The sequence below is a fragment of the Vitis vinifera genome, chromosome 2, assembly GCF_030704535.1.
Source record: "Vitis vinifera cultivar Pinot Noir 40024 chromosome 2, ASM3070453v1".
NCBI lineage: Eukaryota > Viridiplantae > Streptophyta > Magnoliopsida > Vitales > Vitaceae > Vitis > Vitis vinifera.
Window position 1 is genome coordinate 8,371,811 of NC_081806.1, and position 125,424 is coordinate 8,497,234.

General features: G+C 35.4%; 9 protein-coding genes and 1 non-coding gene across 29 annotated transcripts; 5 read left to right on the top strand and 5 right to left on the bottom strand.

Moving 5' to 3' along the window:
* The first annotated feature begins 827 nt into the window (after positions 1 to 827).
* LOC100242061 (ferredoxin C 2, chloroplastic) lies at positions 828 to 11,348 on the top strand. The gene is made up of 6 exons (XM_002281095.5): positions 828 to 1,216; positions 1,585 to 1,648; positions 7,927 to 8,015; positions 10,059 to 10,127; positions 10,864 to 10,908; positions 11,064 to 11,348. The coding sequence occupies exons 1-6, from the start codon at positions 962 to 964 to the stop codon at positions 11,106 to 11,108; spliced, it is 567 nt and encodes a 188-aa protein (XP_002281131.1). The 5' UTR covers positions 828 to 961; the 3' UTR covers positions 11,109 to 11,348.
* A 5,907-nt stretch (positions 11,349 to 17,255) lies between these two features.
* On the bottom strand, positions 17,256 to 20,903 carry LOC100243854 (protein LOL1). Of its 5 annotated transcripts, none has more exons than XM_002281063.5 (6): positions 20,793 to 20,902; positions 20,320 to 20,521; positions 19,719 to 19,832; positions 19,446 to 19,559; positions 19,207 to 19,316; positions 17,256 to 17,630 (listed from the first exon to the last, which is right to left on the bottom strand). In XM_002281063.5, the coding sequence occupies exons 2-6, from the start codon at positions 20,378 to 20,380 to the stop codon at positions 17,592 to 17,594; spliced, it is 438 nt and encodes a 145-aa protein (XP_002281099.1). In that variant the 5' UTR covers positions 20,381 to 20,521; positions 20,793 to 20,902; the 3' UTR covers positions 17,256 to 17,591. The 5 variants fall into 5 exon arrangements, with proteins under 5 accessions (XP_002281099.1, XP_010663776.1, XP_010663773.1 ...); XM_010665474.3 differs by having other exon boundaries at positions 20,320 to 20,477; positions 20,793 to 20,870; XM_010665471.3 differs by having other exon boundaries at positions 20,320 to 20,506; positions 20,793 to 20,868.
* A 3,113-nt stretch (positions 20,904 to 24,016) lies between these two features.
* On the bottom strand, positions 24,017 to 36,994 carry LOC100247200 (eyes absent homolog). Of its 9 annotated transcripts, none has more exons than XM_002278652.4 (7): positions 36,861 to 36,994; positions 34,447 to 34,726; positions 34,135 to 34,302; positions 30,509 to 30,602; positions 26,825 to 27,016; positions 25,137 to 25,416; positions 24,017 to 24,470 (listed from the first exon to the last, which is right to left on the bottom strand). In XM_002278652.4, the coding sequence occupies exons 2-6, from the start codon at positions 34,702 to 34,704 to the stop codon at positions 25,157 to 25,159; spliced, it is 972 nt and encodes a 323-aa protein (XP_002278688.1). In that variant the 5' UTR covers positions 34,705 to 34,726; positions 36,861 to 36,994; the 3' UTR covers positions 24,017 to 24,470; positions 25,137 to 25,156. The 9 variants fall into 9 exon arrangements, with proteins under 9 accessions (XP_002278688.1, XP_010663729.1, XP_059590214.1 ...); XM_010665427.3 differs by having other exon boundaries at positions 25,132 to 25,416; XM_059734231.1 differs by having other exon boundaries at positions 25,132 to 25,416; positions 35,818 to 36,879.
* Positions 36,995 to 60,765: 23,771 nt separating this feature from the next.
* On the bottom strand, positions 60,766 to 63,300 carry LOC100257457 (plant intracellular Ras-group-related LRR protein 5). Its single transcript, XM_002278614.4, has 3 exons — positions 62,644 to 63,300; positions 61,306 to 62,222; positions 60,766 to 61,228 (listed from the first exon to the last, which is right to left on the bottom strand). The coding sequence occupies exons 1-3, from the start codon at positions 63,170 to 63,172 to the stop codon at positions 61,073 to 61,075; spliced, it is 1,602 nt and encodes a 533-aa protein (XP_002278650.1). The 5' UTR covers positions 63,173 to 63,300; the 3' UTR covers positions 60,766 to 61,072.
* A 3,015-nt stretch (positions 63,301 to 66,315) lies between these two features.
* Positions 66,316 to 73,335, top strand: LOC100249004 (MND1-interacting protein 1). Its single transcript, XM_002281013.4, has 3 exons — positions 66,316 to 66,458; positions 66,598 to 68,270; positions 72,543 to 73,335. The coding sequence occupies exons 2-3, from the start codon at positions 66,618 to 66,620 to the stop codon at positions 73,059 to 73,061; spliced, it is 2,172 nt and encodes a 723-aa protein (XP_002281049.1). The 5' UTR covers positions 66,316 to 66,458; positions 66,598 to 66,617; the 3' UTR covers positions 73,062 to 73,335.
* Positions 73,336 to 76,823: 3,488 nt separating this feature from the next.
* Positions 76,824 to 89,462, top strand: LOC100245421 (aluminum-activated malate transporter 12). 2 transcript variants are annotated; one of them, XM_002278558.4, is made up of 7 exons: positions 76,824 to 77,337; positions 86,422 to 86,736; positions 87,064 to 87,204; positions 87,489 to 87,761; positions 87,937 to 88,058; positions 88,455 to 88,598; positions 88,719 to 89,462. In XM_002278558.4, exons 2-7 carry the CDS (start codon positions 86,424 to 86,426, stop codon positions 89,346 to 89,348), a joined length of 1,623 nt encoding a protein of 540 aa, XP_002278594.2. In that variant the 5' UTR covers positions 76,824 to 77,337; positions 86,422 to 86,423; the 3' UTR covers positions 89,349 to 89,462. The 2 variants fall into 2 exon arrangements, with proteins under 2 accessions (XP_002278594.2, XP_010663706.1); XM_010665404.3 differs by lacking the exon at positions 76,824 to 77,337 and adding an exon at positions 84,730 to 84,859.
* A 131-nt stretch (positions 89,463 to 89,593) lies between these two features.
* On the bottom strand, positions 89,594 to 89,665 carry TRNAC-GCA (transfer RNA cysteine (anticodon GCA)). The gene has a single exon. It is a non-coding gene; the product is annotated as a tRNA-Cys (tRNA).
* Positions 89,666 to 91,430: 1,765 nt separating this feature from the next.
* On the top strand, positions 91,431 to 92,728 carry LOC100250549 (uncharacterized). The gene is made up of 2 exons (XM_002278539.4): positions 91,431 to 91,688; positions 92,102 to 92,728. Exons 1-2 carry the CDS (start codon positions 91,520 to 91,522, stop codon positions 92,620 to 92,622), a joined length of 690 nt encoding a protein of 229 aa, XP_002278575.1. The 5' UTR covers positions 91,431 to 91,519; the 3' UTR covers positions 92,623 to 92,728.
* Positions 92,729 to 93,848: 1,120 nt separating this feature from the next.
* On the bottom strand, positions 93,849 to 96,652 carry LOC100255731 (NAC domain-containing protein 71). Its single transcript, XM_002280858.5, has 5 exons — positions 95,957 to 96,652; positions 95,221 to 95,498; positions 94,794 to 95,117; positions 94,440 to 94,671; positions 93,849 to 94,333 (listed from the first exon to the last, which is right to left on the bottom strand). Exons 1-5 carry the CDS (start codon positions 96,111 to 96,113, stop codon positions 94,227 to 94,229), a joined length of 1,098 nt encoding a protein of 365 aa, XP_002280894.2. The 5' UTR covers positions 96,114 to 96,652; the 3' UTR covers positions 93,849 to 94,226.
* Positions 96,653 to 105,174: 8,522 nt separating this feature from the next.
* Positions 105,175 to 118,502, top strand: LOC100260803 (protein ABCI7, chloroplastic). Of its 7 annotated transcripts, XR_788082.3 has the most exons (7): positions 105,185 to 106,177; positions 107,050 to 107,309; positions 114,364 to 114,695; positions 114,864 to 114,905; positions 114,994 to 115,058; positions 115,298 to 115,370; positions 116,358 to 118,502. XR_788082.3 is itself a non-coding variant. In XM_019224502.2 (4 exons), the coding sequence occupies exons 1-3, from the start codon at positions 105,269 to 105,271 to the stop codon at positions 114,680 to 114,682; spliced, it is 1,488 nt and encodes a 495-aa protein (XP_019080047.1). In that variant the 5' UTR covers positions 105,185 to 105,268; the 3' UTR covers positions 114,683 to 114,695; positions 116,358 to 118,502. The 7 variants fall into 7 exon arrangements, 3 of the variants coding, with proteins under 3 accessions (XP_002278544.1, XP_019080047.1, XP_059590229.1); XR_788083.3 differs by lacking the exon at positions 114,994 to 115,058; XR_009464796.1 differs by having other exon boundaries at positions 114,864 to 115,058; positions 115,298 to 118,502.
* Positions 118,503 to 125,424: the final 6,922 nt, after the last annotated feature.

Consider the following 125,424-nt stretch of genomic DNA (forward strand, 5'->3'; position numbering starts at 1 on the left):
TTCTGTTTTGTGTCTTCCTCAGCAAGCCACTGCTTGCTTCCTGCCACATGTCCCATCTGGTCGCTACCCACCATCCCCTCCAGCCGCTTGAGAGCAGCCCACTTGAGAGCCGTCCGAAAAACAGCAAAGAAATAATAAAAGAAAAGCCCCCCAGCTCCTCGGGGGGTCTACAACATGTTAAAATTTTGGAACTCAAAAATACATCCAATCAATATCATAAATAATAAATTAAAAAGGGTGTATAGTGAGTTGTACCCTTTTCCAACACAACTCTATTTTCGGAATTTGCTTATTATGTATCTAATTTTTAATAATAATTTAAAATTAAAAAAATCTACCTAATTAATTGCTAATTAATTATAGACTAAATCAAAACTAATCTAGAATTCTTTGAATTTGTTTAATATTAAATGCCTATGTGTAATGAAAACTCTATTTACACATTTGAAAAAAATTAAACTTTCTTTATTTTTAAATTTATTAATAAAATCAATTTGTTAATATCCATATTTTTATAATATATGCTAAACTAGTATAATTTTTTTATAAAAAATATTTTATAAATTTATCATAACATTATAAAATTATTTATTTTTAATCATAAAACTTATTCAAACGAGTTCTTAGTTTTTTTTTTTTTTTTTTTTTCTAAAAGGTGTTTTTGAAAACAACTTTCCAACAATTTTATTTTTAAAATATGCAAATTTATTTCTTCTTCCAACTTAAAAATAATTTTAAAAAACGAGTATAGGAAAACATCAGCAATGGGGCCGCAGTTTGAGTGGATTGTACATATTTGAAAAAGACGACGATCCAACGGTCAATGGATCGTGTGCACATTCCACTCGGTGCAAATACTAGTTCTGAATTTACAACACCCTCCTCCATTATCTGTTAACAGTCCGTGGAGCTTAAAGAACGTTCTAAGTGAAGGGGAGAAGAGAGAAGGAGGGAATCATCCATGGATCTTCTACCACTCTGCAATTCCTGCACTTCAATCCACCGACAACCCACACTTTACCGGAAACTTTCTTCCCCATCAATCACCAATTTTCCATACAATTCCTTAAAATGCAGGCGTAAAACAACATCGGAGCTTCAAACCCCGGTCGGAGTCACCGGTCTCGCAGGTGGCTATTCTCCTTCAATACCCACCCACAAGGTTACTGTTCACGACAGACAACGAGGAGTGGTTCACGAATTCTTCGTTCCCGAGGTGTGTCTTTTGATACTCTTGGCTGCCGGGAAAGGAAAAAAAGAAACTGAAGTAGATTTTTTTTTGAATTTTAGATTTTTATTCGTGTTTATTGTTTGGCATTTGAGAAAGCAAACCGGAGCCCTGTTTGGTTGCCAAGAAAAATTTGAGGAAAAAAGGGAAAAAGGAAATTTGCGGTCTGTTTGTTTCCTGAGAAAATGAAAGATGAAATTAACTTAGCTGAATAATTTTACATGTCTTATGAAGTGGATATTTTTCGTTTTCTTGGGAATTGGAAGAATGAAAACTTTGCAGTTGTGCCTCTTATTGTTTTTATCATTGTTCTAATTGCTTAGAGAGATTTGGTGTACTGATGGATTCAAATGCAGGACCAGTACATATTGCACACTGCTGAATCTCAGAACATATCCCTTCCATTTGCTTGCAGGCACGGTATTGTCCTGTTAGTTCAAAATGTTTTATGTCTGTTCTTCACTCTATCCTACACGTCTGTTTCTTATGCTTTTCAAATATTCTATACACTGCTTCATATCTCTTTCTATTCAAAATTGAAATGTGCACTGTCGAATGTGTCCTCTAGTTCTTAACATGAAAGGTTTAAATCTGATTATATAATTAGTGGTACAAATATGTGCAAAAAAATGAATATTGGTGAGAAGTTAACTAATTGGACCACACATAGGCCAATAGTAGAGTGAGATTCTGCATGATAATTTATCAATTTCTAATGACATGTCACAGTGGCTAAGTGAGAGATGACAAGATGGAAATCAGTGAGACCTACCTGCTTCTACCTACTGCTAGAGACATTTGGGAAGCAGTCTCAAAAACCTACTCCAAGGTAGGTGTTTCTTCACAAATATTTGAGTTGAAACGACATATTATTAACACCAAGCAAGGGTCCTCAATTTTTACAGAGTACTACAATACTCTCAAAGGATTGTTGCTGGAACTAGATTTATACCAGAACCTGGAGATGGAATCAACCACTGATACAAAGAAATACTGGAAAGGGAGAGAGTATTCCAATTTTTGGTGGGTCTTAATCTAGAGTTTGACCAGGCTAGTGGCCAAGTATTAGGCAGAGAACCATTTCCGTCTATGGATGAAGCATTTGCCCAGGTTCGATGGGAGGAGTGTAGTAAGGAACTGATGGTTGGAAATTATAGAAATCCTATACCTGAAAATTCAGCTTTGGCAGTCTCTAAACCTCTTTCTATTGCTGGAAAATATATGAGAGAAGGCAAGAGGATGGTGGACACGGATAAATTATGGTGTGATTATTGCCATAAACCAAGACATCTACCAAGACACACTAAAGAGATGTGTTCGAAATTGCATGGGAAACCTCAAAACTTGAAGGGAGTTGGCAACAAAGGAGGACACCACACACCAAAATCTGGAGAAGCCCACCAAACAACTGCTGTAGAGGATTCTCAAGAGGCTACAATGTTCAGCCAAAGTGACATTGAGAAGCTAAGAAAGCTGTTAAACCAGTTTGAGAACCAAACCTCAGAATCAGTTCCAAAATCAAGTTCTTGCTCCATGGCTCAATCAGGTAATAGCTATGTGTTAGTTATCTCCAAAAATGATTATCTTGCTACGTGGATCATTGATTTAGGTGCTTCAGACCATATGATTGGCTCCTAAAAAAATTTCTCTACATATTCTCCTTGTTCAAGAAAATAAAAAAATCAAAGTGGCTGATGGATCTTTTTCTTCTATAGTGGGAAAAGGAAGTGTTCAAATATCACCAATTTTATTTCTAAAATCTGTCGTTCATGTTCCAAATCTATCTTACAATTTGTTGTCTATAGGAAAACTCACTAAAGACCTAAATTGTTCTGTTATATTCAATTCCACTGGCTGCATTTTTCAGGACTTTGTTACAGGAAAGATGATTGGGCATGTTGAGTTAAAAGATGGTCTCTACTACCTGGAAGCAGGATCTGGTGAATAATAGTGTAGGGTCTCAAGGCTTGGTTTCTACTACCTATCAAGAAAGGATAGATCAAGTTTGTCTATGGCATAGACGTTTAGGACATCCTCCATTTTCTATGCTGTAAAAGTTGTTTCTTCCTTGTTTGAAAACAATAAAATAGAAATTTTCCATTGTGTAATTTATGAGTTTGCTAAACATCATCGTGTATCTTTTCCTTTGAAAACTCCAAAATTTTTATCTCCATTTAGTTTGATAAATTCCAATGTTTGGGGTCCCTCTCGTGTTCCTAACACTTCTAGTTCTAGACGGTTTGTCACCTTTGTAGATGATTGTACTCAAACTACTTGAGTATACCTAATGAAATCTAAATTTGAGGTTTCATCCATTTTCCCTACCTTCCACAAATTCATTAGCACTCAATTTGGGGCAAAAATACAAACACAAAGATCTGAAAATGACAAAGAATACTTCAATCAAGATCTCATCACCTATCTTCAAAAGGAGGGTATTCTTCATCATTCATCTTGTGTTGACACACCTCAACAAAATGGGGTTGTAGAAAGGAAAAACCAACATCTTCTTGATGTTGCCAGATCACTTCTTTTCCAAATGAAAGTCCCAAAAATTTATTGGGGGGAAGCTATTCTTACAGCTGCATATTTGATAAATCGAATGCCATCTCGTGTTCTTGAATACCAATCTCCCATGAGTAATCTCTCAACTTTGTTTCCTAATTTCCAAGGGTTTGGGTCTCTACCTTCAAAAATATTTGGGTGTGTTTGTCATGTGAACATTCATAGTCACTTGCAGGGAAAATTTGATCCTAGAGCAATCAAGTGTTTGTTTTTAGGCCATTCATCCACTCAAAAGGGGTACAAATTTTATCCTCCAACAAAATGAAAATATGTCACCGTGGATGTTACCTTTATGGAAAATCAAGTATACTTTGAGGACACCTATCTTCATGGGGAGAGCAAACTAGGAGAAGATAGATGGTGGGAGTCTAATCAGCCTTTACCTATTCCAAGTGTGGTATATTGCCCCATGCCTAGTGCAACTACTGATCTAGGTAGAAATATTGGTACTGGTCCTGGTCTTGGTTCCATTTCTGGTACTGGTACAAGTACACACTCTGGTTTCATTCTGGTACAAGTACACATCCTGGTACTGGTCCTAGTTCTAATTCTGGTACTCCTGGTTCCACTTTTGGTACAAGTTCAAATTCTGGTCCCAATGAGTCTTTGAGTCATGATTCTCATAGTCAAAATCCATCTATTGAGTTCATTGAACCAACTCAGATCTCAAGTACTTCAAAGTCTCTGAAGATCAAGAATGAAAGGCCTAAAACTCCTATCTCCAATGTGTATTGAAAGAGGAAGAAGTCTATAATCACTTCACATGTTTCAATCTTTGACCTTGTGACAGGTAATGAAAATGAAACTCAAGCTTTTGATACTAATTATGATTTGAATTTGCCTATTGCCATTAGGAAAGGAGTTAGGTCTAGCACCCATCACCCTATCTCTTAATTTGTGTCTTTTCAGCATCTTTTACCTCGGTTTCAGACATTTCTCACACAAATATCCTCTCATGAAGTTCCTTGTACTGTCCAAGAAGCTATCATGTTTGAGCTATGGAGGAAGGGCATGGATGAGGAAATGAGAGCCTTGGAAAAAAATCAAACTTGGGATATAGTGGAGCTACCAAAAGGGAAGAAAACTGTGGGATGTAAGTGGATCTTCAATGTTAAATACAAAGCTAATGGCACCTTGGAGAGGTATAAGGCAAGATTGGTTGCTAAGGAGTATACACAAACATATGACATTGATTACTAGGAGACTTTTGCTCCAGTAGCCAAGATGAACACCATCAGAATTCTAATTCATTGGCAACAAATTTTGATTGGCCCCTACAACAATTTGATGTGAAAAATGCTTTCCTCCATGGAGATCTAGAAGAGGAAGTATACATGGATATTCCACTAGGATATGAAAAGGAGTCATGGGCAAATAAGGTATGTAAACTAAAAAAATCACTATATAGTCTCAAGCAATCTCCTTGGGCATGGTTTGGAAGATTTATGAAAGCTATAGTGAGGAGAGGTTATCATCAAAGCCAAAGTGATCACACACTATTTATCAAACATGCTCATCTAGAGAAAATTACAACCTTAATTGTGTATGTTGATGATATTGTTGTCATTGGAGATGACCAAGAAGAGATTATGGCGCTAAAATCATACTTAGCTAAATAATTTGAAATCAAGGACTTGGGCAAGCTTCAATATTTCCTTGGACTTAAGCTGGTTAGATCAAACCAAGGATTATTAATTTCTCAACAAAAGTATATAAAAGATTTACTCAAAGAGATAGGTATGCTTAGGTGTAAACTAGCCAAGACACCTATTGAACATAATCACATTCTAGAAGAGAAATTCGAAAGCTAACCGATTGACCGAGGCAACTACCAACGGATGGTGGGAAAGCTAATTTACTTGTCACACACAAGACCAGACATTGCATATGCCATAAGTAGGGTAATTCAATTCATGCATGCTCCACTTAAAACCCACCTAGAAGCTGTATACTGGATTTTGAGATATCTGAAGACAACTCCTAGTAAGGGTGTCTTGTTTAAGAAGGGTAGAGAGTTGAGGTTAGAACCCTACACAGATGCAGACTGGGTCGGATCCATTATGGATAGGTGATCAACCATTGCATATTGTACTTTCTTGGGAGGTGATCTTGTCACTTGGAAAAGTAAGAAACAATCATTAGTAGCCCGTTCAAGGGCTGAAACAGAATTTAGAACCGTGACACGAGGTATTTGTGAACTTCTTTGGATTAAGATCATACCTCAGAATCTCAAGATTAAATTTCAAGAACTTATGATATTGTTGTGACAACCGTCAACATAGCTCACAACCCGGTCTATCACAATCGAACCAAACATGTAGAGGTTGATAGACATTTTATAAAGGAAAATATGGATCGTGGTTAAGTGTGCACACCATATATATGTATTGCTAATCAGCTAGCTAATGTTCTCACTAAAGGACTCCCAAGTTTAATATTTCAACAAATGATTGACAAGTTGGGAATGCAAAATATCTTTGCACCAATTTGAGGGGGAGTGTTGGAAGATTTAGGACTAGATTGTTGACCATGTCATATAGTTACCATAGTTAAGTATTGTATAGTTGCACAATATAATGTAGATCCAAAAATTTTGCTTCGATTAATTTGTTTCCTTGTTAGATTCGCTGTTTCCTTATTTAGATTCTAGAGTCAAAAGCTTTGTTTAATATATAGCCTTGTAACAAGACCTTAGACAAAATAAGAAAAAGAAAATAATTCTCTCTTGTTTCTCCCAAACTCCAACAATTACCTACCTCGAAGGTGTTATGCCTAATAGCTTGAGTATGTTCTCAACACTTAATGTGGTAGTTATTATAATCATGTAGTTTTTCTACGTAGTGAATGCTACTTCCTACTTACACTTTGGTAAACATCCTTTACCCATGTTTTATACTCAGATACTTGATAGGGTTGCAAAGTTCTGTGGTATTATAGAACTTTGTCTTAGTTTTCTTGGCCAAAATGTTGCTTTAGGGTTTTACTTCAGTAGATAAAAAGAGGGCTAACCAAACAAACATGTCTCCTCCCACAACAAGGGTGGACAATGTCTTGCCATGATACTTTGAGAGGGGTCAAGGAATGAATCGGATAGTGGCATGTGTTCAATCTCATCCTCAACCTGCAATGTACCAGGTGCTCATTAGTTGATGAAATCTTATTCCTAAAATAATAACCTGGGTAATAATTGCTACAATTCCTCATATATCAATCATAATCAGTATCTATCAAAAAAAATATATCAATCATAATCAGGCCTTTCCACCAAAGAGAACATGATTTTTGCTAAAGCTCAATTATGGGAAGGCTTTAAGAGATTTAAAAATTCTTTACTACAATCATACAAAAATACCCTTAGGTGATCTTAAGTTGATTGCTTGTGTGATGGATCAGCACTATCCTCGATACCATGTTAGAGACTTGAAAGACAGTTCAGTCAGGTCCTTCTAACCTTGTTGCTACTGCTGCCCTTCGCATGCTTCCCTCAGTTTCTTTGGTTTCCCCACTTTGACTTGCATGTGTATCAATATCACATTGTAATGTCAGCATGTATTTTGTGTATGTGGCCCACATGTAGACAAGTGTATTAGGTTGGACTCTTTTCATAGAGTAGTGAACCTTGTGGCTCTCGCAATAGAGAGGTATTTAATAAGCTAGCACATGTTAATTGCATTTGCACTTGCACATGCAATTGCAAAGAAGACATGATGCGATGTTAGAGGCAAAATTTCAAAGCTTACAGGATGCCACCTTGTTTTGTTAGGTGCCTTATAATTAAATTCTTTTTTGCTTATGCTAAAAAGAAAAGGAAAATTGCAAACCTAACAATATTTAAAAAATTGAAGTGAAAATGTTTCTGAAATTTTCACTTCTGGCTGAAGAGAAAGAAAATAGAAATTATGGTCTCATGGAATCTGTATTATGGATAACAGAAGGCATATTGCCACCATTCTGTGATCCAAATGATAAAAGGAAAGTATCCAATCTTACTTTGAGGTGATGAAAGGTATGGTAGTTCAAAAAACTTACTCCCAAAGTGAGTAATCAGACTATATATAAAATACTTGGAGATGGAGTAGTATTTGCTGTTTTAATTATGAATAACATACTAACAAGAAGATTCTTATATGCAGGTTGTTGTACTAGCTGTGCTGTTCGTATAAAATCTGGACAAATTAGACAGCCAGAAGCGCTAGGGATATCTGCTGAACTGAAATCAAAGGCATGGATAATTGCCTTTCTTTTAGGTTAATGGAATATAGTCTATTGTTTATTTACTTATTTGTTTTTGATAAACAATTAGATACATTTTTTCCTTTAGTTGTTGCCATTTCTCACTTAGATCAACTTTCTGTTTAGTTTGCATGTTTTACTTAAATTCCATATTAGAGGCTGAGTTTTCGGAGAATTTTCTTTCTTGTACTGATATTACATTCTTGTAATCAGTTTATTAGTCTCTCTTTAATGTGTATCATGCATTTGATGAAACAACATTAACCTAAATTTCTCATGTTGATTCTATAATCTGAGTTATTTTTTAATCAACAATATCCAATATCCAATATCCAATATCCATACTAAGCCAATCTTTTTAGTATAAGCTGTTGCTCCTAAGATCCATGATGCATTCTTAATGAAAGTTAAAATGATAAATTTCAAATAATTTATCTGAATTGAAAAGATGACCTTTGCCTACTAACTTTCAAATATCTCCTTGAGAGAGGGAAATATTCTCTATTTACATATGAATTCACTTTTTGAGTACCATCCTTAGTTGGCATGTAAATTAGGACCTAACCAATGTTTTAAAAGGCTTTTGAGGCTTATGCCTTGAGGCTTTGCGATTAGCCTTGAGGCTATAGCCTTAGTTAGGGTAATTGAGGCTTAAGCCTCACACCATCGAGGCTTTCAGCTTTGAGGCTATAGCTTCAAGCTATTGAGGTCTAAGCCTCAAATATCCAAAGGGTTTTCAACCTTTGTGGGCTTTTAGTATATATTTTATAAGAGACTTAAGCCTCAATATTCAATGAGTTTTAATGGGTTCTATTATCATCCATGCTTTTGTGGACTTCTGATATCCTGATTTGGTTAAACCTTTTATGAAAAGAACTTAGTTGGCTTCCAATTAACCCTCTAAATGGAAGGGAAAAAGAGAGATTGAAAAGAAACAATAGGGAATTGTTGCCTATCAAATAAAAAGGAAAAGAAGAAATAGAATAGGGAAAGCGTTAATTGTGCTAGTGGCTAATCTCATATATAATCATTATTTTATTCTTGATGGATATTAGGGAAAAAAAAAAAAAAAAAACCAATACAGTTGGTGGATGAAGAAGAAGAATTAGTGGATATTAACATTGATAGGAAGGATAATATAGCAATTAGATATAATCATATTCATTCCTTGGAGGATCCTACTAGTGATAGTGACATTAATGTTGAAATTATTTGATGAAACTATAAGAAAGAGCATTTTTTGAAGAGAGAAAAAGGAACCAAATTAGAAACTATTAATAGTGATAAATAATTAGCTTCATCATTATGAAGTTTAGGCCTTGTAACTTTATAAGTATTTTTCTGATTTTTTTATAATTTTTTATAATTATTTATTTGTTTAAATTGAGGCTTACACCTCGTTTTGCCTCTAGGCTTACGCCTCGTTTCATTTAACCAAAACGCCTCCCTTTTAAAACAATGGACCTAACCTAAAGGAGCAAATCAGTGGCTAGTGGGCAACCTAATAGTGTTTTTCTCATTGGCAGAAAATTTTGGTTTACCTATTCAATATTGAGTTAACTCCTAAAGAAATGACTGCAAAAGCATTTAAAAATATTGACAGTAAAGAGGAAATTTGACAAACTAGGAAGGTGTGTAAGACCATTTGAAACAATGTTTGTATATTTCTCTAAATGTACTCATTGGATTCAACATAGATTTTGGTTCTTTTAGCCACTCAGTGTTGTTAGTTGGATCTCCAGTAAGTATCTAAACTCACCATCTCCATAGTTGAAACTTGAACATTACATGTATTGTGGACTCAAAAGTGGTTCATTAGTTTCTTATTTATCTTATTTTTATTCCACAAACTATATATTTTTATTGCACCTGAGGAAAAGGAGCCTTAAATCATGGAAATTTTCATGCTGGATTTTTATATTTTTTTATAGGGGATACAGCTAGAAAATATTTTATGCGGGACTTTTATAGCTTGTATCGTAGTGTGTTGAAAGCTGATAAGGAGGTTAATTTTATTTCCTCTGCAATGCAGGGTTATGCACTTCTTTGTGTTGGCTTCCCGTCATCTGATATTGAAGTAGAAACTCAAGATGAGGATGAGGTAATGTGTGGAATTACATCCATCCAATTAAAGAAAATATAAACTGCATGTTTAGATTGGAATGAAATTGTTCCATGGTGATTTTAAATAGCATTTGAGGTGAAATTATCCTTTCTTTGTTGCAGTTAAGAGAAGCCTATTTTTAGCATATGTCAAGGATCAAATTTTGGGGTTTGATTATATGTTTGAATAGCATTTCAAATGAAATCATCCTCTCTTAGTGGCAACTAAAATGGTGCTATGTTGTAGCAAATGTCGAGGATTGCTTTTAGGATTTGATAATATATGTATGTCTATGTGTACACATGCACATGCATGTGCAAGGGTGTGATGTTTTAGTTCTTTACAATCACTTGAGGTAATCACTCTATTTACTCAAGATCACATTTTAGATTTGTGCATTGCTCAATTGCCTGGAGGTATTCTTCCTTTGCCCCATCAAGAATTGCAGGACCAATCCTGTAGGGCTCTTTTAAGCTAATAGATGTGATATCGTGCCTGAAGAATTTTTGTTTGGGAACATGTGTGGGTGAAATTTTCTTTTGAATTGCATATTTTGCTTTTGGAACTCTTAAAGTTTGCAACTTCTGTTTTTTGTAGCATTGTTCATTTACCCTTTTTTGCTTTCTTTCATCTTTTTCTTCTTCATCTCTCTCCCTCTCTCTTATTATTTTTTACTATGTTGTTGTTATTGTTAATTTGTGTCATGGAAATGTGAAGCACTTGTTATTTACAGGTATATTGGCTTCAATTTGGAAGATATTTTGCGCGTGGACCTATAGTAAGTTCTGTGATTCTCAAAAAAAGTTCTCAAACATAGAATTCTATAATAGAAAAATGAAACAGAGAGGGATGTAAATGATAAGAGGAGCTAACATCAAATGCTCTCATTTGGTTTTAGGGTTATCTTACTTATACAACATGTCTAATGTGCAGGAAAGGGATGACTATGCATTGGAGTTAGCCATGGGTGATGAGTAAGCAGTCTAAAATCAGACTAGAAGCAAGGATCTGTCCACCAGAACCTATAGATTGTACCTTTTTCCCCTCCCACTTTTTGTCCTTTTCTCTCTTTTTAATTCTAACATTCTTCTGGCCCTTTTGTAATATGATTGTTGAGTAGATATTCCTTGCAATCTATGGATGGCCTGTAGAATTGGATGTTGTTATCTTTGAGATAATAACTACTTCTATGAAGTAAATTTCCTTGTTGCTAGTGGATATCATTTTTTTGTTTTTTTGGTTTTTTTTTTTTTGAATCTGATAGCTCATAAGCTGTTGCTGGACATTCTCTTTTGGTTGGTGACCCAATGTCAGAAAGATCGTAATTTCCCAACCTTCAGTTGTACTGGTCAGCTAAGCCACCGAAGCCCTCTTTCTGAGAAGAGGAATGGGCATTGCTCATTTTTACAGCCAAAATATTTTTTTTTTGAGCAAGCCAGCAGAAAGATGAGACGTGGATGATGACATAGACAGATCAATTGATCAACTGATACTTGGATTATTTGATAAAGGCAGGAATACAAATACATAGTGAATAGGTGGAAAAAGGTTGTAAGGGTTATTTGCACAAGGATTTCTTCTCACTATTGCACAGAAGCAATTACAAAAGAGAGGAAATCAACTTTGAAGGGAGGATACTTTTAAATTAGTTATGAATAGGTACTACTATAAGTACAATACATAGGTGATGATGCTTATAGAAAACATATTCAAGTTTTATAATTTTTTCTTAGGAGATTGCAGGTTTTATGCAGTTCCTTGTGAAGGTGAACTTGATTGTAGTTCAATGAAGGTTGTTGAACCTATTTATTTCATTCTTTTATCATTGCTCTGAATTGTCTTTCATAGCCTAATGAATTATTAGAAGTCCTTTTCATTGAAGCACTAGAACTTAAACTCTTGCTTGTGTAACTTGAGTCTACTTGTTTATTGAAAGTTTAAAAGGATAACAAGTTAAGCAACACCCACGAGAACTCTCCTCAATATGATGAAGGTTGATATGGATTTTGCTTAATATAGCGAAGATCTAGGGGGCCTAGTTCATTTATTTGTCAATTGTGAAATGGACTCAGAAACTTGCAGAGTTTAATTAAGACAGTTGCCTGAATCTGGATTCAAATATATCGACTGCTGCTTGGATAGGAAAATAGAAGGTTGTCATCCTTAGGACTATAGAAATTGGAATATAGACCCCTGGAGTAGATGATATTTCATGACCTATAAGTGTCCTAGCCTCCTAGGAATGAAGCCAGTTTAGAGGAAAGAATTTCAATCAGTTCGTACTCATAGAACTGCTACTTATTGTAGGCCATCAGTTAATTCATATAACTATCATCTGAGGCAGGTTAGGACTAGGAGTAATTGAGGTTAAGAAGATGATATTCTTATAAAGACAGGCAAAGTCAGAAGCTACAGCCTCAATTACTAGAAATGAAGAAGGTACGTTGCTTGTTGGAAAATCTGAACACAATGTTTCTGTGGCTTTGGGTTCTTGCCATTTCAGACTGGTAGAGATGCAAAAATCTTAATATAATGTATAGAAGGGGTGCACGACAGCTCTTTAAAGGTTGTGAATGTTGAGGATTGTGAAAAATTAGCTGAAGTTCTTGGAGGAGAGATTAAATAATGACATGTTTAGGGAGGATAATCAAGGGGCAGATTACAAAATTAGGTCACAATATCAGGCAAATCTAGGTAGGCAGTTTCCCAGACGAGCCTGGGGAAAATGTTGGCAAGGCTCCTTATTTTCCTGGATTGGAGTCAGGTTTAGCAAGTAGAGTGAAATGTGAATTACAATTGGTGGTTCTGATGATAATCCTATCCATTGTCAATCCACCAACATCATTACTGCCACGTGACAGACATCAAGACTAACATGCCACACAGGTGTGATTCCCTTAGTGCTAACTTTATATATAGTTGAGTAATCACAGAATACGCACTATGCAGCATGATGGAATATATACTTTTGAGTAGTTGGTTAATTTTCCCCAATCATTTGTCACATTATAGTTGAGCTGCACTTTCTTCGCCATGAGCCGCTTGCTCTGTAGTTCACACAGTATGAACAGAGAAGTCAATTTTAAGGGCAAATTTTGTTTGTCATATTATGGAAGGTCTTTCTGTTCACAGAAAGCTAAGAAACAGTCATAAGCTTTCTAGTGAAATGGCAATGTAAAACTATCATACGAGATTTTTTTTAGTTAGCATCTCCACATAACTCAAGAATCCCTTTGGGAATTCTGAACAAAAAAGACTCTGAAGATGGTATTTTATAAAACTATATCAGCAGTTATCTTCAGCAGAAACCAAGGAAGCAAAATCTGTCAAGTCTCCTGAGGGAAACTACATATGGATTTGGTGAGCAGGTGCTAGGATTCTTTGCTTCAACTCATGCTGTTTGCTGTTGTGGTTGAGTAGAGATAGATAGGACAAGGGTCTGCTTCTTATGAGGTAAAAGAGAATCACAATTTTAAGTTTTTAAAGGTAGGGCTATCTTGAAAACTATCCACTTGTTAATTATCCTTCAACTGTCAGTTGGTTATCCTAATATCCTTTAGAATGTGTTCTGATTTTGTGATTAAGCTAGTTTCATAGTTGATGTTAGAATGTTATACATTTTTCTTCCCCAGGTCATTCTGGTATAACTCAAGATATCAGCATAATGCATGTGGAGAGAGTAGACTGCGGACAAAACAAGGTTAGCTTTCCATCCCTTTCAGATATAGAAAATCTAGCATTGTTAACCATCAAGAAAGGCCTGCATTGTAGTAAGGGTTCAATTGAAATAGAAATTACATCTTTAGTTTTTGGATTCTTCTGACCATGAAGACTGGTATAACACAATTGACACAGACCATGGTTGCTTGCCTCTTGGATAAGGTTAAAGGGTAGACCGGTTGTAGTCTTGGTTTTTGTTTTTCTTTTTTCCTAAGAAATAGGTTTCTATGGAGAACCTTCTGATTGAATAGTTCACTTATGGCTGTATTTTGTTTCTTTTTCTTTTGTCCTTTTTTTCCCCCCTACAAAGTTTATAAATTATTGTAAGAATATAAATTGGAGACAAGTGGGTGACATCTACACAACAAAATGTGGGACTGAAACAAGATTTTTTCATGTGAAGGTAGTTGTCCAAACTTTGTAATATTTGGGGGGTCAAAATTGGTAAAAAACTGAGATGTAGTTGTCATAGTCATATGATGCTTGTGTGGCCTCTGTCTCAAGGTGAGGCTCACCCCAGGGAAAGGCACAAGAGAAATGTCTCAAAGCACAGACTTTTGTTTTATGCCTAGTGTTAAACATCATCTCTTGAGGAGGTCCACCTTATGCTTGAGATGTGCAACAGCTCATACACCAATTAAAAGCATAACTGTCACACAATTTAAGAAGAACAATTTATGTACTTTAAGAGACAAAAACGAATAAGCTAACCATAAACTAACCTTAACCAAACTAAAATGTAATTACAAGCTGTGTCTTTGACTACATTACAATGTAATACTTCCTTCTTGCCACGTCAGGTTTTATTTTGCTGTGTCTGAAGGTCCCCTTCAAACTGATGAGGATTGTTTGTTTGGAGTAGTTTGCCCCACATGTGTTTGTCAAAAGACATTTAGGTTTCACAACTGACTGCTGCGTTGATATTTTTAGGTGCTAAGTCTCCTCATTATAGCTGATATAATTGAAAGACAGCATTCCAAATTCACATACGCATGATTGGGAAGTGCTTGCTTGAAACCCTTCTATTGAATTTAGCAACACTTGCTCTACTATTGAAAATTGGTCATCCTAACATTATGCCTGAATCTTTATCCCCACAGGCAGGCCTGGGGTCCATGACCCAAAGTACTGTTGTTTTGGTCTAGGAGATAGCATTAGTTGCCTACAGATGGGATGATGTTACCAGAGCAATTAGCATAGGAAGAATATGCCTTTTTGATATTATGTTCTGATGAAATATCTCAGAAAATGACATGAGAACAGAAGACAAATTGAATGTTCTGAGAGCTTGAAACATGCTTATACCTAACGAAGTGATTTTTATTATTATTTTTGTGTGTAGGGGGTGTTGTAAGGGATGGAAGCTCTGTGAAAAATCAGATCAGCTCTAACTGTATGGATGTTGTGATATACTAGAATGTTAAGGTTGAGTTTGAAGTAGATTCCCATTTAAAGGAAGAGAATGGAATGGATCCACCACTAAAATGGATTCAGCAGCAATACAGAGCTGGGGCACACTGGAGAACCTTATGCTTTGGAAAAAGATGAGGTGGTAAGAGAAAGGAACATTATTAATTAAAAAGAAAAAACAAATAACAAAGAAGGAGAATGTAGAGGTAGTTTGGTCCATTGAATAGGATAGCTTGTTGCCCATCAATGATATAACATCAACTAATGAAGTCATCATAGGCATTAACTTTTTTTATATTATGCTGGAAAATTTTACTTTTATTGAGGGGTTTGGTCCAATGAATAAGATAGCTCGTTTTGAGCTGCTAACCCCATGTGATTAAAATGCTAGCCCCAAACTAAGTTCAATGAAAGGAAATGCCATCTCTAGGCACAGCCTTAAATTAAGGGGTCACCAAAACATTAATACTAGCATTCCTTTTATTACTTGAGAAAATTAGTGCATATTTACTTCTATATTTCTGTGGTTCTAGTTTCGTAGGACTTTCTGTATAGCTGAAGGATTTCTTTGCTCCCTACAGGTTATATGATATGGTAATGAAAATGACTCTTACATCACACTCACCACGTGATATAGCCTCAACCTATTCCTCAGAATTTTTACATGTTCAAACATCAATCTTCTCACCACAAAATTGAAGCTCAAATATCTCCTTCTCTCTCTCTCTCTCTCTTATAATTTATACATGGTCAGACATAAGAAGTTCTCACCACAAGATTGGAAGTCAAATCCCTCTCTTTCACTCTCTTTGTCTCTCTAATTTTATATCACTTTATTTTAGGAACTATTTATTTGCTATAACAACACATTTGGAGTTTTGGATATTACTGCACCAACAGTACTTACCAGGATTTTGAACCATTTACCTATGAATTTCTCTTATCTGTGCAGTTTTTTCTTTATACCTTCATTGCTAAAATCTCCAAAAAGATGAACCAGTGAATTCATTTTGAAAGTAAAGTTTTTAATAAAAAGTAAAATCTTAAAAAGATAAAGAAGGAAAGAAAGAAAGAAAGAAAGAAAAGCCAGCTAGAAAATTGAGTTCTAAATTTTGTGATGTGAGATAAGTGACGTGAAAGAGTTCCAATTGCATGAGTCCAGAGCTGGGATAGATGCTTAGAAGTATGAAATATGATTTAGCATCACATGGTTAGGAGATAGCCAAATCTGAAGTTTGATGCATCAATACAATCTCGCTTAAATATGGAGAAGTGGCAACGCTTGTTAAAATTGATGTCTGATGAATACTTAACGATAGGGAGGGGAAGATGGAGATTGCATTGTTTATACAGCTATAGTAGGATGGATAATGTGGTGGAAATTGCATTTGAAGTTTTTGTGATTGACATAATATAGAGGAAAATCCTTATCTTATTGGAAGGGGAAATTTAGAGAAAAATCCTTATCTTTTTGGAAGGGGAGATTTAGAGAAAATCCTTATCTTATTGGAAAGCGAAATTTGGATATCATTGTCGAACATGTTCCTTTGAGTGGAAAATATGAGATGGTTGGTGTCAGGAAAGGAAAAACTGGGATACACCAAGAAATGAATGAAAACTTAGTGATGTGATTGTGCTCAGCAAAGGACAATGACTGTGCCATTAAGGACTGACATTGAATTGAAGGCAAACGAGGATAATGGGAATCCAAAATGGAAATGGATTGTGTTGATTGGGTAATATTTGGTGGTCCTTTGTATCGAAGTCATGCTTGTGTAATGCTTAGCTAAGACCAGCTGAAGAGATTCATGACAACAGAGTGCAATTTTTCGAATATTCTGTTTTCCCTTGTCTTTTTACCATTTCATTTTCAAATTAAGCTCAATATTTCTTATAGCTGAACTGAATGAGTAATTTTCTTGGATCATTCAGTCCAAGGCATTATGTGCCTTAAATGACAGCAAAACATCAGTGGGTATCTGGAACTTTTGGCAGTTCAAGAAACATAAAAGTTAATGAAAATAAATAGATCCAGTGTCCTTGATGCCACTCATACAATACACACTTGTCAAAGTAAAAGAAACCAAAGTTTTTCTTATCCAAAAATTTTCAAATGAACTCACAGCCTAAAAATCTTCTCATAGAATGCCGTTCACACACCCAGCCTGCTGGTAAAGCTAATTATTCTTATAGATCGCGCAAATGGAAAATAACTCTATACATGTGGTCTGAGGAGAGTTCTCTTCTTGTTGAGGGATGCAATCATGTGGGATACCATGTATATAAGAACCAAAGCTGTAGAGTCTGTAATAACAGAACTTCTCATCACTTTTAGCAGTTGAACTTGTGTTCAGTAGAGCTTGTTGAGGCCTGTATCATCCAATAAGAACACATTAAATATAGTAAAATATAGGAGAAAGATTTTAGTCTATATAACTAGCTTTTTTCGGTTTTTTCTTTGATATTCTAACCATGTTGCTTATATTGTTCTTTTCCAGGATTGAAAATAGAAAATTGAGATTGCAAAAGAAGGAATCATGTACTGATGATTCAATAGGATCAATGGTCTGTGGGTGTTGTGACTAACTTAGCGTCTAGTTATCCTACAGCATGGTTATTGGTTAGTGATGCTTTATGTAGTGGAATACAAATAAACATACCAAATAAAATGTATTATGCCTTACTACTGGTATTACTACTATTTTATTGTTGCTTTTCCCACCCCCAATACATTTTTTCTTAATTAAAGCAAAATTATAGCATTCTGATAATTTGACCATGTTTGGTCTGTGTAGGCTGCGGATATAATGTGAAAATTATGTTATAATTCAGGATACATTTGAGGAAAGCCCAACCCTTGCCCAAAAGTGATTTACTCAGGGTCTGAGATGGAGATGGCTTCTTCTTAGAAGTGATAGTGATACATAGATAATGTTTAATGTGGTTGAAATCTAAACTTTAGAGTGTCTATAATATCTTATATACATATGCAGCACAACTAAATAAGAAGATATTGGAAAGCATAATGGGAAAAAATATAAACCAAAACAGTGGTATGGGATTTCACTATACATTTAGAATGTAGATGTGCCTAGAAACCCAAATTTGAGGTCCTGAAAATCATTCTTCATGATTGAACCTAGTATTATTTTTGTAGATTGATGTTTCTGTACAAGCTAGGAAAAAAACGAATTATGATTTCAGAAACTAATCAAACAACTTATTTGTTGACAATACTAGATCATTGAGTTCTAGTATTTTGTAGTTATTGGCTGATACCAATCTTGAATCTGTAGTATTGAATGGGAGTAGTGCTTCACACCTTGCCAATATGGCCAAATATCTCCAGAAACTTGAAGCCATGTAACTCAATGGGATAGGTAGGATCAAGGATTGGATGATAAGATTAAATCTTGTGGGTCCCTAGAAAAATCTTGAGTGAAATGATGATTAGACAGTCTCGGCCTTAAGCTTGAGCATTTGTTTAAAGTGAATTTTCTTGATAATAGGAAAAGTAAAGGGTTGAAAGAGATAAGGCTTTTGATTTATAACCACCTGCCTAGCATCAAAATGTCCTCAAGCTTGTCTGATTACCAGGTGGTTCTTGTCATGCTGCATCGATGAAATGGATAAGATCATGCAGCTTAGAACAATTGCTTGTTGGCATTAAAGTAAGAGACCTGGCAGCAAAATTTCAATTTGGGACTTGCTCCTACTTTATATGCACCTTTAGTGTCTTCTTAGTCATGAACCTCTTTTGAATATCATTCATCTTTTGCTTGAATAGGAATAAAGTTGGTCTTCTTTGACTGAGGGTTGAACTCTACTTCAGTTAGTATTTCTATCTTGTTTCATGCTTGTGTTTACATCTTAAGAGATGTTTATGTTAACGAGGCTACCCATCAATTTTACTAAATGCATAAAGTAGAATGAATTATGTACTTACCCCAACAGATGTCACAAAATTGCAAACTGCACATTTCACAGATCTAGCTCCATATTGGTACATCAACAGCATCCGGCAATTCCCGCAATTAACATGTGCAACTTGATTTGCTGTTACAATATACATTTGATGCTTACAAAGTTTTTAACTTGAGAAACATATTGAAAGTTATATATTCTTGGGTAAAAAAGAAAAACCTTAAATTCATTAAGATATTTATGCCATCACAAAATTTATACCTTCCAAGGCTAGATTGATAGTGTGACAACATGAACACTGTACACTTGTTGCTCCACGGATGTACATGAGTAAGGTGTGGCAGCCCCCACAGACCAGCTGAGCCATTTCTGTGCCTATTCAATGTTACAAAAATTATTACAGGGAAGTGATTGTGCTCAGGCCTTTCCAATTATCTAGTCCAGATAGAAATGAAAATTACAAGAATAAAATTAACTTATTCAGTTTATATAATATGGCAGGGTCATGTGAGCCAAGAAGACTAGCAAACATACCAGGCAGTGGAACAGCTGTGACTACATTGCAAACAGCACAGCATACAGACTTTGCTCCAACTGGATAGAGTAGAAGGTTTCGACAACCAGAACATACAAGTTGGCTCTGTGCACCTGATGACCGACAGAAGCTTCTTTTAGAAATTAGATCGCTAGTTATAAATTACTGAAAAAAGCAGAGCAACTCTTTATTGCTGCAAGACTGAGGAGATTATATGGACCATGCCCTATAGGACACTTGGTGAGACAAATCTTGTTGGTCACTGGATTGGGTAACATTGACCCTTCCTGAATCAGCTACTTAGGTAATTGCAGAATCTCTTCCTTACCCAACTCTCCTAGTATTTTCTTCAAGTGAAATGCTTGGATTTTTCTTTATTGATCTTTCAATTTCTCTGCTAATTGTGTAACTAGACCTGGTTTGGTTGACCAGAAGGTGGAAGAGAAGAAAAGGAAATTTGGATCTTATAACAGCTATTCTTTTTCCCAGATTGTTGTTAGATCCTAAGGATTCTTTTGTTCTCTGTTTATTGGGCTACCAAATGGAAAGAGAATTCACATTGGTTTCAAACTAAGAATAGTGTAGAACTGAGGAAGATACCATTTGCAGGCTGTGTAAATGGCACTGGGGGCGTCGGGTATGGAGCAAGAGGAACCGGCATTGTAATCCTTGCAAGGGTATGTTTTCTCTGCCAAGCTCTTAAAAGCTTCCTGCCTTTGGCCCAGACAGCATCAATATTTCTCCCATCCTCGCCATTTCTGGAAAGCAGAGAAACTTAAAAGGAGAACTGCAAATGCATTTGCTGAGACAGATCAAAATAAGCCCAAGAAAACATCAGGATTGTGAAGGAAAACCATACCATTTTATAGAAAAATCCCAAGAAAAATAGCAAGACGATGAAGAGAGTGAGAAAATTACATAAACAATAAAAGACCCATTACCCAGTTGAAAAAATTTCCACTCAAAACCATACATGTAGCTTTATTGTAGGTACCCAGAAACAGAGAAAAGCCCAATGACACTCTCAAGCAATCAAATTCAGTTAAACATTGTGAAGTGGGGCGAACGCATACCTTTGCAAGTTGCAGAGTGAGAAAAAGAGAGAGAGAGAGAGAGAGAGAGAGAGAGGATATAAACGCACAAAGGCAGAGTGAGAAAAGGTGGTGTCAAGTGAAAGTTTTTTCTTTTTACCTTTTCCCTTGTCTCAGTTCTTAACTTCTTACAAGGTGCAGTGAAGCTTTCGCTTTCTTCTGTTTCACATACAAAGACAGTCTTCCTTTTCTGTTGGTGGCATATCAAGATCAGCTTTGCCAGAAACACTGTGCCCCACCTCTCTCTCTCTGCTTTTAGTGTTTTACATTGCATGCACGTGAGTGATGTGTTAAGCCACACGCTCCTTTCTGGGGTTCCTGTGTCCTTGCATTATCATGAGTTTTTGGGAGTTGCTGTAATCTGTTATGGGCAATTAATACCCCATTGGGCTAATATATGCTGAAAATCAATTAATGTTGGGCTCATGGGCAGGCCTGGATCATGCCTCGCAGGGTACAAAACACCTAGGCCCATGTTGATCATGAAACTAATCTTCTGACATGAGCTGGGTCTATCTCTGTTCCCTTCTGATCCGTGAAATCACAGATTTCCGTGCTTCTACTTACACTATTCATTTTATGCATCTCATACTAGGATCTGCCTTGGAAAATTTGCACAAAATGCATGTGTGTCTATTGTTTTTGCTTAGTTTTGCTGTCTTTGCTACCAAAAGAAAAAGGCCATTGATAATACCTGCAGGCTGTTGATCCAACTGTTTTCGTATTAAAACAATTTTGGCTGCCAATACTGTATGGTGACAAGGACGTATGAGTGAGGCGTTTGTTTTTTTACTTAATTTTAAATAGATCCTTAATACTTAATAGTATTAAATATTAGGTTGTTTATTTTTATAGTATTTTATTTCTATTAAGTATTAAAAAATAAAGAAAAATCAATATGTTGTTTTTTCTATTTAGAAAAAGTTACATATTTTAGTTTTTTTTTATTTAGTAAAAATCTTATAATAAGTTATAAAAAATTAGAAAAACAAACAATCTAAATTTTGAAAACAAACAAATTATTTTCGTCAAAAAGCCAAAAAAACAAACACCACCTGAATCTGAGGCTAGAATTATGGGGCTAACCGGATTGGTGGTAAAATGCCCTGAATCATGTATCGGATGATGCCATGATGTCGTGCAGTACCACCTTATGTCGTATATATGCCACCTGTCACAAAGCAGCACCAGGTATGACTGATACTTGATGCTTCCTACTTCTTTTGAGTATTGATGTCATGGTAGAAAGGTTTATCCATTTTACTCTCTTGGATGGTAACAGGGAAAGGGATATAACTTTCATTTGATCTGGCATAAAGAACATGAAGAATGGTAAAGGGGAACAAAATTAGAGAAGGATCAGAACATGATGCTTTTGCACTTAAAACAAGTTTTTATTATCTGGGATGTTCAACAATGGGTGTTGAGATAATGAGCACATTGGCGTCGTCATGTTGCTATCAAACGGTAAAACCTGTAGTTTTACCCAAAGGGAACAACATGATGGTGTCCCATATCACATGCCCAGTAATTTCACCTAAATGTTTCGATGGGGAACCACAAGCTAAAAATTGGGTTAATTATTTCTGCTCTGACTTCTTTTTGTTGATGATGATGATGTTACACTAGTGGAAAGAGGGGAATCAGCATGAGGAAAGTCTAGTTCATTTTATCTGAATATATCTGCTTCTATGCATGTGGTGTTAGCTGAAGATCTGTCTAAAACAAGGGAGCTCTTCAGTCACTTGAAATCTAAAGATAGCTGAAGATTATGAATCAATTAGAAACCCCAGAGCTTAAACAATTATGAATGTTGAAAGAGAAAGAGAACAACATTTGTAAGGCTTCCAAGAAGAAGAAAAGTGTAGATATATGATATTTTAACGAACGTGGTGGGGGGAGGGACAAAAAGCGGCAGAAATGAGAAGTCCATGTAGTATGGGCAGTGGCATTTATTAGTTTGGAGAAGAATACAAAAAATCATTGCAGGCTTGATAGATAAACATGCTAACAAAGGGACCACATTTTGTACTTGTCTTGGCCTTTTCTCCCCACTTCAACCGGATGCCAATTGGATATTCTTGCCAAAGTTCTAGAAAAATCCATCAATAATTCAGCTTATATTTTACTCAAATACAAATTTTGATGACTACTTTTTCACTCAATCTGTAACCCTTCATGTCTAGGGCTAGTTTGTTTGCTTCAAAAAGACTAGATCAACATTTGACTATATTTTAGGACATGGGTTCTTAAAATTCTAGGACGAGATGTGTAATCATTTTGAGTGATGGAGGTACCATGGGAGGAGATATGGATTTGTATATTCAACTTGACCCAATCTAGTTGTTAATCAATCAAGTCAATCACAAAAAATAAGTAAAAGACGAGTGTTTTGGGCTTTTGCCCTGATACTGTTGGAGAAAGATCTACGACAAACCTCATTTTAGGCATACGAATACGGATAGCTTATAGAAAAGATAAGCTTAATGTCATGTGATAATGTGGACATGCAACAGTCTATTCAGTCCATATTGGCTTTAGTTAATAACACCTCTGTTTGGCACACTGCATTTGATAATTTTACTGTTCATTTGCCTGTGATCTGGGCAAGTTTTTTCCTGCACTAATCATTTATCTGAAACAGGCCTTTGGAATCATTAGGGTTTATATCTGGGAGGAGATCAACATCAACAGCTTACCTTTCCTTTTCTAAGTGTCATTAGCGAAACCACCACTTGATGATTTAAAGAAATATAGATGACAAACTTGGAATATTGGTCTTTGCAATGAAATATTAGGCAATGAATAAGGCTGAATTCTGCGCAGAAACTAAGGGCTTTCAGCTTTCGGATGAATTTTGATTAAGCCACTGTCAAACTGAAAACAACCCTTGATTTGTGAAGAAAGAGCAAACATGGGTTTCAACAAAAGGGAATAATTTTTTTCTTTTTTCTTTTTTTTTATTAAAGGAAAGAGATAGAGAGAGAGAAAAAAAGTTCAGAAAGAGGTCTACTTGGATGGAAATCTGGAAAGAAATCTAATCCTTTTGTCCAGATTCGTAGGCAATTACATCATTCTCTAGACACTTCAATCTGTGGGCTGCCTGGTTTCACCAGGTCAATTTTCAGGAACCAAAAGATGAAATGGATTCCTAGAGGAAGAAAACAAAATCTAAAAGGACAGCATCTTGAATCAAGACCGCAAACTAGAAGCAGGGACCCTTAAAATTTATTTACATTTATGACCCATACTCCATATATGTGTCTTGCCAGCATCTCAAGTTCCGAAACTTGTAATATTACAATTTTACATGTAAACCAAACACCAAAAACAAGGTTTAAACATTTCTACAGAAATTTGAAGTACTTGAGAACGATGGGCTAGCTCTCAGATGAGTTCACACATAAATGAATTGTTTCCTTACCCACACATCTGAACTGTTCCAAGGGATTCCGAACCCGATACATTCATATTATGTTAGTCTTCACTCTTTTTACAATCGGCTCTTCCTATTAATTTTGGATAGCATGTCCAGGCAAAAACATGAGGCTATTTGCTGCTGGAAGACATCCGTGTGAGTAGCTCAAAGGTGTGCATTCCCAAATATGCGCAAAGTACCAACTGACTGAAAGAGGATCTCATGCAAACCTGTTTTGACATCTGGATACGAAAAGGTAGTATGAGATAATAGCATAATATTTCTAGCAGGTCAGACAAATTATTAAATAGAAAACAAATCTCAACAATCTTAGTAGTACAACTATGAATGGTGGAATCAAGTTAGGTCTTTTGCTGAATAAGAACAAATTCTCAAGAATCTGAACTATACAACCATTGATGCAATCGGAGCAAATTTTCCCATGAATAAAACAAATTTTCAAGAATCTAAACTATACAAACCATGGATACAATGTAAGTAATGTCTCTCATTGAATAACAATAAATGCCCAATAATCTAAATTGTGCAATCATGGATGCAATCCAGCCAATGTCTCCATTGAATAAAACACTCAAAAATCTAAATTTTACAACTATGGCCGCAGTCTCATGAAAATCAACCCGACAAATACAGGACAGTACATAATCAGTCTGACCCACCATTTGTAATCACCATGTACATGGATGGTTTATGAGGAAACCTTTTATCTTTTTGTTTGGCCATGCAATAACATGACTCATTAGTGGCTTCGCCAATCTGAGTACTGTATGATTCACATGATTCTGTTATACCTGCTTTTATAACATTAATGTCTCATTCCATATGGAATAATTTTTTTATGTTTTTATTTTAAAAAAGAAGGAAAAATTAAATAAAAGAGACCTTACATGATGCAGCTGGTGTACGGCTACTCATCATCATTTTCAGCATCTGGGATTCCATACACGATAGAGAAATAGTGGCCTACTGTCCTCAACGTAAGGCCTGGAAATCTGTGAGAACTGCCTGGCCGTAGATCAATCTTAACAAATGGCCATCTCATAGTCTGTGCTGCCTCACACTCTTCCCATCCATCCCCAATTACACAAAAGCGGACATTTGGACCACTGAAACGCTCCTTGATCCATGAAAAACATTGGAGCTTCCCCACCTCCCATGAGCTGTAAACTGAAAAAATGGGAGATTTGTCACAGTCCAAGGGTGGAACCATAATGTACATGCATAAACCAACTAAGTTTGCAGATTAAGATGTTAATACTTCATACAATCCATTATTGTACCCAGAGTCATGTGGGGAGCAACAGCATGGCATGAGTTACATGTTGATGTCCTTGCCTGTTTTCTTTTCATAATAGACACAACTGGTTTTGTGTAAGAAGTTGAGGCAGTGAAATTTTGGAACCAACGGAGTATGTTTAAATAGATCAGTTGCTAGTCTAGAAGCTATATAATTAAGAATAAATAATAGATGTTTTAAAATAACACCAGAACAGGTGACAGAATAAGTGAAAATCACAAATGACAATCCATGGTTGCCAAAAGAGTTTGCCAGCATTAGAGGACATTAAAGTTGGTTTATGCTGTGGTCCAAAACAACAGCATAGGCGGTAATATGATGATTTTGCATGTGAAGAACAGTTTTTCTGTCACACACGATGTGACTATGCAAGGGAATAACAATGTCTACTACAGGTAAGGAATGTGCTTATCAGCATCATACCACTGAACGATCAGGGCAGTTTTTCTATGTTTGGTTCTCAGAAGATTTGAGGGGAAATGCGAGGGAAAAAAATAGAGAAGAAAAGAAAAAATAAATTTAAACTCAATAAATTATTTTTATATAATTTTTCAAATTCATTTCACTTATTTTCCTCCACCATATAAAGATTATATAATTTTAAATTTAAATTTTTTTTAACTAATTCTAATTATGTTTGATTTTCTTTTGTATTTCTCATAATGAAACCAAACATGAGAAGACTATTTTCCTTAACATTTTTTTTCTTTCCTCAATACTTCTAAGAACCAAACATAGCCTAAGGGGAGAGTCATTGGAAGCACAATACAACAGTATAAAATTGTTATTATACCCTTTTTGGGAAGACTAGATAATGATGGCTACACCATTCTACCTTTTCTTCCTGTAAATATTCATCTCCTTTCAGTGGAATGTCTCAAATATTTGTTACTTCAGGCTGTGTCAATCATACAATAAACAAGAACTAAGACCCTAAAGAAAGAACAAAATCAATTACATTAAGTTCATTAAACTGTAAATTGATTTTATCAATTTCATGCTTTTCTGGATGGTCTTCTAGCAATAACTTCCATACCATCTTATATACCATATAATAACATAAACTTTTGGACAAACTTAAACAAGGCTGAATATTGCTATCCAGATGCTTTACATGAATATAAAGTACAAAGGTGGAGACAGGTTCTGTATTGTTAAGGGTAGTTAAAATACATGAACCATGCAAGATGTCCATGAGTCCTAAAGTAAACCAAATTGGGGTAAATGAAGTAATAGTGCATTGCAAGTAAGAATCAATGAAACAGAAGGCATGCTGACCATTTCCATGTGTTATCAGATTGTCCAGTCGAAAGAGTAAGCATTTAACAAGACTGGGTATCAGTGATCCAGAAGTCACTAAAACATTAACATTCTGGGATTTTGCATCAATAGAGTCAACAACCCCATTGGCAGGAGCAAGAGGAGTTGAATCTTTGTTCTCGTCTGAGCACTGCTCCAAGAAGGCCCGTGCTACATTTCAGCAAGTATGAATGTCATAAGAAATGCATGCAGAAATTGGGCATAACAGTGCGGAAGCTCCAGGTACAATTTTCTCTAGATTATTGGATGATGACAATAGAAACATATTGAGAATCAGCAGAAACTGGGCCAACATTCAACCATAATGCATAAAGGTCCATGGCTTTTAAGGTAGATTGCAGCTAAAATTGGAATAAATAATGAAGGGTTGAAACTAGATGACTATGAAGGGAAAGTCGAAATTCAGCTACATGGCGAACCTTTAATATGTGTACTATTGTTTGTTTTATTATTTCTATGAGTTTTTTTTCCCCAATATTTCTAAGAGTTTTGTTCAATTTCAATCTGAGTTTTTTTTCCAGAATTCTCATTCAATATTTTCAATATCTCCGTAAAATCCAATAGCCGATATTTCACAAATTTATGACATTTCATCCATTCTAAAAATTACATGCACCATTAGGAAATGTCCTGAGTGAGGTAATGGATTCTTTGTAGGCTTGCAACCCAATGTACAAGGTTATTCCAGAATATTAAAGGGTATCATTCACTTAACATATGAAGCCCCACTTTTCAACCTCATTTAGGTGTCCTCAGGCCTTCATTGAAAATTCAACATGAAGATATGCGTTTACTATTCTTATATGGTAATGACTCTGAGGTGAGGAGTATGATATTCTCTGCTTTGCTTATGCTGAATCCTGATCCAAGGACCCACTGGACTTCACAAATCAAGCCTTAGGTGACTACCTCAATCCGGTAACAACATTTGTTCTTACAAAATAAAGCATACGGATTGGTTTTAATTTGATGCAGTTCACTGTATGAATTAAATATTTCCAGCTAGAAACCTCATTGTTATGATCCAAAGAACATTGACTATTAACATTGACTATTCCTATGAGGTTCACACAGTCTTTGTTCCAAAACTAGAACAAATGGATCAGAAGTTATGTAGTTAGGTATTGATAAAAAATAAAAAAAAGTCATGTAGTTAGGCATTACATATTTCCCATCTATTTCTAACTATTAATTAATTTTCTCAGTCAATGCCAATGTCTTTTTTGTCATTCCAGTTCAACTTAGAAAGCAAACACTTGCTTTTTTTCTTTTTTTTCTTTTTTTCTTTTTTTCTTTTAAACCAATAATAAGAGATCTTATTAAATGAGGAACAATATCAAGCAAATGGCATGTTGAAGGTGTAATGAAGCAACAACACGAAGAAAATGAAAGAACCAAGAATACTTTTCATTATACTTTTTTTTTTCTCAATAAGCAGATATACATAGTAATGGGAAAGAAACATTCAAACATCCATAAAAGCATATATGAAGGGGCTGTGAGTTGGTTGTTAATGTGGTTTGAAGCCATTTTGGGGCTGAGAATCAATTTGGATAAGAGTGAAATTTTGCCCATGGGGATAGTAGAAAATGTAGAGATGTTGGCCCTAGAACTTGGCTGCAAAGTGGAAGCTCTTCCTTCCACTTACTTGGGGCTCCCCTTGGGTGCTCCACACAAAGCGGTGGTGGTTTGGGATGGTGTGGAGGAGAGGATTCGGAAGAGACTAGCCATGTGGAAGAGGCAATTTATTTCTAAAGGAGGGAGAATTACTCTCATTTGGAGTACGTTGGCTAGCATGCCCATTTACCTCATGTCTTTGATGCGTTTGCCAAGAGTTGTTAGATTGAGATTATAGCAAATCCAAAGGGACTTTCTATGGGATGGGGGAGCTTTGGAGAAGAAGCCTCATCTTGTAAAGTGGGAAATTGTTAGTTCAGATAAAAAGAAGGGTGGTTTGGGTGTTAGAAGTCTCTCTACATTCAATAGGGCCTTTTTGTGCAAGTGGAGTTGGCGCTTTGTGGTTGAAAGGGAGTCCTTGTGGAGGCTTGTCATTAGTAGAAAGCTTGGGGTGGAGAAAGGAGGTTGGTGTACCCGTGAAGTTAAGAAGGGCTATGGGGTGGGGTTATGGAAGGAAATTAGGAGAGAAGGGCCCCTGATGTTTAAAAATTTTGTTTTTTTTTGTGGGAGATGGTAGAAGAATGAGATTTTGGAAGGACAAATGGTGTGGGAACAATTCCCTTTGTGATTCTTTTCCTTCTTTGTATGCTTTAGCATATTCAAAAGATGCGTGGGTAGCAGACTGTAGGGATCCTTGGGGGGAAGAGGGGGAATGGAATCTCTGGTTCTCTAGACCTTTCAATGATTGGGAGGTGAAGGCGGTGGAGAGGTTCCTTTTGACTTTACAAGGAAAGAGGGTAGTCATTGACTTAATAGGGTGCTTTGGAAAGAGACTAAGGACAAGAATTTTTCTGTTAAATCCCTTTATAGTGCTCTTGAACCCAATAGTGCAGTCCCGTTTCTGTGGAAAATCATTTGGAGCCCTTGGGTTCCCACTAAGGTGGGCTTTTTGCTTGGGAAGCTTTGTGGGGGGAAGTTCTAACTCTGGATCAACTCAAAAGGAGGGGGTAGCCCATAGCCAACAGATGTTTCCTTTGTTGTGCTAAAAAGGAGTCGATTAATCACATTCTTATCCATTGTTCCAAGGCTAGGGTTTTGTGGGAGCTTCTTTTTGCGTTGTTTGGTGTGATGTGGGCCCTCCCGCTTTCGGTTAGAGATACTCTCCTAGGATGGCATGTTTCCTTTGTGGGCAAGAAGTGTAGAAAGGCTTGGATGACAGCTCCTCTTTGTTTATTTGGTCAGTTTGGAAGGAAACAAACAAGATAGCTTTTGAAAATGAGAATCTCTCGATTCAAAGGATGAAATATTCTTTTACATATAATCTTTGGTCTTGGTCTAAGTTGTTTATAGATGTAGGACCTCTTTCTTTAATCAACTTTTTTGATTGGTTGGGTTCTAGATGAGGGCTAGTGAGTTTTTGTATCCCCTCTTCTTTTGTTCTTGCCTTTAGGCGCCTCTTGTATACTCCTTGTATGCTTTGGGTTGCCCTTTAGGCACCTTTGTCTTTTAATATAATTTTTCTGTGTGTTTATCTATCAAAAAAGGGGTTGTGAGAATGTCTGGGTTAGAAAAACCAGCATAAAATTTCTCAACCAAGGTAGCCCTTTGTTCTTCATAAAACAAGCTTTCACCTCTCTTATCATTTTCCATCATGAATTTTCACCATATTTCAGTTTAAAGAAGGATCATCAATCTAGATAGAATGTTTGAGCCACCTACGATCATCTTACTTATGCAAAGGATGATAACATGAAATTTCCTGTTTAGTACCATTTTTTTTATTGGTTCCTATTTAGCAAATAAAAAATAATACAATTTGCAAACGTGTAAAGCATCCTCTTGATGGGTTATTTTTATTTATTCCTTATGGTTTATTTATCTCACAACCTTCTCAAGCAAGTAAAACCTCTGAACTTTTAGAACAGATCAGTAACATTGACTAGCAGGAAAATTAAATTAAACAATGGAAGTATCAAAGGACTTAATTAAATTGCTCCACAGCTGCATCATCATAAGATAATGTACCTGAGGAGAGCCATTTATCTGTATAACTGTCTGTCATATCATAGAGATCATCCCAGAGTTTTATCATATCCTGATCAAAAGTGTTATGCAAGCCCTGCAATAGTGGAAAACACAATTTAGTTGATTCCACTAGTTCATACTACAAATTTCTGTCCAAAAATTCTTGGAAGAGTAAGTTAGCTTTCTTAATCATGCAGAAAAATGAGAAAAGAAAATGTGGCATCCTGATGAAAAAAGCACGGTTCTTCCATAAATTATTATCATTAAAGGAGAAGTTCAAAACCCCAGATACACAGATGCAATATTTGATTTACAAAAATTTCCAGAAACTGTCATCATCTTGGAAGGATGAAACTAAAATATAATAAAATGCAAAACCTAGGGAAAAGTATTAATTAAACCATGTTTAACTCTGCCTCGTAAATCTAGTGATATTTATATATAGAGGAAAGGTAAAGACATTTTCTAGGTGCAAAAAATTTAAGTAGATGGAACTTCTTGCTTGAATGGATTGTTCAGATAATCTGAGACTGGAAAATGCTCAAAGTTGATGTCATTCCTTTTGCCCTAACTATTGGAAATTCAGTATGAAGGAGATTGGCACTAGGAAATACACCTGACTGTTACTGATTTAGGGACTGAATCATAAAATCCTCCACCGAGAGCCTTGTTACCAGAGAGATGCTTGAATAAGCCTTAGCAATAAGTTAGAATGGACATGATGAAGAAACATGTATCAAGGGAAAAATTATCAAGCTGATTTATTGTCAAAACTGTATAATATCCTTTTCCCACTGCTGAAGAGGGCTGTAATAGTGCTATTGACAATGGGAATCATTGATGGCTCCATGTGCAGCTTGGGTTAGTGACAGTGTAAGGTGTGTGTGGGCAAGGAGATGAAGTGGAACAGTGTTCATCATAAATCTTCATGATTGGGAATTCAAAAGCACTCTATTTCTTTAAGTAGAGCTTTGTTTGCATGTCATTAAAGGGATGGAAGAACAATTTGTTCAGAGGAGCAATGCAAATGGTTATTTGTTTCATAGTAAATCTTATTTTCTGAAATTTAGTGCATTATGAAGGGGTAATTTCCCAAATAAAGGTACTGGTCTCAGGTATTCCTTTTTTTTTTTTTTTTTGATAGATAAACAACCAAATATATTAGAAAAGGCTAAAAAGCCACACGTATACAGGGAGTATACTGAACAGCCCTACACAAGGCTAGAAAAAACAAAAAAGGGGAAAAAAACCCCACCCAGTCTCAGGTATTCCTTTGAAAGTGGCTTTCAATGTGAGAATGGTTACTTTGGATAACCTTCAGAGGTGGATCATTCGACAAGCAGGAAATGTGTGTTCTTAATAGGAGCATCATGTGTAAAGAGCATGGGGAATCAGTTAATCATTTCTTCTGCATCATCTGGTGACCTTAGATCCTTAAGCTTCTGTTTTCTCTGTTTTGGTATTTGGTGGGTACTGATGTAGGTATTAGTTAATTTTCTGGTGCAAAAGAGGCAAAGGAGAGCTTTCAAATAGAGTTCAACATGTATTTTGCAGCATTTGGAAAGAGAAATAGGAAAATCTTTGAAGATGAAGAGCTTCCTCCTGTGAAGTTGAAATTAACTTTTCTTGAGCCTATCTATCATTGATTTTAGCAGGATCTTTGTTGAGTTGTATCATAATTCTTGGAATTCTTGGATTCTCTGGATATTTAATTTTCTCATTTCCAGTTTTTTCTTTTCCATTGTGTATGCGTTCCATGTCCATTGACTTTGGCCCTTTATTCTAAGCCCCAAGAATATTTTTTATTTTATTTTTTTAATTTTTTATTATTATCGTTATTGTTTTGTTTAGAGTATTTCTATGCTTCAATTAATAGCAAGTTTGAGTTGCCAACACAACTCTAGCTCAAAAGACAACATACATCAAGAATGAGGAGTCAGCATGAATTCTCTTTTACAAATTAACTCTATCCAGGATCATGTTTATGTTAAATAATGGACTTTCCTGTTTTTCCTCACTGCCTAAACCCACTTGTCCTCAGCCCTGGCTGGTGGATCATTGATGTTCATTGTATAACCAAACCAATTTAGACTACTTTCACTCATCTTGTTCTCGATTGATGCCACCCCTTGTTCTAAAAAATGCTAATTTCAGCAATGACAACAGAATGTCAGAAACACTTCTCCAAGCTATCTTGCCCACTTTATTTCAATTAACCACATTCTCTTCCCCTCCTTATGGTGATGATCCAAAGAACAAGAAGCCACTTTTAGGTAGGTCAGACACTCTGGCCACTCTGTGTTTATCTTATTTTACTTTTTTATTAAATCAATCTTTGTTTAACATTCCCTCATTTTTCCTTCAAATATTTTCTGAGCTTTTAAAAACCTAGGCTATGTTTGGTTCTCAAAAAATTTAAGGGAAATAAAATAGAGAGGAAAACTAAAAGGTAAGAAAAAGTGAAAGAAAATAAAAAATGGATTTAAAATTAATAAATTACCTTTATATGCTACTTTAAACTCTTTTCACTTACTTTAACTCCTTTATATCAAGATTAAAAAATTTGAAAATTTACAAATTTCTAACAAATTTTAATTATATATTTGATTTTCTTTTGTATTTTTCATAATAAAACCAAACATGAGAAAATAATTTTCTTTAACATTTTTTTTCCTTTCCTTAGTATTTTCTGAAACCAAACACAACATTAAGATTTTAACGCATTCTTCCAATTTTAACTTAGAATCAACCACTTAAAAAACATCATCATTTAACTGCATGAGTTTGTGCCAGTTTACACACCTCTGATGGATTGCTAAAACTTCACTAGAGGTGAAGGAGAAAGAAAAGGCAGAAAGAACTTAAAAACTAATATATACAAATTATTCCTTTTAGTTTAAGACGTTTCATTTTTTTTCTTTCTATCTTTTCTATCTTTCAAACTGTGCCTTCAGTTTGAAAGAAAATGCAAGGTTCATTTAGATGAAGGAGAAATAGGAAAACAAAAGAGACAAATGAGTCTAGATAACAGGATAAACATGTCAAGGAGAATTGAACTCCCTCTAACAGGCTTAAGTCCTTAGAAAAGGTTGTTTTTAAACACACTCTGAAATAAAAGGGAAGGGATTTAGAACTAATGTATCAAGAAACACCGATCATGTTAGGCATATGATAATGTATTTACAAATATGTACATAAAAGCATGCAACAAAAGAAGAAAATAATCCCTCTACATGAGAATAGACAGGAAAGTGAAGGGAAAAAATAGCCTATCATGGGCATTTAACCAGATCTCCATTAACTACAAGATGAATATCCACCCACAGAATGTAATGTGTCATACCTTACAGCAATACATGCCACAGTAAAAGACTTTCCATTAATATCCATCGGATGAAAGCCAGCTCTATTTATATATAGGATAATGCAATTGGACCATAAAAAGTACAAATCATATATTGTGTGACAAAGTGGATAAAAACACCTCCCAAAGCCTTGTAGTGAACAGAGGAAAAAATATGGAAAAAACGGTGATCTCATTTCCATTGGATTATTAAATAGGTATAATCATCACCCATAAGGGAAAAAGAAAAATCTCATACTTAATTGGTGTGTGTTATCAATACCTGTTTGTATTTATGGGCTATAACACGATGCCTGTAAGCTAGTTTTCTTTTGTTGAGATCATCATATGGAGAACTACAGCCATCATGGTTAAAATCATAATCAGAAAGATCCTTCCCATCATCATACTGGCTCAAGGCATCAAGAAAGGGCTTATTATAGTTCTCGATCTGCATTTTGACATGTTGTAACAAGGTTAACAAATAAACTCTTCAGCTACAATATGCAGATTTGTATATGAAAATCATAAAACTAAATTGACAGTGTGCAACTCAGAGGGAGGGAAGGATGTTTAAGACATACATTAGACTTACTTGTTCATAAAAGAAAATATCATCAGCCACTTGAAGAATGTATTTCTCCCACATCTTGCCAATTTCTACACCCTTTTGTACATCCTTCAGACCATTGAAAGTTTCTGCATATGTTCCATTCAACAAAGATTTGAGCAATATAAGAGTCTCATCCATGTCCCAGATATATACATTTGTTATCGGATCCAAGGTCTTCTTAGCAGAAGCTTTCATCTTTTGGTTGGGAATTGTTGAATTGCCACTCATTAGCTCATCCATTTTGGTGTCCTATGCAGGAAGCCTGGAAAACAAAGATGAGATTTCCGATTGATATAAGGCTAAAGTACTTTACATAAATAAATCAGAACCAACAGGTGAATAATAAATCAACATCAGATCAGATTTACTAATTTGCTTTACCAGCATTTAACACATTTATACCAGTAAGCTACTTGCTTTTCTAGATAAATATGATGCCAGCAGTACATGCAAGAGCATATCATATGTTCACAAGTTTGCAAATTGGGGTATGGGAAACAAGCAGAAGCTCTACTTGTAGCCAATCACTAACAAGATTCACTGCACAAACTCATCAGTTGGAGAAAATTCAATAATTACAAAACTTTATCTGGTTGATTTATAATGTGCCAAAAGTTAGATGAAGCATGAAGCACTTTTAATATATGCTCTATTTACCTATCAAAAAAAAAGTTAGATGAAGCATGAAAGATTGTTTCCCGAAAAGCAGAAAAGAAGAAGAAGAAGAAGAAGTAGAAAAAATCACAAAATTAGAAATGTAGCAGTTGACTATGAATAAAATTCATTGAATTGTATCACCCTGTGGAAAAACAGAATAATCCAACTGAATTGCAAAGAAATAAATTGATAATTGGATGAAGAAATTGTATGAATTATTGCCAAGTGATTTATTAATTTTTCATTGCAAGGGGTTGTTCATAGAAATTAGAAGGAAAAAAATAGTGAAAACTAAATTATATTAGCATAATCTTATCTTAAGCAATCCCACGATGTAATAAATTTCCAATTCCAAAAATATTTCATAGTGAGATTGTGATACACTGTGTATCATGCACACTTCACTATAATTCTCCTTCATGTGCTCTCTGCTATTCCCTCTCAAAATCCAATCTAAATAGCAACATTAGATGAATGTTGCATGTTTTGCCACAATACCATCTGTCATTGCTTCTGCCACAGTAAAACAACAGAGTATATCAAAATGACCATATAAATATATGATACAAAAGATGAGTCTCTTATAGGCCAAGCAAACAATTCATAACTTCCAATGTGGACTACTGTATAGGTCCTTCCAATATGTTTGGGTCCATAAAAGAAAGCAGAGTAAAAAGCCTTATGATAGAGTTTAACCTGCCTGAGTCCTTGGAAAACAGGGTGCCTCCATGGCTTCTAAAATCATAAATTTGAACCAACACATAGGCTCTTTTCTTTCATTCTAATCCTTTGCTTTTTAGCACAAAAAAGGTCTGTTTAGCAGAAGACCTGACCCTACATTCACCAAAAAAGATTCATATAGCTTATCCCACGTAGTTGGGATGTAAGAAGCCTCTTCACTCAAGGAATGGAGAACTCTTTTTTGTCTTCAATTTTTTGAAAACAGAAAAATGAAAGCAGAAACTGGTTTTTGAAAACATTTCTTGAAAATGGACGAATTTTAGAAAACATGGAAACACTATTTTCTGTGCTCTGAGCAATTAAAAATGATCCAAAGCAAATATATCCATTGTTTTCACTTTGAAAATGAAAAAGCTACAGAAAATACCATCTTCATTTTTGCTACCAAACATAGGAGGACTAGTTTCCTAAAACATCATAATCTTCCATGTGCGCCAAAGGAAAGGTGGGTTGTTGACACAAACATGGTCCAAATGATGGTAGGTGTCCCAGCCACAGCTTTCCATTTCTCATCATTCAAATGATACAACAATTAATGATGATAAATCATGAATGTGCCTTAACATCCCAACAATGAACCCTATTCTAAAAGAAATAAAACCCATAAAAACTAGTTCAGTAGATTACTAGTAAGTTAACTCACTTTAAACCCTAAAAGGGTTTCCCAAGAAAATTAGGGGGAAAAAGAACACAACCCACCATCAACATGGGATCAGAATCAACACTGTCATGATCATATTTATGTTATAATTACAACTTTATTATCATCGATTATATATTAGTCAACCCCATTAATATAAACCAAATCATGAATATAGTGACAGTGATTCAAACCTCTAAAGCCCAAAACCCATAATAATCATACACTAATAATACAAGAAAGAACATGAGATCTGAGAAAGATTAGCCAATTGAAATGACCCATTTATTCAAATTAAAAAGAAAAAGAAAAAGAAAATGTGGGGAGAGAGAGAGAGATATAAAGAGAGAGTCCGTACAGAATCTTAGGTTAGGGTCAGTGCAACGGAGAAAAGGAACAGAGCAGGTGAAGCTAAACGCGACCTCTGAGAAGGTTAAATTGTTGAAAAGGAGAGAAAGGCCCTAACGACGTCGTTTCAAGTTGAGATGTCTTTTTTTGCGGAGTGCATTATTGAGGTGCTTGATTCCTGAATCGTGGCCCGTGGGTTCTAATGGGCCAACCTGAACCTGGATTCTGCTGCTTAGCAACCCAAGATTGGGCCGGGCTTGGATTGGTTTGTTACTTTTACAATTATTAGCTCTTTAGTTATTGTTTAATTTTAATTTGATATATTAGAAATATTTTGACACCTCATTTTTTAAATAGATTTTCAAATTATTACTTTTTTAACACAAACTTTTAAGAATTTTTATATTTATATAAAATTTATCACTATTTTCTAATTTTAAAAATAGAAAACAAGAAATGTATCTAGTATTTTGTTTTTAGAAACAAAGGGTAATAATAACTAATAACTTATATAAAAAAAAATAGAAACTCTTATATAAAAAATATGTATATAGGCTTATCTTTTGTCCTTAAACAATTACTTTAAAATTTTTAAAATTTGAGGTGGGCAAAATTGTTTAGTACCTTAATTTTTTAAATGGTTTTTAAACCACTAATTTTTATTTAATGTAGATATAACTACTATTTTCTATTTTTCAAAAACAAAAAAAAAACAAAAAAATGTATCAAAATGGACACTAAAACTATGAGGAGAGGAATAAATAGTTGTCACAAGCACGTCTCTACCTTCAACCTTTTTGTTTTTGTGTAGCACTTAGATGCTTTCTAAGCCAACTTAAAAGAGGCTACATGAGATAGGAACAAAGAGAAACCCAAAGAGCACATGAGATTACAAGGTTTAATTCCCCCGTTTTATACATTTACTCTATAATACAAGACAAAACCTTTTAGCAAGACTCATAATTTGCTTGGTGAGTTCAATGCTTTAAGAAAGCACTCTTACTCTCTTTATACATGTTGGTGGTACCAGCCATCCCCCCATATATATCCAAGAGCAAACCTACATATTTGTGTTTACATTTTCAAAGGTCTTTAGCCAATTGTTTCATCCCTTTTAAAATTGTTTTCCCTATCCATGCTACTACCACATGTCCAAACTTAACAAACCCACTATGCATTCTAAAGACTTGGTTGCTCCACTTGCTCATTTGGTTGAGAGGAATGCTCAACTAGAGCCAAGTGTCATATTCTCTGACTCAATCCATGCTTTAGCCTGCCAATTGTCCTACCTCATGACTCAGTCCACATCTCTGCTAGGTGTTCTGCCTTACGACTTAGCTCACATTTCTACCAAGTGTTCTACCTCATGACTCGATCCATGTTTCTACCAAGTTTCCTTCCTTATGACTTGGTCAACATCTCAACTAACCAAGCACCTATTGGGAACCCTGGATCTCTTCGTTCCCATACCCTGGACTGAATAAATACATGTAAATCTACACTAAGCTTCTCTAGAAACTAATCTAAGCATAAACATGGCTTTTAAAAATAATTTAAATCAATAAAACTAGAGAAAAAAATCGATACCTCGACCTGGATGTTCCTAGATTAGTTTCCTGTGGTGAAGAAGAAGTTTGAGAGTTTAGAGGTCTCATATGCCCAAGATCTTCCACCAGATGACTCAAATCATGATCTTAACATTTCAAAGTTTGGGATTTGGAAGAGAAGATGTCTTAGCACTCTCTGTCTCTCTTTTTTTGGAAGTGGAAGTTGATAGTCTAAAAAAAAGTTTAGAAACCTTAACCTCTAAAAAATTATTTATAGGGTTCCCCTATTGGGTTTAAGTAACTTACTTAAGTTCACTTAGGTTTAAGTTACTTAATCTAGCTCAAAATGAGACCTAATTGATTAATTAACCATATAAGATCATCTAATTAATCAATTAGCTTTAATTCAGATGCCTTGTTCACTATCCCATGTGCAACCTTGTCTAATTACCAAAACACCCTTATGCGTAGGAGTGAACCTAAAATCAATCTAACCCTCATACCCTATGTCATCATGGTGTATGAACTTAGTGCAAGAACCATTAGGACCTAAAGGAGTACTAGCTCCCTTATAATCCAATTTTGAACTTGATTCAACATTCCACTAAAGAAAATCAACTGCACTCCAGTATCTTATGTGAATAACAACAAGACAAAGTTCAAGTTGATGACCTACTATTCATTGCATGCAAACTTCTCATGAACTCGTGTCTATAATCTACCAAGGTAGCATTATCACCTATCAAAATTACTTCTCCAATCCTTGAGTTGCATATTTCAGATATTATGTGAACAACTAACATATTTTAACTCCAAGGAACATATGTCAAATTTCCACTAAAGAACATGCTATGACCCTGGTCTTCTAGATCATATGTCCTTAGATCACATAAAGTGACACATTGTCTTAATCCATGAGATATCATGGTATCTTTATTGAGAATACTTATTGTTACTATGAAACCAAGGTTTGGTTAATCTTGATTTTGATGATAACAAAATAAGGTTTAAAATTAATGATCATATTTTAAATGTGATTAGGCAAGACGATTTCCAAAGTGGCAATCACAAAGACAAATCATGAAGAAGAAGATCACCTCAAAGAGAAGAGTTTTTGAAGAACAAAGTTTCATAAGATCTCTTTGTAAGGTTGTTGGTGCACTAGGACTTTCATGCACTTCATTCTTTATTTATGCACCAAAATCATCCAAGAGTAATATTGTTTTAAATATCTTAAGAATTGGATGATTTCATGTTTTCAACTAAAACCTTGTGTTAAATGATTTTCAAACTTGTGTTAAAAGGTTTTAAGTTGAAAAAGGTTGGGTGTTAAGCCAAAAAATGGCTCAACCAGTTCAATCGGTTGACCAGTTGTGCTCGTCCGGTCGAGGACCGGTTGAGGAAGACCAAAAAGTTTCTCTCTCTCCAAGTGGCCTTCTTTTCTCGGTCAAGGTTGAACCTCAACCGGTTAAGGTCCGGTTGAGGCCCAACGATCACTTGCCAAGTATTAAATGCTAATGGCTAGTCAACCGGTCGACCCCTAGCTCAACCGGTCGAACCCCCAACGGCTAGTTTGGCTCTTTTCTTCTATAAAAAGGCTTCAATCTTCATTGTTTCATGAGCTTAACGTTCTCAAATCTTTCTTGATTATATTTGAGCCTTGGAAGAGTATTTTTTAGTGCACCATTATTTCAAAACTTGCATATCTTTAGTGCACCATTCAATCCTAGTTTTTCTTGTATCATTTGAGCTTAAAGTTCTTGTACTAGGATTTTTGAGAGATCATTCATTTGTAAATCTTTGAGATGAAGTTTCTCAAGTGTGGGGTATCACTTGAGAGGTTGTTCAAGAGTGGGATATCTCTTGAGAAGTGTAAAGGGTGCTTGGAGCCAAAAGTCCAAGATGGTGAATTGGAACCATAATCCAATTGTATTGCTTGAAGGCTTGGTTTGGAAGCCTTGGATTAGTGGAACCTCAAGCTCAGGATTGAAGCTAGAGGAGAGTGGATGTAGGCCGGGTTGCGCCGAACCACTATAAACTCTTGTGTTTGCATTCTTTTTTCCCTATTCTTTAATTTATATGCAATTGTCTTTATATTGCTTATCATATACTTGCATATAATTGTCTCTTAAATTCACTTAGTTTAAACTTGCGAAAAGAGACCATCACCCTATTCACCTCCCCTTTAGAGCGATTACCATAGGTTGGATTAGCCTCAATTTCCTAACAGTCACCAACCCCCATCAACAATTACTCAATCCATAAGGATATATGACCACCTTAGAGTCTCACCCATAGATAAAAATCTTTTATTGACTTTAACACCTGCTTGATATCATTTCAATGTTAAGAGTCATGCAATATACTAGATTAGTGAATCATGACAACTGATAACTTTACGTCATGATTCACCATAGGTACTGTCCGGTGTGCATCACATACATTAGTGCACTCACTATGAGAAAATCATCCTAATGATTAAGACAAGTCATCCTTACAATTATAAGGTAATTGTTAGGATAGAACACTTAAAAGCATGACATGATGTAACAAATTTGGAATTCATTATTTATTTAATAATATATCAATTTCCTTTTTATCTATCCTTATTCTATGCATTACACTTTATGAGTGTTCTTGTCTGTATCTTTTGCATTATACATGGCTTGGTGCATTATGATTTGCATGGAAGATCCAAGTCACAAGTTTCTTGCAAATAGATGATTTGTTCACAACCGGTTCATAGGTCTAGGCAACCCATTAAAGGCTATAATGCACCACTTTCTAACTGGATGGGTAATTAGTTTGGGCTATCGACATGAGTTTTCCATGATGACTGCAATAGTGTATACAGTTACACATTAGACAAGACTTACAGTGAGTCATGATTTAAGACTATCAAGTAGTCACGATCTCACTAAGTTGTTTCATTATGTTGTCTCTTAACCATGAAAAAATATTGAGTTTACACTAAAGTTAACAATGACTTTGACCTACGAGTAAGTTTGTAAGTTGATTTGGGTCACTGTTGATGGAAGTTGATAGCAATAGGTATTCTTAATATAGGCACCATGATATCTCATGGCATTGAGACAAAGTGTTCCCTTGGGTGGTCCTAAGGAGGTGTGTTTATGGAAATTATGGTCATAATAGTTTCTTAAGTAGAACTTAACATAGGCTCTTTGAGAATTAAGACATGTCAATTGAACACATAATAGAAGGATTTGTAACTTAAGGATAGTAGAGGTAGTCTTGAAAGGTTGATAGCTTTGACCTTATTAGACTATGGACACCAATTCATAGGGAAATTGAAGACAATGGCTAGTAGGTCACAAACTCGAGCACATAGTGTTTCATTGTTATTTACATAGGATACTAGAGTTTAATTGATTCTCGGTAGTGGGATATTGAATCAACTTCAAACTTGGATTTTGAGGGAGCTAACACTTTTATGGGTCTCAATGGTCCCCGCTTTGAGTTCATATCCCTTGTTGGCATGAATTATGAGGATCAAATTGGCTCTAGGTTCACTTCTGTGCATAAAAAAGATTTGGTAATTATGCAATATTGCATAGAGGTAAATGAACAAAGTTTCTAGATTATGCGAATTGATTAATTAGTAAGCTTTGTTGGGTTAATTAATCAATTAAGACTCAATTTGGGTAAGATTAAGTGATCTAAGATTATGTGGGCTCAAGTCACTTAAGCCTAGTTAAGAACCCCTATAAATACCCCATAGAGGTTAGGGTTTCTATCACTTTTTATCTTCTACCATCCAAAAAGAAAAAGAGTCATAACCTTTACCATTTTTTTCTTCCGACTAGAAGTGTGTTAAGATCAAGGCGAGTCATTGAGCGGAAGATCATAAGTCTACGAGACTTCAACAACATCGATTTGATTCTTCAACAATTAAATTCAAGGTTTGGGAACATCCAAACATAAAAGTTAGTACTTTAACCCTAATAGATTAATTTTAAAAAAATTGGTGTTGTTTTCGTTGCTTAGATCTAAAATGCTAAAAGTAATGTACTATAGTCTCAAATAAGTTGCCCAAATCCATGAATTGACTACGGACTACTCAACATTCTACAAGAAATTCATGACTTGAATCTTTTGTACAACTTTTAATACACTCAAGTCATGTACAATGCAAGTGATATGGGTGTGTATGTTCAAATAACCAATTATTGCAAATAATATAATAAAAGAGAAACCAATAAACATAAATAAATAAATTTATAAATAAATATTAATATGTTACATCATGTTATGATTTTTAAGGCTTAACCCCAACAACACTAACCTTACATCTTATAAGACTATTGCATGTGTCTCTAGGTTGCTTATGTGTGTGTCAAGCGCTATTTTGTCCCACTCACTTAGCAACATGCCTTATTTCCAAGCCTACCTTTGGCTCATGGCCCATGGCCCATGTTACTCCATGTTGACCCTTAGTCATGCTAACCATACTCATGTGCATTCCCATGTTTGGATCAAGTCTAAGTCGAGACAACCAACTTATGTTTGTTCCATGCCCACACCTAGTGTTATTACACCCATGGTTTATACCACACACCATGACTTAAATGCTTATGGGTGTGTTTGGCAAGGGTCACTACCATCCCTTGACCACATCGGAAGCTCTCTCATGTGCCCTTGGTTGAGTGTGGCTTTTGCTATTTTTTGTTCATGCATGCTAACAATGTGAGTCATGTGCTACTCATGCCACTTGCTAGCAATCCATGTTAACAATGTGAGTTATGTACCACTCGTGTCTGTCAGCAACATGTGCATATCTTTAAGCCACCCAAAAGTCATACTCAAGTCATCATTTACCTTAGTCCTTTACCTTGTCATAGTCATTAGCAACTCATAGAGTCAAGGTTCCCTCTATGAGGCTTTAGTGTTGCATACTTGAGGAAAAGTGCTAACAAACTCCTTCCTCACTAAGTGGAGTTGGTGTCCTCATTGACTTGGTCTTTAAATATTATTGCACCATATTCTCAAACTACCATAAAGTCTCACTTTTCCTAGATTGCTTCACTTTCAAGTGTATCATTCCAATTAACCAAAAATTATGTCCATTTGTTATTACAATTCCTCATTTTTCCCATGTTTTAGTATACGTAGAACCTCACAATTGAGATGTTTTCATAATTAAGTAGTGTTCACTTAGATTGCACCCTTGCAAGGTTAGGATCCTTATAATAAGGTTTCAAAAAACTCACATGAAATGAAAGATGTTCAACCTTTCTAAGAGCTTCAACCTATATTCCATTACACTAGTTTTCTTTATAATCTCAAAAGGCTTATGATACTTGGGAACCAATTCCTTTTGAAATTACTTGCTATTGATTTTCTTCCAAATTTAAGGAATAAGATTCAACATAACTCTATTTCCTACTCCATTAGTCTTCTTCCCTTATTAGCATACTTTTTCATATGTTTTCTTACTTTCTCCAAGCTTTCTCTTGATTCCTCAAGTAACTCCTGTCGAGTCCTAGCAAACTTGTATGTTACAAAGCCGATGTTTTTGCATGGTTGAATCGTAGTCATTACATCCAAGGGCATATGAGGCTAGTACCCAATTGGTAACTCAAAAGGGCTTAGCCTAGTTGCAAAACTTTTATGCATATTGTAACACTACTACTTACATCAATTAGCTCCAACCAATTTGGTTGTGTAGTCATCACATAATACCTCAAGTATTCTTTCAACATCATGTTCACCCTCCCTATTTGCCTATCTATTTGAGGGTGGTTTGTAGTAGAAAACTTTAATGTTATTCCTAGTATTTTGAATGGCTCAATCCAAAATCTTCTAATGAACCATGAGTCTTTATTGCTCACCATGTCTTCAAGTATCCCAAAGTGTTTTGCCACATTATTGAAGAATAGTTTAACTACTTTAATAGGACACTCATGTGGTACAGGTATAAAAATTGCATATTTAAATAACTAGTCACAACCATAATAATTGATTTGTATCCTTGCACATTATGAAATCCTCTAATGAAATCCATAAAAAAAAATTGTCATGGCTTTTTCAAAATAGGCAAAAGTTGTAGTAACCTTGTTTTCTTCATTTTTTATATTTTATTTGTGAAACCAAGGTTTGGTTAATCTTGATTTTGATGATAACAAAACAAGGTTTAGAACTAATGACTATATTTCAAGTGTGATTAGGCAAAACGATTTCCAAAGTGGCAATCACAAAGACAAATCAAGCCAAGGAGAAATCATGAAGAAGAAGACCACTTCAAAGAGAAGTGTTTTTCAAGACCCAAGCTTCATAAGATCTCTTTGTAAGGTTGTTGGTGCACTAGGATTTTCATGCAATACATTTTTTACTTATGCACCAAAATCATCCAAGAGTTATTTTGTTTTAAATATTTTAAGAATTGGATGATTTCATGTTTTCAACTAAAACCTTGTGTTAAATGTCTTTCAAACTTGTTTTAAAATGTTTTAAGTTGAAAAAGTTGGTTGTTGAGCCAAAAAAGAGCTCAACCGGTTGAATCGGGTGAGGAACCGATCAACCACAAACTCAACCGGTCGAGGTCCGGGTCAACGCCCAATTCAACCTGTCGAGGTCCGGGTCGACCCACAGCTCAACCGGTCGAGGCCCGAGTAGACCTCCAACTCAACCGGTCGATGGTGCAAAAAACTTTATCTTTCTTCCAGAACGATTGTTCAACCTATCAAGGTTGGACCTCAACCGGTTGAAGTCCGATCGAGGTCCAACGATCACCTGTTAAGCATTAAATACTAACGGCTAGTCAACTGGTTGACCCCTAGCTCGACCAGTTGAACCCCCAAACGACTAGTTTGACTTTTCTCTTCTATAAAAAGGCTTCAATCTTCATTATTTAAAGAGTTTAACCTTCCCAAACTTTTCTTGATTACATTTGAGCCTTGGAAGAGTGTTTTTGAGTGCACCATTGTTCTAAAACTTGCATATCCTTAGTGCACATTTCAATCCTAGTTTTCTTGTATCATTTAAACTCAAAGTTCTTATGTTAGGATTTTTGTGAGATCATTTATTTGTAAATCTTTGAGATGAAGTTTCTCAAGTATGAGGTATCACTGGAGGGGTTGTTTAAGAGTGGGATATCTCTTGAGAAGTGTAAAGGTGCTTTGAGTCAAAAGTCCAAGAGGGTGAATTGGAACCACAATCAAATTGTATTGCTTGAAGGCTTGGTTTGGAAGGCTTGAATTAGTGGAACCTCAAGCTTGGGATTGAAGTAAGAGGAGAGTGGATGTAGGCCAGGTTGCACCGAACCACTATAAACTCTTGTGTTTGCATTCTCTCTTCCCTACTCTTTAATTTATATGCAATTGTCTTTATATTGCTTATTATATACTTGCATATAATTGTCTCTTACATTCACTTAGTTTAAATTTGGAAAAAGAGACCATCACCCTATTCACCCCTCCTCTAGGGTGATTACCATAGGTTGGATTAGTCTAATATTTCTAACATTATCCATTTGGCAAACCAAACATGACTTAATGTATGCCTAAGCATTCTCTTTCATTCTCAACTAAAAGAATGATTTAGACAACAATATCTAGGTTTGTTGTTTTCTTGGGTGTTTACTCTACATTGCATCACGTGTTTTCATTCAACAATTCTCTCATTAACTTGCTTGAAGGAACATAGAGGTTTCCTCTTATAGCATATGACTCGTCATCTTCTAACCAATACCATCTCGTGATGCCTTTTTCACATATTGTATTAGCTTGTTATAGGTTACATCTCATAAAGCTTATTACTTCATTCTAACAATGAAATCTATCTTAACCTGAAACAAAGAACCCATGAATATTGTCACTTATTTTTTAGTTAAGGCATTTGCAACTTGGTTGTTTATGCCTAGTCTATGCACCTACACAAAATTAAAATTTGCTAAGAACTCTTACCAACAAGCCTATTTAGCAGTCAATTTCTTTTGAGCTTTGAAGTAAATGAAAGCCACATTGTTTGTCACCACAAAAAATTTGGTCCCCATGAGGAAATACTTCCAAGTTATCATCGTTGTCTTCCTTTTAATGTGTGGAATAATGTTGCTTTGTGACATCAAGCTTTCTATTCTCAAAAACCACTAAGTACCCCTCTTATACTAGTATACCACCTAGATCTTTATTATAGGCATCCGTCTACACCTCAAAGAGAAACTCTGGATTATGGAGTCTTAACACTAACCCTATTTTAATACTGTCTTTCAAGCTTTGGAAAGTTATTTGACAATCTTACTCCCAATGTCACTTTGTTTCTTTCAACAAATCGATCAAGAGAAGCAACAATTTTGGAATAACTTTTTATAAAATGATGATAATAATTAGTTAAACCAAGTAAAAAACAAAGTTTTGTTACCTTTATGGAGTAGACCAATCCCTAGTTACCTTTACTTTAGTCTCGTCCATATAAATTTTCCCTTTTAAGATCAAGTGTCCTAGAAACTTGATTTAGGTCTAAGCAAATTTGTATTTTTCCTTTTTCACATATACTTGTTGTCTTAGTCATTGCAACACCTTCCTAATGTGAATGACATGGTTATCTAGAGTCCAACTCTAGATGACTATATCATCCAATTTACCACCATGAAAGAGTTAAAGAAAATGAACTTGACATTATTCATCATGTGGAAAAAAGTAATAAGGGCATTGGTGAGACCAAATGACAAAACTAAAAATTCATAACTACCATACTGTATGACATGTGTAGTCTTTTCCTCATCCCATTTTGCAATTTGGACTTGTCACTACTTGGAATACAAGTCCAACTTTGTGAAATAGGTAGCTTTTGGATAATTTATCAAACAAGTTTGTAGCTAGTGGAATAGGATACTTTTTTTTTATAGTTACCTTGTTCAGATCTCAATAGTCCACGCACATATGAAGGAACCCATGTTTTTTTTATAAAAAAAAAAACATTGGTGTTCCATAAGGTGCTCTTGAGGGCCTAATCATGCTTGTATCTAGCAACTCCATTAGCTACTTCCTTAATTCTACCAACTTTGGTGGAGTCATACTATAGTGTACTTGTGTAGAAGGCATGACTCTTAGCACTAGCTCATTTTGGTAGTCAATAGGTCACCGATGAGGGAGCATCTTGGGAGTATTGGTGTCATCATGTTAATGAATTCCTGTAACACATGCAGGACTATATTAGGGACTTCTAAAACTCGGTCTAGCTCAATCCCTATCAATGTAGCAATATAGGTCATTTGATATTCTTCTTCTCTTGTATGGCAAAGAGCATCCCTTCCTTAGATGATCACTAACTGTCTTAGGCACCTTACTCAATCCTTGCATAGAACAAGGATGGGTTTCATCCATGATCAATAGCTCATTTAAATGCAGTAGTATAACTAACTTTGCCTTCAAGATAAACTTATTGCCTAAGATTAAACTTTCATCTCATGGGACATCGATTTGATTTACTGTACCTTTCCATTTACCCAATTGGATCATTGCATTTTTTTTCACACCTTATGTCTCATGCACATAACTATTCACGACTTTCAACTTGTTGTCATCTTTGCTCAACTTTAAGACCAGTATGGTTGTTTTTCTAGTAGCAACAAAATTATAGGGTACCCCACTATCCACCATGGCCACCACTTTTTGACCACCAATTACCTACTCAACATGCATCAACCCTCTGTATGCTAGTTTTGCCCAAATAGTGTTCAAGAGTTAAAAGGGGTCCACCCATGTTAAAGCTTTAGGCTCATTATCATTTTCTTTTACAGCTATGAGGGCATTCAACTTTTCCTTTTTAGAACAATCCTTAGCTTGATGCAGACCATTACAGATGAAATATCCAAATGTTTGCATCTTGGTGGTCTTCTTTCTCACCTTGGCTTGAGATGTTTTAATCTTCTTATCTTTTTTGCCTTATTTTTTCTTAAAGGCTTTGGATTTCCCTTTCTTGCTTTGTTATTGCTACGGTCCTTTCCTTTTTTAACTCATAGAAAAAAAAAAGTATTTAATTTATAATTAACTAAACAAACATCAGTCTTTATAGCTGTAGGTAGATCTTACCCTCTTTATCAACTTAACCCAATTTAGGCTCAATCTTGTAGTCCATAATGAAGTTAAACAACTTGTCAACTTTACACATGCCCTTAATGTCAAAGATCAATGAACTGAATTCCTTAACATAGTCTCTAACATAACCCATCTGCTTCAACTTTTTCAGAGACTTCCTAGCCATCCATGTAGTGTTAGTGGGAAAAAATTGATATTTAAATTCCTTTTTTAGGGTCTCCCGTGTTTTGATTTTTGATTGCCCAAATTCAACATTCTCATTTTGTAAACAACAAAATTAGTCTTAGGACATTTTTATTTAAATTTTTTTTAAGCCCATGAGGTTAGAAATTTTTAAACCCATTTATTTATATTTTTTTTAGCCCAATTTTTTAAGGCCTACTCATACCCATTTTATCTAAGGCATTCATTTTTTGTTTCATCCCCACCATCCGTTCCACAAAACCTTAATCATATGTCCCATTTATTTCCCACTAACAACCACTTTTTCTTTTTTTCTTTTTTTTCTTTTTTTCGTTTTTTCATTTCTCTACCACTTTCTTCCACATCTCCATGACAATACCAACAATCCACGCCTTATTTTCCTCATTCTTCTACTTCTCTTCTTTCTTCCTTCTTCCTCTGCCCTCATCCAATTGTTACCTAAAACCCACTCCATCCCTTATCGTGATGCCATAGCTTCATCATACCTCCTATCCATGTGCCACTCATAGCCATTATTCCCATGTTTGCCATAGTTACCACCATTGCTCGTCACCCTTCTTTCTTTCATAGTCCTCCTACCACATGTGGCTCTATAGTCACCATTAGCTTTGACCAACCATTGTTACCCTTTTTACAATCACACCCACTATCGTCATTCGTATCATGATCCACCATGGCTCCTTATAGATCTTGGCTTCACCAGCATCTGATAGTCTCCATCTCCACCCATCCTTCTAAGGTTTTTCAAAATGGGTAAGATCTCATTTGATTTCTACAATAGGTGTTTGGATTGTGGGCAATGTTTACAGGTTTTTAGTTGGTTCCATTATTTTTGGCTTAGGCTTATTTGAGTCACCATTTGTTTTACTTGGGATTATTAATATTTGGATATATGTTTTTGGGTCTTCCTTTAATTGGGTTGTTAACATGGGTATCGAGTTGTTAGATATTACTTTGGGCTTCAGTTATTGAATATTGGGTTTTAACTTTAATTTTATTTCATTTTAGGCCTCTTGATGTTGGTCTCATTTAGGCATTTTGGGCTTTGATATTTGATTGTATTTTGGGCCTGGTAGACTTTAGTTATTGATTTGGACTTATTATTTTTTTGGGCTTTGATATGTGTTATTCTACTTATTTACATGTTGTTTCTTTTTATTTCATTTTTAGTTCTATCAATTTTTATATATATATATTAGTTTATTGTTGATTTGTTAAATTAATTTAGGTTGATAATGCATTTTTTTTTTATATTTCATTTATGTTCATCTGTATAGTATCTCATGTAGTTCTATTTCATTTATTTCTTTTTAGTCATTAAGTTTGCAAATAAAATAAATCTAAACTCTTTTTTCTCAAAAATAAATTTGAAACCTTGTAAAAAAAATAGGAAAAGGTTTTTTTATGAAGTCAGGAAATAATCTTTTTAATAAAATATAAAATCATTGTTTTAAAATAAAATTGAAAATCATTGTTTTTAATAAAACTAAGAAATCATCCTTTTAATAAACTAGAAAAAAATTAACAAAATAAAAATCAAATCATTTCTAATGTATTCTTTGAATAAATAATTTTTTAAAATAATAAATTTGAAATCATTTTTTAAAAATTGAATTGAAATATATTTTGTGAATAAAATTGTAAAAATCCTTATTCTAAATATATATATTTTTTAAAAAAAAAATCACTTTTCTTAAATAAAAGATGAATTGGAATACTTTTTGTAAGTAAAATTGTATATATATTTAATAAAATTGAATCAAAATTCATTTTATTTTATTTTTAAATCAAAATTGTAATTTTTTTAAATCAAAATCAAATTAGAATACTTTTTATAGATAAAATTGTAAAAATTGTTCTTTTTCCATAAAAAATAAATAAAATCATTTTCTTGTATGTGTATATATATATATATATATATATTTTTTTTTTCTTTTTTTATAATTTTTATAGTAGATATTCGGATTGTGAGTATTGTTTGTAGGCTTTTGGTTGGTTCCGTTAGTTTCGGCTTAGGCTTATTTGAGTCTCCATTTGTTTTACTTGGGCTTATTGATATTTGGATATATGTTTTTGGTCTTTCTTTAGTTGGGTTGCTAACATGGTATCGAGTTGTTAGATATTACTTTAAGCTTCAATTATCAAATATTAGGTTTTAAGTTTTAACTTTGATTTTAATTTCATTTTGGGCCTCTTAATGTTGGTTTCATTTGGGTCTTCTGGACTTTGATATTTGATTGCATTTTGGGCCTAGTTGACTTTAGTTATTGATTGGGGTTTATTATTTCCTTTGGGCTTTGATATGTGATATTCTATTTATTTACGGGCTCCTTGTTTGTTTGTATTTGGGCTTACTTTCATTTTGTGCATGGACCCATTCTATCACTTCTTTTGCTTGGAGCTTGGATGTCCACCATGTGGAGGGCTAAATTTTGATGACTTGACTAACCATCTAAGGGCCTATAAAAGTAAAAACCTTGGGGTATATGAGAAAAAAAGGACCTAACTCTTTTCTTCTTTTACCCACTCTTGTTCCAAGATCCATGAGAAAGACATCAAGTGGAAGAAACATTTTTCTTCAAAAGGTTCTAGGGATTTAAGAACATTCAAATGCAATGTATTTTTTCTTTAATTCCCTAGAATATTTTTAAAAAATTAGGTTTCTTCCGTTACGCCTAGGGTTTTAGTTGCATGCTCCCCAAATCTAGATTTAGAAATTGTTTACCCAACAAGCGTGTCATCTCTTCTCTTTCCTATTGGAATTTTTGTTCAATTTCCTTAATTATTTTTCATGGATATGCAATAGTATAGGATCATCATAAGTGCATTTGTTGTTAGTATAGGGAATCCCAAATTACTTTGTTATTTGGCGCTAGATCTAATTAGGTGCATGCATTCTTCCTAGGGCTATTGGATCCTAACACGCAAAAACAAATATAGCAATAAAAACTTTTAGGATCTAGATCTACAAGTTTAGATGTACTTGCCAAAATTTGAATGTTCTTAGATTGATTCTTGTTGATGAATAATGCAACAAAAACAACAAAAGATCTCGTACATGCAAAGTCTTCGACCCAATAACTCCTTGAAGTTTAGCATTAAGATAGTGGAAATCTCAAAAGGGTGAAGACTATGTTTTTTTTTTCTCTCTCTTTCTCTAATGTATAAGAAGCAAGAGTGTCTAAAATAAAGCCCTAATCTCTAAAAGGAGTATTTACAGACTTCCCTATAGGCTTAAGTGACTTAAGTCCACCTAAGGCTTAGGTCACTTAATTTAGCTTAAAAGAGGTTTTAATTAATTAACCTAACTAGGCTTCAATCAATCAACTAGCCTAATCTAAACAAATTGTTCACTGACTCTTGTGCAACCTTACATATTTATCAAAATACTTTTATGCACAAAAGTGAATTAACCAATTCAATACTCACAAATCATAATATCAAATAATATGAGTTCAAGTGGGGACCACTAGGACCCATAGAACAATACTAACTCCTTCATAATCCAATTTTGAAATTGACTCAACATCCCACTACAAAGAATCAATCGCACTCTAAACTTTGCTACAAGATCAATATTCTTTTAAGGTTGAAAAACTATACAGTATGGTAGTTTGGTAATGTCATGGCACTCGATAACCTTATGTCATCGCTCTCCGTAGGCCTTATCCAATATATAATCGTACACACTAATACACTCATCATGAGAAACTCATCTCAATGATCAAGACCAATCATCCATCCAATTAGAAAGTAGTTAACTATAACCTCAAATAAATTGCTTAAGTCCATGAACCAATTGCAAGTTAATCACTTACTTACAAGGAACCCATAACTTGGATCTTTCTTACAACTCCTAATGCACTCAAATCATATACAATGTAAAAAATGTCATATCAGAATGCTTATAAGATATAATGCATAGAATAAAATTGATAGAAGTAAACTAAAATCTTATTAAATAAACAATAAATCCAAATTTGTTAAATCATATCATACTTTTCAAAATTCTATCCTAACAATTAGTTTGAATTTAGATCAAGGCTAAATTGATCTAGTTATGGTCTTGTAGACCCCCTTTGAAGAGCCAAAGGATATTAGTTTTTCTTGGGGGATTTTTTTTTATAGCATTGGAGGGATGTTGTCTCGCCACTTGGAGGAGCTGGGCAGCACCTTAGATAAGTGGGCCCCTTTTCCCTACGCATGGGACCAGCTGCATGGACATGGCAGGGAGATGGCCGACCATGCTGGTGGTTGAAGACGACGTGCTCGCTGACGGGTGAATAGGAGAGCTGGTAATGGCTTGTTGCGGAAGACGGAAACAGGGGGTTGAGTATAGAGTGAGGGGCGAGCTTGAACTGGGGCAGGGTTAGATATCTGTGAGAGGTCAGGTCAGAGGTTTGAGGAGCGAAAACAGAAGAGGAAGAGGAAAGATGGTCTGCTGTTTTTTCTCGCTGACCTAACTAGAGAGGATCATCTTCAGGTATGGTTATTATGGTTTTCCTGTGTACTTCCATTCTATATACTTGTTATATCTCATTCTTGGTGATTCCTACTCTGTTTGTTGGGTTGCATTGTTTTGATGTTTATTGGTTTAATATTTGAGGGGTTTGAAGCCTTTGGTGCTCTGTTCTTGTGAATATTCCTCTGTTTTTAGCCCACCGATTGTTAAACCCACGGATAAAATGATGAAATGGGTTCAACAATGATCGTTAAAGGTTTCATGAATCTTTTTCCCATTCTCTTCTTGCCACCCTTATCTCTTTCTCTAAGCTATGAGCCCAACGCCATCAGAAAAATCTATCGAACAAGAAATTTCTCAGCAGAATGTGAAGAAGATGACCTTCTCCGGGAAGCCAGGCTTTCGCGGGGATGATGAGAAGATTCATGGAGTGCATTGCTTTCTCTCATCTCTGCCCATGGGAGCCAGGAGAAGAGACTTGGCCAACATCGCTTTTGGTTGTGGTGAGGGCACTATTTCTGAACTTAGGCTATTACTGTCTCATTGCCCGTAGAGTTGTTAAATAGTCATGCTCCGAGTTTGTGACTGCCGCTTCAAGAGAGTGCATGTGATCAATTGATGATGTTGAAAGTGGTCTATGAAGAAGGAATCCGCCTTCACCTAAGTTCCCAAACCTCCACCTGTGGATGGCATGCGGGCATGTCTTGCGGTATCCGGAGACGCCATGCACGTACCATCCAGGATAGGCAGATTGGTGTTGCCCATTTTTTTATTTGTGTCCGAAGAGCTTTCAGTTTCAACTCACCTGCACGCCAAGGACTGCATCTTCACCACCCTATACTTTCTCTCTCAATGGTTCTTCTCATTCTTCTTTCCCTTGCTTCACTCTTCTCTTTTCTCACCTTGGTTCATGCTTGAATCTTCGGCGTTTGCGCCAATGGTGCTACTCCGGCAGCCCCCTCCATCTTCGTCACCGCCACCAACTTCTGCCCGTTGAGCTACGCTCTTCCCAGCGACGGTAGCGGCTGGTGCAACTTTCCTTGTCCCCACTTCAACCTTGCCATGCCCATGCTTCTCAGAATCGCCGGGTACCGGGCCGGAATTATCCCCGTTGTTCTCCGTCGTGTACCCTACTGGAAGAGTGGCTGCTTGTAGAGCTGGTTCAGCTATCCCGCTGTCCACTGATCACAAGCCTGATAGATCTGATGAACGTCAAAGGATTGAAGATGCTGGAGGTTTTGTTATTTGGGCAGGAACCTGGCGGGTTGGTGGTGTTCTTGCTGTTTCTCGTGCATTCGGGGATAAACTTTTTAAGGCATGTGTTATTGCCAATCCAGAAATTCAAGAAGAAGAAATTGATGGTGCAGATTTGATAATTCTTGCAAGTGAGGGACTTTGGAATGTCTTCTCAAATAAGGAGGCCGTGATGGAGATTGAAGCTCTGGGCTCGCCCATTGATGATGGATTTGGGCATGAGTTGGAGCCCAAGCCCATTTGGGTGGGTGAAGAGCCTCATGGCCGCCAGCTTCCCAGCCCAAGTCCACCTCAAGTTAGCCCATTGGGCTTGCCCATGGCACGGATATGGGCTTGGGTTTGAAGCCTAACCTAAGCTTGTTGATGGGGGGGCCTAATGGCTCCTCAAGCTAGCCACCCTCATGGCCCAAGTCCATGTTGAGCTAGCCCATTTGGTTGCCTCAATTCCAAAAAAAAAATCTCTATACCTCTAATCCTTCAAAAATCCCTTGGCTTAATTTAATTTTTCAATAAATTAGTTCAAATCTCATTTTCATCCATTAGAATTATTTATCCCATATTATCTAGCTATTTAAAGTCTAAATCTTTCAAAGAAATCATATGTATTAATTTAATTTTTCAATAATTAGTTCAAATCTCATTTTCATCCATTAGAATCATTTATCCCATATTATCTAGCTATTTAAAGTATAAATCTTTCAAAGAAATCACATATCTTAATTTAATTTTTCAATAATTAGTTCAAATCTCATTTTCATCCATTAGAATTATTTATCTCATATTATCTAACTATTTAAAGTCTAAATCTTTTAAGGAAATCCTATGTTTTAATTTAATTCTTCAATAATTAGTTCAAATCTCATTTTCATCCATTAGAATTATTTGTCCCATATTTATCTAGCTATCTAAAGTTTAAATCTTTCAAGGAAATCATATCTTAATTTAATTCTTCAATAATTAGTTCAAATCTCATTTTCATCCATTAGAGTTAGTATCCCATATTTATTTACTAATTTAAAATCCAATCATTCAGAAATCCGATGTCCTAACTTAATTTTTAAACCCCTAAAAATTTCACTATTCTTTTTATTCCGTTTAAATGTTATTTTCGTTAATTAGTATTATCTATATTAGTTTATTTATTTAAAATCCAATCCTTTAAAAAGATCCAATGTCATAATTTAATTTCCAATCCTAAAGATTCTACTATTTGTCTAAATGTTATTTTCTTTAATTAGAATTAGTATCCCATATTTATTTACTTATTTAAAGTCTAATCCTTCGAAAATCCAATGCCCTAACTTAATTTTTCAATCATAAAAATTCCATTATTCGTTTAAATGTTATTTTCGTCAATTAGAAACTCTGTATTTGTTTATCTCTAAAAAAAGAAATCTCAATCATTGAACTTAATTTTCAACCCTAAAAATTCCACTATTCTTTTTATTCGTTTAAATGTTATTTTCCTTAAGCAGAATTATCATCCTATACTTATCAATTTATTTAAAGTCTAATCCTTCAAAAATCCAACGTCCCAATTTAATTTTCGGTCTCAAAAATCCCACTACACATTTTTTATTCATTTAAATATCATTTTTGTTAATCGTTATTTCCACGTTTACTTATTTCTTTCTTCTGAAAAATTTCAATAATTAAAGTTCAATTACTTAAAAATCTGACTTTCAAACTTAATTTTCAAAATCCCACTATTCACTTTCATCCATTCAAATATCACTTTTGTCAAAATCCGATTTTCCTATTTAATTTTTTAATCTCACTATTCACTTTTCATCCATCCAAATATCGTTTTGATTAATTAATAACATTATTCCATATTTACCTATTTATTTCTCTTAAAAATCTCAATTATTAAAGTCTAATTCTTCAAAATTTCGATTTCTAAATTTAGCTATCTAAAATTCCAATTGTCCTATCTTCAAACTTAATTTTCAGTTCCCAATTTTCCGATTATCGTATTTACCCAGTTACTCATTTGTTATCATCATTATTTTTGTTACCATTTTATTTGTTCATTTCTAAAAAATCCGCTTTCAAATGATTTTCGAGATTTTCAATTTTCATAAATCAACTTTCATAATTTCTACTTCTTAAATAACTTACGATTCTGATTTCTTTCAAAATTTAACTCCCAAAGTCCTAATTTTCGCAACTTAATCTTTCTTTAAGATCCCGAACCCTCAAATCGTTTTCAAAATTCCAACCTCTTTCAAATTCAATTTCTAAAAATTCTCATTCTCACATTCAATTTCTAAAAGTCTGATCTCCAAATAAACTCTAAAACTCCAATTTTCTAGTGATCTTCGAGACTCCAATTTTTCAAATAAATTTCGAAAATCCGATTTCCTCTCTAATGGTTTTAATTCCATTTCTCGAACAATCTTCTGTTCCTCTTGATTTCAATAAGCATGAATGGATTTTTCATAATTCCGAAATAATAGAATCTGTGATATTAATTCATGCAAAGCAAACGGGTTGTGGTGGGAGCCTTACATGGGTGACTTTATGATTAATTGATTGCTTGTTTGATTTGATCATCATACATGATTGATTTGTTTTGCTCTATGACATGCATGAGATTATTCTTTAATTATGCACTAACCCCCCTCTCTTGATAGCGCATGACGGTTCATTGCCCAGGTACGCACTCACTCTCACTCTAGTTAGTTTATATGCATTTTTTGACTCTCATATGTGCATGATTCGCTCTGGGTATTCATTAATTTTCTTATTGATTGTCATGTCAGCTTCATTTTATTAATAGAAACTCAACTTTAGAGACTTAGAAGGGTGCTACAGTCTTTACCGTACCTTTCCGACAAGTAACCTGACCCCCGAACCCGATCCCGTTTTTCGTAGATCACCTTTTTCAAAATAAGGAGTCACACTTAGGGTTTTCTTTCTTATTTTGTTTACCCTTTTAAAATAAGACAAAAATAAGTGGCGACTCCAAGTCATTTTTGAATAAATAAAAATCATTTTTCAAATAAAAATCAAGCTTGCCATCGAGCGGGGAACGCATGAGCCGAAATGCGGGGTCCATAGGCCTTTATGTTCAATTTTCCATAAATAATGTCAATATATTGTGTCCTCATATCAAACTAGGTGTTAGTATCCTTCCTCAAATTATTTTAAAAAATAAAAATGAATAAAAAAAATAAAAAAATAAAAACGGTGAAAGATGATGGATTGGTTAGGCCGACACGCCTCTTTGAAGGTTAAGTTAATTAGCCATGGAATGAAATAAAAAAAAATAAAAAATAAAAAAAGATAACAAATGAATGGTGAGATCATTTTTGTATACCTTGTTCTCATACTCAGGACACTTTTTGTAGTTGACTTTTGATGGATTGATTATGAGAAGATAATAGGGGAGGTATTGGTTCTACATTGTATTAAATGAATATGTACATCTTGAAGGTTTTGACCATTATGTAATAATTAAAGAATAATTTTTAAGGTAGATTATGCTACATTAGGGTAAGTCCCATAATGAATGGTATCATGGCATCGTGGCAAGCAATGTATGGAGGTAGTGAGCGAGCACTTTTGACTTTGTCAAGGATTTTTATGTCCCTACGCAATGGGAAGTATGTTTTTATTTAATTAAAATTTTAAAAAATATCTACATTCCCCTTAAATATACTAAGCACATTTTTTTAAAATATGATTTTGAAACATAAATTAAATTGTATTGAAATAATAAACTCCTTTCATTTCCTATTTAAGGTAGAATTTAGATGATATTTCAATTTTATCGAAAAATTCTCAAATGATCTATAAAAGTTCAATGTCTTATTATAATTATTATAATTTTTTTTTTATTTTTTAGAAAATAAAATAATTTTCTAACTTAAAAAATATATTTCACAAATTTGTATATAAATTTTTTTTTTGTTTTCTAGTTTTTTTTTTCATTATTTTCGGTAATAATTGAAAAAATAAATAATATTTTATTTCTACAATTCATCAATACACAGCCTGTCAATGAAGGAGGTGTTAAAGTACTTTAAGTTGAAGTCATAGGTGTCCATGTCATAATCTTCTTATCCAAAACTTTAATGGGTGGACCCCTCCAAAATGACAAACCAGCAAAGACCAAACTACATAACAAAGCCCACTGATTTTACAAATGCCCCATAGATTATAAGGGGCAATCATGTAAAGTTTAGTATACAAAAAAATATAATTTTAAAAAGAAATTTTATAAACATGCATTACAAATTTCAAGATTGTCCTTTACCTTTCTTCTCTTTCATAACCACCATACCTCTTTTTTCTAAACAAAAATAAAAATTAACACAACAATTGAAATAACTCATAATAATCATTTTTAAAATAAAAAATTGACATGTGACAATCAACCATGCCACGTGTTTTTTTTAAAATCATGTTTATCATCGTTTTTAAGATAGAGATGTGGCAAATCAACATGTAATAAATTTTTTTTCCTCTTTGGTCATTTTACTTTTGACTTTTTTATAATACGCTAATTACACATTCTCATTTTTTTTTTCACTCTTTTAATTATTTATGAACACTTTAAATATAAAATAATAGTGATACAATATAATAAATAATTAATGAGAAAAATTTAATATAAAAATAAATATTTAATAAACAAATTTAACTTTTTATTTATAGGTATGTAAATTCACCATAGTTTTAACTTTTTTCTTGGTTAAAATATCTAATATTTTTAATTAAAAAAAATAAAAACTTGGTTGTGGTTATAACAATTTGATTTGTTAACATTTTTTATTTTTTATTATATAAAATAAAAAATAAAATATGTTTTTCATAAAAATTTATATTTAATTATTTATACTAATTTTTTCTTAATTTTATTAAAGATTAAAATTTTTGCATATCTTACCATAAACCAAAGAATAATAATATATCATTCCTACTATAGTGGTATTTTTAATACACTTCAATCTTACCTTTTTTGTAAAAGAGTAATACCTTTTTTTTCTAAAAAAAAATGATACATCATTCCTATCAAAGTGATACTATTAATATATTTTAGTATTACTTTTTCATAAAATAGTAGTACATTTCTTTTCTAGAAAAGTGTGATATTTTCTTTTCTAAGACTTACGTCAGTATATAAAAATTTAAGTTTTTAATAAAATTAAGAGAAATTAATATAAATGATTAAATACATTTTTTTTTATGAAAAATATATTTTATTTTTGTTTTATATAAATACAAAATTTTAAATTTTAACAAAGCAAAATGTTAAAAGTTAAAACCACAACAAGTTTTTATCTTTTTAAATTAAAAATATTAAAATTTTAACAAAAAAAAAATTAAAACTGCGATCAAGTTAGATTTACAATCAAAAAATTAAAATCATAATCATCCATTCTAATTTTCACATGAAAATTTTAAAATATTAAAAAGTACAAACAATAAAATAATATGACAATTTAATAAGATTTATAAAATAAATAATTTTTTTAAAATACAAAAAATCTTATGTCCCAAATTTCTAAATGTGTTCTTATGTATTTTTTTTATATTAAATTTTTTCTCGTTAATGATTTATTATATATTATTATTTTTTGTTTAAAATATTCATAAATAATTAAAATAAGTAAATATGAAAAAATTTAAAATTTAAAATTAAAAAAAAAATTAGGAAGGCAACATATTAAAAAAATGTGGAGGTATTATAGAGGGAAAAAAAATCATGTGGTATGATTGGTTGCCACGTGTCATTTTTTAATGTTTATTTTTTGGTTAAAAAGTATTAATCATGATGGATAATGAGTTTTTTAACTTGTGATGTAACAGCATAAAAGAAAAGAATAGAAAAAAAAAATCGATGACAATTGACAGCTGGATGATGAGGGTTAGAGGGTAATTTCGACGTATCAATGATTTTTTTATTGTTGGAGTGCATATTAATGTATGAACTTTTAAAGTCAAAAGTCAAAAGTCAAAAATTTTAAAAAGATCTAAAGCTGTTATGGCTTGATCTTAAGTTTAACCACCACAAAGTGAATATCATAATCCGCATTGCCCAACAAACCAAAACCCCTTCCATTAAATTAATATTATCCCCTAACAACCCAGTTGTCCTCCCAAGTGGTCTTCTAGGTCTAATCTACAAAGTTTGGAATGATTTTTTTTCCTTGTTTTTGGGCCTGAGGGACAATTCCTTCTCTATGAAGTTAGTTGCAGAATCTAGGGTTTTGAGAAAAAAGAAAGAAAGAAAAAAAAAATGGCTTCTAAGTGAGGAAGTATTTACTTCATTTACTAGTAATCTCATCCAAACCCAATTGATTATCTAATCATCTCCAACCTTACACACCCATCATTTTTTCAATTCTATGAACATGAAAAACAGGAAGAAAATGAAACCCAGGGTGAAAAGTTTGCAAGATCCCTTTTAAGGTAACAATTATGTTCTAACTGTTTATGTACTGATGGTTTCAGTGACAAAAAGTTCAAAAGAGTTCATATCTGAGACAAAAGATTACAGGAAAGAAGAGGTATAACCAGTATATTACATGTTCACTAGAGACATAAGAAGGCTGCAGGCTGTGTCAAACAGTATCTGATTATTCTTAAACCAAACAAAAACATAAGTTGAAAGCTTTGCCCTCTCATGAATTGATTGTATACGACATCTTATGGAGAATTCATCAGCAGATATGCTTGAAGGGGGGCGAATTCACTCATCAAGCTTTTGTGATTCCTTGCTGTCAGTGGTCCTCTTGGTTCTAGCTCTGAATATCGAGCAAACCCAGAACCAGAACCCCTTCTTCTTTGAGGATAGGGGTCTTGCCTCCCACTTGGCGGTCAGATCAGCCATGTACTGAACAACTTCCTGTAAATGAAGGGTTGAAGAAGTTATACTCAGCAATTGCAAGAACTCAACAAGCAAAAGTCGTTAAGGAATATTACCTGAGCCCCAAGTTTAGTTACTTCCCTTGGTGGCACCTCCAATGGAGTCTCATCTGCACGAAGAACTCTCAATTTAGACAGGAACCGAAAAGAATCCGGTAGCATTCTTATTTGACAGTCACTTATGTCCAACTCTTCAAGCATCTCAAGATTCCCTATTGATCTTGGCAAGGCTCTCAAGTCTGCAAAGTTCTTCCCCACATTCAATTTCTTGAGCTTGACCGCAAAGCAGAGGTTTTCGGGTACTGATTCAAGTTCATTGAAGCTAACATCAAGTTCCCTCAAATTGGAAAGATTACCAATTGTTGTTGGCAGCCCTTTGATTCTGTTATAATGCAACGTAAGAATCTCCAAGCATTCAAGCTTTCCAACAGCCTCAGGAAGAGCTCTTAATTGATTGAAATCCAATCTCAGCTCCAAAAGTGATGTGCATGATCCAATTGTATAAGGAACTTCTTCGAGCTCATTTGTATCCACATTCAGTCTCTTCAAGCTTGTTAGACTCCCAATGTTGTCTGGCAAATGGGTGAATTGATTTGAACTCAAATTGAGATTGATGAGGTTCACCAGATTCCCAAAAGAAGCTGGCAGTGACCTTAATCTGTTTGCATGGAGATCGAGATCAGCTAGGTTCACCAATTCCCCAATTGAATCTGGAAGGTTGATCAGTTGGTTTGAGTGGACATCAAGCTTTGTTAGGGCTCTGAGGCCACTCATGGTGGATGGGAGAGCCATAATTCGGTTTTCAGACAAGTTCAATTCAGTGATATCAGATAATTTGCCAATCGATGTGGGAAGCCACTCAATCTTTTCCATCAACTTGCCTTGAAGATCAAGAACCCCTGCTTTGATTTTAGCAGTTTTTTCAATAAGGGCTGCCACCTTCATGAGATTGAACTTCTCGGTATCGTCCTCACCTGTGAATCAAGCCCAAAAACTACATTCAGATATTGAAGGAATTTCGATTTCAATTTCAATTACCCTAAGACCGACATGAAAATAAGTTTAAGTTTTTAAATTACATCTTGATTGAAAGGTGACTAGAGGAAAATGCTCTGTTTATTCAAACCAACAACCATTCAGAAGGATTTATCATTTCTAGAATTCAGAAACAAAACCAGATAACAGAAGTGACTTTTCTAATCTATATGAAGACCCAACTTTTTTTATTTTTTATTTTCTTTATCTTTTTCATGGGCTTGGATATTAATAGAAAGATCAAAACCCACATGGGATTCTTCAATCTGGGTTTTTCTTTTTTGAATTCCTAGAAATAGTATCATCTTGAGTCTCTCATAAGTCCAAAAACAATATCAGAAAACAGAAATTCATGCCAACCTGAAACGAAAATGGCCTTCGCGGAAGAACTCCTCACCAAACCCTTGAAACCATCTGCCCCCGATTCCTCATCTTCTCCCCTCTTAATCAAACTCTCAACACTGATCACATCTTTTCTCCCACTTTTCCCAACTGGGTCACCCAAATCAATCTGCTTCTCAATCGGGACACCCCCGGAAACCACCTCAGAAGCTTTCTGAATGAGCTCATCAAATGTATTGAACAGCTTATTCCTCTCGACCAAGTGAAGAGCCTCTTCCCTCTCCTCATGGCACTGAAACAGCACCATGGTCTTCCTCGCCTGCTGCAGAACAGAGAAGAGCTCAGGTGGGACCCCCTGGGGGACCTCTTGCCTTGCAACCTCCTCGAGCCTCTTCTGCTCTTCACAGTCCGCTGTCCTGATAACAGTCATGGCTGCTTCAACCTCCTCAATTTTGGGTCTTGGTGGTAGTGATCTGTAGATTCTCATGATCTCCTCCACTGTTTCTGCAAAGGCCGGTGATGGGTCCTGCTTGGACATCCCAGCCATGGCTTTGGTTTCTTGGGTGGGGAAAAACTGAGGAAAGAGAAGAACCGAAGAGGTTTTGAAATGCCTGTGGGCCTGTTTTGGTTTTTATATTAAATTAGATATTAATTAATTGATCCTATATTTCTTCAAATCATGTTGTATACTGCAGGCTTATTCTTTACATACTCTCCAAGCTATGGTGTGAAACCACACATCTAGATTCTTTGACAAGGTACAAATTACAAAAATCATCTTTTGGTTTTTGTGGAAAAGAAGAAAGTTTAGGATAATTTTACAATGGAGGAATACCATCACTTTGCATTTTCCTTCATATTTTTGGCCAAGGGGTGATGGTGGATTTGTACACAAAATCATAAAAGAAGACATTCCCATGATACCCAAATGAGCTTTTGATGATTGCCCTTTTGTCTTGTGATGGTGAAGTCAATACCCTTTACAAGTTAAGCCTCCCTCAGGCAAATAGAGACTTGTTTGGCATTTTTCCCAAGAGGATGAAGCTCTATCTTATTAGGAAAATTGAGCCAATGTGACAAGGAGAATTAGTTGCACTATGTACAAATGGTAGAGTATTGTCTCCAACATACTTTGATCAACGATAAAATCTTTTGGATGGTATTGTATTAGGATAATTTCCCATTTTTTTATTTTATCCCAAGGGTGAAATTAAAATCAAAGTCATAAAATTTTAAATGATGATATTTTTAATTTTTGGATAATATTTTATTTTTATCTTTATCTTAAAGGTGAAGTTGAAGTCAAATTCATCAATTTAGGAAAAAATAATATTAATATTTTTAAATCTTGAAAAAATTTATTGTATAAAATAAAATAGAATTTTTATAAGTACCAATATTTTGTAACTTTCATATTAAACTTTTTTATTTTTTTGAATTGTAAATTTTTTAAATAAAGTTAATCAAACAAGTAGAAAGATTGTTTTCCACTTATCAAAAGTCAATCCAAACAAATGCTAAGTACATAAATGATTTCACATCTATAATGTGATGAATTCACTTTGTATTGAAAACTTTGAAAAGATTCTTTGATTTTTTTAAAAATTAATCTAAATAAAAGTGTTTTTTTTAGTGTTTTTACATGAAGTGTTTTTATGAAAATTACTATCAAGTATTACTCCAAGAAATGTCATAAGCCATTTTTTATATTTTTTAAAAAATATTTTTTAAAATTAAAAACATTTTCTAAAATCAATATCAAATAAATTCTAAAAATTAAATATATAAATGATTCAAGTTGTAATGAATTCACTTGGCATTGGATATAAATTGTTAGAGTATTAGAAATTGAATTTTTGCGGGTAAACTCGAATTAGGAAATGAGTTGTATGATAACCTCATGCTATTATTTTAAATTTTAAAAATAATAATAATTTAACATTTTCATCAATTACTATAAAAATATGATTTTGACTCATATTATCAATATTCAAAATAAAAAAAATATTTTAATTTTGTGAATTGAGACGCCATGAATAAACTATTTTATATGCTTAGAGATAACAAGGTAAATTTAATTTATTCTTTAGAATGTTTTAATATCATTTTGGTAGATATTTCAAAATAATCCAAGGTTGACTTTTGTATTACATAAATAAATGAGCCCTGACTTGTAAATAAGGGACGGTGGCTTGGGCAATAGTGTAGTGAAAATGATAAGAGAGCTATTTTCATCACTGATGACATAAAAACTCTGTGGACAAACCTCATATATTGACTTTTATGGGTTGGTTTCCATATCTTGAAAAGTAGTGCCCTTTATCTTTTTGCCACTTCAGGACGGCTCTGTTTGGATTGGGGGAGAAGTGAAGAATTCCTTTTGAAGCTTGTTAAGAGGTTTTATTTTTATTTGAAAAGTTTTGTGGTGTATAATGCGTTTTCCAAGGAGTGTTTATAATATATTTTATAGTTAAAAAAATTTCATATTTTAAATATTTAAAAAAACTTCCATATATAGGAATAATCAATCATTTCCTTGTCGTCGCTTTCCAAAATTTTAAAACAAACTTATCCAAAAGAAAAAAAATTCGTTATCTTCCCATCATCATAAATTCAAAGAAAGGCTCGTTGGTAAACATGTTTTTCAAGGGGATGAATTAAGATTTGTATAGGTGACATGGCAAAGAATATGTAGATTTTTTTTAATTAAAGGAAAAATTAGTGAATTGTGTAATTCGATTTTTGAATCACTACTAAATGCACTTTTAATATAAAAGTTAGAAAAAATATTATTTTAAATTATATAGTTAAACTTTAATAAATTAATAGTCTTGGGATAAGAAACTTATTTATTAATTTATGGATTAACTTACCAATATATTCCTTATCTTTTCAAGATGTTTGTATTTGATATCATTTTCTTGTAATTAAATTAATTATTCTCATGTTTTTTTTTTTTAAAGTAAAATTCATTAATCTACTTTTATTTTATTTTTTTCAAAAAAGTATTTAGTTTTTAAAAAATATGATATTATTTCATTGTTTAAACAAGTTAGACATATATTTTATGAAGGCCTTTTAGAAAGATCATTGCATATTAAGAAATTATTAATTTGTATAATAAAAATATCTTATATGAGATGACACAAATTTTTTTAATGTATTGTCTTATAAATTTATCAAATTATTAATTTGGCATGTTAGCTCCAAATTATAATTAAGGTTATTAGTTTATTCAGTATTAATATATCGAGATTCTATTATATCAATATTACCCATTAAAAATAGTGGTTTCGAGTCTGACTTTAGATTTGTGTTAAAAGTAAAAAACATAAAATTTTTTTGAATAAACTCTGAGCAATATTTTCGTAGTCTTAAATAATGATTTACGTTTTTAAATAACTTTTAAATTAAAATGCATGTCCCCATGTATGAATTCTTATATTATATTTTCTATTTTCCTTTTTTTTTTTTATTCTCATTACCATTCTCAAATAATAGCAAATTGCTAGATTTTTCATTCAAAACCATATATTTTTAGTCAAGAGTGAAATGAAAAGTGAAATATTAGTTCTATGGTACATTTCTTTGCCATGACTGTCCTCATTCCATAGGCGGGCCCACATCTATTTAGCCCAACAGATAGGTGGAGCCCAAGGTTATAAAGGCCCAAAAAATGATGAGAAGCACCAAACGTGGGTGTTAAAGAGGTGATTCTGTTCTTTCTCTCGTCTCCATTCTCGCTTTCTCGCTCTATTCTTACAAGTTACAACAAGCCCTTCAATCCTTTAAGCAGCTCAGTCCATAATCGAAACCGGATCTTCGCTTAATCTGTAAGGATTTTTTCATCCCCGTCTCATTTTCTCTCTATTCAAGCACATTCATTTAGAATTGTTTTTTTTTTTTTTGTTTTTTGTTTGTTTCCATTTCTGCTGTAATTCATTCTCTAATCGCTCTCCCAAACCCTTCTAGGGTTCTCGATATCAATCCCGATGGGTTGTACTGTGAGAGAAAAGCACATCCGAACAACTCGCAGACCTCGATCGGTGAAAACTGACAACGATCACGCCAGTGCTTTTGATAGAGCATCGATATCCAAATCCATCTTTGATGCGGGTCTCAAACCCTTGGGTCACCATGTGGGCGTTCACGATTCTGGCCAAAACCCTCACCCCAACCCTAATTTCGACGACAGTGGGTGGGGTTACTGTACTGAGGAACAATTGGAGGAAATTCTATTGAAAAACTTGGAATTCTTGTACAATGAAGCCATCTCTAAGCTTGTTGCATTGGGATATGATGATGATGTTGCCCTGAAGGCGATACTGCGGAATGGGCATTGTTATGGGGGCATGGATGTGTTAACTAATATATTGCACAATTCTTTGGCCTATCTAAATAGTAATTGTGGAGGGGGCAGTAGTAATGTGAATTCGGATGAAGCTGAACCAGTTTTTTCAGATTTGAGGCAACTGGAAGAGTACTCTCTTGCGGGTATGATTTGTTTATTGCAACAAGTGCGACCCCATTTGACTAAAGGGGATGCAATGTGGTGTCTGCTCATGTGTGATCTTCATGTGGGTAGAGCTAGTACTATTGAAATTCCAGTTCTTCCTTCACCTATTAATAATAATGGGTGTGGTGGTCCTGTTAATAGTAATGCTAATGTTGAGAGTGTTAATAGTAGTAGTTCAGTTGGTGTTGCAGTGCCACCTCTATGTAAGTTTCATGGTGGTTGGGGATTTGGAAATGGACCAGTTTCAGAGTTTCCTGCTAATGGCCTTTTTCAATGTTCAACAGATGTGACTCTGCAAAGAGATATTGAGTGTCCAAAGAGGTTTAATCTTAGTCCTTCCATGAAGTCTTTGTTGAAGAGGAATGTGGCAATGTTTGCTGCTGGCTTCAGAGCAAGCTCTAAACAGTTGCAGACACAATCGCAGGCATGCCCAAGCTCTGTGTCAAGTGTGGATGCCACAACAGGAATTGTATCAGGGCCTGAAGTTCCGGTTGAACAGTATGAGGATCCAAATAATTCGAAGAACCTCGATATGGTGAATACAGTGTTAAGTAAATTCCGTGAGATGAATCTTGATGAGAATTTGGAGTTTGTGGCTGAAGATCAGAAGGATGAGATGGTACTGACTTTAATCCATCAGATTAAGGAACTCGATAGGCAGGTAAAAGAGCGGAGGGAGTGGGCTCACCAGAGGGCAATGCAAGCTGCTAGAAAGCTTAGTCATGATCTGACAGAGCTGAAGATGTTGAGAATGGAGATGGAGGAGACTCAACAGTTAAAGAAAGGGAAACAAACCCTTGAAGATACAACCATGAAGAGGCTCTCAGACATGGAGAATGCTTTGAGGAAGGCTAGTGGTCAAGTGGATCGTGCAAATGCAGCTGTGAGAAGGCTTGAGACTGAGAATGCAGAAATCAGAGCAGAGATGGAAGCTTCAAAATTAAGTGCATCAGAGTCAGTTTTAACCTGTTTAGAGGTTGCAAAAAGGGAGAAGAAGTGCCTGAAGAGGCTTTTGGCTTGGGAGAAACAAAAAACTAAGTTGCAGGAGGAGATTGGGGAGGAGAAGAGGAAGATAGTGGACTTACAACAACAGATGGTCCGAGTTGAGCAGGCACAGAAAGAAGCTGAGGTGTGTTAAATTTTTTCTGTGGTCTATAGATACATCAATGCATTTTCATCCTGCTGCTTTCTGTATGCTTTATTTTGTTTTGTTTGGTTGTATATCACTTCATTTGCATTGAGAAGTTGATAACACATAAAAATGTTTAGCAGGTTTGCTTCACCAACATACCCAATGGCATGTGACATAGCTTTATTTATTTATTTATATTTTTATTTGTACTTTTTTACGAAATTGGAGGCATTTATGCTATTTGTTTATTCAGATAAGCAAACCAGAAAATTGCTCAGCTTGAGTAAAATTACTCATATTAGAATTTATTGAAAATTGTATGAAAAGGCTGCCTTCTGGGTCTTATTAATGAGTTTTTAGGGATTTTGCACAAATCATGCAACATACATCTTACCTTGCAATAGAGGATAGACAAAAATTTGATTTCAAAACACTATGTGGATTACTCATACATGCTGATCAAAGTTTGTTGCTCTCTCTCATTGAAGAATATTTGACTAAAATCTTCATCACCTTTTACTTGGCAGAGGGGCCATTTTAATGGATTTTTTAGTTGTGGGTCGCAGAGAGAAATATGATGATGTGGTGCTCATGCTAATTTATGCATCCGAATTGTTGAAAAAGAAGAGAGATCTTTTCAGGAATTATGAGAGTACCCACATCATGTATATGCTACCTATGGTAGCCAATAAATCTAGATCTTTGTTTTCCATCCAAGCGGTAACATGCCAATGTGATGGTCTATATCAATGAGTTGTCACATGCTTTAGTAGTATATAGCTGTTGGATACATTATGGATGATATATTTCTATTGGATTATGGATGATTGCTTGGGGTTTATCATTTGTTTAGTTATTTGGCTATGCCAGAACTTGACCTGTATTTATTATAATCCGTGTATTCTCATTATATCATCTTGGAACCATATTGATAAAAAAAAATTATATCATCTTGGAACCATATGATATGGATTGTTTGCACAAGTCTGTTAATGTGATTTCGCCTGAGTTGATGTCCTCTTTACACCACCATTAGTTCAGAATCAGGGTAAGAAACTCGGTGTTGATAGAACTCAAACTCATGTTAACTTTGGGTTGTGAAATGACAGACTTTTGTCCCAACTATATGTGGTGGGTTTAATGAATAATTTGTTTTTTTTTTTTGGCCATTCAACAACTATCTTTGTGAAATTTCCTTGTTTTATCTTCCATAGGTGCTACGTCTAATTTTTTAAGAATGATTGGTATTGTGTACAATGAAACGGTATGAACTCCCAAAATAGATCTCATTTTACATTTATCTTACAAAAAACATGTCATTCAATATTACTATGCATGCACTAGATATGTATTAATTTTTTTCATTATTATACATGATAACACACAATCGCATACAGTTTCTTTTTTGTATTCTTTTTTTTCCCTCCTTTTCTCTCTCCCTCTCTCTCTCTCTCTCTCTCTCTCTTTTTTCCTAAATGTGAAACGGTATGTACGACCAAAATGTCTCATTTTGCATGTCTTATGATAAATATGGTACACAATAATACTATACAAGCAGCTTTGATCATTTCAATAGTTTCTAAAGAAAAACAAATTTAAAAATTTTTCTTAAGAAGTTTATTATATTAATAGCTAAAATGCATTTTAAATTAGAAATGGACAAAAAAGGAAGAAATAAAATGATCCTATGTTAAAACATTTTACACGTGTTATCAAAGACACAATATGAAAGATTAAAACTTATGTGCAATGGTTGTTGCAATAAATATTGGTGGGGAGGGGGGGTGCACTTTTACTTGATATATTAGTAGATTCCTAGTTAGCATGACTTCTCAAATCGGGGAGTCTTATCTTTCTCAAGGTTTATCTCATGATAGAGTAAGAAGGAAGGGGGGCTTGGGTGTTAGGCGCCTTTACTCACTTAACAAGGCCCTCCTTTGTAAGTGGAATTGGCGTTTTACTTCGGAAAGGGAGGCTTTTTGGAGACAAATCATATGTGGTAAATATAGGGAAGTGGAAGGGGATTGGTGCTCTAAGGAAGCGAGAGGCGGTTATGGCGTTGGGTTATGGAAGGCCATTAGGAAGTTGTGAGATTTAGTTAGTTGTAGATTGTCCTTTTTGGAGGGCAATGGGAAAAGGATAAAGTTTTGGAAAGATAAATGATGTGGGGATGGGCCATTAAATGTTTTTTTCCCCTCCTTATTTGCCCTAACTAACTCTAAAGAAGCTCGGGTGGCGGAGTTATGGCAACATTCTAATGAGAGGGGTGTCTGGAATCCTAACTTCCCGAGGCCTCTAAATGATTGTGAGATTCTTCTTATGGAGTGCTTTTTGGCAAGACTTCAAGATAAAGTGGTACTTGAGGGTAAAGAGAATAAGGTGTGTTGGGTTGAAACGAAGAGTAGGACTTTCCCTGTTAAATCACTTTATGCTAGCATAAAGATAGGAAATGTAGTGTAGTTCCGAGCTAGTGTTATGTGGAATGCGTGGGTTCCACCTAAGGTGAGCTTTTTTGCATCGGAGGCAACTTGGGGGAAAGCTTTGACTCTTGATCAGCTGCAAAGGAGGGGGTGGTCTTTGACTAATCGATGTTTCCTTTATTATGCACATGAGGAGTTAATTGACCACATCCTTTTACATTGTGGCAAGGTTAGGGTGTTGTAGGAGCTATTGTTCTCTCTTTTCAAAGTTTACTGGGTGATGTAGTCCATTGTTAGAGAGACTCTATTAGGTTGGAATGGTTCCTTTGTTGGAGGAAAACGGAAAAAAGTTTGGAGCGGCACCTTTATGCCTCTTCTGGACAATTTGGAAAGAGATAAATAGAAGATCTTTTGAGAATATGGAACTCTTTATCCAAAGGCTGAAATGCTTGTTTTTGTGTAACTTGTTAACTTGGACCAAACTATTTATAGGTGAAAGATTGATGTTCATAGTTGATTTCATTGATTGGATGGGATCGGTTTGAGGGAGGGAGTAGTTTTTTGTTCTCTTCCTTTTTTTTGGCTCTTTTTGGCAGCTGTTGTATACATCATGCGTACTTTGGTGCATCATTTTTGGCGCTTTTTAATACTATTCTCATTTACTGATAAAAAAAATGATAAGAGTAGGAAACAACTTGAAGACTACTGGTGGTGTTGAAACCAGTGAAATTGCTTTATGTGGCTGCAACAACACTAGTTAGGGGGTGAGCAGTAATAGGGGTGGGATGGTGATGAACTTGGAAAGGTAGAATATGAAGTCAACGCAAAATATGTATCAACAGTTTATACAAGTATGCGTGACTTGCTGGAACTTGGAACTAAAGATTATGGTTAAAACTCAGAAGAATTTATTTTGTGAGATTTATAATGGATGTGTGCAATAAAATATCATATATTTTGCTAAATTAATTTTTTTAGAATTCTGATGTTTAATATTTTCATATGCATGATATCGACGAATATCTATATTTACATCTTATAACCTTGCTATCTTTCATTAAAGTGATTATGTATTGCTTTATACTTTATTGTTGCAGTATATATTTATCTTTTATTATGTAGAGAACTTGCACTGCATGGTAGAATGTGGAACAAAGTACGAAAAAAAAAGGAAATGATACTAGATACTATTTATAAGTTGACAACTATGATTCTTATTCTTGGATAATTTGAACTCCTTTACTTAAGCTACATTTGTTTCATTGTCAACAAATATTTTTCCTTATTGAAGATGATTTTACTCCCCTCTGTAAAATAGATATGGTAAATCAAGTGCCTTGAACTGCACATCTTTCATTTGTCTCTATTAATTTTTCTGTTTGTTTAATTTCAACACCATCTGAGCTACACATCTTTCATCATTAACCAATATTTTTCCCTATTGAAGATGATTAACTCCCCTCTCCATGAGATAAAAATGATAAATCAAGTGCCTAAAAAGTCAAAGCCAAATTATTATATATGACTGTCATGGTCATTTGATTCTATGAAAGCCATGCCATCAATTAAAGCATGTTTTATGCATTTCTTCTTTCCATCATTGCCATATCCTTTTACAATGTGTGTATTTTCTTTCAGGTTCTTCAAACTCAGTCTTACTTGTTTCTTGTGTAAGCTTCTCATTTTTACATCACTGTTCTTTTTAAGTGCTTATCTGTATTGGATGCCACATTATGTTCTGAAGTCTGGATCTACTTTTAAGTTTTCATGAATTCTTTTATTCCTAGTACTATCCCATCTTCTATCCCTTTCTGGTTCAGTAGTGAACAAGTGGCACTACTTATTGTAGGTGAAGTGGAGGCAGGACTTGAAGGCTAAAGAGCTAGCCTTTGTACAAGTGGAGGAGGAACGACGTGCCAAGGAGGCAGCTGAGGCTAATAATAAAAGGAAGCTTGAGGCTCTGCGTCTAAAAATTGAGATAGACTTCCAGCGTCACAAGGATGATCTACAAAGACTTGAGCAGGAACTTTCTCGTCTTAAAGTGTCTGCTCAATCCACTGAGCTAGTTCATCCGTTGAATACATTACCTAATCGAGACTGTGAGGGGGCAAAGCCCCAAGGAGAAACAATTGCAAGGTTGCTTCATGAATTGGACAAACTGGAGGATTCTTCAGAGAAAGGAGTGAACAGTGACAGGGAATGCATAATTTGTTTAAAAGATGAAGTTTCTGTTGTATTCCTCCCATGTGCTCACGAGGTCCTGTGTGCCAACTGCAACGAGGATTATGGGAAAAAGGGTAAAGCCACTTGCCCATCCTGCAGGGCTCCAATTGAGCAGAGAATCCGTACTTTTGGTGCTAGTTCATAGTCATAGTTTGAGCTTGAGAAATGGCATGGTGATTGGAGAGTAAGAAAGTTTTCAGGCATATAAAGACTGCATTTATCATTTTAACCTCTGGCTTTTACAGTTTGCTTGCTTTGAACTTGCTGTGGGAGTGGGTGCTTCATCACTCATCAGCAAATATGTGTAAATAAGAAGTGAAACGTGTGTTGGAGTTGCTGTCAACCATAAGATAATTGAAATGCTCTCTGCCTTAATATTGCCATTGGCTTTGCAAATTATATACCATTGAAATTTTGTATCTCCTGTAGAGTTTTGTAGCCTTTAAAATTTCTTCACAAGCCACGAGACATGCATGGATTGAAAAATCGGTGGTTTTTATCGGTGATATTTCGCCGATTCGGCCAAAAAATCAAGTGTGAAATGATGTCCAGAGCAGCAGAGAATATAGATTTTTTTGAATATTTATCTTTTTTAAAAAAAAAAAAATTATTCATTTTTAATTTATTTTTTTTATCTTAAATCTATATTATCATTTTATTTTTAACTATTTTTTATATTTATCTTATTAATGCTATTTTAAAAAATTACTATCACTTCATTTTTTTTAATCAATTTAATTTTATTTAATTTTAAATGTTTTTATTTTAAAATATTAAAAATATAATTTTACTCAAAAATTGCTACAATATTAAAAAAATTAATGAATTCCTAATATTCTATAAATTAAAATTAATTTGATAAGATAAATGAGTAATAATTCTTATTATTTAAATAAATTAATGTTAATAGAAAAATTGTCATGTAATAAATTTTTTGAAATCAAATCTCAAATAAAATATTTTACATAAATCAATTTAATTTTTTATTTAAAATATAATAAAATATGTTTTGATAAAAGTATTTTAATTTTTAAAATAAATAAATATAAATATATTAAAGGAATTTATGCAAAATTTTTTATAAAAATTTGATAAATATTATATGTACGATTAAAGATAATATTTATCAATTTTTTTTTTAAAATTAGTATTATTTATTTATTTTATTATTTTTTTTTTTAGTTTTCTCAAACATTCTTATGAATTTTGAATAATTTTCACATTTTTATCAAAATATCTATCGATATTTCTATAAAATCCAAGTACTGATATATTCATATTTACTTATATTTTAATCATTGGTTGTATACAATTGATTTTACGGAAATATCTTCATAAATATGGATTAATGAGAGAAATTTTGATAAAAATTTAAAAATAATAAAAATTGATTGAAAAGGCACATGTAAAGTTGACTTCTTTTTCATCACTATCGAAAATTGAAGGAATTACCTAATTATGGAAAATGGGTATTTTGTTTCTTGTTCTGGCAAAGTAAGACTTGATGCAAGTTTTGGTATTACATCTACTTGTATATTTTCTTTTCAAAGGATATGTTCAATGGTAGCCTCCGAAAGCCACACCAATAAGCTAGAACAAGAAGTGTATAAAATATTGTAGTCTAACTCTACCTTCTTCATATTATAATATGGCGAAAAGGTTGGTTTATGAGCAACTTTGAGTCATCAAACACTTGAAGTGATATACTCGTTACATCCGTAGCCATTTCTAACCCAAGTAATCCTAACACTTGCACCCTCCTGATGAGATGTTTCATCAACGAAAATTCTCCATGGATATTGATTTTCAACTAAAAACACTCCTTTGTTAGAAAAATCTTTATACAACTCCCAATAAGTTAGGATGGGATGGTCAATTAAGGCTTGACTAGATATATCTCTTTGAGTAATATAGATGATATGAAATTCTTTCCATAAGATCCACCATTTTTTGTTTAAATCTAAAAGATTTGGTCTTGGCATAATGTACTTGATGCGATCTACTTATGGAATGAGATGCATTGAATAGGTGTTAAAGAGATGTCTTAGCTTTTTAATATTGCAACCATTTGAATACCTTCCAAAGGTCCTTTACATGAAAGTTCATTTTCTTTGTTTTGATAATTAAATTATCAACTCGACATTCAACATTTTTACGGAACATGTCATCAAAGATTTGATGTATGACTCGTTAGTATGTGACATCAACATTCTTTAATTTAGCGACATTACTTTGTGATAGTCTATTCCTCTTGGAATGCAGAAGGTAGTGTATTCTTTATCCCTTTTGGCAGGGATAAAAATTCTATTTAGAAAGACCAGCTTTAAGACATTTATTTAGGAGCCAAAGAGGAATCAAATGATCATTCAATTTAGCTCCCTTGGTTAAGGGGTTAAATCCCTGTTAGTGTTGCTCCATACCTTCCCTTGGCCTCATGTACACGAGCAATGAGTTCAGTGGGTCTGCCTTGATGGCTCCCTTAGTCAGTTTCCATACATTCTACTGTTTGCCTTCAAGGGATCTCATCAGTCATCCTTTACTATCATTGCTTGACAGAAGTCCACTTTTCTTAACTTATGAATTCCTTGAGATCCAGAATATTTGCACTTCACTATATATAAAGCATGAGGCCTAAAATTCATACATAATATTTTTAATTGGTTCCACTTTTTGGCATGTATCAACTGATTCCTACATACCATCATTACGTTTAGATCATATGGATATTTTTAAGTCTCAAAACTTGGTTTGTATGCTTGATGTTGATTGTTGGGTTGATTCATGATATTGCATAATTTTTTGATATAAAAAAATTTGAAAGCAAGCTTTAATTTTATTTTAATTGAAAGATTAAAAATTTATAGTTAGTATATATCAATACAGTTGTTGATGACTTATTTTTTTGAATGATGATTAAAATTATTATTTTTTGACAATTTGATAGAAAAATGGAATCAAACTCAGCACCATTATCTTCTCAAGATCCAACCACAAATTCACAATCAAATAGAGACAAGACCGACCTTGCATGAAACCATGTTTTCGAATAAAGATATGAAAATTGAAGGAAAGTTCTCATATGTTTGTATTGGAAAAAAATTGTGAAATTTGGAGGAATTTATAAAATGAAACAACACCTTACTAAAGTGAAATGTGATATTGGACCATGTAAATTGATTTATCTTGATGTTAGATTTTGAATGAAAAAATCTTTATAAAAGTTTGTGAAATCTAAGAAGGCAATGTAGACCTTTCATTTTGTCATTTTAGTACATATTATTCAGGATTGCCCTTATTCATCCCTTGCTACCTCATTCCACAATGTGGTTAAGTCTCCCGTGTAATTTTTTCAATCACTATCTTTGGATTTTCTTTGGGGACGTGTTGGAGGATTTTTAGAGATTCTTAATATGATAATTCTATGACTTAGGATTTTTTTAGCTTAAAATTTATTTAATAGTAATTTTAGTATATTTAGATTTGACTCTATTTTTTTTAATGGCTTGGTTTTAGGATTTTACGAGTTTGAATTGATTTTGATTCTTGTTTGTGTATGGATCATTTTGATATTTAATTGCACGTTAGGTAATTTGATTTTCGTACAAGATTTGGAAATTATGATATTTAATTATATCAGTTTGATATTTTAATTGTTAATGGCCTAATTTTGATTTCTTAATTTTTGGTTCATGAAAGTTATTTTTAATTTTTGAATGCATATGAATACATTTATATTTTATTTTGCATGGAACTAATATTACTTTCATTTCTTTCATGAATTGATTTTATATTTTTTGGTTCTAGAGAGAGAATTATGAGGGAAGCATCTGTGGGGAGGAGAAGGGAAGTTTCATTTTCTGTTGGAGACCATGCATGATTTTCTCGGGAAAAACTTTATCTGAATGAGAGAAGGATTATCACCAGCAGCATTTGCGGGATTCATTGAACGGCACGACCATCAAGTCCTCAAGGATCGTCAACGCACCGTCAGTTCCTCATCCAGAAGTGGCGCATGACCAGATTCTCCTTGATCATCGATTGCTTCTCCACTCCATTGATTTCCCCATCGCACGAGCTTCGGCATCAGTATGGTACATAATCAGCATCATGTCTACACCGATATCTCCTCTAAAAGGTGCTTTACATGCTGATTATTACCAGAAGAAGATCTCTGTACGCAATACATCTGCTTTGGTCATCTCTGCAGACTACGCATCAGATGATCATCAGCAGCAGGACTAGGGTAGATCTTCATCTGATCATCACAGCGAGATCATTTTTCATTTTATTTTTTTGGGTGCGCATCACCTTCATTGAGGAAGAGCAGAGGAGAGGGAAAACTGGGATTCTTTGGTGGTTTTTGGAAGGAGACACAGCTCACTTGAAGCTAAGATAGCACGGATTGGGAGGAGGCTCTCCAGGTGAGGTTACTGTAATCTCCATGTCTTTCATTTTTTACACTGCTTTACTCTCATTTTTAGCCAATTCTCTGAGCATTATTTGTTGTTTGGGTGTGATAACAAGCGATTATATGTTGTCTTGCTGATCTTGGATTGACTGCAAACTTCACACTGTTTTGTTCTCCTATTTCTTTCGGTTTAAATCTGATGATGAATTTGAATCTGGACTTACATTTGATGCTCGATACTTGGAAGTTATATCCAGTTTTTGTTTAAGATTTATTCTGGCTCCTTCTCTGCTTTAGGCTCATTGATTTCAGCATGAAATGAGGCCTTATTTAATGGATTGTTTGTTGCTTTGGGCATGCTCTATTTTAGGCTATTTCTTTCTCTGTTCCTGGTATTAGTTTGTGTTTGTGCATCTGGCATGCACCCTTGGTCTAGACTTTGTCCCCTTGTTCTGGATGCTGGAGTGAGTCTTCTTCCTGTTCTTCCTCGTATTCCTGTTGGTGTGCCACTTGGGTGAATGCTTGTAGTCTGGTCTTTGCAACTATTTCTTCAAACAAAATTCTGGAGGCACAGTTTCAGTGGGAGCTAACCTCTGGGGTTGATGGAAAGGAGGTTCTCCAGTGACAGGATGGCATTTGTACGAGTTGTTCATGAAGCAAACTGGATGAACGAAATGGGAGAACAGCTTTGCACAAGGACATTTCAAAGTTGTCTTCCAGCATGTGTGGGCGTGATGTACGGATACTACCCAAGATTAGAATGACACTGAGGCTTCTGAAGGTCAGATGCATGACCTAGTGCCGATGGTTAATCTGCTGTGGGAGATGCCTGCTTTTGACATGTCATGTCGTAAGTGAATGGGTACAGGGAGTCTTTTCTAAAAGGTGTTAATAGCAGTACTGGCTATGATCTCAAGCCAAAATTGTACAAGCTTTGGTTGGAAAGCTAAAAAATCTAGTGGCGTAGACTTTCATTCATCCAAGAAAAAATTGCTCTTCTATATGTGCAACAGCTATCGAGATATGGTGTACTGTAACAAAAAGCCCTTTCATCTCAAAGATATTCAGAACGAGGGACCTTATGACCAAGAATGATGCCAAAGTGGCCAATCGCCAAGTGGCCACATGGAGAATTTCTGCTTACTTAGAAAATTCTCCTCAGTTGGAAAGAGCACTCAGACTGATTCCAAGCTTTGATTTTGGGTGGAATGATAGGTGCACCGTGGACACAAAGTTGTAAATGAATGCTGCCACCATTGGATACGTCCTAGCTAGAACCCACCATGGCAAGAATTGTGTTGCTAAAGATTTACATGGAAATGCCTGTCATTTTCGACTGTTTTTTTTTTTTTAGGCTAACCTAGACGTCATCTACTCAGATGGAATATTTTTTTTGTTAGTTCCAGGAGATTAGAAGCTGGAGCAATGCATGAAAATATCCTAGTGTTTCTCCTCGAGCGGACAGTAACTTCTTCACAGTGCATGCACTAGCTGCAGTAATGGATGATTTCCAGAATCCCGAGCCCCACTCCTGCATTTGACCTCCACCCAAGAAATCCCAAAAAACCTTACCAGCAAGCAGAAGAACATCAGAAAAATGATTCAGAGAAGCTCCCTTGCAGATTATCTATATTATTGGCATTTTCATGAGGATCATGCTCACATATTCGTAAACAAAGGAAGTCAAATGGGACATCCGAGGTTGAGACTCGTCTTGATAGCCGAAAGGCCCAACTGGAAGAGGAGATAAAGACGATCCAGTATCTCGGGAAAGCAAAAATCATATTGCTGTGGTGCTAGTAGTAAATGATCTCGACTGTGATGATCTGAGTTCAATCTGCCATAGCCAGCTTGATATCTCAGTTCGAAGAGAACTATGTGCACCCGTCCATGTAGAAATTCAGCAGCCAGGTGGTTGAGAAATGCCTCAAGCATCTCGAAGAGATACAGGCTGAAATACAGGCAAGCTGACAGAGAATTAATGGAAATTTTGGACTTCCAGAAAATTCCCATAAACTGGTCTCGCCTACTTAGGATGAATTGGAGCAAATGGAGGTTTCGGCTACAGCGATGATGGGATCTAAGGGACACACCGAGGCATCAAAGATACCTATTCACAGTGCAAACTACATGGCAAAATGTTTGGGGAACCACTATCCCTTTCTTTTCCGTAGCCACAATGGAACAGCTGCCCATGAATTCATTTTTGGCTTATTGGCTTAAGAGACTTCTTGAGTGGGATATCACCCAGAGGCATTCCTGACTTTTGTGAGAGGCCAAAAGTCAAAACTAATAATTCATGGTGAAGATTACCAAGTCCAGCCAGTGCCCAAGAACTTGTATTCACCATGCTACACCTTCACAGAGAAGAGTTCTGGAGGAGCTTCTTGACGGCATCTTGTACACTCTGGAGTTTGTTCCTGATAGGAAAAGCATAGCCATTGATGAAAGACCTTCGGTGAGTGATGAAGACATGGGTTTTGTGGCCTCTCCTTTGCGTTCATTGACACCATCTCGATCTGAATTCAGGTGGGGCGACACCACATCCTATAATGCGAAGAAAAAGTGAATATTGTATATTCTAAGTTGCGTGCTCTGACAGAAAATTTTCAATGCCGAAGTGAGAATATGAGGGTAGCAGATTCTGGATAAGATCTCATTCAGCAAGTTCTATGGCGAGGTGAGGACTATGTGGACTGCTGTCGTTATATGGTTGTATTCCAATGTGAAAGCTTCTGAATTCAGCTGGTATGAAGATGTGATCCTTGATACATGCTGTCAGAATATTGCTTCAAGTGATGAGATATGGAATTCTGTAGTCGAGCATTTCTTGCAAGACTATGATGAGGAGATCAACAAACAAAATCCATTAGGAGTGAATGGTGAGCTTGCACTTGCTTTTGGTGAGTTGTTGAAGAAATTATGGTCCTCTGGCCGGACACCAGTTGCACCACGTGTATTTAAGGGAAAACTTGCTCGATTGGTTCCTCAGTTCAGTGGGTATAATCAGCATAATTCTCAAGAACTTCTCGCTTTCTTACTGGATGATCTGGAGCTTACATTTGGGAGTGGGAACTGGGAAGACGCTTGGTTAAGCTTTGTGCAGGATTTAATCTGGTAATATAAGAACAAGAGGAAAGCAATCCGGCAGACCATCAACCTGAAGTTGACGAAGCAAAAGCAGTCAATGTGGACCTTTCAATAAAATCTGGATCAGTTTCAGGTGACCTCAGTGACTGTGGCGCACAAGAGGAAGGCAAAAAAGATATGGAAGAGGAATGCTCCCTGTTCTGCATGATGCCGCATTGGGCCCGCTTCTTAGCCTCAGCATTACCAGGACCTTTCTATTCCCATTCCTATGTGCACACAACTCATTCTGCATGGCCAAAAATTTTCTAAAACTGTTTTCAACTGAAATAAATCCCAGTTTTCTCAAAAACTTCCTTATTAGGCGTCTTTAGAATAACAAATTTCAGTTTTAATAACCATTTTCCTTCCCGCATGCACTTTTGTTATTTTCTTTAATTTGCAATAATTTTTCCGATTCTTCTCAATTTTAATGAATGAATAAATTCTATAATTTCAAATAAAGGAAATTTATCCAAATTTCTATGATCCTTTTGCATGATCATTAGGAAAATGTGATTTATGGAATTAATCCATACAAAAATAAATCAGGTAACGATGTTGCCCAACATACGTGTTATTTTCTTGTGATTGTTAATTATGATTAATATGCTCATTGACCAATGATTGATCTCTACTTTACTTTATGACTTGAATGAGATTATTTTATATCTATTTTTATGAGCTAACCCTATTTCTATGAAGCACTCTCATTCGCTACTGAGGTACACCCCCTCCAACATCTTGCTTATTTATTCTCTTTTATTACATAGTTTTGCTATATCTTATGATTGCTTTGGAATTCATAGATTAATTAATTAATTGTCATAATTACTTTGACCTAATTAGTATGACCTATTTTAGGGATTAAAGGGGTGCTACCTTATGACACCTTCCCAAAGAGTAATTTGACCCTTGGATTTAGACTGGTTTCACTAAAAAAACGAGTCTCGTCATCAAGTAAGAATGCACATGAAAAATGTGGATCCATAGTAGGGTAAGAAGCTTATGAATATAAACATTTGTATGGTCCTAATGTATCGTAGTTTGAAAGAGATATATGAGAATACAAAGAAGATATTTAAGAAATGCAAAATCCCACAAGTAGTGGAAAAAGGGAAAAAAAAAAATCAATAATGGATAAGTATTTTGCACTAAGAAGTACTTCATGAGCTCAACCTTTCATTAAGAGTGTATTAGCTAGTAAAAAAGTTATTTCAAGAGCAGATATGACAGTTGAAAAATTCTTTTATGATGGATGCATTTCTACTAATGTTGTGAATTTCTTGTACTTTAGATCAATGTTAGAGACCAATGTTGGATGTTATAGTTGCAATAGATCTTGGATAAAAAGGTTTAACTTACCATCAATTATGAATTAATCCTCAAAAAGGAAGTTTAATTGCTGGTGAACTCTTATCATGAGTGTGGGTAAAAGTTAGGTATACGATTATGGGTCATAACATACAATGAACACTTGATTTCCTTGTTTATTTACCTTAAGAAATATCATTTGCGAAATTATTGATATTTTGAATATTATGAAGAATACAACTAATTTGTTTTGGTTATTTGAGGAGATAGTTGAATGGTACGTTATGTTCAAGCAATGTAGTTCATATGCTCACTAATAATGTAACAAATTATATGGATGCAAGAAGGTTGATTTTTGAGAAGTAGAAACATATCAATTAGACTCCTTGTGCAGTTCATTGTCTTAATTTAATATTTAAGAATGTTGGTAAGTTGGACCATGTTGTTGAACTCACAAGACGTGCATCAAAGGTAACAAATTTTGTATATAATCATGTTACTTTGTTAAATTGGTTAAGAAAAAGAGAAAGATGAGTAGAGATTTTACGACCCGATGCAACTTGCTTTGCTATCACATTCATTACATTAAAAAGTATTTATGATTATAGCATGATTTGCAAGCTCGAGTGACTAATAAGTTTTTTGTAGATTCTAAATATTCGAAAAATAATAAAAGTAAAGTTGTAGTTTTTATCATCTTGGATAACAAATTTTGGAATGATTTTCTTATAGTTGTGAAGTTCATGGTTCCATTTGTGCATTTATTGTTCATTATTGATTATGTTGAAGACCTTCAATGAGATATATCTATAAAGGCATATATAGGGTTAGTTAAAGCATCAAGAAATTGTTTAATTACAATAAAAGACTATACAAGTCTTATACATAAATCATAGAGCAACGATAAGATTGACAATTACACAAAAACACATTCATGTAGCAACTTTTTGGTTGAATTCATGTTTCTAATATGATCAGGAAAATTTTTCTATTACGCCAACAATTATTAGAGGTATAATGGATGTTATTGATAAGAAAACTATGAAAGTCAAATATAAAGTGATGAATGAATTGAGATTGTTTCATGATTGAGTATAAAATTTTGGAAGAGAGCTTGCTTGTTCTTCACATAATACACTTCAACCAAGTAAAAGATAATTAATTAATTGTTTACTATTTTTCATTGTTAAACTATTTAGTATGCTTTAAAATATAAATTATTATATTTTAAAACTTGCTAATTTTTTTCCTATTTTTAATGTGAAAATGATAACTAGATAAATAATGGAGGCTCTGTGGATATAGTGCACCAAATTTGCAAAAGTCGGCAATTCAAATACTGAGTCAAACTTCACCATTTTTCAAATATGAGAGAAATTGGAATGTGTTTGAACGTGTACAACCCAAAAAGCAAAAGGTCCCATGATCCCTACTTTTTGATATGCTTGTGATAAATTCTCCTTAACCGATTTGTTCATATTGATACAATTATTTTGTAATTAATATTTTGTTAGACTAATATTTTATTTTATGTTTTTAACATACATATTCTACTATAATGACTTACTATGGTTATACATGTTACCAATAAAGTTATGTGATATATATTTTTATTTTTGTAAGTAGGTTTGAGAATGAAATTTTCCCTTATAATATTTTAATCAGGTTTAGATAATACTATAAAATTTATAAATTTAATATAGAAAATAAAAATTATATTTTTGACGAAATTTTATCACTAAAGATATTTCCCAATAAAACATCTCTATTGTTGAATGTTTTCGTATCATCTACAACAAATTTGTAAATAACTTGTAATACATTTTGGAGATGAAATTGGTTTGTTAACGAAAAGATTTGATAGTGAAATAAATTTAGTATTGTTAATTATTTATGACTTCTAGAACAAATTTTTTTTTAATGACAAAACTTTTTATTTTTGTTGAGAAAAAAACCTGCAAGGTCAAAATTTCTATTTCATCAAAAAAAAAAAAAAAAAAAAACTTTGAGCAATAAAACAATACTTCTGCCAAGATATTTTTAATTTTTATATATAAAGATTAAATAATTTAAAAATGTATAAATTTCTAATTAATTTTAATTGTATTTGATTTTTTTTAAAGCGTTTTCTTAATGCAAGCAAATATGAGATAATTATTTTTTTTAATATAATTTTTTACTTTTCTTACTACTTTCCAAAAATCAAACATATATAACCTTAAGACAGATGGTTTTAAAGGAATTAATAAAGTTATAATATATGTCTACCATATAAGTATTTGATTAAATTTTAAATCAATGGAGACTGAATTCCCTTAATCTCTACAATCAATATCCTCACATAGCTTATAGAAATTGCCCTTATATGCTTGTTTCAAGAAGCTAGAAATGAACAAATTAGCATAGGTTTTATGCTTAGAAATTTAGAAAATTTATTCAATGATTACTAGGATCATTACATCCTTATTATTCTCTCTAATATTATATCACAACATCTATTCTATCTTTACTAGGTCATTCAACTTTACACATCAAATCTCCAAAATTCTAAATTTAACTTTCTTTGAATTTATTTAGACCAAAAATAGCTACTCAAACAATTAGTTTTTCATTCTAAAAATATAATGTTTCAATCTCAAAATCTCAACCCTTTGAATTACTCATTTGAACCTTATAGGGTTACAATCATCATCTCCAAGCCCCTCTCCCACCTCTTCTACTCAACACCTCGCTTTTCACAAATGTATCTCATGTGAAAAGAACTCATCACATACATTAGATGGTCAAACAAAAGAAAGATTGACACTTTTTCTTGTACGTTTTCCATTATTCACCTTATCTTTTTAACTTTTTTCATCTCGATCTTCATTGTTTTCTTGTACTTTACCTTTCACTTTTTATTCGTGTCTTAATTTTCAAGATCCGAATGAAGCCTTGAGAATCATCTTTAAATTTGGGGAAATAAGTAGAGGTATAAATGTTCACGGTTCTATACAGTGCAAATGGCCATTGTTGCAGTCACTAAGCTTCTCACCCTCCAGTGAGCCGAGTCCTCGGTCATCCTGAGCAGGCAGCCTCCCTTTGATATATTTCAAGTATGAATATTGCTCAAAATCATTAAAATTTTTATAAGGTTTTAAGCTTTTATGTTCCTTTTTATTTTAATTTTTAATTTTTTAGTAATGTTGTCTGTCTACTAATGTATATCATTCTTACATATGGGTTTTTTCCTTTCTTTTTTTCCTTTTTTTTCCCTTTCAATTAGAAAAATAGATTGAGTGATAATGAGTTTGAGTCGGTAGCAAAAAATGATTCATCTAAAGGAAGCTTGAGATTGTAGAGTCTAACAAGCAACGACTAGCAATTAAGGAGGATCCAGGTGTGAGCCAACAGAAGTGCCACATGGCAAGAGCTGGACTACATATATTGTTGAGGAGAAGGGAAGGGAGTTCAGAGTGCACGAGAGAAAGCACATAAGTGAAAATGAGGCCCAGCTGTTTGAGAACACACTGGACTTCTTTTTCTCACATTGTTAGGTTAACTAGAAGCTTTGCATTCCTTTTCTGGCCCGCTAGCTAGCACTATTGCCAACACCTTTTTACTCGTGACCCATGTATGGTTTCATGTAGCTTGGCTGCAGGTAGTTTGTGAATTTAAGTTTAGTCAACCTGGGGGTGGTGCACCACTGACCTAACTACAAACATGACTCACCGCCCTATTCTCAATGCCACACCTAACCATCCCCACATTCCAAAGGCAAATGCACCAAGTTTGAGAGTCCTGGTTGAGTCTTAATGTTTTGGCATTCATCTTTTAATTAACAGAAAGTAATTCTTGAGAAGGTGATCTCTTTTCTTTCGAGATTAATGTAAATGGGGTGAAGGATATTTGCAGATGGTTAGAAGCTTAAGACTATATATTCTTAAATTTTCTTTGAAAAATTAAGAATATTTGTGTATTATATATGTTTTTTTTTAATTATGTCATGATCTTATTCAGGACCACAATACCTTTATTTTCCACCAAATTTTGTTGTCTCCTCCAGCAAATGCATCTCCCCGGCGACGACCGCCCCTCCCCCCTTACTTTTTTCAAGTACAAATATTTTAGACAGCCTAATGTACCCTAAGGAAATTAAGAAACTGGCAAGCTGGTGTCTTTCCATTCAAGGCTTTCCTTTATGCCTCAATCATGCCTTACAAACTTAGGGATGCCACATTTAATGATGGATTATAGAAACCTTTTATTGGTTACCCACTTCATAAAGAAACATTTCTAGTCAAATTGGGTTTCCTCTTTGCAATTGACTTTAGGCCCTTATGAAAGCTACCCATCTTTAATATCTCCCTCTACTTTAATGGAGGGCATGTGATCACAGGAGAGGAACATCACCACCTCTCCCTCTCAATATAAAGTAGCACCAGCAGCTGAGAGGAAGGTGGGGTTTCTCACAATACGCCAAAAAGATCCCCACCGGCCACCCAAAAACATCAGTCCTTTTTTAAATATTTTCCTTATCATGGCTGCATGGTCTCACTTCTAAACTGAAAAACAAACGCCTCCTAGAATCATCTGGCCTATTGCCTTGAGCTTCCATTCATTTATTTACTATTTCTTCCCCGAAAACTAAGTATCTCTGGTATTGTTTCATGTTAAGGAATGTTCTCTGCATTTCTTGGGGGCTTAAATATTGCGATGGCCGGAGATGCGGTGTCTGGAATAAGTGGGGAAGATGGGAAGAAAAGTGTTGCAGTTTTTGCTGAGAAAATGAGGGTGTTGCCATGTCTGGTGTGGCAAAGGATTTCCAAGGTTGGACGAGACGATCCGAAAAGGGTGATTCACTCTCTGAAAGTCGGTGTGTCTTTGACACTGGTTTCCTTGTTGTACCTAATGGAGCCATTGTTTAAAGGCATTGGAGAAAATGCCATTTGGGCTGTCATGACTGTGGTGGTTGTGCTTGAGTTCACTGCAGGTTTGTATTTTCCATGAAATGGCTTGTGTAAGTGTGATTAGTCAAATTTTATTCCCACCAAGGCCTTATTTGGAAAGGTTTTCAGTTGCCTGAAAGCATATTTTCACTGCCAAAATGTTTTACCCACCCTTGTTTGATCATCTCCTATAAAACACTTTCAATAGTATATCAAAACTGTTTCTGAATCTGGGACAGAAATTTTTTAATTATGTGGATCTTTTTGCAGAAGCACTTCACTGTAAAGTAGATTAGCACAAAGCTTTTTACTTCAAATTATATGAAGAGATACTAATTATTTATTTGTATTTGGATTTTAACAAATGATAGGAGCAACTCTATGCAAAGGACTGAATAGAGGCCTCGGGACGGTGTTAGCGGGTTCATTGGCATTTTTGATGGAGTATATTGCAACTTCCTCTGGCCATGTATTTCGAGCTGTTTTCATTGGAACTGCAGTTTTTCTGACTGGTATAACTTTCACCCAGAAACCCACCCTTTGACATTGAATGATTCTATGTGGAATAATATGCAGTAAATTTGTATTTATTGGCACTTCAAAGATCAATGAAGAAGGTCTTGAGAGTCTCCATTGTTGGAAAATAGAAGGCATTTTTAGGATCTCAATGTACAATGGACTGATTCAATCTCTGCAGCACATCCAAATTCATGCCCATTTATCATTTTTTTTATTTAAATTTTCTAAGAATTAAAGCATACCTTTTGTTTACCTAATGTTCTTTTCGCCCTAACAGGAGCAGTAGCTACATATATAAGGTTCTTCCCCTTCATAAAGAAGAATTATGACTACGGTGTCGTGATATTTATCTTGACCTTTAATTTGATAACTGTGTCGAGCTACCGGGTAGACAATGTGTTGCAGTTAGCACACGAGCGCTTCTACACCATTGTCATTGGCTGTGCCATCTGCCTTTTTATGAGCCTTTTGATTTTCCCAAATTGGTCTGGGGAAGCCCTCCACAATTCCATGGTGTGCAAGCTTGAAGGGCTAGCAAAATCAGTCGAAGGTATGTTGTATTTTTAAGGCTTCAGAGTATAACCTAGGCTGAGAAACCATAGAAATCCCATTACTTGGCTGAGCTCAATGCATAATTTCTTCTTCTTTACAACTAAAATTCAACTCCATCCAAACCACCAAGACTCTTGCTTCATGGCATATTCTAAAATTCCAAAACCTTGCAGCTTGTGTGGATGAATACTTCAATAATGCTGAGGAACAAGAAAAGAAGGATGAACCATCAGAGGACCCCATTTACAAAGGTTACAAGGCAGTCTTGGACTCAAAATCCACAGAGGAGACCCTGGTAACTTCTTTATTTTTCTAATTGAGTTTATATAGGTTATGTTTGGTTCCAAAAAGAATCAAGAAAAGAAAAAAATATATTTAAAAAAATAGTTTTGTCAAAGTTGATTTAACAGTAGAAAATACTAAAAAAATCAAGTATAATTAAAATTATTTAGAATTTTATGCATTTTTAAATTATTTAATCTTTAAATGACAAAAGAAAATAAACCAAATGAGCTTAAGTATATAAAAATAATTTATTTAATTTACTTTTTCTTTTTTATACTTTTCCTTCCTATTTTTTTTCCTTCAATTTTTCGAAACCAAACATAACCTTAGTTTTATCCCGAATACACATTAGCTCTTTTATATATGTTCTTTGCAGTAACGGGCATTGAATTTTTGTACTGAGCAGGCATTACATGCGAGTTGGGAACCCAGGCACTCAATTCACTGCTACAGGTTTCCAGGGCAGCAGTATGTGAAATTGGGAGCTGCTCTTCGCCATTTTGGATACACTATCGTAGCTCTACACGGATGTTTGCAAACCGAAATTCAGGTATCATCTGATTCATGCTTGTGTGATCCATATATGTTCTTAATTCTCAAAATCAATTACACTGAATTGGATTACTACATTTCATGCTTGATTCACCATAGATGTTTGTCTTTCTGTTAGACCCCGCATTCAGTCCGAGCCCTCTTCAAAGATCCATGCTTCCAAGTTGCTGCAGAAGTATCAAAAGTTCTCAAGGAGCTTGCCAATTGCATAAGGGCCCGACGCCACTGCGGTCAAGAGCTGCTCTCGGATCATCTCCATGAAGCCTTACAAGACCTCAACACGGCCGTAAAATCCCAGCCCAGGCTCTTCCTTGGCTCCAACAAGAATCAAGCCACTAACATGCTTGCAGTAGCTGCAGCAACAGCACGCCAGAAACGCGAAAAATACTCTGGGGTGTCCTTATCAAGCGTGAAAACAGACAGTTCAGCACTGATGGAATGGAAAAGCAAAAGGGCTTCTGAACAATCTTCAGAGGCAGATAGAAAGGTGTTGAGGCCCACACTAAGCAAGCTTGCCATCACTAGCCTGGAGTTCTCGGAAGCGCTTCCCTTTGCTGCCTTTGCGTCATTGCTAGTAGAGACAGTGGCAAGGCTTGAGCTTGTAATTGCGGAAGTTGAAGAACTGGCGAGGGTAGCGAGCTTCAAAGAGTATAAACCTGATGATGAGTTTGTTGTGATCTGCGAACCATCCCAAATGCGGAATGCTGACACTTTACATTGTAATTTGCCTTCCCATGGGGCAGAATGATAATGTGCGAGGGTTCAGAACTACACTCCTGATGATCTTATGGACTATATGAATGCTTGATTATCAAATAAAAGTGTATCAGTGCTTTTAGTATACAAGATTTTGATTCAGTCACATTGATTAATTACATTAATTCTTCCATTAATCCTAATACATCACAGCTTTTTATGATTAATGTGGTTTCAAATGAGATGATATTTGAGCTGAACACATGATATTGGGGAAAAAAATACAAAAAGAAAAAGAGGGCCCAACCGGGTTCGAACCGGTGACCTCTTGATCTGCAGTCAAATGCTCTACCACTGAGCTATGGACCCATGTTGAGGGCTGTTAGTCTACAAATCTATTTTCTATCTTTGTGATAAAAAAACTCATCTCCAGCTAACACATCGTGCACTGGCCAATGGTTCTCTGCAATCGGCACTGGTCCTACCTGCCTGCATTTACTGCACCAACTTCTTGATTCATACAGATTTTTCTTTGCTCGATTATCATCTAGCTTCTACTTGACAAGTTCACAAAATTAGTGGTAATTTTTAGTGAGTGCTTCAAGTTTTTTTTTAGGATCTTAACAAGTGATTTAGGGACAACAGTAAAGAATAAGGCAGATAGCTACAAGTTTTTTTCATAGGTAGAACCTTCTCCTTCTTACTGAAGGACTCCTATAATAAAAGGACAACCTGAGGATCCTCATAATATCCCCTCTGATGACTAATTTAGTTCTCAAGTAACTAAAAGAAAGTTAATAAGAGTTCTCACAAGGAAGATCTCCCTCTACATTGATTATTGTGCAACTAATACAGTGATCCTTAAGGGCAACTAACACATTTCTTGTCACACAAAGCCTATCTCGATGGTGGCACCACTACAAGCTTATTAGGCATGTTGGGTATCATCAGGAAGCGGTTTATTGTCTTCTAGGGCTTATACTCCCTACGTTGCGTAACTCAATCAATCTATTTCAAACAAGCTTCCACCCATGTTCAAGTGGGCCTTAGATGGCAAGTGACAAACTCGACACCCACAAGTGATCATGTCATTAAAGACATCTTTATATATATACATACATTAACCACGTGATTATGGTGATGCCCATCATGCATGGAAACAAATAATATCATAGATATTATTGTGTAACAAATGGACGAGAATTAATGTGGAGGTATTTGGAGGTTGACTTCAAAGAATAAGATTCTCTAGAAATTAATTTTTTGTTGTAAGCTTTTCCACTCCTTTACTTTTCTTTTGAGGCCAATGGTCCTCTGACCTGGCTGCATTTACTACACCAACTTCTTGCCGTCCCACTATTAAAGCTCCACCCATGATCCTAATTAATTTCACTAGCACAAAAAGAGACATTAAATTGTTTAGCAATAATATAATCCCAATTTGATTCATACATGATCTTAATTATATCATCTGGCCACTACCTAATTAGTTCAAAAATGAGTGGTAATCTTTAATGAGAGCACTTAAAAAATTTTATTTATGATTTTAACAAGTGATGTTGGGCAATAACAAAGTATAGTACTTGGATTGCCATAAGTATTTTCTCTAAATATAACCTTTTGCTTTTTGAAAAGGACAACTTAAGGGACTCTTGGAATATCCCCTCCAATGGTTAAGTTAGTTTTCAAGTAACTAGAAGAAGAGTTCTAGGAAGGAAGATCTCTCTCTACATCAATTACTATGTTACTGATACAGTGATCCTTGAGGGCATGCTTAGTCATTTCATCTATATTGCTTCCATGAGACAAATGGTAGTGCACAAAGCTTTGATTAGGCCACTTGTCCTTCCCTAATTGAGGAACATACAATGAAGGAGGGACAACCGGTGTACATTTACTTCCATGCAGTGTTTGTCTTAGTAGTGGTGGTATTGTAGGCTTGAGTTTAAAGAGAAAGATTGAGTCTAAAAATTCATTTCTTTATTTTAAGCCTTTAAATTCCTTCTTCTAATATTTAATTGTAGGTTTCAAACGGCATGACAAATGGGAAATGAAATTGGGTTTAGGCACCAAGGATACTTGGGCGATAAAACCAATAAGGAAATGACATTTGTCAATGAATATGTAGAGAAGCGTTAAGGATAGGGTAACTAGGACCCATTTTGTGATATTTGTGAGGATGTAAGTGAATGAGAGTCCTGGGCATGACCTAGCCATCTGCAGATGGCTTGCTGCGTCTCAAACTCAGCACTGCAGTGGTGGAAGACAAGCCCAAGAAGCTTATTTGGTTGGAACACTGGCAGGAAAAACACAGACGACAGTCCACAGCCTAAGTACTATGATATTGACCTCCCCTTCTCACCTTCTCTGGTTGCCAAAACATTCTTAAGGGGTACTCTCTTTTCCTCTCCTTATCTCTCATCAATAGAATAGTTGTACTCGTAACAATTCCATTCACCAAAAACAAGCATCTAAGTCGGATGGGTAGTGTTACAATGATATTTTATTTTGCTTCTTATCAAATAAGACAGTTGAGGATCCAATAGCAGGGTGTTTGGGTGCTCTTTTCTTTTCAAAAGGATAAAGATTCTATCATAAGATAATGCAGTGGTTCTAATGGATTTAAGTACAAAATGTGTTTCTCACTAGCTTTTACATAGTTGAAGTTGGGAAAAGTAACTCATTATCCTCAACTTTTTGCCTGGCTCTCTGGGCCAAATGCTTAAAGATTGAAACATGGAGCTTTACAGTAATCAATTTTTTGTTGAGATGAATATAAGAATAGAGTTTTCGTGATGATGGCAGGCAAGGAGCTAAAATGCTGCTATAAGGCCTCCATCGATGGATTTAGCGCCACTAACTTCCACGGCTGCTGCGACTTCAAGGGCCCGTGTGTAATAATTGGCTACACAAACAAGTCCTTCAAGTTTGGGGCCTTTAATCCAGAAGGCTACAGAAGTACAGACGATTACTATGACACTTTTGATGCTTTTCTCTTTTATTGGACAGACAATGAGAAGAGTGATCCTATCATTCTACCCAAAGTAGGAGGAAGTGGTGCAGCCCTTTTTGATTATGCTCGAGGAGGGCCCCAATTTGGGGCAGATGGGCTGCTCATTGGACCACCATTGGCACCTGTTATGGGTGGGTTTGCAGGTCCTGATACTAATTCTGGTATTGGTGACCTAAGGCAAGCTAAATCTAGATTGGGATTGTCTTATGCTAAAAGGGTAGATGGGAAAGAGTCCCTTTTTGGAGATGAGTCCAGAGCTACTCTTGAAGAAGTACAGGTCTTTTGTAGTCCTCAAATTGCAAGCTTATATTAAAACTCCATAGCTGTGGTACTTAATAAAGAGATAAAACAGAGTGTTCAATCAGAAGTTTTCTATCCATATATATACATAACAAGGACAGTACTGCTATTTTGATTTATTTCTTGGTGTTACAAGTCACTAACTACCCCACTATCATACTTTAGTTTGCATTTGCATTTGCATTTGTTTCTTTTCCTCATTTTCACTTGAATTGAAACAAGTGGAGGACAATTGTTGAAGGGATGTTCTTAACTAGCAATTCATTTGCTCATCTGGTTAGGAAAAGGGGCCTCCTATTTATTCGATACCTCTTAGCCAAGTAGTAGGTGATAGGGATGTAGTAGGAGAGGTGAGAAAATCGACTAGTTTTAGAGAACATTGGTTGATATTGCATGAAAAGAGTTTATATATTGTAGGCCTTTTGAAGAAAAAGTTTGTTTAAAGTTAGGGTAGTCTCTTTATCCAGATGCTTTACCCAAGGGAAGGGCGAATAAATCAGAAACTTCGGTTCACAGAAATATACATGCCTTGGATTCTCGCTGGCCTCTTTTTTATGGTCTCGTCCACTCGCAGCATCACATTTTTTTCCTTGTTAATTTGAGCACCCTTCAGCTGTAAGTTCAAAGTACTGATTTGATCGTTTCAGGGGGCGATGACTGGTAGGTAATCCATAAGTATGTGGTTGGAAGCCAACTCAAGGATTGATGATTAGAATGAATGTATGTCTGATTCTTTCCTTTTTGAAGGATTTTTCTCGAGAAAAGTAAAAGTTGATCAGTAGTCACAAAATTACATGAATAGTATGCATTCACATAGAGCTTGAAGCTGTTCTGATGGATCCATTTAGTCCCTTTCAGGCACAAGACCAACCAAAATTCTAAGGGTTATCTCTGAAAGCAACCTCTTAGTGGTAAAGGCTTATAATTGGAACATTTAAAGTGAACTTTCATCCTGAACTTTTTCAATTTGTTGAGAATATTTTCATTTTCACAACTTCAAGCAAATTCACTGGTATTGAGACAAAACGTTGGGCTTGTGATGATTGAAAGGAGGCATCCTGTTCAGTTCAAACGCTCTTTATTTTCTTCTTTAACTTTTTCTTTTTCTCGCCAACCATGGACATGTTAGGAAAAACAACTTATGGTTCTGATGAATAGGTATACTACTGCTGCACGTGGAGTTGAGTTATTCTGCAGGCATTTTGAAGTCATCCAGATGCAAATATGCTTCCATGAATGTACTAAGGAAAGAAACATAGATTTCATTAACAGTGGCAGCTTCTGTGCAGGAAGCTTATTTGGTAAAAACATATATATCAGAACCAACTCCAGGTGTAATCGATAAAAGTGATCATCACTTGGAGGTCTCCCTCTTTTTCTACTACCTAACAGCTTCAAACAACAACCCAACTCAACATTTAGATACTAAACCAATTCCCATACCGACTCTGATGAGGATTCTCACTGGAAATTCCTTCTGCTTAATATACTAGAATGGGCTGTTGTACTTTGTATTTTCCACTCTGAACAAACAATAAAAGGCGTTGTCTCAGAGACCCTTCTAGCTGGTTCCATACAAGGTAAACCCGGTCAGACAATGCTATCCAGAGCAGACCCTTACATTACAATCACCAAGTTGTCTTCCTGCAACCATAGACCGCTACACTCCCCAAAACTCTCATCTCCACTCTCTTGTCTGCAAATTGGAACTTGATTTTCAAACCCTGCATTGAAGAAAAAATGAGCTACAGGGATTTTTCCCTTTTTTTTTTTTTTTTTGTGTTTCTCAGAATTGTTTTGGATTTCTTAGAGAATTGTTCTGGTCATAACCTTCATAAGGTACATCTTCATTTCCATAAAATCCCATGTAATTGGGATCCCCTGAGTAAGGCGACATGCAGCCAATGCGACTGAAGTCATCGGCAAATTCAACTTCCCCAGGAAAATTTGAGTATGATGAACAGGGTGAGATTTCACTGTATGGATTCCATGAACTCATTGAGTTTGCAAAATCATACTGTGGAACAAATTCAGATACAGTCTCTTGTCCTTGCTGATAGTCCTGCAATAAGCCATGGATAAATGTTTGAGAAAATCACTCCAATAATCAAATCACCTAAAATTTCAAAATTAACTGCAGTTCATCCCTGAAACTTTTCCCTTTCCCCACATTAAAGTGAATACCTTTGAAGAATCTAGAATTAGATCAGGTGAGACCCAGAAGTCTGTAGGATTGGTCCCCTTTGAAGAAAGCTCAAAATCCACAGGCCGTGCGGCTTCATAAGGGGAAGCCATAGGACTCGAATAATTACTCTCATTGTATGCATGACTAGCTTGAGATGGAATGTTGTCTGAGATGCTCAAGATCTCATTCGAGATTGCTGCGGAGGTGAAATCACCATTGCTTGAACTGCTTCCCACCTGCTTTCCTTTCGCTTCTCCATGGAAATCACTTGACTTTTGTGTCGGATCATTCTTCTTAACAACACGACACAAAGCAAAAGCCCCCTAGCAACCCAATTTTCGGTAAACAAAATGCTAGTTCAGTCTCTCAGACTACAAAACTGAATGATCTAACTACAATCCCTTACAAATGACTGTCTCAAATTACCTGAAAACCTGATCCTTGAGAAGGATCATCGCAGAGGCGATACTCGTGCATGACCCAGTCCGTTCGGTCCCCTAAAGGTGCCCGTCCTCGGTAGAAAACCAAGGTCTTACGGTACCCAATCACAGTGGATTGACAAGCTACAACTTTCCTGTCTTTCCCAGTGGCTTTCCAGTAGCCAGCTCTAGTAGCTCTGTTTGTTCTTGAGCCATTAGGATACTTCCGATCTCGAGGACAGAAGAAGAACCATTCCATGTCCCGTTTCGGAAGGAACGACTTATCTGCAGTTCATGGCATACATTATCAGAACCAAAACTTCCACAAACATCATAATTAAAATAAAAATAATAATTAGAAAAAAAACCAATTAAAGGTTCTGAAAAGGGATTTTCACTGTTGCAATGGAGATTTTCTTTGCATGAATGTCACTGAAAAATAAAGCAGACCCGATTGAACCGGCTTTTAGAAGAAAAAGGCTGGATGCCCCATTGAAATAAAGATCTAATATGACTGGTTGTGGTCCATAAAGAAGAACAACCAAAAGGAATAAAACAAACATATAAACAAAAAAGCACTTTCCACCACTAAAGTCCTTTGTTCAAATTTAAACCAAAAAACCAGTTCCCATGCTCAGTTCTAGATATTAGTCTAGGGCATAGAAAATGAAAGATCAATGTAAAATGCATCATTTTTTTGAGTGTCTGGATACTCGAAAAAGATGGGGGGTTTTGCAGCATACCAGGCAACTCCCATGGATCAAACTTGTATAAATCGATCACCGGAATCACTTCAAGCTCAAATTTCTGGCCTTCTACTTTTCTTTTCAGGTAATATCCGACCAATTCTTCGTCTGTGGGGTGGAAACGAAACCCCGGGGGCAGAGACGCGCCTCCCATTGTTGTATTTCACTAACTATTTGAACAGAAAATGGCGAAAACAGAGCAGAGAACAGAGGAAAGGAAAAAGGCAAATAAACTGGCTAAGTGTCCAGACTGTACCTATTGAAGATCTGGAAAATCCAAAAATAGAAACTCTTGGAAACACTAAATTTTTTCTCCAGAATTGAATAAAGCTTCCACAGAATGCACCATTTGTGCAACAGAATCATTTTCCAAAAAATTCAGACTTTTACTTATGATGGAAATTCCCCCCACCCACCCTCCTCAAAAATCAGACCCCAAAGCAAAATTAAAGCAAAAACTTTGAAACTTTTTCAACACGGAGAAGTTCAAATCACTCAAGTTTTACTAAAATGGTTATGTAAGCGCTGGTCAGAACTGCAAGAAATGGAAACTTGTACAATACCCGGAAGCTAAAACTTCTAAAAGTCTCTGAAAACGGAAAATTTTGAGTAGTTGATATTGGAAATCGTGGCAGGGAAAGAGAAGTGGGAAGAAGAAGAGGAGGAAGGGAAGTTGTGTAGAGTAAAAGCAGAGGCGGATGGTGTGGTTTATATAGGAATTAGAGGAGGCCAACAGTCCAAAACACACACCGAAAGGTCGAGATTGCTTGTCTGAAGCGAACCCAAAATTCCTAAAGTGTACCCCACAGAGCTCAAACCATTTCACACCTAAACAGTTACTTCCCGCCAAATTAATTTATGACCGTTAATTCATGCTCCCCACTGAGTTTGGCTCCTCTACACTCACACTCACTCCACAAAAATACAATTCCACTCTTGGATCTTTCCACATCAGCATCAAGACAGACCAGGGCACCATCACACCATGGGCTCTCCCATCTTACTTGAAGAGCTTGGACTAGCATCTCTTGACCAAATTAATTGAGTATGCAAATCAGGGGTGGAAATAAACAATAAACCAATGGTATGAAATGGACGGTCCTGATCTATTTTAGATGCATAGGCATTGACAGGGGAATTTTGGGGTTTCTTGAACATGTCATAGAAGTCTAGGCTCCTTCCAAGTCATCATGAGTCAGACAAAACACTTTTTCTTTAAATTTAATAGAGGGATGGCGTCACTGGGCCCAGTGCTCCAAAAGAAAGCCCTGAAAGTGCTTGCTGAGTTTTTTGCAACTTTTTTGAATGACCCAAACACACCCTTAATGGAGAGCCCTCTGCTTCCCTGCACTCTCCTTTTAAATTCACATGCAGATGATATAAAGTGAGGCCTCTTGAGTTCCAATTTAGTGGGACCAACCACCTTCAAACTCCTCCACTTTTTTGTCCATTTGAAATGCAAGGAAAATTTTGAACATGGAAGGTATGTTTGGGTGTCATCATTCTATGGTACACTTAAGTCACCATTTTCTCACCTTTTTCCTTCTAAAATGGTCCATAAAAACAATCCCATCCCTACAAATCCATGTTCAAAGATTTACTAGTTGAATTTGAAAAACATTATACCTCTAGAGGTGTGCCTAATTGCAGTTCCAAATCTACCCTATCCATCATCTTCCTTTCCAATTTTGGTAATTTATAGGACTCTCTTTGACCCAAATTTATGTAGCTCCCTAATTGTTCAATTTTGACAAAAAGACCTTAATTTCACCTACATTTATTCTAATTTTATAACTCTCAAATTTTTCTCCATTCTTTTTCATATGCTCTTAAAATGTCATAATCCAAAAAAAAATATTGATTTTCTTTTTATTTTATGTCCACATAAACTTAGTAGGTCACTTATTTTAATTAATTAATAATTTAAAAATATAATTTAATTATATTTATCTTTTATGTTTTTCATAATAAAATCAAATATAAAAATCATACTTATTTAAATTTGTGGGTATTTGGCAAACCAACTTAATAAATTAAAATGACTTAATAATTTAATTTAAATTATTAAGTAAATTAAGTATGTTTAATAGAATAACTTCATTTCATCTTTTTACCTTTATTTATCCTAATTACTTTCACGATCTCTTTTGTTATTCAATGACTTCTGGTGTTACTCGATTTCAATTACCTTAATTATAATTTATAATAATAACTATATCAATTTTATTTATTTAAAATTAATTTTATCCAAAAATCTTAATACTTAAAACAAAATTAAGTAATAAGCTTTAAATCAGTAATTTAAGTATAATTTAACTTAAAATCAACTTAAATCATTAAATAATAAGTATTAAATTTTATGAAATGTCATTATATCTTTTATTTGTTGTTACGGGATGCAATGATTTTTTTTTTCCAACTTTCAAAAGAAAATCAAATTAATTTTTGAGGAAAGTTGAGAAATTATGGGGTAGGATGACGAAATATTAAACGAAAATATTCATTAAAAATATGATGATTGTGCCAAGAACTTTGAGGAAGTGTCAAAAAAGATCCAAAGATAGCTCCAATCAACACGGTCCCCCATGATAGTCCTGAATTGGCCTATCTCAGAAAAATTAAAAAAGGACAAATCTATGCCCATAAGAATGAATTTGATTTGAGGGTGACAGAACCCACCTTTCAAATGTGAATGGAAATGGAAAGGTAAAAAAATTCATAGAAAAGGGGAAAAGGAAAGGTTGGTTTACACCCTGGTAATCAGGTGTGGAGTGGAGTAAATGGAAAGCTTGGTGATGGGTTTGGCTGGATCATCAATGGTAGTAGAAGAATTGAGACGACTGAGGAGCGGCCTTTTATAAAAGACCTCCCTGCGCCTTATCTCCTTTGTCTTTGTTGGTCTTCTGCTTTCGGCTCCTTTGTCTCATGGTGGATTGCGTCTCACTCTCCCCCCTAGTCTTTGCTCCATCTCATTATGATGGACATGGAAAATGATTGATTTTTTTTTTTTTTTTTTTTTTTAATTCTTGAAAATAATTTGTAAAATAAATACTTCTAAAATAAAATATATTTTTTGGTAAAGTAAAAATGGGTTTGAGTTAAGCGATATTCGTATTAATTTTATCATAATTCACTTCAAAAAAAAAGGAAGAAAAAATATATTAAAAAATTGATTTTTTTTGTATTTAGTTTCACGATGAAAATTGATTAAAAAAAATCAAATCTTATTAGAATATGCTAAAAAAATTTATAAATTTATAAATTATTCACCTATACGTATCAAATTTGGTACAATGGAATGTAGTGTTCGTGGTGGGAGGAGGATAAAATAAACCCTAGTAAATATCAAATATTTGATTAATTATCATTTAGCATTTAATATAAATTAATTTCTTAATAATTTCAATTATAAACATACTTTCAACCTAATTCATGATTAACTTTGAAAGTCGAATGGGATAAAAGTTAAAATTTGGCCCTACTTATGAACTATTCGGACCGTGAAAGGTTTATTTCGATCAAGATTAATCTCAATGATGGACCGTAATTTTAATATATATTTAAATATTAATTATTAAATAATGATCTCCTTATAATTAAATCTTTCATAATTCATAAACCAATGATTGAATTTCCTCTTCACCTCACATGTGTCATTTCCCACACAAAAATACAAAAAAATGAATAGAATTTTTTTTAAAATTAGAAATTAATAAAAGCATAAAATAAATGAATTGGTTCGTTCTTAAAAATGACTAGAAAAAGAAAAACAATATTAAGAAAAATAGTTTTTTCATATTTAATTTTAATATTATTTAATTATGAAATACGTTTGAAAAAATATATAAAAATAATTTATTAAATTTAAACTTATTTTTTATTTCTCTTTAGCTTTTTATTTTATTTTTCTCACCATTTACTTTTTTTTTAATTTTTTAAGAACCAAACATAGTCTTAAAATATTAAAAAAATTTATATGTCAATTTTTTAAACTAATTTTTTTAAAGAAAATAAAGCGAGAAATTTTATATTTTATAAATAAATCAAAAAATTTTATAAAATGTCGCGAAGTTTCTTGACTTTGCTTACCATGATAGGGAACGTAGCCAAAGAAATTCAAGGGGGATATGATTGCAAGCCCGCCCCGTCCTTAATGCTGATGTGAAGAGTGAGGTAGCAATCACAGGCATGAGTGGATTACACTGTTAAGATAATGACTTGATGGGGGAAGAGACAGAGGAAGAGGGGGAGAGAGAGAGAGGGAGAGGGAGAGGGAGAGGGAGAGGGAGGGAGAGAGAGGGAGAGGGAGAGGGAGATGGAGAGGGAAAGGTGAATAATTGAATATAATAATTTGGAGACTTGGACCAAATAGAAAAAGGCCGCCTCCATCAAATGGCGACCTGCGCATAAAAAGACAAAATCAAATATAATCATAATTATATTTTGTTAATTAAAACTCCATTTCCTATGATTACATCAATTCATGGATCATGAGTTACACGAGTTGATGATGTCCAAACATGTCTCGACACCATCATATGTATTAACGCACCTGATTATCGGCTTACTTGTCCCCATAATTATATAGGCCTTTTAGTATTTTAGTCCACTACACATCAAACATTTTTCGGATTTACGACTATAGTTTCTCACAATTCACTAGATTTGATTTGATTTGATTTGATTTGATTGGGTTGGGATTCGAGTAAGCATATCTCGATTTGAAAATAAAACATTTTCTTTTGTTAATTATGTCGTTCAATGAATCTCATATTTCACATCAAGGATATGTATGCATGCATATTTGTCCATTGAGGAACATCTCGTGCCCACCAGCCATCTCATTTCAAGTATCCTTATATTTAGTTTTTTTTTTTTTAAAGATAAATTTCACAAGGTGCTAACTTAATAACTTCAATTCAAAATTTTTAGTTACTTCTATTGTGTTGCAAATGGGTTTTGATGTTCAAATGGATTCAACTCGATAATTTTAAAAGTTGGAAGTAATTATTGAAGTTATCATCTGCTACGAAAATTGATAATAATAATATTTGTTTTTTTCATTTTTTTTATAAAGAAAATAGAGTTTCTCTCAAGAAAATCCTTCCACGACTTCTAACTCTAAAAAATTAGAGTAATTTTCATATTTATAATTACATCCACAATTTATGATAGAAAATATTGTAGTATGTGACTCATATTATGTGAAAGACATATGAAAAAAAAATAGATAACTATCGGAATAGAGCGGAGTGACAATATTTGTCATTCAAATTTGTATTTTTATTGTTGAAGACGAACGAGAAGTTAGAGGTGCAGGGGACAACGTCCTCAAATACGGTTCATGGGTATTTTGAAATTTTATTACCTGAGAGTTAGTATAAATATCATTTTTATGTAACCCTAATTTGAAATATAGTAAAAGTCTTCTTTTTTGTTTCCGTAAATGTAGGTAATATGCCGAAACAAGTTATCACAAAAATCAACAGAAAACTTGCGATGATAACTAAATTGACCATAAGGTATGCTTCTATTCGGCTTGGCTTTGGTCAAGGTAGCGGGCCAAGGTGTAGAAGTTATGGCAAAACAGCTGGAGACCCAATGAGGAAAACGCCAAAAAATGTTGGCTCAAAGAATGTTTGTGTCTTCTAAAGTTAGAATTCATGCAGTGAAGTTTGTTTATGATATTTGACTGTAATAAATGATAATAGGATTGCATTGACTTTAGTTACAGAAAATCTTGATATCAGAGGTATGTTTTTGACCAGCATGCATATAAGTCATAATTTGTAACCTTTTGTTGGGTTTGAATTGCTTATTACCTGCCTGGTGGTTGAAATTTTCAATTTTGGTGGTACTCATCTAGTTATCTGCACAAAATTCCATGTGTCCAAATCTTTGTTAGAATCTTGGGATTGGATTAACATGGGATTTTTTTATTTGTTATTTAGAGAATTATTATTATTATTATTATTATTTTGAAGATAGAAACGATAAAGATTAGGAATCCTTTGATTATACTTTCTAGCTTTTATTTTTTCAAAATAGAAAATGATGTGGCCGTCCATTTGCTTTTAAAATTTGTTTTTTACTTAAAATAATAAATTTTATTTGACTTTGTGATTTAAAAATAGTTTTATATTTAAAAAGGATAATTTGTTTCGGTCACCGATGTTTTCACAATATGTAAAAAGCAAATAAAATTGAATACGACTCTTTCTTTTCTCCTTTCTCTCCGCTAATCAATAACAAAAAATTGGTTATCACATTTTTCTTTTTTTCATCTTTCTTTCTTTCCCTAACCTTTATATTATGTTTGCAATTGTAATATTTGACATGGATAGAGAAGAAAAGTTCATAACACTATTATATATATAAACTCTTTTTAATCATATAATTGCATTTTAAAATCATAAGAGTCATTTTGAGCTTAAAGTAGATAATATTACAACTAAACGATCCTTAATCCGAGATGTTTAGTAAAACTTAATATTTATTATTTAATTACTTAAGTTAACTTCAAGTTAAATTATACTTAAGTTATTGACTTAAAATCTATTACTTAATTTTTACTCTAGGTATTAAGGTTGTTTTAATAAAAATTTACTTAAAGATTATTCTAAATCATTAAATTTACATATTTATCCTCATAAATTATAATTAAGGTAAAGAAAGTTAAGTAACAATGGAGATCGTGAGGGTAACTCAGATAAATGAAAGTAAAAAAATAAAATAAAGATGTAAACTTAAGAATAAGTTAATTGTTTTTACTTATTACTTAAATTTAATTTTTTTACTTTAATTCATATCATTAAGTTATTTTACAAAGCATATTTAATATATTTAGTGACTTAAATTAAATTATTAAATCACTTTAAATTATTAAGTTGGTTTACCCAAACACCACTAAATATTCCTACTTAAAACTGCTTGAATTTGGGCTAGGCCTCCAAAACCAATTGGAAAAGCCCCAAGCTTTGATTGTGATGAGGCCCAAAACATTTTTGTTTTTTTTCTTGGAATTCTTTGATAAAAAAATTATTTTAAACTTAATTGGTCATGGTTACCGTTAGATAAGAAAGTAGTAAAAAAAATTTGAAATTCAATATGGTTGACCCTGTTAATCAAAATGATTGTTTATTTCTTGATAATAATAAAGTAAGGTAATTAAATAATTTATAAAATTATTTAATTATTAGACTACAACTACGTGACCCAAAATTTCGGATGAGCCCAAACCTCGAAGGGAGGAGAGAGGAAACGGCCCAATAACCCAAAACCCGATTCAGAGAGGGAGGACACGGGCCTCAGCCCAGTAATCCTTATGTCTAGTGAAATATTTAGTATCCATTTTTATATTTTAAAATCAGAAATAGTAGTAATTTTTATGCAAAATTCAAGAATTATTGGAGCTTTACATTAAAAAAAAAATTCATTGTTTTAAAAAATTGAGATATAAAAAAATTATTACTTTAAATTTTAAAATTTTTAAAAATGATTTTTAATGATATAAGATAAATTAATATTTTTTTTATAAGATATTTTATTTTTTATATAAAATTTATTATTATTTTATAATTTATTTGATATATTTGGGATGAATGATTCCAAATTTGTTTCATATGTTTGGGAAATTTTTGCTCCATTTTAAAAAAGTACAATAATATATTTTCAAGGCCAAAATAAGTGGGAATTTGATAAACCAACTTAATAACTTAAGTTATTAAGTAAATTAAGTATATTTGGTAAAATAACTTAATGATACAACTTAAAGTAAAAAATAAATTCAAGTAATAAGTAAAAATAATTAATTTATTTTTAAATTCACATATTCATTTTACCTTTTTACCCTTATTTACTCTAATTACCTTTACGATCTTCGTTACTACTCTATGACCTCTATTGTTACTTGACCTCATTTGTACTAATTATAATTTATAAAAATAAATATATTAATTTGATGATTTAAAATAAATTTTAACTTAATTTTATCAAACAACTTTAATACATAAAATGAGAATTAAGTAATAAATTTTAAGTCAAACAATTTAAGTATTAACTTAAAATCAACTTAAGTAATCAAGTAATAAATATTAAGTTTTATTAAATACCCCCTAAATATACAACTTTTTCTACATCAAATACTTATTATATGGAAAACCCAATTTTAATAACTTTGGGTATATGCACAAGTAGTATGAACATACAAATTTTTATGTTTTGTCTTTAAATTAAAAATGTAGCACACATATTAATATGAACTTTAATAACTAATTGAAAATTCGATAGATAATTAAATTTAGTAGAAATTCATATACTAATTTGAATGTAGTTGGGTATGGGCTTGGGTGCTACACATTAAATTTCATTCGATTTTTTATTTATCATATTTATTATTTTTGTTCTTATGTTTTACATGAACCCCCATTCTTGAAATATGTAACACTAAATGCCATATAATAAGGTGAATCTAGCCACCTATCTTATACTATATAAACTAAAAATTTAAACTTCTCGATATTTTAAGGTTTTAGAATGAGTATCTAAACTCGAATTTTCTCTTGTTTGATTCAAGTCGATGAAAGGAAGATATTGATAATCACTAATCTTCTATCATAAGGACTTGGATCACAATTTTGCATATGATAGTATGAGTTATTTCTTAAGGAAGAAGACAATAAAGGGATGCTCTATTCATTTCATTTAAATATGTTCGACTCTAAACTCATAAATGAGGGTTTAGTTACTAAGAGCCCATTACTAATATTCATCCATTTTTTAAAAATAAATTATACATATGAAATTACCAAAATACCATCTTCTACAATCTCCTAACCACCCTCTTTTTATTTTCCTTGTCTACTTCAAACAAATAATTATTTTCAAATGAATACTGAATTATTGAACAATTTTTAAATATTTATATAAAATTTGAAAATATATTTGGATTAAATTTTTAAAGACGGTGTCATATAATTTATGAGGGGTTTGATAGAAAGTGCTTTTAAATAAGCGTTTTTTAAAAACATTGAAGTGTTTTTTAAAAACACTGTAATAAAAAAAAATCCACATATCAAATAAAAAATATAAAAATGGTTGGAATTTTTTTTTACATTATATGTAAATACACGATATCTTTGAGAGACGTTATATTTGAAATCCTTAATAAAATTTAATACCTAAAAATAATTTATAGCTATTTTTTAAAACATGACCGAACGTGCCACTATTGGCTGGACACAGCAAGGTCCTTATCATCCCTCTTGGGGATGGCCGGGGTTCAGCCTTAAAGGCCCATAGTAGCGAGCCATGCGTAGCCTCGCAGACTTTCTGGAACCGGCCACAGCCATAACCATGGCTGCTACATTGCTTTCACCTCACCTTCTCTTAAACCCTAAACTATCCATACAAAACTCTGCTTCTAAATTCCCAACACCCAAATCCCGCTCAACCCCCAAAATTAGGGCAGCCTTCTCCGACCCATTTGTCCTCCAGATTGCAGAAAGCCTAGAGGACTCTCTCTCTTCTTCTTCAACCTCTTCTCCACCACCTCTCCAAAAGCTCAGAGACGCCTCCTCACAAACCGTACTTTCTACTCCATGGCCTTCTCGCAAAGACGAGCCCTTCCGCTTCACAGACACTTCCCTTATCAGATACTCCCAAGTCACCCCTATTTCACACCCACCAACTTCAATCGCCATTTCCACCGACACCCAATTTCCCAATCTCTCCATCGTGGATGGCCACATTGTATATTCTCTCTCCAATTTGTCCCAATTGCCCACTGGCGTTTTCGTAGGTTCCCTGTCGAGCCTCCCTTCTGAAACCATCACGAAAAAGGTGTCTGAATTTGTGGCCAATTTTGAAGGAGACCTGTTTTGGTCCCTCAACGGGTTGGGCACACCGGACATGGCTGTTGTGTATGTTCCGGCTGGGTGTCGCGTGGAAATGCCCCTTCATATTGTGTATTATTCCGTTGAGGGTGGGGATATCGGGTCTAAGAAGTTACCTGTGTCAAATCCAAGGGTTTTTGTCTTGGTGGAGGAGGGCGGGGAGATTGGTGTGATTGAGGAGTATGTGGGTGTAGGTGAGAACAAGTGTTATTGGGCCAATACAGTTACTGAGGTGGTGATTGGGGAAGGGGCTAAAGTGAAGCATTCTTACATTCAAAGCCAGTCTTTGAGTGCTGCTCATATCAAGTGGACTTCAGTTCAGCAGGTGAATTACTTTTCTTAGCTTAGCTAGTTGTTGAATTTATTATTCAAAGTTGATTTTTGATCCGTTTGATTGAGAAAGCTAGGCATTTGAGTTTAATGTACATGTTAATGGCACACAAAGTAGTAATTTCAGTTTACTTTAACTTAAGGCAATTGATAAAACAGAGATGATGTGGATATATCTTGAGATTTTATTGATTTCAGTCTAAACTTCATTCACAAAACCATTTTTGATATATGTCCCACTCTGATTTCTGCCAATATGAGCCCTTTTTTTCCCCTCAAATTTATTAGATTTTCTTTTACTGGTTGAGTTGCAAATTCTTATCATTGGACAAATCCTGGTTATTTAGCAACCCAGTAAGAGGCTATACTGTCACATTATCACATCCTATTATTTGTTGGCCTTATAGTGTTATTTTAATATTGGCAAAACAGCAATTTCAGCATGAAGCTTCTTCAATCGTGCTTGAGTATTATTCCTCTATAAGAATAAGTTATATTCTAGGAACTTCAACAAAAGACCTTACCATGCAATGTTTCTACAAGATTACCATAATAACTACTTCCTGCCCTATTTTTCACAAATGGTTTGAACTTTACTATGATTTCTTTATACAAACAGTATTTACTTGTCTATATTATTATATTTAATTTTTTTTTTGCCTTACAAAACTGGAATTTCAGTTACTTATTGTGAAATTCTCAGCAACTGGTGGAATTTCAGCTTTACAACAGCTGCAATACCAATGTCCCTCAATCTTAATGTTTACTGCCTATTCAGCAATATCCTGATTAAGGCATAATGAGTATCTCCAGCAACATTAGATTTCTAAATGATTAGATTTATAAATCTGGGTTAATCATTTGCAGGGATCTTCTAGTTCCTATGAGCTTATAGAGGTAAGTACTGGTGGAAAATTGAGCAGGCATAATGTCAACATCCAGCAAGTTGGCCCAGATACAGTAACAGAGTTGTCAGCTTTTCACTTGTCTGTTGGTGACCAAACACAAGATCTACATAGTAGACTAGTCCTGGACCATCCACGAGGGTACTCCCGGCAACTTCACAAGTGCATTGTGGCTCATTCACTAGGACAAGCTGTATTTGATGGGAATATAAAAGTCAACAGGTAATCCTGTTTCATTTCATCATCTTTGGTTGTTATAGTATACTATAACTTTTTGGCGCACTCCTATGTGTGAATATCCATCAGCTTGATATGTTATTAAGTTGATGATCATTTTGATTTTGTTTTCACACATACATGTGTATTGATCTTTCATATCGACTTAGCTCACTTGTATACTTCTTGCGTACTTTGTGCTTCTATTTTTTATTTTTGGCACTTATTAATATTTATATATTTCATGTTGCTTTATCCACCCAGTTTTTCATCTTGTGGTAGATGAGATTTTGCCTGTTGCCTCTAAGCACATTTGATGTCTGTTCAGGCCTGTAATAAATGGAATTTCCCTGGTTGAAAATGCAGTCATGTTATTCAAGTCATAGTTTTGCTTAGTTAACTACCTACCAAGGTGTAGCTAAGCAATAGTGTTGTCTGGAAATGAACTTGAGGTCCCTGAGTATATTTAAGTACTGTAGGGTAGAGGGGTGGGCTCATATCACCCGGGATATGCTTCACCTGCAGCTAGAATAAATGCTTGCTGTCAGGGTGGATTCTTTGTTATAAAAATAAATAAATAATGAATAAAATTTTTGCTTAGTTAACTGTTTCAGGAGACATTTAAAACATCTCTGAACTCAATAGGCCATGGAAAAAAGTAGTTTGTCTGTTCCCCCCTGTGCCATGGTTGAGCTAATTGAGTAAAATGACTCACTTGAAATTTCTTTTAGTCTGAACACTCAACTTTTTTTTTTTTTGATAAGTAAAAGAAGTATATTAAACGAAAAGAGGAAACACCAAAAACCGGTGCCCTCTAGGTATACAGGTAGTATACACACTACCTTCCCTAACTAGGAGCCTATCCAGTCTACAAAACTTACAAGTGAAGAATGACTCTCTGCTAGGGAACCCCTGACCCAAAACCAAAGATTACATACAAAAGAATATTTCAACCTTTGAAGCGAAAGGTTCTCATCCCCAAACGCTAACCTATTTCTCTCCTTCCAAACTGACCAAAAAATACATAAAGGGGCCATTTGCCAAGCCTTCTTGCGTCTTTTCTCCACAAACCCTCCATTCCACCCAAGAAGGGTTGTCTTAACTGTACATGAAAGAGTCCAAGATATTCCAAAAAGAGAGAAAAGGAGGTTCCATAGGACCCGCGTCTTGACACAATGCAGTAGAAGATGATCCACTGTTTCTTCTTCAGATAGACAGAGGAAGCACCTGTTTGCCAAAGAGAAACCCCTCCTTTGAAGTTGCTCCTGTGTTAAAATTTTACCCCAAGAAGCCTCCCAAGCAAAGAAAGCTACCTTGGGAGGCACTCTTGCCCTCCAAATTCTTTCACTAGGGAACAAAGAAAGGCCCCCCTGCTCCATCATAGAATAAAGGGATCTAACAGAGAAGGCCCCATTTTTTGAAGCTGTCCATATCATTTTATCTTCCTCCTCCCTCTGAACCCTGAAAGCTTGGATCTTCTGCAACAACCGCTCCACTAGATCAATCTCCCAATCGTTAAACGCCCTTGCAAAGAGAGGAGTCCATCCACTCCCATCACCAACAGGATTCCACACCTCCGAAACCCAAGCATTCTTCGACATGGACATGGAAAAAAGAGATGGGAAGGACTCACAAAGAGGCCCATCATCACACCACTTGTCTTTCCAAAATTTCACTCTTTGCCCATTACCCAAATGGAAAGCTACCCTGCCATCAAACAGCCCCCACTTCTTCCTAATTGCTTTCCAAAGACCAACACCGTTTCTTCCCATCACATCCCGAGTACACCAGCCCCCCTCCTCTACGCCATACTTGAGGCTAATTACACTCCTCCACAACGCATCTCTCTCATTAGCAAACCTCCAATTCCACTTACACAAAAGGGCGTTATTCATCAAAGATAAATTTCTCACCCCTAGTCCACCTTTTCTTTTCTCCAAGCATACCAAGTTCCATCTTACCAGGTGAGGTTTATGGGCTAAAGTTCCCCCACCCCACAGAAAATCCCTCTGAATTTTCTCTAACCTCAACCTCACTTTTCTAGGCAAATGAAAGAGAGACATCAAATAAATAGGCATACTGGACATAGTGCTTCTAATTAGGGTGAGTCTTCCCCCCTTAGATATGTACTGCCTCCTCCACATAGCAAGCCTTCTACGAAAACGCTCTTCAACTCCGTCCCACACCGCCACAGAGTTGAAAGCTGCCCCAAGGGGCATTCCCAAATAACTAGAGGGTATCCCTCCCACTTTACACCCCAACTCCAAAGCCAAACCATCTATATTCAGCACCCTTCCAACCGGAATCATCTCACTCTTCTCTAAGTTAATCCTCAAACCCGAGCATGCCTCAAACCACATAAGAAGCCAACTTAGATATGTCATCTCGTCTGAAGATTCCTCACAAAAAACCAACGTATCATCCGCAAACAACAAATGCGATATATGCATCCCCTCACCCCTCCCTCCACTCACCTTCCACCCAGATAAATACCCCCCACTAATAGCCCTTCTCATCATACTACTAAAAACCTCCATGGCGATCACAAACAAATAAGGTGAAAGGGGATCTCCTTGTCTTAGCCCCCTCGTACTTTGGAAGAAACCGGAGGGAGACCCATTAATTAACACGGAGAACTTCACTGTTGAGATGCACCAATCAATCCACTTTATCCATCTCTGTCCAAACCCCATCTCTTTAAGAACAGCCAGCAAAAAGCTCCAGCTAACACGGTCATAAGCCTTCTCTATATCCAACTTGCACAACACCCCTCCCACATTGTCTTTCAATCTTGAGTCCACAGCCTCATTTGCAATCAGCACTGCGTCCAAAATCTGTCTACCCTCCACAAAGGCATTTTGAGACTCTGAGATCACTTTCCCCAACACCTTTTTAATTCTATTGGCTAACACCTTGGCCAGCAGCTTATAGAGGCTGCCTACAAGGCTGATGGGCCTAAAATCTTTCAAATCTTCAGCTCCTCCCCTCTTTGGGACTATAACAAGGAATGTTGCATTTAGAGATTTTACAAATCTGCCCCTCTCGTGAAATTCCTTGAAAAAGCCCATTATTTCAACCTTTACTAACTCCCAACTGAACAACCAAAAGGCCATGGTGAAACCATCCGGGCCGGGGGCTTTATCCTTGCCTAGATCTGAAAGTGCCGCGAATACCTCCCCTTCCGTAAAAGGAATTTCCAGCCCCTCAGCCTCACAACTGTCTAATCTCATGAAGGACAACCCCTCAACCCCAGGACGCCACCCCCCTTCTTCAGTATACAGATTTTTAAAAGCACCCACCACACTATTTCTTAAATCTAACTCCTCCGTATGCCAACAATCATCCACTTTCAGCCTAGACAACCAATTCCTTCTGCTATGCGCGTTCGCCATCCTATGAAAGAATTTAGTATTATTGTCCCCCTCCTTCAACCACAATTCCCTTGATCTCTGTCTCCAAGAAATTTCTTCCCTCAGCACCCATGTCTTATAAGCCTCCTTAGCCTCCTTCCTGGCTTCACAATCCTCCAAACTCAGAGTTGATTGATTCTCCACTGCATCCCAGTACGCCACCTGGCTAAGAGCTTCTCTCTTCTTAGCCTCAATTACCCCAAAAACTTCTTTATTCCAAGTCTTTAAGAGCCCTTTTAAGGCTCTTAATTTTGCATCCAAAACGAAGTTGAAAGACCCAGTAAAAGATAAGCTGCCCCACCACCTCTTCATCTGATCCATGAACCCCCTTTCCTCCAGCCACATATTCTCAAATCTAAAAGGTGACGGACCCCTCTTCAAACCTCCACCTTCAAGGAGGATAGGATAATGATCAGAAACTGGTCTAGCAAGAATCCCCTGCATGGCTCCATTAAACATTCTGTCCCACTCATCTGTAACTAGGAACCTGTCGAGCCTAGATTGAGACTGATTGTTTAACCCCCCTCGCCAAGTAAAGAAGCCCCCCTGTAAGGGGTAGTCCCTGAGCTCCAGATCCTCTACCACTTCATTAAATCTCCTCATTGATGCAGATAACTCACCCCCCCTACTGCGCTCTTCCGGGTATCTGATCATATTAAAGTCACCCCCCACACACCAAGGATCTCTCCATAACCCTTTTATAGACCCAAGCTCCTCCCAAAAAGCCTCCCTCTCCCTCCTGCACACCGGTCCATACACTCCGGTGAATACCCACCTCATCCCATCTATACAATTCTTGAACAGACAAGACACCGAAAACATCCCTTCTTCCACCTCCACCACATCAACCACTCTGTTGTCCCAAAACACCAGAACACCACCAGCTGCCCCCTTAGAGTTAATTGCTCTCCAATCAATGTGTCTTCCCACCCCAAGGCTGCGGACAATCCCCGTACTCATATCCTTGATTTTAGTCTCCTGCAGGCACACCACGTCCACCTTGTTGGATTTTATTATGGACTTGATGATTTTCCTCTTTTCACTATCATTTGCCCCTCTAACATTCCAAGATAAGATCTTTATCATCATTTAATCCCTGATCCTGAAGCCCCTCCGAACTTGCCTTCATTGGATGCCAACTTAGCTCTTTTATAGCTTACTGTCCATTCCAGCTTCTTTAATTCCCTGCTGGATTTTGACACCGATGACTTTGTCTTTTTATTCTCCCTATCCTGATTTTTCTTTTCAATTCTCCCCCTCATTCTCCTCAACAGGTAAAGAATTTCTTCCTCAAAACCAACTGTCGGCATACCCAAGCAGTGACTAAATTTTGCAAGGCAACTGGAGCTCCATTCTTCCTCTCCGTCCCCCACTTCCACCTGAAGGGCCATCGTCTCCACTAATGGGCTTTCTAAAACCCCTCCAAAAGGAACAATGGCTAGATCAGACCCATTTGCCACACCACCCGATGCTCTCGGGGACAAGTTCCTATCTTCGAGGACCGAGAGGTCTACCATCCACTCTTCACGCGGAGAGTCTCTGCTCCTCGTTTCTTCCACGGCCTCAACCAGACCACTGTTAGCCCTCACCTTCCCCAACACATCATCATCCGACCCCAAGAAAGGAGAAGAAGGAGAAGAAGCCCCAAACCCCATAGAAAAGATAGGGAGTTTGAAGTTACGGGGGTACCTAGAAGCTTCATTCAGAAGCGCGTCGTCAGTGGACTTCAGGTGGCCGAGGGGTGGCTCCACGCCGCCGACGCTACCCGCGACCAGAGGATCCTTCTCCAGCTCCGCACGAGCCCCGACAGTCTCAGTGGAAGCCCTAGAAGGGTCGGGCTCCCTTAAAAAGTCCAAATGGGCCTCAGGCTTTAGAAGCCCAATATGCTTCTCATGCCCCTTGGTCCAGCCCGCTGACTTATGGCAGAGGGGAGACGGGCCCTCGGCCCAGCTCGCATCTTCCTTTGAAAGCAGCCCACCAACTCCTTTTAAAAGAGCCCCTTTGCCAGCCATGGGCCCAGGCCCATTCCCTGAACAGCCCACTGCAGGGACAGCAGTCTGCCTGCCCCAATCTCTGTCCACTTTCCTTGTTTCACTGCCACACGCCACCTTCCCTTCAGCCCCCCTTTTTTGAAAATCAGCATGGGGCTCCCGTACTCCAGATTCAGCGCGTGAAGCTCCCCCACCTTCATCCCTAACCTCCCGCTCACTTCTCGTCTGCATCCTAGAGCTGGACCCAGCCTGCATCACCCTCGGTATGGCTTCCCACCACAAGCAAAGCTCCCACCTCGAGTTACCAGCCTCCACCTGCATCGACCCTGACCATTTCATTCCCGAATCTTTAACCATAATCCGAGCCCACTGCTGCTGAGAGAAGAGGGCCGTTTCCTCATCCACGGCTACAAACCCCCCACAGCAATCTCCAATACGCTTGAAAACCTCCCTACTCCAAAGATGAAGAGGAAGTCCTACAACTCTTACCCAGACTTCCTTAGCGTGGTTCTCTTTCCAAGTGCACCCCACTGCCGGTCCCCACCTTTGCAATATAAATTCTCTATCCTTAAAACGACTGCTCCCTCTAAGTAGCACCATATCAGCTTCCCATTTATGTTGAAACTCAAACAGCACCAGGGCCCCACCCAACCTGGATATTCTTAACTCCCCTTTCAGCAACCAAACCTCATACGCCCATCTCTTCAAAGAAGGCAATGACGGGATAGACTCAGGACTACCACCAAAACAACCCACCAGGCAACGCCCAAGCTGTTCCTCCCTATACCTTATTTCCTTTTCCCCTAGGTGCACCCTCATAGAGTCCACTGGCAGACCTTTCTTCCCTTTAACAACTTCTGCATACGAATCTGTCTCATTTTCTGAGGTATTGGTATTGCTTTCCTCCTTACCCATGGATGATACACACTGATAGCTATTCCTCACTTCTGTGGAAGAGACCCCAAGAGCCCTCAAATTCTTAGCCAACAAGAACCAACCCCCTACTAAGCCATTTCCTTCAGGAAATACTAGACAGAACTTTTTCCTTTCCACATCTCTTACCGAGCAGAGCAAAAATCTCCCAGCCACGTTAGAGCGACATTCTAGACTGAATTTTCTTGCACCTTCATCCCAGACTTTTAAAAGCTTGGAGTTAGATTCTCCTCTGCACCAAGCTTCCACCCCTTCCAACAGGAGGCTTAAACCTTTTTCTCCAAACCTTATTCAAGAGGAGAAGCCTTTACTCCTTTCCCAAATAGTTCCTCTCAACCTTCCTCTAACCTCTTCAATGGAAATTTCGAAAGACTTAGATTCAACAGCAAACCAACACTTACCTCCCTTCGAGACTCCATTGGAGTCCCTCACTCCCATACTCTTCAACCTCACTCCCATCCTTAATAGCGCAAGAAGTTTTTGAGTGTGTGGTAATGTTGCAGCCTTAGAAGTATTGAAACTTCAGTCCCTAATCTTCAGAGTTCTGCCACTTCACCCCCACCCCCCACCCAAGTCTATTTCATCAACTTTGAAGATGCACATATAATGCTTTTCATATCCTGTGCTCACCTATATTGTTCAATGGTCACCAATAGCTTAAGGGCAGTCTAAAGGATGTTTCAAATTGTTTGACTTGTTTTTATTACATCTGCTTCCATCATGCAGATACGCACAGCGGACAGATGCAGGACAACTAACAAGAAGCCTTCTTCTTGAGCCTCGGGCAACTGTAAATGTCAAACCCAACCTCCAAATCATTGCTGATGATGTCAAGTGTTCCCATGGAGCTGCAATTAGTGACCTGGAAGAAAACCAACTTTTCTACTTCTTGGCGCGTGGTATTGATTTAGAGACTGCTAGAAAGGCTCTCATCTTCTCCTTTGGAGGTGAGGTTATAGAGCGTTTGCCTTATTCCTCGATCCGGAAGAAAGTAGAGACTCATATCAAAGCACTGTTGGAACCCACACTTAAAGGTTCCTCATGATGAGTAGTAAATGGTATATATTTTCTATATAGTTCTGTTGTTTTATTTATCATCCTTGTTTAACATATCAAAGGATGTTGTCCCCTTGAAATTCTGGGCAGCTTTCTTATGGTTGAAACTGAGTGAAAGGAAATTTTAATTTTGCCATTTTGAAACATGATTCTTATGGTTGAAACTGCAGAGAATATATTGATCTAGAATGCAGTCCTCCGAAAGACTCAAGGTGATCGAACCATTTAACATTCAAATTTCTATAAAGTAATGGTGTGTTCTCAGCAGTTGGAATAATTAGTGGTGTTGTCACTTGCTAGCACCCAAGCTGCCTCTTAGGAGAAAACCTGGGATCCAATCTGCCTTGTGGCAGCTTAAAGGGCAGGTGGGAATCAAGCCTATTTTTAAGAGTTTGATTGGAGTTGCCAAAGAAAATTGACATGAAAAGTTTTTGATATTTTAATATTGTTTTTGTTGAGTTTTGGTAGTCATGACCATGGCCTTGACATTTAGAAATTAACATGATTTCCAGCTATGAAAATTTTGAGGAAAATATAGCATGAAAATTAAGGATAAGGAAAATTTCTTTTTATCTTTATTTTCCCCCATTTTTTTTTTTTACAGCCTTTAAGTTTGGAAAATTTCAAGGATTGAAGTGTATGGATCCTCTGCTAGAGATGTGGCTAAGCAGCTCAAGGTATGTATTGTATATATATTTGGAAAATAATCTAGAATCAGGTGGTCCTCAAAATAATATAAAGAGGATCTGAAATATTGTCAACTACATAATATTAATTATTTCTTGAGGTGTTTTTAAATATTAATATATTTTATAGGGAAATCAATGCATAATTGGCTTGTGGGCCATAAATTAATATCACAGTTACCAAAAATTGTGGGCAGTGAAGAATCGAAAGCCCATGTGAAAAAGGTTATTTTCAGACCTTGAAAGAAGGAAACAAAGAACTCTTCTCTTTCAAATCAGTTTCTGAACTTTGTGTTGGATGTATACCTCACTGGCAGGGTTATCTGGCACATTTGGTCCTGCCATTCAGGCTGTGTCTTTGCATCTCTTTCCTTAGTTTTTTCTTTCCTTATTTCTCCTCTATTTTTTTCCTCCAAAACTGAGTTAATGCATATGTGGACCACTTTATTTGAGATCTATTTGGTTTGGGTTGGTCTTGGTTTGGGATGCTTAAATAGAGGGAGACAGATTTGAGAATCAATATTCCGAGAATGAGAAACTGTCCATGCTAGGATTTGAGAATCATCAGCCATTAGCCTTGTTACTACAAAGTCATGGCATGGGCCATCCATTGGTTTTTCATTGGTACAAGGCCCTAAACCTTTGTGGCAATTTTTGGAGTAGTGGTAAACTTATACATCTTATTGGCCTTCATGTTGTTTGCTTTTCCTTCATTTTTTTTCTTTTATATATATTAAATTATCCTTTCTCTCACTCTTATATTTTCTGATTAATTTGAACCCATAAGGCTCTTGTGGCAAGCTTAATATTTATGAATCCTTTAGAGGAATGAGAATTTCTGGAAAAACTAAGACCCAGTCTCCAATAAAGAAAGCATGGCTGAGATCCAAATCTGCATGTATGTTGTGTGTTTAGCATGTTCTGTGATTCTTAATGTGCTGCTGCTTCTGAGCAATTATGTGTATGTGGGTGGGAAAGGGGAGTTGAGTTGGAGCAGCAGAGGAAGCAGAAGCAGTGGCAGCAGTGACATGCTCCGGCCATGGAAGAGCATACTTGGATGGTTTGGTTGTTGATGGAAGCCCTGTTTGTGAGTGCAACTACTGCTTAAGAGGCCTTAACTGCTCTCAATTCTCACCTGATTGTGTTGCAGATGTTGACTGGTATGTATATTTCTCTCACCCACCACAAAGAAGTTCTGGTGATATTGTTGTTCAAAGAAATAGTAAATACTAATATATATAGATATGGATAGATATATATATATTGCAGAATAATCAGTTTTCATTCAAGGCAAAATTTTGGTTCATCTTTACTGAGAAGGGACTCAAAGTTTGATTGTAGTTTTGTGATTTTAAGGAGAATTAATTAAATGAATGAGATGATCAAACTGATAAAAATCTTTTGTAGTGTACATTAGAATGGGTGGGGGGCAGGTTAAGATTTTGGCAGCACAATTGTTGTTGATCATTATTGTTGCTCATTTTTTATTTTAGGCTTTCATTATGACAATCCATAGAACAGCCAACGAGAATAGAAGCTGCTGTGTTTAACACGGAAAAACAAGCCAACCTGGTATATTCCTTGCTAGGAGCAAATCCCAGAGTGACATAATGAGAACAGTCGGTACATTAATGTGAGCTTTGACTAGTTTTTATAATTCTTTTTTAAAAAATTTTAAAATGCTACTTAACCTTAAAAAAATTAACACCAAGTTAGTGAAGCAGTGGATGGACAGAAGGATGCTGCTTGGTAGAGAATAAATATTATCCCATATACGGCTACCTAGAGTGGGAGGAAGGTTGAGATCGAATTGGAATGGGGAAAGGCATGTAAAAGGTGCACACATTTTGCAATAGGGACTGTGCGAATGACTTAGGATGACAAGTGAGTTAGGTAAGTTTCTTTCTAGTTGGCTGTGGATGATTCCCGTAAACCAATTCTGTCTCTTGCCTTAGTTGGTTTGGATTTCTCAGGTCTTAAACTTAATAGGAAAACCTTTCATGCCTAAGCCATATAATCCCACCAACACAGTACAGAATAGCAGCATTTGGGCTAAGATTGGCCTGGAGGATTGAGTCCAGATTTTGTTTGTGGATCATTGAGAGATCAAGGGTAATCATGCCACCTTTGAAGAAATTGCTTGACTTCCTCCATTAACCTTGTAGCCCAAAAAATTTCATTGGGTCTTTCACTTGTGAAAATTTGTTGCCCACTTGAAGCAGTCCATCAAGAAAAGGTCGATAGGGTAGTGGTTAAATGGATTTGGATGTATGTTGAAGAGTGCGTGATAAATAAAAATGCGAAAATACATGAGAAAGCAATGACATTGGAATTGGGTAAAATACCTTTATCTTCTCTAAGGATTTTTTTTGGGATTTTTATTATGGTGGTGGTTTGGGGGAATATATCATTTTCCGAAAGAACTGGCGTGTAGCCTGCTTTGTGGACTTAAACCTGTTCGATCCTTTTCGTCTTGACAGGTTTTTCTTCCTGGATAATTTGACTGGATTTGAAATCACTTAACTTTTGGAGGTGAGCAGTTATTATTATTATTGTTCTGACTCTTATGCATTTCAGTTGTTATTTTTTGGTTCTAGTTTTTGACCATTTGAAGGTGAGTGATTAGATGCACTTACCAATCTGGATGGAGTTTGCTATTTCGTTTGAATTCTGTGGTTTAGTGGCTAATAAGAAGGGAACATCTTGGTGCCGGAGCTTTGGTTCCAAGCTCTGTGTTCTTGGGCAACAGCTTGAAGAAGGTGAACTCCAAGCTTGCCCAACTGAGGATTTCATCTGGGAACTTCAAGGTTGTTGTGGAAGTTGATGAGGATGAGCAGACCTTAAAGGACAAATGGAAAGGCCTTGCCTTTGATACCTTGGATGATCAATAGGACATCACTCCAGGAAAGGGAATGGTGGACTCTCTCTTCCAAGCTCCCATGGGATTGACCTTCAAGTCTTCTAACAAATATCTTAGCCAATTGATCTTACAACAAGTTGATGCCATAGACCTGTACTCTTCTATGGAAGAACGTCAAATTGTTATTTGCTTGCTTGTCTTGGAAGAAATAGGTGATTGGCCAAGTAATTAATATGTAATATCCGATAATTGACTGCTGAGTATCCATGCATCTTTCCCAATCTGCATCATAAAATGCCTTCAATTGAACTTAGCTACTGGCCAATAAAAATATCCCTTGACATGGTGCTTATTTAACATACCTCAACACTCTGTGGGTTGTATTTAGATGCAGTGTGCGTAGCTTATCCATGAATTGACTCAACCCATGTACAACAAACGTCAAATCTGGTCTTGTATTAGTAGGTAAATTACCATTCCAATAGGTCTGCCATATGAAGAAGGGTTTGTTAAAAGTTCACTATCAGCCTTACTGACCTTCAAAGTTTGTTCCATGGGAAACTTGATGATTTTGCACCAAAGAATCACGTATCCTCTAATATTGTAAGTGCTTATGTCACGACTCAAATTTCGGGCGACCCAAAATTTGACCCGTGACCCCAGGTCAAAGGTTTGACCCTAAGGGTTCCTCCTATTCCACGTTGGCAGTTAACCAAAACACTCTGAATTTTTTTATTTATTTTATACATCCCACTAGAATTCTCATAAACCACAATATCTCAAAACTACTCAAAACAACAAGATTAAATAAATATTCATTATAGTCCAAAATAAAAGTTCACAATTAACAACTTAATCAAAATAAAGCTTCATAACAAATCCATGAGTCATAATCACTAAAACAAATCCCAAAATCCAAACAAAAAAAACACAATAACAGAAAATGTCATGCTCCACTAGGCCGCTCCAGGAGCATCCTGAAGTCCTCCCTGCCCCACTTGTGGATCCTCAGGAGAGATATCTGCATTTAAAAAGGTGTAACAAGGAAGGGGTGAGCATTTCCACATTGCTCAGTAGGGTGCCTAACACCCAAGGGGTTAAAGGGATTACTAAGTTTCAAAGAATACAAAAAGAACACTTCAACACCACAGGAACAATTCAATAGTGTCAATCAAACCACATAGTTTAATATATAATTTTATACACAATTTCACAATATTCAACAATTACATGAATGCACATGAACGTGTGACACACAGTCATACCATGCACTATTGTTCTCGGGCTTTCACCGAAGGATACGCGTCCGCACCCAAATACACTCCCCATTCAGAGTCTTCCCGGGGTAAACTTTTGGGTCTTTCACCCTAGGGATCTCTCTCCCTTCTTAGTTCGCCTCACACGGGCTTTCACTTTTCATCACTATTTTATTTTTTAACACCAATTAAAAACTAATTTTCTCAATATTATTATTCATCAATTTAATTTAATTTTTCTTAATTAATTCTATTTTTTTTTATTAATTCTATTTTTTTTATTAATTCTTTTTTTTTTTTTTTTCCGGAAAATTTCAATTTCTAAAATCCTAAGAAATTTTCTACCCTAAGGCTGACATGACATAAAATTTCAACTCGTTTAATTGACCGATACAATAAAACGAAATTCACCAATCCGAAATTGACACGTGTTCTCCAAACACTTTTCTTTTTGACTTTTCAACCATCACACAAAATAAGACTTTTCAAACTAAAATTGCTAATGTGGCATAAAATACCCGGTCATTACATTCTACCCCCCTAAAAGAAATTTCGTCTCGAAATTTAAACTAGCTTACCTTAAAATTCGTAGAAGAGTTGCGGATAGTGTCGTCTCATTTCTTCCTCAGGTTCCCAAGTGACTTCTTCTATCCCATGGTGTTGCCACCACACTTTGACTGCAGGAATCACCTTGTTCCTGAACCTATGCTCTCCAACTTCCAGAATTCGTAAAGGTTCCTCCACATAAGATGTATCTTCACTAATCTGAACATCTTGCATGTCCACTACCCAAGTTGGATCTGGAGTACACTTCCTTAGCATCGACACATGGAAAACATCATGCATAAGGGGCAACTGTTGAGGCAAAATTAACTTGTATGCCACTGGGCCAACTCTTTTATCAATCTGAAATGGTCCCACAAACCTAGGGGCTAACTTCCCCTTCTTCCCAAATCGAAATATGCCTCTTCGAGGGGACACTTTTACAAACACCCAATCCCCTTCCTCAAACTCCAAGGGTCTTCTCCTTTTGTCTGCATAACTTTTCTGTCTATCTTGGGCAGTCTTAAGTTTTTCCTTGATAAGTTGTATCTTTTCTGTAGTCTCTTGGACAATCTCAGGTCCCAACAAACGACTCTCACCCATCTCTATCCAACATAAGGGCGATCTACAAGGTCTCCCATAGAGTGCTTCATAAGGTGCCATGCCAATACTAGATTGGTAACTGTTGTTATAAGCAAACTCTGCCAAAGGTAAGTAATCTGCCCAATTTCCTCCAAAATCCAAAACACAAGCCCTTAACATGTCTTCTAAAATCTGGATCACTCTCTCTGATTGACCATCTGTCTGAGGGTGAAAAACGGTGCTAAAATTCAGTTGGGTGCCCAAAGCCCTTTGTAAACTCTGCCAAAACTGAGAAGTAAACTTAGGGTCCCTGTCAGACACTATAGATATAGGTATCCCATGTAATCTCACAATCTCCTGTATGTACAACCTAGCCAAAGAGTTCATGGAATTAGTAGTTTTCATGGCTAGAAAATGAGCTGACTTAGTAAGACGGTCCACAATCACCCAAACTCCATTTTTCTTGCTTCTAGTTCTTGGCAACCCTATCACAAAGTTCATACTGATATTATCCCACTTCCACTCAGGTATAGGTAAAGGTTGCAACAACCCTACAGGCCTCTGGTGTTCAGCATTCACTTGCTGACAAATCTGACAGTTAGCTACAAACTGAGCAATATCTCTCTTCATCCCACTCCACCAAAACTGTCTCTTTAAGTCTTGATACATCTTGGTATTCCCAGGGTGGATGGTATACTTCGCCCTATGAGCATCTACAAGAAGTTCATTTCTCAACTCCACATCTTTTGGCACACACAATCTCCCTTTGAACCTCACACTCCCATCTTCATACATAGACCAATTTTCATCTATCTCACCTGCTACCAACTGGGCTTTAACCTTTTCTAAAAACTCATCATGAACTTGGGCCTCCACTATTCTCTGGATAACCATTGGTCTAGCTGATATACTATACAAGCATGGACCATGCCCTTCCAAACCAAGACATAATTCAAAATCCTCAATAACTGCATGCATCTCAAACTCTCTTAACTCCAAGCTAGACAACTGGCCAACACTCTTCCTACTCAAGGCATCTGCTACAACATTCGCCTTTCTTGGATGATAATGAAGAGCCAAATCATAATCTTCCAATGTCTCAATCCATCTCCTTTGCCTAGAGTTCAGATCCTTTTGAGTGAAAATATATTTCAAACTCTTGTGATCAGAGTATACCTCAAACTTCTCTCCATACAAATAGTGTCTCCAAGTCTTAAGGGCAAACACCACTGCTGCAAGCTCCAAATCATGTGTTGGATAATTCCGCTCATGCTGCTTTAACTGTCTTGAGGCATAAGCTACCACCTTGCCTTGCTGCATTAGCACACACCCTAGCCCCACTGTGGAAGCATCACAATAAATTGTAAACAACTCTCCACTAATAGGAGCAGTTAACACTGGAGCAGTGGTCAATTTCCGCTTCAACTCTTGGAAAGCATTCTCACACTCCTCATTCCATTCAAACTTCACCCCTTTTCTAGTCAACCGAGTCATTGGTGCTGCAATTCTAGAGAAGTCTTCCACAAACCTCCTATAATATCCAGCCAACCCCAAGAAACTTCTAACCTCAAATACATTAGTAGGTCTTTGCCACTCCTGTACAGCTTCCACCTTGGAATGGTCTACTGCTATTCCTGCCTCAGAAACCACATGGCCTAAGAAATTCACTTCAGTAAGCCAAAACTCACTTTTGTCCAACTTCCCATACAACTGATGCCTTCTCAAAGTTTTAAGGGTGGTCACCAAATGCTGCTTATGCTCCTCCAAACTCCTGGAGTAGATCAAGATGTCATCCACAAAGACAATCACAAACTGATCCAAGTAAACATGAAATACTATGTTCATTAAATCCATGAAAGCAACAGGGGCATTAGTTAACCCAAAAGGCATGACTAAGAACTCATAATGCCCATATCTCGTTCTAAAAGCGGTTTTAGAAACATCTTCTTCCCTAACCCTCAATTGATGATACCCAGTTCGCAAGTCAATCTTACTAAAATACTTTGCACCCTTCAACTGATCAAACAAGTCATCTATCCTTGGAAGATGATACTTGTTCTTCACAGTAACTCTATTCAACTTCCTATAGTCAATACATAACCTTAGTGTGTCATCCTTCTTCTTCACAAACAACACTGGGGCTCCCCATGGCGATGTACTTGGACGAATAAAACCCTTACCCAACAATTCATCTAACTGAGTTTTCAATTCTTTCAACTCAAGAGGGGTCATCTTATAAGGGGATACTGAAATAGGATCAGTTCCTGGGTATACTTCAATAGAGAAATTAAACTCTCTATGCGGTGGTAAACCTGGTAACTCATCTGGAAATACATCCTGAAACTTCCTCACTACTGGAATTTCTATAATGTCCTTCTGGGCTTTCTCCTTACCACGAAGGCAAGCTAGGAAATTTATTGATCCCTTCCTCAACACATACTAATAGCACGGATCGGACTGCGAAAAAGGCAAACTAACACCCTTCCTTCCAACAAAGCAAACCTCAAATCCCTTTGGCAGACAAAATATTATCCTACGACGATGACAATCAATAACCGCTCTATACACTGTCAACCAATCCATCCCCAAGATAACATCATACCTAGTCATATCCAAAATCCTCAAGTCCACATTTAGTGCTCTATCTGCCAAGGTAATAACACACCCCTTGCATATTCTATCAACTCTAGAATTCGTACCCATAGGGGACTCAATAAGTAACAAATTTTCTACCCTTTCTGTTTTCAACCCCAAGGCATTAGCACAAGATGCAGAAATGAAAGAATGAGTTGCACCAGTATCAAACAAAACACGCACCCAAGTACTATATACCAAAATCATACCTTCCACCAAAAGGGCGTCCTCATCTGGCTCTGTTGGGGTCAAGGCAAAAACTCTTCTTGTTGCCTGCTTTCCCCTACCTCTAGCATTCGACCCTTGAGAAGAACGGGTCTGACTACTCATAGTAGCTGTCCTGGTTCCCTGCGCAGCTGGGGGTAATTGTGGCATCTGATAGTAAGGCAACTGAAACTAAGGAGGCTGGAAAGACACTACCGGTTGTTGGTGAGAACTTCCCTGAGACTGAGGTCGAGCCTGTTGTACACCCCGCAATGGGCAAGCCCTCCATAAGTGGTCTCCCGCTCCACAACCATAACATACTCTATTAGCAGCCACCCTCTGAGCACTCTGCTCACCTCCTGCATAGAATGAGGAATGCCTCTCAGACTGCTGAGGCCTCTGTTGCGGACCCTAAGATCTCCCCTGGGAACTTTCCCCCATTCTTTGTTTCCCTTTTCTATCCCCCCTTTGCTCCCGAATTTGGTTGGTCTCCTCAATATCCTACTCTACCAACAAAGCCCTCTTAACCAACTCAGAATAATCCCTTATAGCTAGTGAGACTAATCTGTTCCTAATAGCAGGCCTCAACCCCTACTGGAACCTCCTAGCCTTTTCTCCTTCCTCACTGATCATCCCCAAAGCAAAACGAGACAACTCTGAGAAACGTGACTCATACTCCAACACCGACATGGTTCCTTGGATGAGGTGCTCAAACTCCATCCTCTTGGCATGCTTAGCCACCTCCCCAAAATACTTGCCTAGGAAGATTCTCTCAAATTCCTCCCAGGTCATAACCTCAGTGTCATACACCCTTTTCATTGATTCCCACTAGAAATCAGCTTTATCAACAAGCATATATGTTGCTAGACCTACCCTTCTTTCCTCAGGTATGTCCAGTCCCACCAGAATTCTTCTCATCCTCCTCAACCAATGCTCAGCTGCTTCAGCACTAGGCTCTCCATTAAAAGATGGAGACTGCATCACCATGAACCTCTTCATTGCTTCCATTTGGCTCATTACTGGCCTCTCAGTGCGGCTCCTCCTATGTGAGTGGCCTGAATCCTCATGGCCCTGGGTACCTCTTGATCTCCTGAAACCCTGGCCTCTCATCAATTCAACAGTTTCTCTCAACTCTCTTCTTACTTCTCGGAGTTCTTCTCTTACCGTCTCTAACTCCTCATTCCTCTCTGATCTTCCTCCTCTGGTCCTTCCTGCCATTTCAAGTTTAACAAACCCTAATCCAACCACATTACCAAGGTGAGCAAAAATAAATTTCCCATATACACACTTAGCAACTTCAACAATTATCAAAACTTTCACTTTCATATGCTCTCAATACATAATTCAATTAATCATCAACTTGATAATTAACACATACAAAAATCATAACATCACAACACACATAAACACCCACAAACATTGATCCCAAGGTATTATTGCAACCTTGGCTCTGATACCACGCTGTCACGACCCAAATTCTGGGCGACCCAAAATTTGACCCGTGACCTCAGGTCAAAGGTTTGACCCTAAGGGTTCCAGTAGGATGTAATGACCGGGTATTTTATGCCACGTTAGCAATTTTAGTTTGAAAAGTCTTATTTTGTGTGATGGTTGAAAAGTCAAAAAGAAAAGTGTTTGGAGAACACGTGTCAATTTCGGATTGGTGAATTTCGTTTTATTGTGTCGGTCAATTAAACGAGTTGAAATTTTATGTCATGTCAGCCTTAGGGTAGAAAATTTCTTAGGATTTTAGAAATTGAAATTTTCCCGAAAAAAAAAAAGAATTAATAAAAAAAATAGAATTAATTAAGAAAAATTAAATTAAATTGATGAATAATAATATTGAGAAAATTAGTTTTTAATTGGTGTTAATAAATAAAATTGTGTGTTAAAAAAAATGAATTGGAAATCAAATAAAACAATTAGAATAAACAAAAGAAAAGAAAATAAAAGAAATAAAATAAAA

Coding starts and splice junctions, on each gene's coding strand:
- LOC100242061 (XM_002281095.5), top strand. CDS start 962: ATGGATCTTCTACCACTCTGCAATTCCTGCACTTCAATCCACCGACAA. Junction 1,649..7,926: donor TCCATTTGCTTGCAGGCACG/GTATTGTCCTGT, acceptor TCTTATATGCAG/GTTGTTGTACTAGCTGTGCT. Junction 10,128..10,863: donor AAACTCAAGATGAGGATGAG/GTAATGTGTGGA, acceptor TGTTATTTACAG/GTATATTGGCTTCAATTTGG.
- LOC100243854 (XM_002281063.5), bottom strand. CDS start 20,380: ATGCCGGTTCCTCTTGCTCCATACCCGACGCCCCCAGTGCCATTTACA. Junction 19,317..19,445: donor TATCAATCTAGCCTTGGAAG/GTATAAATTTTG, acceptor ATATTGTAACAG/CAAATCAAGTTGCACATGTT. Junction 17,631..19,206: donor ATTTTGTGACATCTGTTGGG/GTAAGTACATAA, acceptor TGGATGATACAG/GCCTCAACAAGCTCTACTGA.
- LOC100247200 (XM_002278652.4), bottom strand. CDS start 34,704: ATGGATGAGCTAATGAGTGGCAATTCAACAATTCCCAACCAAAAGATG. Junction 34,303..34,446: donor ATATTTTCTTTTATGAACAA/GTAAGTCTAATG, acceptor GTCAAAATGCAG/ATCGAGAACTATAATAAGCC. Junction 30,603..34,134: donor TAGCCCATAAATACAAACAG/GTATTGATAACA, acceptor CCACTATTGCAG/GGCTTGCATAACACTTTTGA.
- LOC100257457 (XM_002278614.4), bottom strand. CDS start 63,172: ATGGCTGGGATGTCCAAGCAGGACCCATCACCGGCCTTTGCAGAAACA. Junction 62,223..62,643: donor GAAGGCCATTTTCGTTTCAG/GTTGGCATGAAT, acceptor CTTGATTCACAG/GTGAGGACGATACCGAGAAG. Junction 61,229..61,305: donor TAACTAAACTTGGGGCTCAG/GTAATATTCCTT, acceptor CTTCATTTACAG/GAAGTTGTTCAGTACATGGC.
- LOC100249004 (XM_002281013.4), top strand. CDS start 66,618: ATGGGTTGTACTGTGAGAGAAAAGCACATCCGAACAACTCGCAGACCT. Junction 68,271..72,542: donor AGGCACAGAAAGAAGCTGAG/GTGTGTTAAATT, acceptor TACTTATTGTAG/GTGAAGTGGAGGCAGGACTT.
- LOC100245421 (XM_002278558.4), top strand. CDS start 86,424: ATGTTCTCTGCATTTCTTGGGGGCTTAAATATTGCGATGGCCGGAGAT. Junction 86,737..87,063: donor TGTGCTTGAGTTCACTGCAG/GTTTGTATTTTC, acceptor AACAAATGATAG/GAGCAACTCTATGCAAAGGA. Junction 88,059..88,454: donor AATCCACAGAGGAGACCCTG/GTAACTTCTTTA, acceptor TGTACTGAGCAG/GCATTACATGCGAGTTGGGA.
- LOC100250549 (XM_002278539.4), top strand. CDS start 91,520: ATGGCTTGCTGCGTCTCAAACTCAGCACTGCAGTGGTGGAAGACAAGC. Junction 91,689..92,101: donor TGCCAAAACATTCTTAAGGG/GTACTCTCTTTT, acceptor TGATGATGGCAG/GCAAGGAGCTAAAATGCTGC.
- LOC100255731 (XM_002280858.5), bottom strand. CDS start 96,113: ATGGGAGGCGCGTCTCTGCCCCCGGGGTTTCGTTTCCACCCCACAGAC. Junction 95,118..95,220: donor CTCAAGGATCAGGTTTTCAG/GTAATTTGAGAC, acceptor TTGGGTTGCTAG/GGGGCTTTTGCTTTGTGTCG. Junction 94,334..94,439: donor TGAAGATGTACCTTATGAAG/GTTATGACCAGA, acceptor TCTTCAATGCAG/GGTTTGAAAATCAAGTTCCA.
- LOC100260803 (XM_002278508.5), top strand. CDS start 105,269: ATGCGTAGCCTCGCAGACTTTCTGGAACCGGCCACAGCCATAACCATG. Junction 106,178..107,049: donor AGTGGACTTCAGTTCAGCAG/GTGAATTACTTT, acceptor AATCATTTGCAG/GGATCTTCTAGTTCCTATGA. Junction 107,310..114,363: donor GGGAATATAAAAGTCAACAG/GTAATCCTGTTT, acceptor TCCATCATGCAG/ATACGCACAGCGGACAGATG.